This window comes from Chenopodium album, chromosome 11 (assembly GCF_948465745.1).
Source record: "Chenopodium album chromosome 11, dcCheAlbu1.1, whole genome shotgun sequence".
NCBI lineage: Eukaryota > Viridiplantae > Streptophyta > Magnoliopsida > Caryophyllales > Amaranthaceae > Chenopodium > Chenopodium album.
This window is the reverse complement of record NC_137844.1, coordinates 34,864,193-35,008,371: the sequence shown is the minus strand read 5'-3', so window position 1 is coordinate 35,008,371 and position 144,179 is coordinate 34,864,193. Positions and strand designations below refer to the sequence as shown.

General features: G+C 39.8%; 5 protein-coding genes and 1 non-coding gene across 6 annotated transcripts; 3 read left to right on the top strand and 3 right to left on the bottom strand.

Annotated features, from left to right (window-relative positions):
* Nucleotides 1–52,434: 52,434 nt before the first annotated feature.
* On the bottom strand, nt 52,435–69,724 carry LOC145566540 (zinc finger BED domain-containing protein RICESLEEPER 2-like). The gene is made up of 4 exons (XM_081625927.1): nt 69,435–69,724; nt 69,017–69,221; nt 68,843–68,959; nt 52,435–52,737 (listed from the first exon to the last, which is right to left on the bottom strand). Exons 1-4 carry the CDS (start codon nt 69,722–69,724, stop codon nt 52,435–52,437), a joined length of 915 nt encoding a protein of 304 aa, XP_081482053.1.
* A 45-nt stretch (nt 69,725–69,769) lies between these two features.
* On the bottom strand, nt 69,770–70,492 carry LOC145566539 (zinc finger BED domain-containing protein RICESLEEPER 3-like). The gene has a single exon (XM_081625926.1). The coding sequence runs from the start codon at nt 70,490–70,492 to the stop codon at nt 69,770–69,772; it is 723 nt and encodes a 240-aa protein (XP_081482052.1).
* Nucleotides 70,493–84,078: 13,586 nt separating this feature from the next.
* LOC145567527 (transcription factor AS1-like) lies at nt 84,079–86,517 on the top strand. Its single transcript, XM_081626824.1, has 2 exons — nt 84,079–84,289; nt 85,086–86,517. The coding sequence occupies exon 2, from the start codon at nt 85,136–85,138 to the stop codon at nt 86,243–86,245; it is 1,110 nt and encodes a 369-aa protein (XP_081482950.1). The 5' UTR covers nt 84,079–84,289; nt 85,086–85,135; the 3' UTR covers nt 86,246–86,517.
* Nucleotides 86,518–96,863: 10,346 nt separating this feature from the next.
* LOC145566537 (uncharacterized) lies at nt 96,864–97,229 on the top strand. The gene has a single exon (XM_081625925.1). It carries the CDS (start codon nt 96,864–96,866, stop codon nt 97,227–97,229), a length of 366 nt encoding a protein of 121 aa, XP_081482051.1.
* A 20,402-nt stretch (nt 97,230–117,631) lies between these two features.
* LOC145569745 (small nucleolar RNA R71) lies at nt 117,632–117,738 on the bottom strand. The gene has a single exon (XR_014096280.1). It is a non-coding gene; the product is annotated as a small nucleolar RNA R71 (small nucleolar RNA).
* Nucleotides 117,739–127,919: 10,181 nt separating this feature from the next.
* On the top strand, nt 127,920–128,273 carry LOC145566536 (uncharacterized). The gene has a single exon (XM_081625924.1). It carries the CDS (start codon nt 127,920–127,922, stop codon nt 128,271–128,273), a length of 354 nt encoding a protein of 117 aa, XP_081482050.1.
* Nucleotides 128,274–144,179: the final 15,906 nt, after the last annotated feature.

The window sequence follows — 144,179 nt, the reverse complement described above, 5'->3', positions numbered from 1 at the left end:
GTAACTTCCCTGATTGGGTTGCAAACGATGTGCTTGTAAAGAAGCGGAATGGTACCTAGCGCATGTGTGTAGATTATACTAAATTATATAAGGCATGTCCAAAGGACAGTTACCCGCTTCCAAAGATCGACAGCCTAGTCGACTCTACAGCTGGGCATGCCTTGATGAGTTTTATGGATGTCTACTCAAGTTTCCATTAGATTCCCTTGTGGAAAAAAGATCAAGAGAAGACGGCTTTCGTCACTGATCAAGGGTTATTCTGTTACAATGTGATGCCGTTTGGCTTGAAGAATGAGCCTGCTATTTTCCAACGGATGATTAATATTGTCTTCATTAATCAGATTGGGAGGATTGTAGAGGCGTACATTAATGACATGATAGTCAAATCCAAGCAACAGGTGGATCATCTTGCTGACCTCCGAGAAACCTTCACCACACTCATGCAGCACAAGGTCATGCTCAATCCCCAGAAATGTGTCTTTGGTGTTGAGTCTGGGAAGTTTCTCGGATTCTTAATTGATCAAAAGGGGATAAGGCTAACCCGGAGAAGATACAGGCGGTGATAGACATGAAGTCACCCCGTACTGTAAGGGATGTTCAAGAACTTACCGGTTATCTGGCGGCTTTGGGGAGATTCCTTAGCCGGTGACAAGTGCCTCAATTTCTTCCAGTTGATCAGAAAGAAAACTAAATTTAAATGGGGAGATGATGCTAAGGCGGCCTTTCAGAAAATGAAAGAACACTTACACTCTTTGCCAAGGCTTGTTAGCCCTCCGCCCAAAGAGACGCTTTACATGTACTAAGCCGTCTCATATCATGCCCTCAATGTCGTTCTCCCTGCTGAGAGAGACGGCATTCAACTCCTGGTCTATTTCATTAGCCATGTACTAAAAAATGCTGAACTATGGTACCCCATGGTTGAAAAACTTTGGGCTTGCTCTTTACACGGCTGTCAAGAAGTTGAAACCATACTTCCTAGCACATCTGGTTGTGGTCTACACAAACCAACCTCTCAAGCGGCCAATGACAACCTTGGAGTCATCCGTTAGGATGTTCAATTGGGCTATTGAAATGCAAAGTCTTGAAATCACTTTCGAACCAAGAAAGGCAGTGAGGGGTCAGCGTTTGCCGACTTCATTGTTGAAATGACAAGGCCGGTTGCACCGGACAATGCTAACCAGGTTTAAAAAGTGTATGTAGATGGGAGCACTACCATGAACGGCTGTGGTGCAGGTATATGAAGCCCTGCTAGCCGGTATCCGCAAGTATAAGGCGGTAGGGGCAACCAAAATTGACGCCTGCTCTGATTCATAGTTGGTCATAAGCCAATACCATGGTGACTATGAAGCCACCCATTCGGCTATGATCAAATACCTTCACGCGCTTAAAGCGATTAAAAAGATTTTGATAATTGCGCGCCATTACGTCTAATGACGAACAAAAACCGTTAAAAATTGATCAAACGGATCAAAATCTGAATACCGGTCATCTAAGTGACCAGTATCTGCGCGTAACTTAGTAGGTCGCGCTGGATGCCACGCGCAACTTGATAAGTTACCAGGCGCGCGCAAGAAACTTGGTTGCGCTTGGATTCCACGCGTAACTTGATGAGTTGCGCGCAACATTTGAATTAGTAAAAGAGTTGGAGAAGCGCGATCTGCAGCTCACTTTATTCTTCTCCTCTTTCTCCAATTTTGATCTCTTTCCATAAGGAAAGTAAATTTTGCTCCTTTTATTTTACCAGACTTTGATCTTGGTCAATAAAATGGAGAATCGAATGCAGAATCCTAACTTAAAGTTGGGGTTTTTGATTCGACTTGTTTTCATGAATTTGTTTGTTTGTTGTTGTGACATGTTTAAGCAATATATTGCAACAAATTTCATGTGAAGTGGTAAAGTACTGATCCTGTATGAGCATGTACAAGTATATATGTGATTTTTTTTTTTTTAATTTTGAATTTGTGCTTGAACTTTATTTCTCATTTTTTGCTCACATAGACTATACTTGTTAATTTTAATGTAAATTGAAGTGTTTAGAACAACAATTATGCATTAAAATTATAAATGAAATTTTTATTATTTTTTATTTTTTTTCACGCGTAAGTTGCAAAATTGGTCTTATTAATAATAAAAATAACCGAAGGTTATTATTATTCACTTATAAAACTGTGATTTCAAGATTTGCAAAAAACTAGTTAGTTTAGGAAATTCTTAAAGACATCATCAAACTAGAATAGTTTGGCTATACTTCGGGCTTTTGTGCCCCATTTTATGTTTTCAAATACTGTAACCCCCATTTTATGTTTTTCGAATATTGTAATCCCCAATTTTGGGTGACTTCGATGACTTGTTTGTTTTTAATAATTAGACCCTTTCATGTTGCTTGAAACGTGTCTAGAAATCCTGTGTTTCGTCTTATTATAATAACAACTAGGATTTTAGAAACGATTTAACTAGTGTGTTTAAATCGTTTTTTACCATTAGTAGTATTGGTCATTCATTAGAACAAGTAAGAGGGAAAATTAAATGTTGTTCAAATTTTTCCTCTATTCTTGCTACTTTCGAAATCTTTCTTTTGAGTTCAAATTTTGTTACTGTTTTGAAGCTCAAGAAAGTAGATGTTATCCTCCTTGTGAAATTCCAATGTGTGCAACAACGGAGGAATAATTTAAAACGAAGACTCCTTAATTTAGAATTTAGAAGTCTTTTGTTTACATTCTTACTCATGAAATTGTTTGTCCTATGTTAATAAAGTGTCTTGATACAATTTTCATGATGAATGATTGAGTACTAAACTATTGTATGAGCAAGTATGTTTTATGCATCATGATTTTGTTTCTTTTGCTCTATACTAGTCATACTCTCTAATCTCTAGAGTAAATTTGAAGTATTGAAACAACAATTATGCACTAAGATTAGTTTTTGAAGTTGAACTTGAAAATAGCTCGAGTATTTAACCTGTTTAATGGCCAAATTCAGTTGCAAACTTAGTTTTCAAAGGAACAACATGATTATTAAATCATTGTAATACATTTGGAAATTGTAAAGCTCGAGATCTACGTAAACCATTTGTAGTTTAGGCGATTCTCGAAAGTAGCTCGAATGGCATGAATATCTCATTTTGTTTTTTTGTGGACATTGGAGCCCCTATGTGTCGGGTTATGCACATTCTTGCTATTTCACAAGTCTTAGAGCCCCCAATTTGGGGTAATTCAACTGACTTGTTATTGTTTAGGCCATTCATATGATCATGATGTTGAGATGGACCTATGTATATATCCTATTTTTGTTTTGAGATATTTAGGACAATGACATGCCTTTCGCATTTTAATTAAAGTCATGTTCAAGAAAGCAAGTTAGTTCTTTGCTTGTTTACAAACCAAAAACAATTGTGTTTAAGGTCTAGTAATCTTACCTAATGTCTAAACGTTTGTAAAGATCATTACGGTGATTTTATTCTCAAAGTTGATTTAGAACATCAAATATTTTCTTTGTTCTTATCAATCTATGATTTTAGTCTTGTAGGTGGTTCGTTTACCATCCCTAAGCCAATATTCGTAGGAGGACTAGGCGAGAACAAGTTTGAGTCAAGAAGAAGTCGAATCTTAGTTCATTCCTTTTGGAAATATTTATGTATATACACATATTATCCAAACAGTTATTGAGAATCTGAAATTTTATTTATTTGAAAAAAAAAGAAACAAAAATTCAGAAAGGAAATTTTAAATATTTTTTTTAGAAACATGTTATTTTGAACTAGAATTCAAAATTTGAAAAGGGTCCGAAAGTTTGTTTTGAAAAGCAACTTTTTCTAGTACGTAAGCAAAATACATAATCATATTATTTTCAAAACTGGACCCAAAATGGAAAGAAAAGTCTAGCTCGTAATTGAGTGTGACTTTTTTTTTTTCCAAGATTGACGAAGGTAAGTTGTAATTTGCAACTTATTTCAACAAAGATATGAAAATGTGAGCACACTTTCGTAAATCTGATTTTGTTTATGTTTTTCTTTTTAGTGTTTGTCATCATAGTCATATTTTGCTAATTGAAAGTGAAGTTCTTTCAATTAAATAAGCACCGTAGTTTGAAAATGAATGTTTATCAAACCTAGGTTTGGTGGAGTGTTAGAATAATTTATAAAATCGTTCTAATCACTTTCCAAATATGGTCTTATTTCAAAACGAAAGTTGAGGTGAGACCTATATTTTTGTAGCCCCCAAGTGTAACCTTAGGTCGCTTTTGCAATTCATGTATACACATGCTAAGGGATATTTCTCATGTTTATTTGAAGCCCCATGATTTGTATTTTTAATTTGTGGAATATTGTATATGTCTATCATGAATTGTATGATCAAGTAACATAATTAATTATCTTGGTCAAATAATAGGAAGTGGTATTCTTCCCTTTGTCATTTAAAGTTATTAAGATGGTTTGTAATAAGCTTTGCATGACATTGATTTCGCAACATAAATAGCGTGTTCAAATCTGTAAATAGAGAGAAGTGGGGATGTCCAGGCTTTTTAGCCCCCAGTTTGAGGCAAAGAGCGAAAAAATTATACTATTTTTCGAGTATGTAGTTGTAAAATGGGAGGGATCATCCCGACTTACCCCCTAAAAACGAAATGAACAAAAAAGACGGATTTGTATAAAAAGGAAGGGGAATCCAACTTTCCCATAGAAGAATAAAGAAAGAGAATTAGACATGTTTTCGAAAAGCAAGGATCATTGACTTAATATTTGAATCATCGTGATGACTTGGCAGTGAGGTATACGTGTGATAGCGATAACGATCATTTTTTCATGTAGCGATAACGTTCAATCAATGTTCCTCGCTTGGAGAAGATGGAGATATCCCACGTAGGTGGGCATATTAGTTGCTTATGATAAGTGAGAAGACCAATGCTCAAGAGTTGTAAAAGACATCTAAAGTTGACGTCGAGGCTATAGATATATCAAATCAATTTATTGTATTGACTCTTTTCCTTTCTAGGCAATGTATATAGAACTTGAATTACCATAGTAATAAATAGCCCTATTATTTAAAGAAAATAAGATGAGTGTTTCTTTTTAAAGTGATTAGTCATCTCATTTTTCTTGGCAAAAAAAATATGGAAAACATCGAATTTAGTTTGATTCGATTGCTTTACTAAAATGGTGTCATCAAGCCAATGGCTATCAAATCAACTAAATCATTTGATTTTTTTATATGATTTTGTAATCATAACTCAACACTTCATGCATTTTATTTATGAGAATGACTACTCAATAGTAGGTCCATATGTGCAAAGGTCTAAGATTGGCCATATTTTCATGGAATGATGATTTTGGTACATGGTTATGGTCTACCTCAAGGAGGGCCTTTTCAAGGTTGTAACGTGGCTAGGCTTGGGGTTATGAAGAATGGAGAGGCTCAAGTATACTCCCATAATCCCTTACTTTTGGTGCTTATCAAATTAAAACCTGTCTACTTTATATGGCAACTTCCTACATTTGGTGCCTTTTCCTTGTCCTCTCTTTCTTTTTTTTTTCTTTCTCTCTTTTTTTTTTGACAAGTTTTGTTTTGGGTTTAGAACGATTTTTATTTCTTTTGCATTGGATCTCTTTCCTTTTAGGTTTAGATTAACTTTGTGTCCCTCTCTTATGTTTCGTTCCCCCAATTTTTCATTTATATCTCTTTGCACCGTTCCCATCCCAAGGTATGGAATAATGTAGGTTAAATAACTAAGGCTCAACTGACGAGGCTCAAAAGGGGTGCCAAAAAGACGGATTTTCTTTAAGGTTAAGAACATGGGATTATCTTTGTGGAGTTTCAAGTTGCCTCATGTGTTGGTGAAGTTATCATATCCTTTCTTTGTGGGCCAAAGATGGGCCTCTTTTCATTCGATAAATCTAGTAAGCCAAAGCTCATCAAGATTCTTTAAAGTGTTGAGTATGTATGCCTTTTGATATTGCCTGTTAGTATGTATACGTTTTATTTAATTCGAGTCAATAACAATAAAGAGATTGAAAAGAGAACAAGATAGACATACTTGAAAATATATTTTTTATTCATTAATTAATGAGTGTACAAAATAAGTAGATTCGACAGCATGAATCTCTTAGCCTATCATAAAAAACAAAGGAAAGAAACAAAACAAGACCTAGGGTGCTACATCTTGAATTGTTGACAACTTCTAGAGATTGCGTCTTCGAGCTTTGTCCGTTTCCGACTTAGGTGAAATCCTCTCTAAAAATCTAGTCCATCTATATGATTCATGGTTTCATTTATCAAGTCCCTTTCAATTATTGTTCCCACAGTATAGACCTTTTGAAATGTGTCTAAACCAAGGTATTGTAAATGGCACTTGTATGGTGGAGACATATTGTCTATGAACTTTGGAACAAGTTCATGATCTGGAGGTCTTTATGAAAGAAGAGCAACCTTTGATCGCCACCTGGAAAAGAAGTTAATGAAGCCTTATTCTTCCCCTTGCTTAAGCAATTTAAGATCGCGCAAGGTAGTTGTGAGCTTGATGTTATCTCCATATTAGGTTAAAAACGCTTTTACAACGTCACTTCAAGTGGAAGTTTGTTTTTCATAGAGGTTATAAAACCATGATCTAGCAGTTAGGTCCTATGAAAGAGGAAAAGTACATGCATATAGACTTTTCTCAACCCCTTTCAATGCCATAATTCCGATAAAGCTCATTAAGTGAGTCCTAGGATTGTCCGACCTCTCGATTTACTTACTGCAGCCAAGGAAGAAAAACATCGTCTAGGCGGGCTGGCAAGGATAAAGTAGTTAAAGCCAAAGGCGACAACGAGGCCCCCTGAAATGGGGGGGAAAGAAGAGTGGGTATGTGGGCTTCTTTCACTTTACTTTTTAGGTTGCGAAGATAACATCAACCATTAGGGAGAGACCTGCTGAACAATAGTATAAATCCTTGGGACTGAAGGTCATAGCTCGTCCTTTGCCGGGCTGCCTCTGTGCCCAAGCCCAGTCAAACAGCCTTATGCTTTACACTAGGTTTGAATATCTTAACCTTAAAGGTTGGTAAATCCGTAGTCAAGAACTTTTCTGGGAGAGTCTTGCCACTAAGTTGTGGTGCAAGCTCATAATTGAAGTACTTAGTTCCTGAGCTAGCTCGAAGGACAAATTTCTCTAAGGCCTCTAGCCTGTTGGCTCTTGCTTTTTCTTGCAGAATGTTTTCTTTTTCTTTCTCTGTTTTTATTTTAGCCTTTTCTACTTTTTTTATTAGCCTTTAATTGGGCTTATTCTTCTCATAGGGCCTTTAGGTTTTGGAGTTCCTGTCTAAGTTTCTCCAATACTGCATTGTCACCCATGATTGAACTAGTACGCGATTGTGGAAGATGATCTAGTAATGTGTATCACGAGAAATTGAGTGCGTTCACTTAAACCTTTTCTACCAAGCATTCAAACAATGAACTAAAGTCAAAATGATTGTTTTATTTCTTTTTTTTTTAATCCTTGTAATACGAATTCACTTTAAGCAAGTTTGTTAATGAAGAATGTCAAAAAATTCACGAACAATCATTAATGGAATGTCATGATTTGTGTTGAATTCAACAAGGCAATCATCTCAGGATTTTACTTTAAATGAATTGTTTTCGAAAAAGGTAGAAGAGAAAGGCAAGAAAGTTGGATTAAAAAATGCTTATCAAATTTTAGAAATATTAATCGACCCAAACACACTCCTTAAAAATGATTATCAAATTTTAGAAATATTAATCGTCTAAGGATTTTTTTTTTTTTTTTTTTTTTTTTTTTGCGAAAACGCAAAAAGAACGATAAAAAACATTTTATTCTTATTTTTTTGAAAAAAAGAAATAACAGAAAAGACAATCAAAGTAAAGATAACTAAGTTAGACAACATTGTTAGCGAAAGAGATATTTTTAGCACCTACTTAACGATTAACCTTGAAGCGGTAATATCGTTTTCTCCGTATGATATTGCTCGTAACGAATCAAAGTCAACGTTGAACAGTGGGCGCGCGCAAGATACAGAGTTGCGCGGAGGTGTCGCGCGCAACTTCTGAACTTGCGCTTGGAGGGCGCGCGCAACTTTGAAAGTTGCGCGTGCTACCTGGTAGGTTCGACAATTTTTTTTTTTTTTTTTTAAATTGAAGTGCAAACAATTTTTTTCAATTTTTTTTTTCACTTTTTTTTTTGGTCGAATCACAATTTTTGTGAATTTTTATTTCATATCCCTATGTAACAAGTTGGAATTATATTAGATACGAAGCATACAAGCACATATTCATGTAGTCACATAAGCACATAAAAGGAACCGTCAAAGCATTCAATGCCATTCTAAGGTCAAGACTTGGGTGTCCAAAGGTACCATATCTTAAGGGACGATGCACGAATCAATCACTCAACATGTTGACCCATGACATAGCCCTTCCAACATTTTGTTGGCGATATGGGTGGGATGATTGTTATTGATTTCGGGATAGAAGCCTAGTGTTGGCAACCCCTAGTCAATGAGCCAATCCCCAATGGTTAAAGTGTGCTATCATTATGCATGATGCAATGTTGCTTGTTTGGTTTTTACTTTTGTGAAAAAGGAAGATATTCTGCGTTCAAGTCTCGCTCTCTAACTTGAGATTATCCAAGTTAGAAATCGTTATAACCCATAGGTAACCTGGTGTTGGAAACGTTGGACCATAACTAAGAATTAATCTTGTAACCTCTAAGTCCCTAGTGGAGTCGCCACTGTAAGAGGGTGTTCCCATCGTAGGGGATCTTTCTCCTTAAATTCCCATGGCCCTTTAAAAGCTTAGGACTTTACACTTGTTAGGGTGTATTAGGATTTGAATTCCTGACTCTTTAGGGGACCTTGAATTAGAAATGATCCTCTCATCACGCTTTTTTGTAAGAAACAAGTAGGAGTCGCTAATAAGTTTTAGGAAAACGCATAAACCTCGTTCATTCCTTTCTCCCAAGTAGAGTTCAAGGGATAATTAGCACGAATCGTAAGTTTACCCATGCCCAAATTGGTCTACGTGTACCAGAAATGAGTTCGGGAGCGAGGGTACTAAAATAACGTTCCTTTTAAGGAGGAATCGCTATTCTAGCCCTAGTTACGGTCTCTACTACCTCTTCCTTTTTCACAATTTCATCACCAAACAATATATGCAACGTGATACCTAAATCTAAGTTATTTGATTTTATTTACACGCATTAATCACGTAGGAATTACATTGCAAAAGTCATTATTCTTATTTAATCAATATTCGTGAATTAAACAAAATAAACAAGATTCGCCTTGGCTTAGGTGATCAATCAACAATTAATTATTCAATTCTATTCTTATTTAACGCAAGATACTATGTGAAATTTATTAATTAAAAGTCCGTTTAAAGCGATCAAAAACACTAATTAATTAATTAAAGTTGTTTTAAACAACAAAACAAAGGTGATTGATCTAACTGCTCAGGAATTTACCACTTCTCTTTGCTAGATCTTCGTTAAGAACACTTATGGACTCTTCTTGTTCGGGAACCTCCACCTTAGTAACAAGTATTAAAAGGGGGTGAGTGTTTACGACAAGAGGGTTTTGTAGCACACAAGTTCACAAAGTTTCCGCCAGAGTTTTAGGTTAATTTCTGTCTATTTAAGCCTCGTATTAAGCCCCTATTTATAGGGAATGGGTACGATTAGGATTTTGAACATTTTGCCGCAGCAGGTGTCGCGCGCATCACAATGGGTTGCGCGCGATATCCCAGCGCAAGTGAATTAGTTGTGAAGCAATAGGCAGCGCAACTGATTGTCTTGCGCGCGGTATTATGGTAAGATTCAATTTCATATTTTATGAAATTCTGAATCTTCCGCAAGCGCATCACTAGCAGTTGCGATGGGTGTTGCGCGCAACCTTGTGAGTTGTGAGCGCCAGACCAGCGCGACTCATTGAGATGCACGCGGATTAATCTGCGGCAACATTAATTTTTACCTAGGCGCCTCTAAATCCTTCATTTTTAGGGTTTAAGCTCGGGTTTAAGCCTAATTATGATCGGGCTTAGTTGATTGGACCTTAATGCTTTGTTTTTTGGGTTAGGCTAGCTTATTTTTATGTTCTTGCAATTCAATCAGTTATCCATAAGTGCTCTTCATGTTAATCTAACTCGAAGATGGTTTTATTTATCGTCATGGCACTTCTTGTCGGGACAAGAGGCCCAAAGTAGATGTCTACAGTGGGCCTTATCCTATCTTTCCTGGCCGCCGCCTGATCTTTATTTTGCTCTAGAAGGTCCTTTCAGACCTGAGTTGTAGACATGGCAGGCGTCTTGTCAGCGTCAACCATTTCCAAAGCAATTGCTGTAAAAGGAAATCAACTGGTTAGAAAAATTGTGAATCAAAAAATGAAAAAAGAAAACACATAAAATTCCCGGTTGAGGGGCTACATATGTCTCTCAAACATGGTACTTAGACCACAGGCGGAGAGAAACGCCTCGTCATTAAGCCACTCCGGATGGGGCACCCAGTACTTAGGCACAATTATTTCTGTCCCATCGTCAAGTAGCAAGGTGGTCGTTGTAAACAGACCCGACCCCATTATTTCATCCCAAGCCTTCTTAAGGATATACGGACGGGCACTGTTCCTTCCTAGCAGAGCCGGGTCCTTATTGTACTGGCAGAGGGACCAGTTGTGACGCAAAGATGGGGATGATACCAAGTAAAACTTCTCCCTCTAGTTACTCCATTTGAACATCTTGTCCAGCGTCATCATATACTCCGGCAGTGTGGTTATAGTATACCACGCTCCCCAACTGCCTTGGGGACGGCTCATATAATGCATATGAGCGAATGCCTTAAAGATAGGCATCACATGCTGAAATTCGCAAGCAGTGATATAGCTCAATATGTTTACCCATGAATTGGGTGGGTGTAAGCTGCCATACGCCTAGCTCATATCCCCTTAGGATGGCCCTTATTCCTTTGTTAAGAGGGAAACAGAGACCGGCTCATGTCCTTCTCTCTCTAGACTTTTTAAAGTGGTCAAAAATGAGGGAGAAAAAGAGGGGGGTAAAACCCTATTTATAGAAGGGTGAAAACGGGGGCATCCCCGTCACTTTAATCGAAGGTGAACCGTTTATTACTGTTCACCACTTACAGGGGGACGCGTGTCATAGGCGCCTCGTGGCCTGCCACTTCACCCTTGTGAGGGGTAAATGTTTAGGGTAAAAATACCCTAGACACGTGGCCCAATAAGAGAGGGACATGTGTCACTCTTGGATGGGTCCAACGTGGTCCACTCCTCAGCTGACACGTGTCAGCCTCAGATAACCAATAGAACGGCGGCCTTCAGGGCCCAATTCCTAAGAACGCCGCAAAACGGCGAAGCTTATTAGGTAATCCTGACCTAACGAAGGGCACATTTTCCAACGACCTTATAAATAGGGAAATATCCCCTATTTTGGGGACACTTCAATTATTACAAGAACCCTACATTCTCTAACATCAGAGAAAAACACCTGATCTCGGAATCCGAGAAGATCTCATCCTTACCTTTTTCGCACCTTTTTATCTTCTACGACCAATACTAACTTGATTGTCAGAGACGGAGCTCCTACCAACCAGAGTCTTCGTGTTTTGGGGGTACAGATCGCGCCAGACCAGTCTTGGTGACGAAACTCTCCCGTGGGACCAAGAAACACCCAAAACAGAAACATCATCACAAAATTCTAATACATAGTAGTGTAAAATAGCAATCAAAATCAGAGTTCAAAAAATAAATTAAATCATATACAAAATCAGCTAATTCTACTACAAATTAGGGTAAAATAGCAACTAAAATCAGAATATACAAATTGAACTAAAGCAGAGACAAAATCAACTAATTCTACTACAAATTAGAATAAAATAGCAACCAAAATCAGAGTACACAAATTGAGCTAAAGAAGACACTAAATTGCTTTAAAACAGAGACAATTTAATCAAACAAATCACATTAATAAAACAACTAAAATAAATGCAAAATTGATCAAACAAATGAATTAAGTAATCCAACAGAAGAAGGAAAAACAACTTCATAATCATGATCAAAATCAGAAATCAAAGAATGCCGAAGTTTACAATCACGATCTACAGGTACAATTAATGATGCATCCATGAATGAGACAGAAAATAACAAACTAGAGAGAGAAAATGCAAAAAAAAAAAAAAAAAAAAATACAGGAAATTAGGTTAAAAATGAAATATATATGTGGCTTGGATAGTAAGTAAGGAAAGTAATAAGAAGAACGAAACGAAAAAAAAAGAAAAAAAGGAAAAGGAAAAACCAGAAAATGACTAAAACGACATCGTTAAGGGATGGGGGGTGGAGTAGCCAGCTATGCCTGAAGGGGGGTGTAACCAAAAAAAGTCAAGGTCGACCTTAGTTATTAATAATTGGGATTTTAGGACAGTGTTGAGATTGGGCTTCTAACTTTGTCCAAATTCTCTTTCCTTGGTTGGATCGTGTTCTAGCTTGTAAAGAACTTAGAACTCTTCATAAATCGTGCCTTTAATTGCCAAATTAAAATCCTTTAACTCGATCTTGGCTCAAATACTTGGTTATAAAATACGATCAGACTCCAATGCTTTGTAGTGGCTAAATAAGCGAGAGAATTGTCATAATTCTGCAAATTCATGTAAAATAATATCAACTCTACAAAAACATTAGAAAACGTATATTAGTAATAAAAATAGCTTCGTAGAGCTCAGAAAAGCACAAATATGACCGTGGGATAGGGAATAAATATATAGACTCATTAAACTCCCCCAAGCTAAACCTTTGCTTGTCCCTAAGCAAAACAATGAATAAATAAATCAATACTTCACCCCAAATACAATTTAAATCAATAAATATAATTCAAGGTAATTCCAATAAATATGTATCAAAGTCAATCAATCAAATCCATCCAAATACCAATCTTCCCTTACAATTGTCAAATAGACCAATGTTGGGTTTCGAAAAGTCTAACTCACTGCAGAACAAAACCCGACCCCCAAGACCCGTTCACAATTAATATAACTAAAGGACATAAATAACAAGAAAGAGAGAAAAGACGATCTTACCCTTATCACGTACTTCGCTCACACCCGGAGCTCTTACTTCAAAGCCAAGTCTTGCTTCCTTGTGAATTCCTCTCATCTTTCAATGTGGGACTTTTTCTCAAAATGATCCCACATGGAAAGAATGTTGAATTCAATTCCTAGTTAAGTAAACAAAGGAATCACTAAGTAACATGTGTCACATGGATAGGTGAGGACCACTTCCTCACTTGCTCCCCAAGGCAACTCACATCCCTTGTGAGCTAACCATGTGGCACCCAACTTTGAGCCCCAAGATGGGTTAGGTTGGACCGCCACCCTTCGGCCCGCGTCCATGACCCGTCACCTGGGTCCGCGGCGCGCTGCCAACCTCGCTTGCTACCACGTGCCACGCAGCCAACGTGGCGCGCATCCACTTAGTGCGCTGTCTACGTGGCGCGCTGGTACACTGCAATGTGCCCTGCCACATGGCGTGCTGCCATGTGCGCTGCCACGTGTGCTGCCACATGCCGTGTTGTCGTGTGCATTGCCACGTGTGCTGCCACATTGCGTGCTTAGGTGCGCTACCACGCACGCTACAACGTGGCGCGCTTCCCTAGCCTTTCGCGTGGCTAGGGTTTTTACTTGTTACCTAAAGAATTTTTCCATCTCGCCAATTCCTAAATTTTGGCTCTAGTTTTGAGATTCGGTTACGATGCTCTAAGCTCGGAATCCGACGTCTTTGTTCATAATACTCACGAGACTCATTAATTCCTTTCGGATTAATTCGTCGGGTCGGATCGTTAGTTGCTTTGGTGTGACCCGAAGGGTTCAGTCAAGATTAAGCTATAATATTAATTATACATTAATACACTTGACCTCACTGAATAATTAGCTTTCTAATGATTCCAAACCCTCTATGAGAATAATACACTTGTTTGAAGGACATCATTTCTATCAATCTCCCACTTGTCCTTTCGGACAAGTGCGGCTTTTGTGTATAACCTATTTCCTATGTCACTTAATGTCTCTTCAAGAACTATAAGGTAAGATTATTCGTCATCCTTATTACGTCCAGAAGTGTTTCTCGAAATCCGAGTTTGACACTCAATAAACAGATGATTTTTTAAAATCCATCGCCATGCATTTTACAGTCTCGCTCTTCGAGAGGCCTTGTAAACAATAAAGACATGTTCCCTATTGTTAGTAGGGGGACATTCCCAGTCTTGCACTATCAGCTTCTCTTACTAAGAGAACCTAGTCGCCCGAGTGTTGCCGTTATAATCTCCATGTACGGCAGACATTTGACTAACATCAAAACGGACTAGTACTCAAACAAGAGAACTCACAATACTCAAGGTCGAGGAAACAGGTGTTTCTTTATCCAAGACTGGTCTTGATACCCTATTTTGAATATTCTCATAATCAAATGGACTCAATATTTAATCCTAAACCACAATTAAACGGAAAACGGAGTGATAAAATTGCATGATTTAAATTACTCCAAAGTTTATCGTAGTGTTTTACATTAAAATGTTTAAAATTAATTAAAACACTAAATAGGGAAATCAAAGCCAATATCCAATGTGCCTAATTCCCATTACCTCAACGTGTTTGTTGTGCTTCACTTGAGGCAGAGGTTTAGTAAGTGGATCGGCTACATTGTCGTCCGTTCCAACTTTACAAATTCTGATTTCACCTTCTGACTTTCATTCCCTTATCATGTGAAATCACCGCTTGACATGTTTGACCTTCTAATGTTCCCTTGGCTCTCTAGCCTGAGCAATATCTCCATTGTTGTCACAATAGAGGGCTATTGGATCCTTGATGGAGGGTACAATATCAAGTTCACCAACGAACTTACGAATCCAAACTACCTCCTTAGCCGCTTCATCAGCTGCCAAGTATTTGGCTTCAGTTGTAGAATCTTCAGTTGCGCTTTGCTTGGCACTCTTCCAACCAAACGATCCTCTATTTAGATAGAACACATATCCAGACAGTGATTGGAAATCGTCTCTATCTGTTTGGAAGCTTGCGTCGGTATAACCTTGAACAACTAATTCATCTGAGCCATCATATACCAAGAATTTATCCTTATTCCTTTTTAGTTATTTTAGGATGTTCTTGGCCGCGGTCTAGTGCGCCTCTCTTGGGTCTGATTGGTATCGGCTCGTAGCAATTAAGTCATACGATACATCTGGCCTAATACATATCATGGCATACATGATCGATCAATAAGCGAAGCATATGGAATCTGATTCATCCTTTCCCGCTCATCTGGTGTCTTTGGACACTGCTTCTTGCTTAGGGTTATGCCATGTGACATGGGTAGGTGACCTCTCTTGGCCTCTTGCATATTGAATCAAGCAAGTACCTTATCAATGTAAGTACTGTGGCTCAATCCAATCATGCTTTTAGATCAATCCCTATAGATCTTGATCCCCAATATGTACTGAGCATCTCCCAAGTCTTTCATTGAAAAAAAATTTCCTAGGCAAGGCTTTACAGACTCTAGCATCGGGATACTGTTTCTAATGAGCAATATGTAATCGACATATAAGACTAGAAAGGCGATGTCACTCCCACTGACCTTGTAAACACAAGACTCATCTGGATTCTTGATCAAGCAAAACTTACTGATGGCTTCATCGAATCGCAGATTCCAACTTCTGCTAGCTTGCTTTAGCCCATAAAATGGACTTTTTAAGCTTACACAATTTCCCAACATTGTTTTTGTCGAGAAAACCTTCAGGCTGTATAATAAACACAGTTTCTTCCAAAATTCCATTGAGGAAGGCGGTTTTGACGTCCATCTGCCATATTTCATAATTATAATATGCAGTAATTGCTAGGATGATCCGAACGGATTTAAGCATTGCGACCGAAGAAAAGGTTTCATCATAATAAATACCATGAATTTTCCTATAACCTTTTGCTACCAGTCTCGCTTTGTAAATGAATACATTTCCATCTTTATCGGTTTTCAGTTTGAAAATCCACTTACATCCGACAGGTGTGTAACCTTCGGGTAAGTCAACCAAGTCCAATACTTGATTTTCAAACATGGAATCCATTTCAGATCTCATGGCCTCTTTCCATATAGCAGAGTTGGTGCTCGCCATCGCTTGCTTGTAGGTTGCCGGTTTGCCTCCATCCACTACCAGGATGTCCTGATTCTCGGTTAATACGACACCAAGATACCTATCAGGTTGAGACCTTAGCCTCTGCGACCTACGTAGGGTAACGGACTGAGCATTTGTATTGTCGGTTTGACTTTGCACATTTTGACCAACGTCAACAAATGTTGTTTGAGCACTTTGACTTTGTTGCTCGTCCTCTCGAACTTCATCAAGTTTGATTTTCCTCCCACTTGTCATTTTGGAAAGGTGTTCCTTCTCCAAAATGACACCATCGCGAGCAACAAACACTTTGTTCTCGGATTTGTTGTAGAAGTAATACCCTTTGGTTTCTTTTGGGTAGCCCACAAAGAAAATCTTATCAGATTTGGGGTGAAGTTTATCAGAAATTAATTTCTTGACATATGCTTTGCATCCCCATATCTTAAGAAAAGACAACCTTGGAGGTTTCTTCGTCCATAATTGTTATGGAGTCTTTTCCATAGCTTTTGATGGAGCACGGTTCAGTGTTAGTGTCGCTGTTAGAAGTGTGTGTCCCCAGAAAGAGATAAGAAGATCACTAAGGCCCATAGTTGATCGTACCATGTCTAGCAAGGTTTGATTTCTCCTTTCAGATACTCCGTTCCATTGTGGAGTTTTTGGAGGTGTCAATTCTGAAAGTGTACCCTTTTCTTTTAGATGGTCATCAAATTCTTGGCTCAAGTATTCACCACCTCGATCCGATCGAAGGGCTTTGATTTTCATGCTAAGCTGATTTTCATCTTCACCCTGAAATTCTTTGAATTTCTCAAACGATTCAGATTTGTGCAACATAAGGTAGACATATCCATATCTACTATAGTCGTTTGTGAAGGTGATAAAATATCGATGGCCATTTCTTGTGGTTGTGCTCATTAGTCCATATACATCGGTGTGTATTAGGCCCAATAAGTCACTTGCCCTTTCTCCCAACTTGGAGAATGGCTGCTTTATCATCTTGCCTAATAAACATCCTTCGTAATTTTCAAACAATTGTAAATCGAATGAGTCAAGAACACCTTCCTATGGTCTTAGCCAAGACGACAATGCCACAAGTACGTCTCATTTGACTTTATGGTCTTAGCTTTCTTAGCGGTGTTATTAACATTATAAACTTGTTTGTCTAATGAAAGCACACATTTAAGATAAACGTGTCATGCCATAAACATATAAGCAAGACTTTTGAAATAATAGTCTTGTGATCAAAACAAAACGACGTCCAACGTCAGAAGACTAATGTATGGTTGATAAAGAAACTTACACAAGTTCTATGTTTAAACAAACTATGTGATTACAAGCCTTTCCGGAAAGAATGTTTTCTTCTTCCGCTTGTATATCCACATCCACTTGGTAAGCTCTTCTCACTTGGTTGCTGAAATAGGAGCACATAGTGAGTTATTAATGGTATCTAATATCTTATGAAGTGCTTGTATTCAAGTGTAAGTTTATAAAGGAGATACCTGAGATAGAGTTTTCTCTTCCGTTTGCCTCATCTTCAAGACACATGCTGCATTCTCTCTCAAAGTGGCCCTGCTTACTATAGTAGAAGCATCGCATCTTTGCCTTGTTCTTGAACTCCTTCTTCTTTGCCCTTAGAGCAAGTTTGAGCTTAGTACTTCCACAAGAATTGGCCCTTTGAAGCTCATGGACAACCTCCATAAAGGAGAGTTTGTTCCGATTGATGGTTAGCCGCATCTTCAATGCAACATAGCCCGAGTGGAGAGAACTTAATAGCATGTAAGCCGCTTACTCATCCTCCACCGGCTTTCCAATGAGTTCCAAGTGAGTGAATAGCCTTGTCATTCGGAGCACGTGGGCTCGAAGTGGCATTCCGGGTCTTAGTCTAGCATCGTAGACTTGTGCCCACACCTCTTGCCTCTCCTTGGAAAGACACCCTTCTTGTGGTGGCTTGATCTTCATGTTGGAGAGTGACCTTGTCACTTCCTCCACGAGACCATCATAGTTGCTTTTGATGCTCTTGGTGACCCTCAATTTGACTATATCCTCTAGAGCTTTGAGGAGCATGTCCGGAAAAAATAGTTAGAGAATTTCCCCTTCCATTGTTCCGGGATGGAGTTTGCCATAAGTCATTATACTGTTTTGCAATCCCAACTCCATTCCTCATGAGCCTTATCACTCATAACCCCTTCTAATTAAAAACTCGAGATGGGTATGTCGAGAAGTTGCAAAATGGGAGGGATCATCCCGACTTACCCCCTAAAAAAGAAATGAATAAAAAAGACGGATTTGTATAAAAAGGAAGGGGAATCCAATTTAGGGGGATCATCCCGACTTACCCCCTAAAAAAGAAATGAATAAAGAAAGAGAATTAGACATGTTTTCAAAAAGCAAGGATGACTGACTTAATATTTGAATCATCGTGATGACTTGGCAGTGAGGTATATGTGTGATAGCGATGACGATCATTTTTTCATGTAGCGATCATGTTCAATCAATGTTCCCCTTTTGGAGAAGATGGAGATATCCCACGTAGGTGGACATATTAGTTGCTTAGGATAAGTGAGAAGACCAATGCTCAAGAGTTGTAAAAGACATCTAAAGTTGACGTCGAGGCTATATATATATCAAATTAATTTATTGTATGGACTCTTTTCCTTTCTAGGCAATGTATATAAAACTTGAATTACCTTAGTAATAAATAGCCCTATTATTTAAAGAAAATAAGATGAGTGTTTCTTTTTAAAGTGATTAGTCATCTCATTTTTCATGGCAAAAAAAAAAAATAGAAAACATCGAATTTAGTTTGATTCGATTGCTTTACTAAAATGGTGTCATCAAGCCAATGGCTATCAAATCATCCAAATCATTTGATTTTTGTATATGATTTTGTAATCATAACTCAACACTTTATGCATTTTATTTATGGGCATGACTACTCAATAGTAGGTCCATATGTGCAAAGGTCTAAGATTGGCCATATTTTCATGGAATGATGATTTTGGTACATGGTTATGGTCTACCTCAAGGAGGGCCTTTCCAAGGTTGTAACGTGGCTAGGCTTGGGGTTATGAAGAATGGACAAGCTCAAGTATACTCCCATAATCCCTTACTTTTGGTGCTTATCAAATTAAAACCTTTCTGTTTTATGTGGCAACTTCCTACATTTGGTGCCTTTTCCTTGTCCTCTCTTTCTTTTTTTTTTCTTTCTCTCTTTTTTTTTTGACAAGTTTTATTTTGGGTTTAGAACGATTTTTATTTCTTTTGCATTGGATCTTTCCTTTTAGGTTTAGATTAACTTTGTGTCCCTCTCTTATGTTTCGTTCCCCCAATTTTTCATTTACATCTCTTTGCACCGTTCCCATCCAAAGGTATGGAATAATGTAGGTTAAATAACTAAGGCTCAACTGATGAGGCTCAAAAGGGGTTCCAAAAAGACTGATTTTCTCTAAGGTTAAGAACATGGGATTATCTTTGTGGAGTTTCAAGTTGCCTCATGTGTTGGTGAAGTCATCATATCCTTTATTTGTGGGCCAAACATGGGCCTCTTTTCATTCGATAAATCTAGTAAGCCAAAGCTCATCAAGATTCTTTAAAGTGTTGAGTATGTGTACCTTTTGATATTGCCTGTTAGTATGTATACGTTTTATTTAATTCGAGTCAATAACAATAAAGAGATTGAAAAGAGAACAAGATAGACGTACTTGAAAATATATTTTTTATTCATTAATTAATGAGAGTACAAAATAAGTAGATTCGACAGCATGAATCTCTTAGCCAATCATAAAAAACAAAGGAAAGAAACAAAACAAGACCTAGGGTGCTACATCTTGAATTGTTGACAACTTCTTGAGATTGCATCTTCCAGATTTGTCCGTTTCCGACTTAAGTGAAATCCTCTCTAAAAATCTAGTCCATCTATATGATTCATGGTTTCATTTATCAAGTCCCTTTCAATTATTGTTCCTATAGTATGGACCTTTTGAAATGTGTCTAAACCAAGGTATTGTAAATGGCACTTGTATGGTGGAGACATATTGTCTATGAACTTTGGAACAAGTTCATGATCCGGAGGTCTTTGTGAAAGAAGAGCAACCTTTGATCGCCACCTGGAAAAGATGTTAATGAAGCCTTCTTCTTCCCCTTGCTTAAGCAATTTAAGATCGCGCAAGATAGTTGTGAGCTCGATGTTATCTCCATATTAGGTTAAAAACGCTTTTACAACGTCACTCCAAGTGGAAGTTTGTTTTTCATCGAGGTTATAAAACCATGATCTAGCAGTTAGGTCCTATGAAAGAGGAAAAGTACATGCATATAGACTTTGCTCAACCCCTTTCAATGCCATAATTCTAATAAAGCTCATTAATTGAGTCCTAGGATTGTCCGACCTCTCGATTTACTTACTGCAGCCAAGGAAGAAAACCATCGTCTAGGTGGGCTGGCAAGGATAAAGTAGTTAAAGCCAAAGGGGACAACGAGGCCCCCGGCAATGGGGGGGAAAGAAGAGTGGGTATGTGGGCTTCTTTCACTTTACTCTTTAGGTTGCGAAGATAACAGCAACCATCAGGGAGAGACCTGCTGATCAATAGTTTAAATCCTTGGGACTGAAGGTCATAGCTCGTCCTTTGCCGGGCTGCCTCTGTGCCTAAGCCCAGTCAAACAGCCTTATGCTTTACACTAGGTTCGAATATCTTAACCTTAAAGGTTGGTAAATCCGTAGTTAAGAACTTTTCTAAGAGAGTCTTGCCAGTAAGTTGTGGTGCAAGCTCATAATTGAAGTACTTAGTTCCTGAGCTAGCTCGAAGGACAAATTTCTCTAAGGCCTCTAGCCTGTCAGCTCTTGCTTTTTCTTGCAGAATGTTTTCTTTTTCTTTCTCTGCTTTTATTTTAGCCTTTTCTACTTTTTTATTAGCCTTTAATTGGGCTTCTTCTTCTCATAGGGCCTTTAGGTTTTGGAGTTCCTGTCTAAGTTTCTCCAATACTGCCTTGTCACCCATTATTGGACTAGTACGTGATTGTGGAAGATGATCTAGTAATGTGTATCACGAGAAATTGAGTGCGTTCAGTTAAACCTTTTCTGACAAGCATTCAAACAATGAATCACAGTCAAAATGATTGTTTTATTTCTTTTTTTTTAATCCTTGTAATACGAATTCACTTTAAGCAAGTTTGTTAATGAAGAATGTCAAAAAATTCACGAACAATCATTAATGGAATGTCATGATTTGTGTTGACTTCAACAAGGTAATCATCTAAGGATTTTACTTTAAATGAATTGTTTTTGAAAAAGGTAGAAGAGAAAGGCAAGAAAGTTGGATTAAAAAATGCTTATCAAATTTTAGAAATATTAATCGACCCAAACACACTCCTTAAAATGATCAAATATACTATGGTACTTGTTGATCATTTAGATTACAATAGAGATCTATATCGTTTTTTTTAAAAAAAATATGATTCTCATATTGCTCATCTTTAAAGGATAATATTTTACTATTTGCTTAAAAAGAATGATGGCCTCCGAATGTAAAATCTAAGATATAATTAAATCATTTTCTTGGTTTTATCATTCACTATCTTTTCTCTTTTTTTTTCTTTGGTATCATACTTTTTTTTTATTATTTTTATTTAAGAACAATTTTTTTCTTTTTTCTTTCGTTCTATTTATCTCTTTTTTTTTTTTTTTTTTTTTTTTTTTGTGAGGCAAACATCCCAAGTAAGGTTCTCGGAATTTTCTTTTTAAACCATAGAAGAGGTAAATAAATTATACTCTTAAATCAAGGTTGATCAATTACAACTAAAACATGCTGAACACGTAGATAGGCATGTTTAAGAATAAACATATTGATGACGTCCTATTAAGGGATGCGAACATCTAATGACGAACCTCATAAGAAGTAATGTCATTAGTTCGATTATAAAGTGCGTAAACGAATCATCATAATAAAAAAAGTATCGCGCGCAATTTTCCGTCTTGCGCTAAGGTGGAAAGTGCAACTTCAAGAGTAGCATCTGCCACATGCATTTTTTTTTTCTTTTTTTTTTTTTGCGAAAACGCAAAAGAACGATAAAAAACCATTTTTTTAATTTTTTTGAAAAAAAGAAAAAACAGAAAAGACGATCAAAGTAAAGATAACTAAGTTAGACAACGTTGTTAGCAAAAGAGATATTTTTAGCACCTACTTAACGATTAACCTTGAAGCGATAATATCGTTTTCACGGTATGATATTGCTCGTAAGGAGTCAAAGTCAACGTTGAACACTGGGCGCGTGCAAGACACAGAGTTGCGCGGAGGTGCCACGCGAAACTTCTGAACTTGCGCTTGGAGGGCGCGCGCAACTTTGACAGTTGCGCGTGCTACCTTGTAGGTTCGAATTTTTTTTTTTTTGTTTTTGAAAATCGAAGTGCATGAATTTTTTTTCAAATTTTTTTTTCATTTTTTTTTTTGGTCGAATCACAATTTTTGTGAATTTTTTTTTATATCCCTATGTAACAAGTTGGAATTGGATTAGATACGAAGCATACAAGCACATATTCATGTAGTCACATAAGCACATAAAAGGAACCGTCAAAGCATTCAATGCATTCTAAGGTCAAGACTTGGGTGTCCAAAGGTACCATATCTTAAGGGACGATGCACGAATCAATCACTCAACATGTTGACCCATGACATAGCCCTCCCAACATTTTATTGGTGATATGGGTGGGATGATTGTTATTGATTTCGGGATAGAAGCCTAGTGTTGGCAACCCCTAGTCAATGAGCCAATCCCCAATGGTTAAAGTGTGCTATGATTATGCATGATGCAATGTTGCTTGTTTGGTTTTTACTTTTGTGAAAAAGGAAGATATTCTGCGTTCAAGTCTCGCTCCCTAACTAGAGATTATCCAAGCTAGAAATCGTTACAACCCATAGGTAACCTGGTGTTGGAAACCTAGGACCATAACTAAGAACTAATCTTGTAACCTCTAAGTCCCTAGTGGAGTCGCCACTGTAAGAGGGTGTTCCCATCGTAGGGGATCTTTCTCCTTAAATTCCCATGGCCCTTTAAAAGCCTAGGACTTTACACTTGTTAGGGTGTATTAGGATTTGAATTCCTGACTTTTTAGGAGACCTTGAATTAGAAATGATCCTCTCATCACGCTTTTTTGTAGGAAACAAGTAGGAGTCGCTAATGAGTTTTAGGAAAATCATAAACCTCATTCATTCCTTTCTCCCAAGTAGAGTTCAAGGGATAATTAGCACGAATCGTAAGTTTACCCATGCCCAAATGGGTCTACGTGTACCAGAAATGAGTTCGGGAGCGAGGGTACTAAAATAACATTCCTTTTAAGGGGGAATCGCTATTCTAGCTCTAGTTACGGCCTCTACTAGCTCTTCCTTTTTCACAATTTCATCACCAAACAATATATGCAACGTGATTGATTTAAGTGCTCGAGAATTTACCACTTCTCTTTGCTAGATCTTCTTTTAGAACACTTATGGACTCTTCTTATTTGGGAACCTCCACCGTATTAACAAGTATTAAAAGGGGGTGAGTGTTTAGGACAAGAGGGTTTTGTAGCACACAAGTTCACAAAGTTTTTGCCAGAGTTTTAGTTTAATTTCTATCTATTTCAGCCTCGTATTAAGCCCCTATTTATAGGGAATGGGTACGATTAGGATTTTGAACATTCTGCCGCAGTAGGTGTCGCGCGCATCAGGATGGGTTGCGCGCGACATCCCAGCGCAAGTGAATTAGTTGCGAAGCAATAGGCAGCGCAACTGATTGTCTTGCGCGCGGTATTATGGTAAGATTCAATTTCATATTTTTATGAAATTCTGAATCTTCCGCAAGCGCATCACTAGCAGTTGCGCTGGGTGTTGCGTGTAACCTTATGAGTTGCGCGCGCCAGACCAGCGCGACTCATTGAGATGCACGCGGATTTATCTGCGGCAGCATTAATTTTTACCTAAGCGCCTCTAAATCCTTCGTTTTTAGGGTTTAAGCTCGGGCTTAAGCCTAATTATGATGTTAATGCGGATTTATTGTCGATTGGACCTTAACGCTTTTGTTTTTGGTTTAGGCTAGCTTATTTTTTTGTTCTTGCAATTTAATCAGTTATCCATAAGTGCTCTTCACGTTAATCTAACTCGAAGATGGTTTTATTTATCGTCATGGCACTTCCTGTCGGGACAAGAGGCCAAAAGTAGATGTCTATAGTGGGCCTTATCCTATCTTTCTTGGCCGCCGCCTGATCTTTCTTTTGCTCTAGAAGGTCCTTTCGGACATGAGCTGTAGACTTGGCAAGCGTCTTATCGGCGTCAACCATTTCCAAAGCAATTGGTGCAAAAGGAAATCAACCGGTTAGAAAAATTGTGAATCTAAAAATGAAAAAAGAAAACACATAAAATTCCCGGTTGAGGGGCTACATATGTCTCTCAAACATGGTACTTAGACCACAGGCGGAGAGAAACGCCTCGTCATTGAGCCACTCCGGATGGGGCACCACGTACTTAGGCACAATTATTTCTGTCCCATCGTCAAGCAGCAAAGTGGTCGTTGTAAATAGACCCGGCCCCATTATTTCATCCCAAACCTTCTCAGGGATATACGAACGGGCACAATTCCTTCCTAGCATAGCCGGGTCCTTATTGTACTGGCGGAGGGACCAGGTGTGACGCAAAGATGGGGAAGATACCAAGTAAAACTTCTCCCTCCAGTTACCCCATTTGGACGTCTTGTCCAGCGTCCTCATATACTCCGGTAGTGTGGCTATAGTATACCACGCTCCCCAACTGCCTTGGGCATGGCTCATATAATGCATATGAGCGAATGCCTTAAAGATAGGCATCACATGCTGAAATTCGCAGGCGGTGATATAGCTCAATATGTTAACCTATGAATTAGGTGGGTGTAAGCTGCCATACGCCTAGCTCATATCCCCTTTGGATGGCCCTTATTCCTTTGAGAAGAGGGAAACAGAGACCGGCTTTGAATATCGCCTCATAGCAGCCGAAGTAGTTATCAACATGCTATATGTCATCATCTCAGGCAATCATCGCCTCCACAGGCGGAACTTCTATATCCTAACAATCCCCTAGTGGGTGTTTATCTTTGAAAACTTCAAAGTTATCCTTCAAAGTTGCAATGTCTTTGGGGGGACATACCCGTCTTGGTAGGGTTCGTGATAGACGGTCCTTTGGCCGTCTGTTAGTATTCAAAACCATTTCTCTTGATTGGAGCTTGATGCCTCAGAGCCGGACCTATCAGCTGCCTCTTTGCCGTCTGAATCGTTATTTAGGCTTTGAGCTGAGGCGGATTCCTCGCCGCCTGACTCTTCTAGAATCTCATCACTAGGAGTAGTGGGGGCACGCGGGTAGAACTCTGATTTCTCATCAGATTCCTGGTATTCCCCGTCTGGGGTTACCTCATCAGTAGGCACATCCATAGTGCGTCTTCTCCTTTTTTGCTTTATAGTCGTCTATTTAACTCTCGCCATTGTTTCCTGCACAGACACAGAGACGGTGGAATTCGAGGTTGAGCAAGACAGGTCCATGCACCCAAAGATGGCACCCCCAATCCTAGACTCAGCCGTACCAGGAGACCGGCTCACTACTGTCCTTGGTTGTGCCGTGTGTGTTGATGGTGAATCCATTTTATAAAAAATTATATATACAAGCGGAAGAAATTCGAAAGACTTAAGAAGAGAAGAGACGGTTACCTCTGATTTAAACTCTGAAAAGTTGCCTCAAAAGGTGACCGGTTGAGTCCACGAACGCTGCAATTGGAAAATCTCTAGAAAGCAGCTACATGCAATAACAGAGCGTCTCTCTCTAGAAAATTCTCTTTCCTTCTCTCTCTAGACTTTTTAAAGTGGTCAAAAATGAGGGAGAAAAAGAGGGGGGTAAAACCCTATTTATAGAAGGGTGAAAACGGGGGCATCCCCGTCACTTTAATCGAAGGTGAACCTTTATTACTGTTCACCACTTACAAGGGGAAGCATGTCACAGGCGCCTCGTGGCCTGCCACTTCACCCTTGTGAGGGTCAAATGTTTAGGGTAAAAATACCCTAGACACGTGGCCCAATAAGAGAGGGACATGTTTCACTCTTGGATGGGTCCAACGTGGTCCACTCCTCAGCTGACACGTGTCAGCCTCAGATAACCAATAGAACGGCGGCCTTCAGGGCCCAATTCCTAAGAACGCCGCAAAACGGAGGAGCTTATTAGGTAATCCTGACCTAATGAAGGGCACATTTTCCAACGACCCTATAAATAGGGAAATTTTGCCTATTTTGGGGACACTTCAATTATTACAAGAACCCTGCATTCTCTCACATTAAAGAAAAACACCTGATCTCGGAATCCGAGAAGATCTCATCTTTACCTTTTTCACACCTTTTCATCTTCTATGACCAATACTAACTTGATTGTCGGATACGGAGCTCCTACCAATCGGAGTCTTCGTGTTTTTGAGGTACAGATCGCGCCGGACCAGTCTTGGTGACGAAACTCTCTCGAGGGACCAAGAAACACCCAAAACAGAAACATCATCACAAAATTCTAATACATAGTAGTGTAAAATAGCAATCAAAATCAGAGTTCACAAAATAAATTAAATCATATACAAAATCAACTAATTCTACTACAAATTAGAATAAAATAGCAACCAAAATCAGAGTACACAAATTGAGCTAAAGAAGACACTAAATTGATTTAAAACAGAGACAATTTAATCAAACAAATCACATTAATAAAACAACTAAAAATAGATGCAAAATTGATCAAACAAATGAATTAAGTAATCCAACAGAAGAAGGAAAAACAACTTCATAATCATGATCAAAATCAGAAATCAAAGAATGCCGAAGTTTACAATCACGGTCTATAGGTACAATTAATGATGCATCCATGAATGAGACAGAAAATAACAAACTAGAGAGAGAAAATGCAAAAAAAAAAAAAAAAAAAAAAATAAAATACAGGAAATTAGGTTAAAAATGAAATATATATATGTGGCTTGGATAGTAAGTAAGGAAAGTAATAAGAAGAACGAAACGAAAAAAAAAGAAAAAAAGGAAAAGGAAAAACTAGAAAATGACTAAAACGACATCGTTAAGGGATGGGGGGTGGAGTAGCCAGCTATGCCTGAAGGGGGGTGTAACCAAAAAAAGTCAAGGTCGACCTTAGTTATTAATAATTGGGATTTTAGGGCAGTGTTGAGATTGGGCTTCTAACTTTGTCCAAATTCTCCTTCCTTGGTTGGATCGTGTTCTAGCTTTTAAAGAACTTAGAACACTTCAAAAATCGAGCCTTTAATTGCCAAATTAAAATCCTTTAACTCGATCTTGGCTCAAATACTTGGTTATAAAATACGATCAGACTCCAATGCTTTGTAGTGGCCAAATAAGCGCGAGAATTGTCATAATTCTGCAAATTCATGTAAAATAATATCAACTCTACAAAAACATTAGAAAACGTATATTAGTAATAAAAATAGCTTCGTAGAGCTCAGAAAAGCACAAATATGACCGTGGGATAGGGAATAAATATATAGACTCATTAAACTCCCCCAAGCTAAACCTTTTCTTGTCCCTAAGCAAAACAATGAATAAATAAATCAATACTTCACCCCAATTACAATTTAAATCAATAAATATAATTCAAGGTAATTCCAATAAATATGTATCAAAGTCAATCAATCAAATCCATCCAACTACCAATCTTCCCTTACAATTGTCAAATAGAGCAATGTTGGGTTTCGAAAAGTCTAACTCACCGCGGAACAAAACCCGACCCCCAAAACCCGTTCACAATTAATATAACTAAATGACATAAATAACAAGAAAGAGAGAAAAGACGATCTTACCCTTATCGCGTACTTCGCTCACACCCGGAGCTCTTACTTCAAAGCCATGTCTTGCAAGTGCAGAGACCTACGGTATCCACCGCAAATCGACCCGATCGGTCTCTTACTCGTAGTTTAGCCGAGTCGGACCAAAACGCTACTCGAGTATTATATGAACTTAAAGGTTTTCTCTCAAGTGGAGATGCATTTTTGAGTTCCTACTCAAGTGAACCATCCCAAGGTATGTCTTGGCTATTTATAAAGAGTGCTTCCTTGTGAATTCCTCTCATCTTTCAATGTGGGACTTTTTCTCAAAACGATCCCACATGGAATGAATGTTGAATTCAATTCCTAGTTAAATAAACAAAGGAATTACTAAGTAACATGTGTCACATGGATAGGTGAGGACCACTTCCTCACTTGCTCCCCAAGGCAACTCACATTCATTGTGAACTAACCATGTGGCACCCAACCTTGAGCCCCAATATGGGTTAGGTTGGGCCGCCACCCTTCGGCCCGCGTCCATGACCTGTCACCTGGGTCCGTGGCACGCTGCCACATGGCGCTGCCAACGTCGCTTGCTACCACGTGCCACGCAGCCAACGTGGCGCGCTGCCACTTGGTGCGTTGTCAGCGTGGCGCGTTGGTACACTGCAATGTGCCTTGCCACATGGTGTGCTGCCATGTGCGCTGCCACGTGTGCTGCCACATGTCGTGTTGCCGTGTGCATTGCCACGTGTGCTGCCAGATGGCGTGCTTAGGTGCGCTGCCACGCGCGCTACTATGTGGCGCGCTTCCCTAGCCTTTCACGTGTCTAGGGTTTTTACTTGTTACCTGAAGAATTTTCCCATCTCGCCAATTCCTAAATTTTGGCTCTAGTTTTGAGATTCGGTTCCGAAGCTCTAAGCTCGGAATCCGACGTCTTTATTCAAAATACTTAAGAGACTCATTAATTCCTTTCGGATTAATTCGCCGGGTCGGATCGTTAGTTGCTTGGGTGTGACCTGAAGGGTTCAGTCAAGATTAAGCTATAATATTAATTATACATTAATATTACTGATCAAAAGCGGCCTCCAACTAGGCATTCTGATCACTTGACCTCACTGAATTATTAGCTTTCTAATAATTTCGAACCCTCTATCAGAATAATACACTTGTTTGAAGGATATCATTTCTATCAATCTCCCACTTGTCCTTTCGGACAAGTGCGGTTTTTGTGTAAAGCATATTTCCTATGTCACTTAATGTCTCTTAAAGAACTATAAGGTAAGATTATTCGTCATCCTTATTACGTCTAGAAGTGTTTCTCGAAATCCGAGTTCGACTGTCAATAAACAGATGATTTTTTAAAATCCATCCCCATGCATTTTACAGTCTCGCTCTTCGAGAGGCCTTGTAAACAATAAAGACACGTTCCCTATTGTTAGTAGGGGGACATTCCCAGTCTTGCACTATCAGCTTCTCTTACTAAGAGAACCTAGTCGCCCGAGTGTTGCCGTTATAATCTCCATGTACGGCAGACGTTTGACTAACATCAAAACGGACTAGTACTCAAACAAGAGAATTCACAATACTCATGGTCGAGGAAACAGGTTCCGATAGCCATAATAAGAAGTATACTTTTGATGATTTTTAAATCTCTTAAAAGATTCTCATAGGTCGATCCAGTAAGGTTCTAAACCAATACCTGTGCAAATGATTTATGACAATCATGTCCTTGTAGTACAAGAAACGGTGCTATAAATTAAAATACATACTAATCTCAAGTGGTCATTAATCGTTCATCATTTAAATGACCCAGATTAGGGATAATTTTCGATTATAACATGCAATGTTCACGTAATAGGTGTTTCTTTATCCAAGACTGGTCTTGATACCCTATTTTGAATATTCTCATAATCAAATAGACTCAATATTTAATCTTAAACCACAATTAAATAGAAACGAAGTGATTAAATTGCATGAATTAAATTACTCCAAAGTTTATCGTAGTGTTTTACATTAAAATGTTCAAAATTAATTAAAACACTAAACAAAGAAATCAAAGCCAATATCCAATGTGCCTAATTCCCATTGCCTCAATGTGCTTGTTGTGCTTCACTTGAGGTAGAGGTTTAGTAAGTGCGTCGGCTACATTGTCGTCCATTCCAACTTTACAAATTCTGATTTCACCTTCTGACTTCCATTCCCTTATCATGTGAAATCACCGCTTGACATGTTTGACCTTAAGATGTTCCCTTGGCTCTCTAGCCTGAGCAATAGCTCCATTATTGTCACAATAGAGGGCTATTGGATCCTTGATGGAGGGTACAATATCAAGTTCACCAACGAACTTACGAATCCAAACTGCCTCCTTAGCCGCTTCATCAGCTGCCAAGTATTTGGCTTCAGTTGTAGAATCTTTAGTTGTGCTTTGCTTGGCACTCTTCCAACTAAACGCTCCTCCATTTAGATAGAACACGTATCCAAACAGTGATTGGAAATCGTCACTGTATGTTTGGAAGCTTGCGTCGGTATAACCTTCAACAACTAATTCATCTGAGCCATCATATACCAAGAACTTATCCTAGTTCCTTTTTAGTTATTTTAGGATGTTCTTGGCCGCAGTCAAGTGCGCCTCTCTTGGGTCTGATTGGTATCGGCTCGTAGCAATTAAGTCATACGATACATCTGGCCTAATACATATCATGGCATACATGATCGATCAATAAGCGAAGCATATGGAATCTGATTCATCCTTTCCCGCTCATCTGGTGTCTTTGGACACTGCTTCTTGCTTAGGGTTATGCCATGTGACATGGGTAGGTGACCTCTCTTGGCCTCTTGCATATTGAATCAAGCAAGTACCTTATCAATGTAAGTACTGTGGCTCAATCCAATCATGCTTTTAGATCAATCCCTATAGATCTTGATCCCCAATATGTACTGAGCATCTCCCAAGTCTTTCATTGAAAAACATTTTCCAAGCCAGGGCTTTACAGACTCTAGCTTCGGGATACTGTTTCTAATGAGCAATATGTAATCGACATATAAGACTAGAAAGGCGATGTCACTCCCACTGACCTTGAAAACACAAGACTCATCTTGATTCTTGATAAAGCCATACTTACTGATGGCTTCATCGAATCGCAGATTTCAACTTCTGCTAGCTTGCTTTAGCCCATAAATGGACTTTTTAAGCTTACACAATTTTCCAACATTGTTTTGGTCAAGAAAACCTTCAGGCTGTATAATAAACACAGTTTCTTCCAAAATTCCATTGAGGAAGGCGGTTTTGACGTCCATCTGCCATATTTCATAATTATAATATGTAACAATTGCTAGGATGATCCGAACGGATTTAAGCATTGCGACCGAAGAAAAGGTTTCATCATAATCAATACCATGAATTTTCCTGTAACCTTCTGCTACCAGTCTAGCTTTGTAAATGAATACATTTCCATCTTTATCGATTTTCAATTTGAAAATCCACTTACAACCGACAGGTGTGTAACCTTCGGGTAAGTCAACAAAGTCCAATACTTGATTTTCAAACATGGAATCCATTTCAGATCTCATGGCCTCTTGCCATATAGCTGAGTCGGTGCTCGCCATCGCTTGCTTGTAATTGCCGGTTTGTCTCCATTCGCTACCAGGATGTCCTGATTCTCGGTTAATACAACACCAAGTTACCTATCAGGTTGAGACCTTAGCCTCTGCGACCTACGTAGGGTAACGAACTGAGCATTTGCATTGTTGGTTTGACTTTGCACATTTTGACCAACGTCAACAAATGTTGTTTAAGCACTTTGACTTTGTTGCTCGTCCTCTCAAACTTCATCAAGTTTAATTTTCCTCCCACTTGTCATTTTGGAAAGGTGTTCCTTCTCCAAAAAGACACCATCGCGAGCAACAAACACTTTGTTCTCGGATTTGTTGTAGAAGTAATACCCTTTGGCTTCTTTTGGGTAGCCCACAAAGAAAACCTTGTCAGATTTGGGGTGAAGTTTGTTAGAAATTCATTTCTTGACATATGCTTTGCATCCCCATATCTTGAGAAAAGACAACCTTGGAGGTTTCTTCATCCATAATTCATATAGAGTCTTTTCCATAGCTTTTGATGGAGCACGGTTCAGTGTTTGTGTCGCGGTTAGAAGTGTGTGTCCCCAGATAGATATAGGAAGATCACTAAGGCCCATATTTGATCGTACCATGTCTAGCAAGGTTCGATTTCTCCTTTCGGATACTCCGTTCCATTGTGGAGTTCTTGGAGGTGTCAATTCTGAAAGTATACCCTTTTCTTTCAGATGGTCATCGAATTCTTGGCTCAAGTATTCAACACCTCGATCCGATCGAAGGGCTTTGATTTTCTTACTAAGCTGATTTTCATCTTCACTCTGAAATTCTTTGCATTTCTCAAACGATTCAGATTTGTGCGACATAAGGTAGACGTATGCATATCTACTATAGCCGTCTGTGAAAGGTGTTAAAATATCGATGGCCATTTCTTGTGGTTGTGCTCATTAGTCTATATACATCGGTGTGTATTAGGCCCAATAAGTCACTTGCCCTTTCTCCCAAGTTGGAGAATGGATGCTTTATCATCTTACCTAATAAACATCCTTCGCAATTTTCAAACGATTGTAAATCGAATAAGTCAAGAACACCTTCCTATGGTCTTAGCCAAGACGACAATGCCACAAGTACGTCTCATTTGACTTTATGGTCTTAGCTTTCTTAGCGGTGTTATTAACATTATAAACTTGTTTGTCTAATGAAAGCACACATTTAAGATAAACGTGTCATGCCATAAACATATAAGCAAGACTTTTGAAATAACAGTCTTATGATCAAAACAAAACGACGTCCAACGTCAGAAGAACAATGTATGGTTGATAACGAAACTTAAACAAATTCTATGTTAAGACAAACTATGTGATTACAAGCCTTTCCGGAAAGATTGTCTTCTTCTTCCGCTTGTATATCCACATCCACTTGGTAAGCTCTTCTCACTTGGTTGCTGAAATAGGAGCACATAGTGAGTCATTAATGGTATCTAATACCTTATCAAGTGCTTGTATTCAAGTGTAAGTTTATAAATAAGATACCTGAGATAGAGTTTTCTCTTTTCCTTTGCCTCATCATAAAGATACATGTTGCATTCTCTCTTATAGTGGCCCTGCCTACTATAGTAGAAGCATCACATCTTTGCCTTGTTCTTGAACTCCTTCTTCTTTGCCCTTAGAGCAAGTTTGAGCTTAGTACTTCCACAAGAATTGGCCCTTTGAAGCTCATGGAAAACCTCCATAAAGGAGAGTTTGTTCCGATTGATGGATAGCCGCATCTTCAATGCAACATAGCCCGAGTGGAGAGAACTTAATAGCATGTGAGCCGCTTGCTCATCCTCCACCGGCTTTCCAATGAGCTCCAAGTGAGTGAATAGCCTTATCATTCGGAGCACGTGGGCTCGAAGTCGCATTCCGGGTCTTAGTCTTGCATTGTAGACTTGTCCCCACACCTCTTGCCTCTCCTTGGAAAGGCACCCTTCTTGCGGTGGCTTGATCTTCATGTTGGAGAGTGACCTAGTCACTTTCTCCACGAGACCATCATAGTTGCCTTTGATGCTCTTGGTGACCCTCAAATTGACTATATCCTCTAGAGCTTTGAGGAGCATGCCCGGAAAAATAGTTAGAGAATTTTCCCTTCCATTGTTCCGGGATGGAGTTTGCCATAAGTCGTGAGACTATTTTGCAATCCCAACTCCATTCCTCATGAGCCTTATCACTCATAACCCCTTTTGATTAAAAACTCGGGATGGGTATGTCGAGAATGTGCTCTAAGTAGCAATTTCGGAGGGTCTTTTGGAGTTCCTCTTCCCACTCCTTAAAATTCACCAAATTCAAGGAAAATGGTAACTTTTCGAGAAGTTCCAGGCACATTAGGTTGTTGTCGTTGTTAATTGAAGACATGATTCTACAATTGAAAGAATTTGAAATGAAAAACCATTCATAATACTTAAATAAGATTAAATTCATGCATATTTATCAAACTTGTTTAAACGTCTTATTCACACATTTAAAATTGTCCCATTTGGTGAGAATAAGACGATTCCAAGATCCAAAGAATCAATGAGTAGTTAAGCATGCTTTGGCTTGTCTTAACACTTAATATTCTAAGGTAAGAAACTCTTTGCTAATGGCTCCAAGCCACTCTTGGTTAGTTAAATCGTCGCATCTAATGCTCTCTCAACAACTTATCCACTTTTCCACGACATGTTAGGACTCCATCACTCATATCGTTGAGTATAACCAAAACCAACATGCATACCCGGTATGCCTTTTGCCTAGGAGTAATAGTGATGCCTCGCTTTGGCGTAGCCCATCACTACTCTCAATGGGTCGGTAAGTGTTGTTTTGGAATGGCAAGTTTTACTCAATATTTAGGGACCTAGGGTTTCTATGTTGGTTGATTTAATTGAACTTAATTAATCATAACAACATTCGAAATCCTAAACTTGCATCTAACATGTCATTCATATATATAAGCGTAAATATATATCAAAAACATAAATAAATGATGCATTTGGCAACTAGCATGACCCCTTGAGTCTTCAAATCTTCAAGGGTCTTGTCTTGCAATTTCATGGCTTCGTCTTCCAAGAACCTCCGTCTTTAAGATATAACGAAAAAAATGCAAATACTAGTATCTATGGTTAGGACTAATCTAAATTTTAAGGTACAAAAATACATAACGGAATGTAGTCCGTATTTTCTATCCTAATCGGGCCTCACTAGTTGCCATTTTATAAAACATGTGAGAGAATATACATTCCATGCATCCATTCACTATATGTGAATGGCCCATGCATTTTACAACGATAAACAAATAACAATGCATAAACACGCGTAAACTAGTAACTAACTTAGGTGGTTAACCCAATTAGCGCGGCTAATTAAAACTAGTCAAAGTTGTTTAACCGATTATGAGAATAAGTGCAATTAAAAGTTGAAACTCTCACTAAATTCCGCATCCAACTTAATTAAGCTGGTAAACCAAAATTTTGCCAAAATAAAATTTTGCAAGTGCCGCACAAAACCGAGGCCTAGCCTCCAAAATTTAATTAAAATAATTTAAACATAATTATAATAATTAATATCGGCAAAATGGAAAAATAATATAGCCCTAAAACCCCAAAGTGCCTAACATCAAGCCTCTCGGCTTGGTGTGCTAGGCACCGAGGTAATAAAATCATTCAAGTACACTAAACCAAATTAATTCCAAGAGCTATTCTTTAATGAAATTTGGTTCAACTTGATGCAACATAAAATGAAAAGGGACTATTAACACCATTAATTTAACCAACATAAATTAATTATGAGATTTGACAAAATTGAAAGTGAATTGGAATTATGAACATAAATATTCAAATAAAGATTCCAACGTTAACTTGTGAATCCTTGAAAAATTATATCTTCCAATATGAAGATTAATGAAAAATCTATCACAAGTTTGAAACTTTATGATTCTAATCAACGTAATAATGATTAAATCAAAAAAGTTCAATAAACATACGTTGAATTTAGTAACACAAAGTTCCAATCACTTAAAATAATTAAAGATTGAATCTTTAGTACTTAAAAGTCTCAAGATACAAACTTTTCACACTTAAAGCAATATATTTGCAATTATGTGAAAATTTGAGCCAACTATTAAGCACCAATTACTACCAAGTAATTATGCTCAAAAGTGATCTAAAATTGCAGAAGCATATAAAGGAAATAACCAAATGCATAATCACAATTAATATGCCATTAAGATTCAAGGTTTAGAAGATTTAAAATTTTTCGTCAAAACGAAAAATCCTTCGACACATGCATTTCTGGAATAATTTGGCTTTTTCGCAACCTTAAAAGAGTTAGAATGTTTCCATAATATCGATTCCACCCAAAATTCACTATTCCTGGGCGAAAATCTAGGTTTTGGAGCCAAAGTTCTTAATAAAACGAGATTAAAAATAAATAAAATCGAGCTACTAATCTAATTAGCAACACAACCAGAAATTAAATCCATTTAAAACCTTGAAAATTTTAGTTACAAAAATAAATGAATCAGGCTCTGATACCACTGTTGGATTTCGGTAAGTCTAACTCACCGCGAAACAAAACCCGACCCCCAAGACCCGCTCATAATTAATATAACTAAATGACATAAATAACAAGAAAGAGAGAAAAGACAATCTTACCCTTGTCGAGTGCTTCGCTCACACCTGGAGCTCTTACTTCAAAGCCAAGTCTTGCAAGTGCAGAGACCTCCTACGGGTATCCACCCGCAAACTCGACCCGATCGGTCTCTTACTCGCAGTTTAACTGAGTCGGACCAAAACACTACTCGAGTATTGTATAAACTTAAAGGTTTTCTCTAAGTGCAGTTGCCTTTTTGAGTTCCTACTCAAGTGAACAATCCCAAGGCACATTTATAAGGAGTGCTTCCTTGGGAATTCCTCTCATCTTTCAATGTGGGACTTTTTCTCAGAAAGATCCCACATGGAAAGAATGTTGAATTCAATTCCTAGTTAAATAAACCAAGGAATCACTAAGTAACAAGTGTCACATGGTTAGGTGAGGACAACTTCCTCACTTGTTCTCCAAGGCAACTCACATCCATTGTGAGCTAACCATGTAGCACCCAACCTTGAGCCCCAAGATGTGTTCGGTTAGGCCGCCACCCTTCGCCCCGCGTCCATGACCCGTCACACGGGTCCGCGGCCCGCTGCCACATGGCGCTGCCAACGAGGGATGCTGCCAGCGTGGCGTGATGCCACGTGGCACGCTGCCAATATGGGGCGCTGTCCACGTGGCACACTGGCACATTGCCACATAGCGCGCTGCCACGTGTGCTGCCACGCGCGTTGCCACGTGTTCCCTAGCCTTTCGCGTGGCTAGGGTTTTTACTTGTTACTCGAAGCATTTTTCCGTCTCGCCAATTCCTAAATTTTGGCTCGACTTTTGAGATTCGGTTTCGACGCTCTAAGCTCGGAATCCGACGTTTTTGTTCATAATACTCGAGTGACTCATTAATTCTTTTCAAATTAATTCGTCGTGTCGGATCGTTAGTTACTTGGGTGTGACCCGAAGGGTTTAGTGAAGATTAAGCTATAATATTAATTATACATTAATATTACTGATCAGAAGCGGCCTCCAACTAGGCATTTCGATCACTTGACCTCACTGAATAATTAGCTTTCTAATAATTTCGAACCCTCTATCGAAATAATACACTTGTTCAAAGGACATCATCCCTATCAAGCAAACCACAAGAGCATATAGAATTCAGATAAGTGCTCACACGCTCAACTCTCATTTAAGGTAAATTTCCATGATCACAAGTGATTAGGGTATCCCAAATCAATGTGACCTGTTTTGAATAAAATCCAAACAAAGAACCATTAGGAAGTCTACTAAAATATATGTTGAGAATATTGTTGCCTTAAAGGCAATAATAAGAAAGTTGTTCAATGGAAGTCTACTAAACCTTTGCAATAAGTGAGCGACAACATTCACAATTGCATGAAAGAAATCAAGCATATTTAATATGGGTATGATTTCTATTAATGTTTTGTGAATAGTATTACTCTTAAAATATTTTGGGAAAACCATTTATCATAAGATGAAACGTTGAAAGGTTTCATAGTGGAATAAAATTTACTAATTATTCCACAAAATTATTTAATTGTGGTTTAGAATTAAATAATGAGTCCATTCGATATTGAGAATATTCAAAATAGGGTATCAAGACAATGTCTTGGATAAAGAAACACCTATTAAGTGAACATTGAATATTTTAATCGAAAATTATCCCTAATCAAGGTCATTTAAATGTTGGACGATTAATGACCACTTAAGATTAGTGTGTAGTATGATTTATAGCACCGTTTCTTGTGCTACAAGGACATGATTATCATAAATCACTTGCATGAGTATTGGTTTAGAACCATACTTGGGCGGCTAGGTCCTCTTAGTAAAAGAAGCTTACAAGTGCAAGACTGGGAATGTCCCCCTATCAAAATAAAAGGGAACATGTCTTTGTTATTTATAAGGAATCTCGATGAGCGAGACTGTGAAAATGCATGGCCGTGCTCAAATGAATTTTAGAAATCATCTGCTTATTGACAGTCGAACTCAGAAATCGAGAAACACTTCTGGACATAATAAGGATGACAAATAATTTTACCTTATATTTCATGAAGAGACATTAAGCGACATAGCTTAGGAAATAGGCTATACACTAAAAGCGCACTTGTCCGGAAGGAAAAGTGGGAGATTGAAAGGAATTGTGTCCTTCAAACAAGTGTATTATTCCAATAGAGGGTTCGGAATCATTAAAATGCTAATTATTCAGTGAGGTCAAGTGATCGGAATGCCTAGTTGAAGGCCGCTTCTTATTAGTAATATTAATCCATAATTAATATTACAACTTAATCTTAACTGACTTTTCGGGTAACACCCAATCGAGTAACCAATCCAAAACGACGAATTAATCCGATAGGATTATATGAGTGTAGGGAATATTTCAAGCATTATCCCAAACTTGAACCCCACTGTGATCATACACTTAAGTATGGTGGCGTCCAAAGGGAAGGAAGCTAGAGCAAAAGAGTCGCCAACAAGTTTTAGGAACTTGTAAACCATTCACAGGGTGAAGGTTACACCCCTTAACGATCTATGAGATCGTCAACTCCAAAAGGTCTTGAATCAAATAGGGTTCGGGGGTGAAGGTATAAATCCAACCTAAAAGAGATTGAACCTGCCCTAATAATAGGCCTCTACTTTATCCTCCCGTATTCATGTGCGCTTTCTGACTAACATGCAATCAATAGGTTTACCCTAAACCTGTTTATCTATATTGGTTGAATATTAATGCACAAATAAATCTATTATTGGCGATCACTTGAATTATAATCATATTAGCCCAAACAAGATTATTAATTATCTTATTAAGCGTGATTACAAGTACAAATTCCCTTTAAACATGCATAAAAGGCGTGATCAAGCAATAACAATACAAAATCATCAAGCAACATAATAAATACGATCATAATCATCATAACAATCATAACAAAATAATCATGTTAACGCTAAAGCATAATAGCAAGATCCTAGGCATGATACTAACAAGATTAATAACAAATCCTAGCATGTCACTAAACAACAACAATCAAAGATCAAAGCTTTAAACCTAACATGGTACCAACATGATATTAGAAAAGAGTAAAAGGCACCCTAAACATGATACTAGAAAGAAATAATAACATCCTAACATGATACTAGGAATTAAACAAATTTAAACATGCTTTTTACAAGATACTTTGATGCCTCACACCTCTTTCTAATAACAAAATACACACGTTAGTAACTTCAAGGAAAATAAAATCAAATAATTAAATTAAATAATTGAGATTAGAGACCAAACCCTCAGAAATTATAACCTTTCACGCTTAGGGCGAAGGCAACTTCGAACTCGGCTAGGTGTTTCTAGATCTCGTGTATGCGGAATTGTGTTTGTGAAATGCTAGATAGATGAAAGCCTAGAGAGAATTTAGAGAATAGATTGATAATGAGAATTCCTGATTGTTGATGATTGTTGATGATTAAAAAACGCAGGTTCAGAACCTATTTATAAGAAAACAGTCCAGAAATAGGTAGAATTTGATAAGGAATAAAACTCCACGCTGTCGCCGCAAAACCAAACTTGTCGCTTGGCGACAAGCTCTGTCGCGTGGCGACAAGGCTTGTCGCGTAGCGACAGGCCTGTCGTTTGGCGACAGCCTGGATTCCTACGCGCTTTCAAACACGGAGTCCACTTATCAATCAAAATTGACTTGCAAAGTCCGTATGAAAACTGAAATCGTATTTTTTATAAAATAATATTTTATTTCAAGTAAAACTTATCAAAATATAATTATTAATTCTAATTTTATTAGGATTTAAGAGAACCTTCTAGAGAATTCTAGAAGAGTATAATTAATTCTAATAACTTTAGGAATAATAATTAACATTGGGCCCTCCCCTAGATCATTGGGCCGCATGTAAAGATCAAACTGGGCCCAGTTTAGTATTTTGGCCATAACTTCCTCATTATTCATCGGAATCGGGCTTATAATATATCGTTGGAAAGCTCTTTGCAAGCCCCATCAAACTACACTATTATTGGACCCTTGTGGTGGATCAAACTAAACTGGATTGGCTATTTTCATAAAATAGAGTTGTTTTTCGAAAACAGAAAGGAAGAATTTTTAATAAAAACTAGCCGCAACACCTAACCTTTCACACTTTCACTTCGTTCCATTATCATATGACATGAAAGGTATTCATCACTGGGTTTGGTTTTGGGGAGACACAAATGGGTGTCTACAATGAGTCAATAGAGTTATTACGAACAAAGACGTCGAATTCCGAGCTTAGAGCATCGAAACCGAGTGTTGCAAGTTGAGTCGATTCTACGAATTGAGAAGACGAGAAAATATTTCAAATGACAAGTCAACGCGCGAAGACCTAGCCTCACTTGGCCTAGCCAAGCGAGGGCCAGGTGTGCAAGGCTAGCAAGGTGTGCAAGGCTAGCAAGGCAGCTAGCCATGCGCTTGCCTTGACCGCAAGCCCAGCAGCCACGCAAGGTAATGCTAGCAGCGCTAGCACCAGCCCGTAAGCACGCGAGCAGGTCTAGAAGCAACCCGCTTGCTCACGTGGGCTTACGGCATGCTAGCATGCCCAACCGAGGGTAAGGCCGCTAGCTAGGCTAGCCTTGAGGCCCCAGGAATGTGGTTGGTCATTCTTTGTTTGACCGAGTGTGCCATGCACATGGGGTTGGTAGGTTTATGTTTTCCCTCCAAGGATGGTTTTGTGGTCCTTACCTACTCCCTTCCACATGTTGAAACTTATCATTTGATTATTGCATAACTAATTTAATTTAATTTGGAATTAATTTATTGCTTATTTTTCTCACTCTATCATTTCTCCCACACAGAAAGATGATTGAAGTTTTTTGGGAGCCTTTGCCTATAAATACCAACCTTTAGAGTTGGGATTATTCACTTGAGTTGAACTCAATAAGGCATCTCCCAATAGGTGAGAAAACCTTTAAGTTCGTAATACTCTAGTCTTTCTTGGTCCAGCCCCGACTACGCTTCAGGGTAAGGGCCTACGGGTCAGGTCTCGAGGGTGTGAGATGTTGGAGGCTTGCGCATTTACGGGGCTCGACGCTTTCAAGTCCGAGCTCTAAGAAAGAGCGAAGCACGCATAAAAAGTAATTTCGTCTTTCCTTTTTCTTGTTAATTAATTATGTTATTAATAATGTTGTTAATTAATATGCATGTTTTAGTTGCATTAATTTATGTGTGGGTCTTGGGGTCGGATTTTAGTTCCGCGTGGTGTTGGACATCACAAAACCCAACAATTAGATAATGTGATAATGAACAGTGTATATAAAATTGTACATGTATATATAAAGTAATTGATCATATGAACCAATCATCCTTTCACAATCATATTTCATCAACATCATTGAAAAATAAAGTGATCAATACATAAATTGAAAATGAAAAAAGCTATCTAATAAAATGTACTTATATGTAAAGGTAAATGATCATATTAGTAAAGCACTACTACAAAAAAAACCCCTAATAAGTCAGACTTTAGAGTCACCTGTACATAAGGTGCGACTTATAAACCTATCGAGTCGCCTCACACTTATTCGGCGACTTGTTAAGTAGGGGTTAAAATCAACAAAGAACCTAACGAGTCGCCTAATATATATGAGGCGACTTGATAGGCTAACAAGTCGCCCTATATATGCATGCGACTCTATAACCCGACTTATTTGGTGATTTAAATTAGATTTTCAAAGTCACCTGTACATAAGGTGCAACTCGAAAACCTGTCGAGTCGCCTTATACATATTAGGCGACTCAATAGGTTAGTTTTGTTAGCTATGAATCTCACCTAATGAGTCGCCTAATATGTATAAGGCAACTTAATAGGTTAATGAGTCGCACCTTATATGCAGGTAACTTTGAAAATCTAATTTAAGTCACCGAATAAGTTAAGTTATAGAGTCACATGCATATATGATGCGACTTGTAAATCTATCAAGTCACCTCATGTATATTAGGTGACTCGTTAGGTGCTTTGTTGATTTTAACTCCAACTTAACAAGTCGCCTAAGTAGTAATAGGTGACTCAATATGTTTACAAGTCAAACCTTATATACAGGCGACTCTAAAAGTCCGACTTGTTAGGTGCTTTATTATATGAGCACTACCTAATAAGTCGCCTAATACGTAAGACGCGACTTGATAGGTTGATTCTTACAATATATTTAAAATAGTTACAATATCACATATATGTATAAAGTAACTTTGGCACAATGGCAAGAACTTCAACCTTTCAGGCAAAGAACCAAAGATCAAGCATGCTAAGTAGCATAAACATTGACATTATATGAGCTAACAAAAGTAGTTGGAAAAAAATGTTGATTTTTTTACGTGTCGCCTCTTTCAACACAAGCGACATCATAGATTAACCTTGGAGTCGCCTCTGTCAACTTAATTGACACATTTGAGGCGACTCGTTAGGTCATTTACAGGTGACTCGATAGGGGTTTTTTGTAGTAGTGAAGGTAAATAAACAAATTCGAAAATAGATGTTATATTTAAGAATAATTAAAATACTTTTTCCAAAAATGTTCAAATTCAGCTTGAGTTTCACAATACTTCAGAAAATAACCAAACAAATTTGTAAAGCCATCCAAAGCTCTCAAAGCACTAATATGCTTCTTTGAATTTTGCTCAATGTGCCAAACACAAAGACGATGATGCACGCTAGGAGGGAAAACATTCCGAATACCGGCTGCAATTTCTTGAGCTTGATCTGTCATAATTGTGAGACGACTTTTCTTTCCCACAGATTTTAAGAATGTATCAAAGAGCCACACAAACGATTTAGTTTGCTCATTAAGAATAAAACCCATACCAAACATAATGTTATTAGCATGATGATTCATGCCAACAAATGGAGCACAAATCATTCCATATTTATTCGTCCTATATGTAGTATCAAAAACCAGCAAATCTCCAAAATACTCATAATTTCTCTTCATCCGACCATCACACCAAAACAGTTAACTAAACACCCATCCTCATCTTGTTCGAAATCGTAGTAAAATACAACTTTATTAAATTTTCTTTTTGCAAAGTATTTGATTAGTTGATGACTGTCACAACCATCAATTAAAGATCGCTTTTCAGCAGATAAAGCATTATAGGCATCGGGTCCCGTAATCCTAAATTAAGAGAACCATCAACATTCTTCTTCATTGCTCTTAAAGCTGCAGAAATTTTAACTCCACTACACCTTAATGTAGACATGAATTGCAAATTTTCTTTAGAAACACTCCTTTGAGACCTTAACAAATGTCACTTTTCAAGAGGAATCATATCATGATTATGTTTCATGTAATTCATTATACATGTTCATAAACCTAAACGGTCAATCTTTAACTGAATAAAAGCCAAACAACCAGTTCTTGTTTCAAGTCTCTCATAAGACTTTTTATTCTTAGCCTTATCATCCTTCCAACATTCATTGCAACAAACAAATCTTTTCATTTTGAAAGAATAATCATTTCGGGTTTTACTCTTATCAATTCTAATACCAAACCCATGCCTAAATGCATATTCATTATAACTATCATATTTAGAATTAAAATCTTTACCAAGTAACTCTAATTTAGTTGCTTCTTCAAAAACAACTTCATCACTAGTACCCAGTACATAAGTTTTTAAAAATGAACATAATCAATAACATATATGCGCAAATACAAAACAATAAACAATAATAATATAAATGATCATTTAGCATTATAAAATAAAATATAGTACATACTGAATATATAAAATATCATGTAATTAACTATAACAGAACGTTAGTTTGAATAATAATGATCATTTAAGATTATGAAAATGTTCAAAATGATAAAACTACAAAAATAAAATAAAAAAAAAAACAAAAAAACCGTATCTACAAAATATACTGATCATAATAAAAACATACTTGATTAAAGCATTTCAATTAGATAAAAAATGAGTAATTGAAATAAAATGTACATTATATTTAAAAAAAATTAGAATAAACATACAGTAACAAGTGGATTAAAATTACACTAAAACAGAAACATCATCACAAAATTCTAATACACAGTAGCGTAAAATAGCAATCAAAATCAGAGTTCACAAAATAAACTAAATCATATACAAAATCAGCTAATTCTACTATAAATTAGGGTAAAATAGCAACCAAAATCATAGTACACAAATTGAGCATAACAAGAGCCAGTAGCTGTCTGAGTCAGCCTCTACATCGAGCTATCCAGACAGCTTCAAAAACACATCCGCAAGGAATTCTCAATTTTTGCATGAGAGCCATACAGGCGGCAAGTCCGTCAAAACCGACCCTCAGATGATTGGTTCAGTCCCGTATGTGCCTTTGATGCCATACGGGCAATATGTCCCACCATTCATGCAGCCGGCCCTCTTTGGAGGACAGGCGGCACATAATGTCCAGCCCCTGGACTGGTACCTTCGATTGCTCAGGCTTGGTGAACAAACCTCTGAGTTCACCAGGGAGATAACCGAGGCGGCACAGCCGGCCAAGGTTAAGAATGTCTTGTTTGGTGCCAATGATGGTACTACCAACCCTAAGGATCACCTCATGGCCTACACCAACCTTATACACATGAAGGGGTTAGAAGACACCATGTGGTGCCGATGCTTCCTGGCTACCTTGAATGGTATAGCCTAACAATGGTTTGGCAACTTGCTAGCCGGATGCATTGATAGCTTCAAGAGGCTTGCCTTCTTATTTGCTTCCAACTTCTCGATGAACATCCCTGCCAAGAAAAATAAGTCTCGACTTGAGCACCATACGACAGGGAGAGAGAGAAGGACTCCGCTCCTACGTCAGGCGGTTCAATCTAGTGAGAATCCAAATTTAAGGGTTGTTTGACGAGGTAGCCTACACATACTTCTTTAAGGGTCATGCTTTAAGTTTTGCCTTGTCATGAAGAGGGTCTTCACCCTCCAAGAGACGTTGATGGAGGCGGAGAGCTTTATTCAAGCTACCGACCTCTGCTCGTCCAGCCATCAATCAGACTCTAAAAAGTTTGACAAAATAAAAGGAGGGTTGGTCTGCTTAGCAGGCTTAGAAAGCTAAAGAGAGCAAAAAGAAAAAGAAATTTTAGGCGATTGATGAATCTGATCAGTCGACCCAAAAGAAAAAGAAAGAATTCAAACCATACATCCCAAGGTACGAGTTTAATAAAGACTGTTACTCCATCCTCATGGAGATAAAGGATCGGCTGACTATTGAGAAGCCAAATCTGATGAAGAGTTCCGTCCAGTCACGGAACAAAAATAAATATTGCCACTTCCATGAGGAAGTCGGCCATGACACCAACGACTACTATAGCCTCAAGCGGACGTTGGACCGTCTGGCTGAGAAGGGGGTGCTGAAATCTTACATCTTGAAGTCCAAAGCGATTGTCAAGACGAATCCTAGACAGTCGTCCAAGACTGCCCAACCTGCTAGTAGTTCGGACACTGACAAAGACCCGATCTACACCATAGCAGGTAGATTCGCGAGTGGTGGCCCCGATCATCCGGGGCACCAAGGATCATCTGAAAAAGATGATCCATGCTGTTGATGAGGGGCAGGCGTCTGCCGGCGGTACCTTCCTAGATGTCCTCATCACTGAGAAGGATCTAGGCAGCGTCCGCCAGCCCCATGATGACCTGGTTGTCATTGAATGTAAGGTCGCCAACCAATTGGTTGGTTGGATCCTTATAGACACGGGTAGCTCCTCCTGTCTCATCAGCTACAAGTTCTGGAAGAAACTCAAGTACAAGCCCAGCAGCATGCACCCGGTCACCCATCCCTTAGTTGGGTTTGGAGGTGGAGTGGTGTACCCAGTCGGCAGGATTGACTTACCTATCCAGCTGGGGGAGAAAAGGGAAGGACGCCACCTGGTCGTCAAGTTCTTGGTCGTTGAGGAGCTGACCGCCTATAACATCATTTTGGGCCGGCCAACATTGAACGAATCCAAGGCGGTTATTATCCCGTCCCTCATGCTGCTAAAATATGAAAGGCATGATGGTTCTATTGGCTCCCTAAGCGGGGATCAAAAGACGACTCGAGAATGTTACCTCTCGGATGTCAAGCCTAATGTGGCCACAACCGGCCAAGGAGAGGAGCTAACAACCCTTGACGATGTCAAGGATCCCGACCCAGCCCCACCAGCATCCGGAAAGAAAAGAAAAGCTGATCAGTTGGTGGAGGTGAGGAAAGAGAAGAAATAGCAATCACTGACCGGGGAACGGTCAGATGAACTTCGTCCCCAGTCGGCTAGTGATCACATTGATATTCCTCTAGATGACAGCCGTCTAGAGTGAACTGTTAAGGTGGGGACGGTTGCTTTTGAAAAGTTGGGTGCAGACTTGCACCTTCTGCTGAAAGTATTCAAAGAGGTTTAACCTTTGAAGTTGAAGAGATGTCAGGCATCAACCCGGATCTCGCTGTCCAAAAATTCGCCGTTGATCCTAAAAAGAAGCCCATCCGGCAAAAGAAAAGAAATCATGGCGAGGAGAGAAGTCAGGCGGCAGCTACCAAGGTCAAAAAGCTGTTAGGCTCTAGGTTCATTCGGCCATGTAACTTCCCTAATTGGGTTGCAAACGTTGTGATTGTAAAGAAGCCGAATGGTACCTGGCGCATGTGTGTAGATTATAATGGCTTAAACAAGGCATGTCCAAAGGACAGTTACCCGCTTCCAAAGATCGACAGCCTAGTCGACTCTACAATCGGGCATGCCTTGATGAGTTTTATGGATGCCTACTCAAGTTTCCATTAGATTCTACTGTTTAAAAAAGATCAAGAGAAGACGGATTTCGTCACTGATCAGGGTTATTCTGTTATAGTGTGATGCCATTTGGCTTGAAGAATGCGCCTGTTACTTTCCAACGGATGATTAATACTGTCTTCATTAATCAGATTGAGAGTAATATAGAGGCGTACATTGATGACATGATAGTCAAATCCAAGCAATAGACGGATCATCTTACTGACCTCAGAGAAACCTTCACCACACTCAGGCGGCACAAGGTAATGCTAAATCCCAAGAAGTGTGTCTTTTGTGTTGAGTCTGGTGAAGTTTCTCGGATTCTTAATTGATCAAAGAGGGATAGAGGCCAACCCGGAGAATATACAGACGGTGATAGGTATGAAGTCACCCCGTACTATAAGGGAAGTTAAGAAACTTACCAGTTGTGTGGCGGCTTTGGGGTGATTCCTCAGCCGGTCAGATGACAAGTGCCTCTATTTCTTCTAGCCGATTAGAAAGAAGACTAAATTTGAATAGGGAGATGAGGCTGAGGTGGCCTTTTTAGAAATTGAAAGAACACATACACTCTTTGCCATGGCTTGTTAGCCCTCTGCCAAAACAGACGCTTTACATGTACTTAGCCGTACCGTTCTCCTTGCTGAGAAAGATGGTATTCAGCTCCCAGTCTATTTCATTAGCCATGTACTCAGAATTGCTGAACTACGATATCCCATGGTTGAAAAATTTGGCCTTGCTCTTTACATGGCTGTCAAGAAGTTGAAACCTTACTTCTTGGCACATCCGGTTATGGTCTACACAGACCAACCTCTCAAACGGCCAATGACAACCTTGGAGTCATCCGGTAGGATGCTCAAATGGGCTATTGAAATGCAAAGTCTTAAAATCACTTTCGAACCAAGAAAGGCAGTGAAGGGTCAGGTGTTTGCCGACTTCATTATCGAAATAACAAGGCCGGTTGCACCGGACAATGCTAACCAGGTTTGGAAAGTGTATGTAGATGGGAGCTTTACCATGAACGGCTGTGGTGCAGGCATAATCTGTCAGTCTCTTGAGGGGGGCAGATATGAGTTTGCACTACAGTTCAAGTTCCAGGCCTGAAACAACGAGGCGGAATATGAAGTCCTGCTAGCCGGTATCCGCATGTGTAAGGCGACAGGGGCAACCAAAATTGACGCTTACTCTGATTCACGATTGGTTATAAGCCAATAACATGGTGACTATGAAGCCACCCATTCGGCTATGATCAAATACTTTCAAGCGGTCAAAGCTGAAGCTAGGATACTTGAACAATTCCATCAGAGTCAAGTGCCCAGGTCTGAAAACAATCAGGCGGATGCGCTGTCAAAATCGGCATCCTCTGCCTCTTGTGATACGCCTCGGTCAGTCGTTTGTAAAGTTATGGAAAAACGAAGTAATACCGGAGAAGAACCCATTGGAGTACTTGATCGAAGCTCTACCTGGATGGATGGCATCCGGGCATACCTGCAGGATGGCACGCTACCTGATTCACCACAGGAAGCGGCTATCTTAAGAAAGCGAGTTGCAAAATTCGAGATGAGAAATGGAGAACTCTTCAAAGCGGGTTTCTTAAAGCCTCTGTTGAAGTCTGTTATCCAAGAAAAGGGGCAGGTTGTTCTCGAAGAATTGCTACGGGATACTGTGCCTCTCACATAGGCAGCAGATCCTTGGCTGTCAGTGCTAGGTGGCAGGGTTATTTCTGGCCAACTCTTGAGTCAGATGCCATGGAGATGGTAAAAAAATGTGACAAGTGCCAAAGGTTTGGCAAGCTCATCCATCAACCGGCCACTGACCTGACAACAATTCATAGCCCAGTTCCGTTTGCTATATGGGGCATGGACATCTTAGGTCCGTATACGCCTGCGCCAGGCGAAAAACGGTACATTCTGGTGGCTGTGGATTATTTTACCAAGTGGGTTGAGGAAGAGGCGGTTAAAAATATCAAGACTAAGGATGTCATCTCTTTCATTTGGAAGAACATCATCACCCGGTTCGAGGTACCCATGACTATGGTTTTTGACAATGGCCCTCAAATTGAGACGCCTCAGCTCAAAAATTTGCCGGGAAATCAAGGGATCTCACATTGTTTTGCATCAGTCGGCCGACCCCAAGCAAACGGCCAAGTTGAATCCTTCAACAAACTCATCTCAAAAGACATTAAAAAGAAAATAGAAAGGGCCGGTGGTTTATGGCCTAAAGAATTAATTCATGTCCTATGGGCCATCCGAACAACTCAAAAAGGGGCAACCGGTGAAACCCCATTTCTCATGGTTTACGATGCTGAAGCCGTCTTGCTCGTCGAACATTATGAGTCGACTCTTCGAGTCATGTTATACGATGAAGAGGCAAACTAGGAGGCCATGTGGCTAGCATTGGACTTACTCCCGGAATGCAGGGGTAATGCCGCCTTCCATCATGAGATTTACCGCCTGAGAATGACCCGTGCCTACAACAAGAGAGTACACAAACGGCCCTTAAAAGAGGGTAACTTTGTGTTAAGGAAAATGGAGGCAATAGGTAGGGCCAACGAGCAGGGAAAGTTAACTTCTAATTGGGAAGGTCCCTACCGGATTTATGAAGAAGTAAGAAACGGCACCTACCGCCTAGAAACCCCAGACGGTAGGCGGCTGCCTAGAACTTGGAATGTAGATAACTTAAAAAAGTACTACTCTAAGGTTGTAAATTTTTGTAAATGAAAAGCCTATCAATGAAAAGTTGCTTTTTATTTCCAATTCCTTTATTTGTTACTTTATATACATCCGGAATGTTTGAAATGCCGCTTGTACAATGTACAGATGGCGCGCTTTTAAGTAATAAAAATAATAAGCTAAGTATGAAAACTTAGTGGCTAAATGAACATCTGGCAAAGACGTAAGGCCAATGGCCGGATAATATTTGAATTTATAAATTTGTCTGCTCCAATATGAGTAAGGCGTCCGGCGATGCCCATCCAGGTGGAATTGTCGCAGAGAGCATCTCCCATTTGGATGGCACATTTCTCTACAAGCAAATGCAGACGACCTAATTGGCCAACTCATAGTCGTCTGACCAAAGTAATCTAAAAATAACAACTAAGTCCATGAATACCGGATGTCCAAAGACATCAGCCGGTGACCGGCCGAAGTTCTAACTTAGATTATTTTTAGAAATTGTACAAGTCTTCCCAATGGGGCAAACGGACATAGAGTACAATTGGATTGCAGGTACCCCAGATGGTAACAAGTAGTTCAATACAACTACTCAAGCCGCCTGGGCAAACGGCTAATCCGCTTGTTGTGTTGGACGGATGTGTACTTGGTTTGGGGCAATCACTACTGTGATTGATTGACTTAGGAACATCTCATACTCTTTAAAGTATCAAAAGTTCCAAAGTTAATAAATCAATCAAGCTTTGAAACCAACCACACAGCCGCCCAAGGGCAAGTACAATCGATTCGTTAGTTGCCGCATTCTATTAAAGAGTTAGGTAAAAATTCAAGTATATATGTATGCAAAGATTCAAATGCAAAAATTGAAAAATTTAGAACAAATTGAACAAAACCAACTCAATTGGCATATTTCATAAATTAAACCCGACCAAATGGCTTGGTGATAATGTTAACCGGATACGCATCCGGGAAAGACAGAAAGAAATTATTGAATTACCCAACTCCTTAGTCTCTTAGTCGGTAAAGTACAATGATACATGGCACGCAGGCCGGAGAAAACACTTGGCATACAACCGCTAGAAATTTAAGGCTGTTGGGGAGGAGGCACCGCCTGGGTTTTGTTAGGTGGGAGGTCAGCCGCAGTCTGATCAAGTTGAGCCTGGATAGGGTCAACCAAAGCTCGATCCTTGGGCTCTTCCTCTTCATCTTCCTCGTCCGAGGCAATTTCAATACCTTAGGAAGAGGCCCACTCCTTGAAGGGAGGCGACGCCGGCTCAGAAAGCTGTTGGGCATCCTAAACCTCGGAGGCATACTGATATCTTAAGTTGAAGTAATCCCAGTCGGTGTTAAACGAGACTCCATGTTAGCTTCATGCGCTCCTTGCAATCCTTCTCGTTTTCCGCCACCAGCCGCTCTTGCTCCTTCTTGAGCACAGCATCATGCTCCGCCTGCATGTTGGCCATATCCACTTTGAGCTTCTTGACGTCTGCCCTCAGCTTGGTATTCTCTGTGTCAGCCGCTTCCAAAGCTTTAAGGTCAGACTTAGCATTTTTGAGCTCAAGCTCCAAGTTGGTAACTTTGTTATTGGTCGTCTCCACCACAACCGTGAGCTCCTTCATAAATTCTTCCTGCTGCATCTCCATGGCTTTAGTTTCAACTTCACCCATAATAGATCGATACAGTAGAGTTAAGGGCATCAGTCGCCCGGTTTTTGGTGTCTCTTACCTCCTCTTTCTTCTTCCTAAATGGGGTTTTCAACCCGTCTACCCTCAGCATTGCCTGAGAAGGCACAGGCGGTAAATATAGTTAGCCAAATTTCTTGCAAAATTATACATCATAAAAAGGGTACAAATTACCTCAGCCAGCAAGGCAAGGATATGGTCAAAGTTGACCTGCTGCAATCTAGTGACCCAGTCCTTATCTGACCAAGTGAGGGTCCTCAACATCCGCCTGGCATACTGTTGTATGTCTGGCCATCTCTGGGATATATCTGCAACAAGAAGAAGGGTTTTGTGAGGACGCAGCATAGGCGACACCAATATCGTGCCGGCTGCTCGGCGAATCTCTAAACTTAGAATTATGGGATTTTACTCGCACCAAGTAATCAAACGGCCGGGGGGTTATAGACAGCAGTTCATACCTAGAGTTCCAGATTGAGGGTCCCTTGCGCCCACAATCGCTGCAGAACCAGATGCAGCATCGGGTGGTATTCTACCCTTTGGTAGGGCTGTCAAACGTGTCGTGTCGTGTCGTGTCGTGTTCGTGTTTGTGTCAATATTAAACGGGTTGAAAAACCCTTGACCCAAACCTAACCCATTTATTAAACGGGTTGAAAACCCTTGACCCAAACCTAACCCATTTTTTATACGGGTTACCCGGATAACCTTTTAACCCACATAAATTATATAATAAACTAATTAATATTCAACATAATAATTAAAAAGACATACATCATTAACGATACTACAAGAGATTAAAGCTACTGATTTTGGCAAAAGATACTACAAGAACATAAAGTTAGTGGTTTTAGCAACCCAATCAATACATAAGAGTTGTCCCCAAGTCCCAATCTTCAAAATGACAACTTCTAAAACATGCATTAGTACTTAATTTCATGGATTACATGTATGATTAAGTTTGTTTAACTGTGCTTGCTGCTCCACTTTGAGGTCTTCGACTGCTACTTGCTTCATTTGAGCTTGAAGGAGGAGAATCATCCACATCTAACTTCAACTGAGTTATATCATCACAAATCTCATTGACTTTGAGTTCTTCAAGAGCTGACAAGCAAAAAAAAAAGATTTAATTGCTAACTATTAAAGATATAAAGAATAATATGTAAAATGTTTAAGAATTAAGATATTTAAAAATTAACCATTTACCTTCTTCCTAATATGCCCAATCCCGAAGGCAAGTCACAGCTTCAACTGTTTCAGGCTTCATTGAACTTTTAAACTTGTGAAGCACTCTCCCTCCTATGCTGAATGCAGCTTCGGAAGCCACAGTAGACAATGAAATAGTTAAAATTTCCCTTGCCATTTGAGAGAGAATAGGAAACCAAAACTGGTAGTTCTTCCAATAAGCAAGAATATCAACTTTTGCGTCTCGGGGTAACTTTGCTTCCTCTAAATAAAGTTCTAGCTCACTCTTAGGAGAAACGACAAACTCTGGGCTTGAAAAAGAATCAAAATCCTAAGAATAATAGAAAAGAGATAAAAATTATTATTTTCAACTCCATGCATATACGATCAAACAATTACCATACATAAAAAATATTAGTTTCAACTTGTAGGGAATATTTCAAGCCATTAACCCCAAGCTTGAACCCCACTGTGATCATACACTTAATCATGGTGGCGTCCAAAGGGAAGGAAGCTAGAGAAAAAGAGTCGCCAACAAGTTTTAGGAACTTGTAAACCGTTCACAGGGTGAAGGTTACACCCCTTAACGATCCATGAGATCGTCAACTCCAAAAGGTCTTGAACCAAATAGGGTTCGAGGATGAAGGTACAAATCCAACCTAAAAGAGATTGAACCTGCCCTAAAAATAGGCCTCTACTTCATTCTTCTCATATTCATGTGCGCTTTCTGACTAACATGCAAACAACAGATTAACCCTAAACCTGTTTATCTATGTTGGTTGAATTTAATGCACAAGCAAAACTATTATTGGCGATCACTTGAATTATAATCAAATTAACCCTAAACAAGATTATTAATTATCTTATTAAGCGTGATTACAAGTACAAATTCCCTTTAGGCATGCATAAAAGGCATGATCAAGCAATAACAATAAAAAGCATCAAGCAACATAATAATCATCATAATAATAATAACAATAATTATGACAATAATAATCATGTTAATAATAAAGCTTAATAATAGCAAGATCCTAGGCATGATACTGACAAGATTAATAACAAATCCTAGCATGTCACTAAGCAATAAAGATCAAAGCTTTAGCCCTAACATGGTACTAACATGATATTAGAAAAGAGAATAGGAAGCATCATAGAAATAATAATTGATATAAGCAAATCACCCTAAATATCATACTAAGGAAAGCATCCTAACATGATACTAGGAACCAAAATAACAATCTAAGCATGATTTCTATATCATAATATCAATTAAACAATTAAAGTACTTACTTGGATGCCTCGTATCTCTTTCTAATAATAAAATACACGCGTTAGTAACTTCAAGGAAAATATAAAATCAAACAATTAACTCAAATAATTAAAATAGAGATTAGGGACCAAACCCTCAGAAATTATAAACCTTTCACGTCTAGGGCGAAGGCAACTTCGAACTTGGCTAGGTGTGTCTAGATCCCGTGAATGCGGAATTCTGTAAGAGGGAAGGTTTAGAAAAAGAATAGAGAGAAAAAGCTTCTAGCTTTTTGAGAGAGAGATGATTGATGTAGATGAATAAAAACGGAGGTTCAAGACCCTATTTATAAGAAAACAGTCCGGAAATAGGTAGAATTTGATAAGGAATAAAACTCCACTCTGTCGCTGCAAAACCGACCTTGTCGCCAGGCGACAGGGTTTGTCGCATGGCGACAAGGCTTGTCGCGTGGCGACAGGCCTGTCGTATGGCGACAGCCTGCATTTCTACGCGCCTTCAAACACGGAGTCCACATATGAATCAAAATCAATTTGTAAAGTCCGTATGAAAACCGAAATCTTTTTTTTCATAAAATAATATTTTATTCCAAATAAAACTTATCAAAAAATATAATTATGAATTCTAATCTTATTAGGATTAAAGAGAACCTTCTAGAGAATTCTAAAATTACTTTCAATAACTTTAGGAATAATAATTAACATTGGGCCCTCCCCTAGATCATTGGGCCGTATGTAAAGATCAAACCGGGCCCAGTTTAGTATTTTGGCCATAACTTCCTCATTATTCATCAGAATTGGGCTTATAATATATCGTTGGAAAGCTCTTTGCAAGCCCCATCCAACTACACTATTATTGGACCCTTGTCATGGACCAAACTAAATAGGATTGGCTGTTTTCATAAAATAGAGTTGTTTTCGAAAACAGAAAGAAAGAATTTAATAAAAACCAACCGCAACACTAGAACTTTCACACTTTCACCTCATTCGATCATTAAATCATGTCAAGTTGCTTAGAGGGGCTAACTGGCGTACCAAGGAACCCAAAATTGTTGCACGAGGTTCACATAACCATATTATGGAGCCCTGTACCCTGTCGCCGCTCCAGAGCTAGCCGGAACTGCTTGTCGCCGCTTTTTCTGCTTGTCGCCAGGCGACAGGCTTTGTCGCCACGCGACAAAATTGTCGTTTGGCGACAGGGTCGGGTTTTTTAAATACCCTCCCTTTCTTCTTCATTTTCCGCTGCTGCTATTCTGTTTTTCACATTTGCTTTAAAACTTCGACCTTCTCGTTCTCGCTCAATTCTCAACCGAATTCGCTCAAACTTGTTTCAAATCAAAGCTTATTCCATCTATTTTCCCGATCCATGTAAGTTTTATTCAAACTCAACTCGGTTTTCGCTGGGCGTTCTTTGTTCACGAATTTTTCGGAAATTCGAACATGTTTTTGCTTAATTCGCTTCTTTTGCTGAATTTTATGCCTTGAACTTGCTTGATTATGTTTATGCATTGCCTTGGGAGTGTTTTGAGACTTGTTTGACTCGATTTGGTGAAGAAATAAGCGATTCACCATTGATGGACCTCTTGAGGTTGTGAAGAACAATGTGATCCGTTCTTGATGTTTTTACTAGTTATTCTTGAACAATTTGTCACAATATTTATCATAGTATTGTTTAATTACATGAAAATGCTAATTACGCTCATGTTGAAATTGTGCTCTATTTTTTGTACTACGTACTCCATTTTTGCGAACATAGTATCATGCGGCTAGGCGAACCTTAGATACCATAGAGCCTTAATCTTATTATTTGCATAATATAGCATGGTTAGGCAACGCGGCTCTAGTTCTTAGTCGAGGGACGCACGCCAGGAGGACGAGCTCGTCGGCGAGGGTGAGGACCCTTCTACTAGACTTGGACCTCTTCCAGAATGGGATGAGCGCACTCTTTTCTTTTCTCCCGAGCACCTTATCTCTGAGCGCGTGCGACGCGGGTTCATCAGCAGGAGGACTCGCAGTCATGGTTCTGGCAACAACGTCATCAGCACGCTATATAAAGCGTATTTCAGCAGAGACGAGGTGTTGCGACAGCTCTGGGAGTCCTGTGGGTTGACTCCCCTCTTTCGGGCTACTCAGGCCATGTACTCCTATGATGGGGGTAACCTCGTTGTCCGAGCTTTGGTGGAGTTCTTTTGGGACACCACCAACACCTTTCACTTTCCCTAGGGTGAGATGACGGTCACTCCTGCCGACTTCAGTCTCATCACAGGTTTGGAGTTTCGTTCTTCTCCACTGCCATTTGACAGTGATATTACTGTCTACTCACCGATGGTTTCGGAGTTATTGGGTCCGATTGCTGTTCAGGCCCGTGCTGAGGCTCAGCCGGGGCAGCTTAGTTCCCGGTGCATCCGCCGTTCCACCTTGGTGGCGGCTTTTGAGGATGATGCGACCACTCGCGAGCAACGGGTGCGCATCTTTGTTCTTATTTTGCTGTCAGGGACCTTTTCTCCTGACAAGGGTAGTCGAGTGCTCCTCTACTACCTAAGAGTTGTTCGCGACCTTCACCTGGTAGGGACGTATGACTGGGCCAGCTTGGCCTATGCTGACTTTCTTCTCGGCTTGCGACGTTCCTGCCGTCATAGGGCCTTGTCTGGAGAGGTCGCACTTTCCAGTTTTTGGAGGGTCGTAGAGGTATATTTCCATCCTTTTGAAATTAGCTCTAGACTCGTGTAAGCATTTACTGACTTTTCCTTATCTATGTAGATTTGGTTCTACGAGTACTTCCCCTCGCTTGCGCTGGTGAGACCTTCACCTCGCGAGCTTCCCGTCGGCGCTGGTTGGGGAGGTCGTACTGGCCAGGTCGAGACTGCACGCATTTGAGATCTTATCCTCTCGGTAGGTTCTTGTGAACACTTGATTTTTTTTTTTTTTTGATATTTCTCTTTTGAGTGCATTGATCTTACATAGCTGTTTTGTAGGAGCTTGACGTGGTATACCGACCGTGGGCTGATTTATCTATACCTGCTCTAGCCGCGCGATATACTACCGAGCGTCGTTATTTTCAAGGGACGTATGACGCTACGGTGTATCTTGGCGAGAGAGTAGCTATTCAGCACTCCTCGGATGTTTTCGTCGTCCCTGCTTGCCCGCCTCAACATACGTTTCATGAGGCGTTGATGCGTGACTGCGCGAGTCGGTCGTCTCCTGGCACTCCCTGGCGGTCTCATGTCCATTTAGAGCAGAGTTACAAGGATGACTTGCTGCCTTTGCTAGCGCTGGCCCCTGTTTTGTCTGAGGAGGCAGCGGTATGCTTTACTTTTTATTTTTCTTTTGGTAGCCCCCAAGCGAATTTTGATCATTTGAATTTTATTTTATCAGGCTGGGCCTAGGGAGTTCGTCCCTCCGAGGATGTCTATCTATTACCAGGGTACGTTCGGACCGATTGAGGAGATGATTCCTCCAGCCCCCGAGGATCAACGTTTTGTGGAGCGCTCCATTCCTCGTCACCAGACTCGGGTGAGTTTATCTATTTTCTGGCTTTTGTATTTGTTCTGTATTATCACTGACATTATTCCTTTGACAGTTTTCTCGCGAGGTGGTGACAGCTATGGCGAGGTGTATAGACGGCTTTCCTAGCCAGCTCGTGCGGTTACGAGACCGAGCTACCTGTCGGAGGAACGACGTTGAGGAGGTATCTCTCTTGTCTTTCTTTTGTATCACCTTTCATTATATTCTTTCCTTAGTGTCTGATTTGATTTACCTTTGCAGGGACAGCCTATTCCTTCACCCCGCACTCGGTCGAGACCCGAGGCTAGGAGAGAGCCGAGTAGATCTAGCTCAAGGTGTCGCCGCACTTCTGATAGAGGCCAAAGTGGCCGGTCTGAGGCTGCTCCGACCGAGGGCTCGGCTTCTTCACCTGAGGATGTCTTTGCTGGGCCGACGGGCTAAGGAGGTGCGACATCGGCTCCTTCGATGGGTGGTGGGACGTACGAGGTCGGCTCGTCGTCGCAGCAGCCCTTGCAACCTCAGCCGTTGTCGATTGGTGAGCCTGGGTGGGTGGGCCCTGAGCTGAGGTTTCCACCAATTGACGGGTTAGGAGATGGTGAGGAGCATACTCCCCGGACTACAACGTTCTTTGATATGATGGGCATACCTCATCATTTACGGCCTCCGACGCCATAGTTTGTACCTGTGCTCATTTATTTATTTGACTTCATAGGACTTTGTCTTTTGTATTATATGACTCATATTGTATATACAAACCTTTTATATTAAGCCTGTTTTATCTTTGCATTTTATTTTTCATTTTATGTGCATGTGAGTGTGTGCAATTGTGACTTAATTTTTGCGCAAAAATTAGAATTTCCGTCATTTTTATTATCGATGGAGGGTATCCGACTTTCTCCCCCAAAAGAAGAAATGAAAAATAAAATGATGTCGACTAAAAATAAGCCTAAGCTCAATTTAATCAAAAAGAAAAAGGCAATGTATGAGGGTATTGAATAACAGGGTGTAATGTGCAAAATCAAAGTCGAATCGAAGTCAGAAAAACGCGGGTTGCATAGCGCGTAATTGTCGCTTGCTCAGACGCGTTGTCGCCACGCGTATCCTTTTGTCGCCAGGCGACAAGCTTTGTCGCCAAGCGACAGACGTTGTCGTCAGGCGACAAACTTGTCGTTTGGCGACATACTTGGTTTTCCAAATCCTTACAGAATTCGAAATCTGCCAAAAAAAATTGTTTATAAATAGCCCCCAAATCTGCCGATTTCTGTATAATTCGAGTAGATTAGCTCAAAAATTAATCATGGCTTTAATTAAAAAGAGTTTTTGTGATTTCACTCGTGAGTGGTGTCGTTCTTTAACTGCTAAGGAGAGAAAAGAACTTGACTTTTTCCATATGGGGGGTATTTATGGCATAAAGGGGGTAGATCTTGATATAGACTTCATTCATACCGCCTTAGAATATTGGGATCCTAATACTCATTGTTTTAGATTAGGCTATGATGAAATTCGCCTTTACCAGAAGAGTTTGGTGCCATTCTAGGCTTTCCTCCATTAAATCTTGTGGTAATGCCTACGGTGAGTGAGTATTATTACAAAGATTATGAGCGTTTCCTTGACCTTAGAGGTAAAGATCTAAAAAAACATAGTGCATGGTAATAATGTTGATTTAAAAGAATTTGCACGTTTTTATTTTGATAGACCACGCTCCGAATCTTTTCATGTCTATAGAAGAAGAGCTTTCCTCTTTTGCATGCTTAGCCAATATTTTCTTACTAATGGTAAAAATAATGATGGTCAAGCAATTATAATATCTGTGCTAGAACAAATCGAATTTGGGAGAAATCCAATGCCATTAATCGTTGGAGAGACTATGCTTAGTCTTGATGAATTGAAAAAGAATCCAGAAGCACCTTTCGAGGCTCTCCAATTTTATTACAGGTAGAAAAACAATATTCGTAATTACAGAAATAAAAAATATATTTTTGTATAGCAATACTGATTATGTGCATTGATTTTTACAGATGTGGCTCATGGAGAGACTAGAATTGATTGGTCCTCCTGATAATATTGACAAATATACCCCCAATTGCTTTGTTCGACGAAAGAAGCGTTTCTCCTTGAAGATGGGTCGCCGTGAGTGGGGCAAAGTGTTTGCATGTTGTGACTTCTTCATTAAATAGGTCATTCCCTGGTGGAAGCTTGAAAAGATGATTGGTTGTAATACTCAACCCTTTTGTCGTCTTCCTAGTTTGTCAAAATTGACCTTTTATTATCCCTGCAAAGTAAAGAGGCAATATGGGATTGCTCAAACCATTCCTACGGGAGATCTTCGTCGCCCTTATGAATTCCCGGTTTCACAAGAAGTTGAACGTTTTGACGGGTATTGGTGTGCTAGGCCATTATGGAAAGTGATTACCCAAAAGACTCCACCTTCTTTGTCCAATGATGTGAAGCGATGGTTGACTGGTAGATCTCAAAAGGACCGAACCAAAATAGCGAAGACCAATGTGAAGACTCGCCTTGGTGACAAGAAAATGCCTGCGAAGGAACGCCTAGGTGAAAGAGTTGAGTTTAAGACTCATGTGGCGCCTAAAAAGAAGAGTGCTAAAAAAGACAAAGGGAAAAGAAAGGTGGACTCTTCAGAAAATAAGGTTTGGGTAGAGAAGAAGCATGGAGTTTTAGCTGTGGGAGAGATTATCCGTACTAAAATCGAATGTAGAGCCTCTAATGGATATCTCTTAGCAAAAGTGATGGATGAAGAAGAAGCCTCTAACAAAAATTGGAAAAGAATGAAGAAAGAAAAGAAAGATTAGAGTATTGCTTTTCCTTCGATTTATTAGACATTTTAAGTTAATTTTAATTTTTTAAGCTTTAAATTCCATCAATGATGTAGTTCTTTTACTTATTAATGCAATTTCAGCTTTTTAATTAAATTAACTTTACATTTGTTCATTTAAAGCAATGAAAACAACTTAAAATATTTTTTCCGAAAAAAATTTCTTCAAGTACGGAAGTCGAAAAAATTTCCAGAATGCACCAAGGTTGTCCAGATATCCGGAGAAAATTGGCGTCGCTCATACGAGTCTGTCGCCAAACTTTTCGCCTTGTCGCCTGGCGACACGCTTGTCGTCTGGCGACAATATTTTTTTTTTTTTAACGTTTTTGTCAATGCTGGGACGCGAAATGCTTGGTAATTAAAGTGGCCGCACCCTTTAAAGGGTTGCCTACGTATCCTTTCTTAAGGAATCAGGCCAAACGTAGCTCTCTTGAGCGTCCTACTCAAGTAATTATGGGTAGTACTTCTTAAGTTGGTCAAGATTGGTCATGTTTGAGAGTTCATTACCGTCCATGTCGGTTAACTGAGCTGCACCTCCTGACAGGATTGTTTTGACAATGTATGGTCCGGACCAATTGGGCCTGAATTTGCCTCTTGGATCCAACACATTCTTCTTTAGTGCTTTTAGTACCAAGTCTCCAACCTTGATGTTTCTTGTCTTGACCTTTTTATTGAAGTGTCTAGCCATACGAGTTTGGTAGCATTGGGTATGATGTAGAGCTTCTAGTCGTTTTTAATCAAGTAGAATTAATTCTTCATACCGTGCTCTAGTCCATTCAACTTCATCGAGTTTACTTTCTAACACAATGCGTAGAGAAGGTATTTCTAGTTCTACAGGGTGTACGGCATCCATTCCATAGACTAAGGCGAATGGCGTGTTTCCTGTTGACGTTCGAATTGACGTGCGATAACCCCAAAGTGCAAAATGGAGTTTGTCAGGCTAATCCTTGTAATTTTCTGTCATTTTCTCGATGATAGTTTTTAAATTTTTATTAGCTGCTTCAACTGCTCCATTTGCTTGAGGTTTGTAAGGGGAAGAATGGTGATGTTGAATACCATACTTTTGTAACAATTCTTCACATTCGGCTTGAAAGTGAGTTCCATTGTCAGTTATCATCTCATGTGGGACTCTGTATCGACAAATTATATTCCTTTCGATAAAGAGTGCTACATGTTTTGCAGTGAGTTTAACATATGATTGTGCTTCTACCCACTTTGTGAAGTAATCGATTGCTACTAAGATGTATTAGTGACCTCCTGTTCCAGGAGGTGTGATTTTTCCGATTATATCGATTCCCCATGTTGAGAATAGCCATGGTGAGGTGTAGGTGTAGAGAAGGGATGGAGGAATATGCTGCAAGTTTGCATAAATTTGGCACTTAGGGCACCTTTTTACATATTGATGACAATCCCTATTCATGGTAGTCCAATAATATCCTTCTCGCATTATCTTTTGGACTAGCATTTTGCCATTAACATGTGTTCCACATACTCCTTCGTGGACTATTCTCATAATTCTTTGAGCGTCCTTCTTGGCTACACATAATAGGGCTCGACCTTTAGGTACCCTTTTGTGTAGCTCATCATTTATGAGTACGTATTGGGAAGCCAAAAGTCTCAAAGCTCGTTTTGCTCTTTTGTCAGCATGAGGAGGGTATTCTCCTTTGGTGACATAATTGAGTATGTCGGTATACCATGGTTTTTCTTCTTCCTCTTCTTCTTCTTGGATTGTTTCATCATCCTCTATAGATTGAATATATGCTGGTTTGTGTCTTTTCTCTATCGTTAGAGGCATTTGCTCAATTTCCTTAAGAATCCTAACCATTGAGGCTAGTCTTGCCAAGGCATCGGCGAATTGGTTTTCTTCTCTAGGTAGATATGTGTATTCCACCTTTTCCAGTTGATCGGTGAGAGTTTCCAGATAGGTTTGGTAAGGGGCTAAGCTTTCGCTCCTTACTTTCCATCTTTTGGAGATTTGGTTGATGATCAAGGAAGAATCTCCGAATATTCGAAGTTTCTTTACACCCAATGCTAAAGCTGTTTCGAGGCCTACCACGCATGCTTCATACTCTGCAGCGATGTTGGTACCGTCGAAATTTAACTTTATTGAAATTGGAACATGCTCCTCTTTAGGTGATACTAATAGGACTCCTACACCACATCCCTTTTGGTTCGAGGCTCCATCGAAGTATAAAGTCCAAGTATCATCTTCCGTGCAATTAAGTCTTCATCTGGAAATTCATTGTCATGTATTGGTGTCGAATCTTCTATTGGAAAGTCCGCTAATAAGTCCAAGACTACAGATCCTTTAATAGCCTTTTGAGGCATGAATCTCACGTCAAACTGGGCTAGGTTGACTATCCATCTTGAGATGCGTCCGTTAAGCGTGGATTTATTGAATAAGTATCTGAGAGGATCCATTCGTGACACTACAAAGACTGTGTGAACAAGCATGTAATGTCTTAACTTGGTTGTGGCCCACACCAATGCGAGGCACAATTTCTCAAGTGGTGTATAGCGTGTTTCATATTCGAGCATCTTTTTGCTTAGGTAGTAGATGGCGTTTTCTTTTCCTTCTACCTCTTGAGCGAGCATAGCTCCCATGGTTTCTTTGGTGACTGTTAAGTACAGCCTTAGAGGAATTCCTGGAAGCGCTGGGGTTAATACGGGAGGATTGGCGAGATAGGCTTTGATCTTCTCAAAGGCTTTTTGACACTCGTCGTCCCATATTACTGGCACATTTTTCTTAAGCTTCTTGAATATTGGTTCACATATTGTTGTTAGCTTGGATATGAACCTACTTATATATTGCAACCGGCCAATAAATCCTCGAATTTGCTTCTCGGTTTTGGGCGGTGGCATTGACATGATTGCTTTGATCTTGGTTGGGTCTATCTCTATTCCTCTAGAGCTTATGACGTATCCCAAGAGTTTGCCTGAGGTTACTCCAAAAGTACACTTGGATGGATTCAACCTCATGTTGTATTTTCTTAGCCTCTCGAAGAATTTCCTTAAGGCCACTTGATGTCCTGGACGATCTTTAGATTTCACAATCATGTCGTCCACGTATACTTCGACTTCTTTATGCATCATGTCATGGAGTAAGGCAGTTGTTGCTCGTTGGTAAGTGGAACCCGCATTTTTTAACCCGAATGGCATTACCGTGTAACAGTAAGTACCCCAAGGTGTTATGAATGTTGTTTTCTCCATGTCTTCTTCGGCCATGAGGATCTGGTTGTACCCTACGTATCCATCCATAAATGAGAGAAATGCGTTATTCGCTGTATTATCTACCAAAATATCGATGTGTGGTAAAGGGAAGTCGTCCTTTGGACTTGCCTTATTTAGATCTCGATAATCGACACACATTCGAACCCTACCATCCTTTTTTGGAACTGGGACTACATTTGCAACCCATTCGGGGTATTTGGATACCCTAATAAAACCTGCAGTTATTTGCTTTTGTACTTCTTCTTTTATTTTGAGAGCTACGTCGGGTTTCACTCGACGCAACTTTTGTTTTACAGGTTTCATTCCTGGGATTAGTGGTATAGTGTGTTGAGCTATTTCTCTATTAATGTCTGGCATATCTTCATATGACCATGCGAATACATCGATGAATTCTTTAAGTAGATTAATTAAATCGGTTCTTTCATCTTTGTTTAACGTGAGTCCGATTTTAACTTCTCTTTTGATGGTTGGATCTTTTGAGATATCAACCGTTTCAGTGTCCTCAATTATTGGTGTTTTATTTTCAAGTGTTTCCATTGCTTTAATGATTTCTTTGTCATTTTCATCGTTAGTTAAGCAATACTCGTCATCTGGAGCTAAAGAGAAACACGAGGAATAAGGGGAAGAAGACATATTATTAAACTCAGAAATCATTACATCGAATAAAGAAATGTCCGTTGGGACTTGATTGCTAACTATCCTAGGAGTAGATGATGAAATAGAAGAATTAGAGGGAGGTGCTACAACTAGAGACTTAGAGGACTCGATAGGGGAAGACTCTAACTCAGACGATTCTTCGAACATTGGCCCTTTTCCTGTAGTTATTGAGATCTTCTTTCCGTTTACAGTAGTCACTTTTACTGTCTTGCGCCATCCTCGCACTAAATCCTCTGCTGGAGTGATGAGCTTGGAGGGATCAACCTGATTTTCCTCATCGGAAATAGCCAAGAAATCCTACAATGGTGCGTTATTAATACTTGGCTTCTTGGTTGCAGGGGGCAATGGAAGTTTGTTGTTATCAATTAAATCTTAGATTGCTTCCTTAAGCTTCCAACAATTTTCTGTGAGATGGCCCCTACCCTGATGATATTTGCAATGTGCATTGGGGTTCCAGCTAGTCATTCTCTTCTCGACAGGTGGGTCCCCAAACGGTCCTATGGGAGTTATAAAACCTTTTGCATGTAAGTGATCGAATGCGGTGTCATAACTCATACCAATAGGAGTACAGTTCCTCCTAAGTGGTTTCTTTTGTCCTTGATTATTCATGGCGAGGACTTCACTCAAATTAAAGGTTCTAACATTATTTGAGTGGGTGGTTTTGGAAGAAGAAGGATTGTCGTTCTTCTTGCCTTTCCAGCCACTACTAGAGGTACTGTTACCAGCTTTCTGTTTAGCTAGGTCGTCTTCAATATTGATACCAATGTCATAGACGGCCATAAAGGTGTGCAAGTTATTTTGGTATTTGAGATGCTTAGAATATTTTTTTTGGAGGTTCTTGATAAACATCCTCACAGATTCTTTCTCACTAGGCACCTCAACCATCTTTACAGACGTTTCCCTCCATTTATTAAAGAAAGAAGTAAAGCCTTCATTCTCTTTCTGCTTGAGTATTTCAAGTTCCCTATGATCAGTTTCAACTTGAATATTGCATTTATATCTATCAATGAAAGCGTTTACAATTGACTCCCAACTAGAGGTTTTCTCTTTATCAAGAGAGAAGTACCATTGCTGATAAACGGTTTCTAAAGATAGAGAAAATACAGAATGAAAAGCTTTTTTGTCTATTCCCTTAATATTAATTACAGTTTCAAAAGCTCTTAAATGAAAATAAGGGTTATCCATTGCTTTGAATTTTGGGATGTCGTTGGCATTGAACTTCTGCGGAAGAAGATCCTTGTCCACCGAGACCCCTTGTGAGCTAATGCCTTGCAATTTATAGTCATTAGATAATCTGCTCAAGCTTTCCTGGATGAGCTCCATCTGTTGTTGTCTTGCAGGGTCATTGATTTGAAAAGTCAGACTCTTTAACATTTCAGCCATGTTAGCTACCTGTCCCCTGAGTTCGTTGACTTCTTCCTGACTTGCCATTGTCTTCTTAGCTTTTCTTCTTCGATTGATTGGCTTATCAAAAGTGAGACTTGAACGAAAGTGTTATCCTTGATTAAACGCCCTTCCTTTCTTAACCACGCGCTGTAGATTAATCCATATTTGTTTTAATGACTTGACTCAAATTGACTTTGATTTTATGGTTTTAAAAAGAAAACTAGATAGGGTGTATACTTTTGGGAATGGTTTCAAACAAGTGGTTTAATTGGAGGATTAATATCCGACTTACCCCCCTAAAAAAAATGACGGAAAACGCGCATTCAAGACTCTCTAGACATGGTCAAGGTGTGACATACATGTTAAGTGTGTGTTTTATAAGTGAGTGCAAGTGACATGCTTTGACTCTTGTGTATGACCATTGGACTAGGTGCCTAGACTCAATTAAGGACTTAACAAATTGATTAAACTGATTAGCAGACTGTTAATTAGACTCGTCGTGATGACTCGAGTAAGAATCTGGACTGTCGCCGGAACAACAGAACTGTCGCCAAAGTTTAAAGCTTGTCGCCAGACGACAAATCTGTCGCCAGGCGACAAGCAGTAAACTGCGGCGCCACAGCCCAAACTCCTGCGCCATTGCTGGAACATTAATCTGGGACTGTTTCCAGTAAGTTTACTCTAAGGGGACATGCCTACAGTCGTACTAAGTCAAATTGATTACTTGATTAGTCTTTAATTAGCCAAATTAATTAATTAGACAAAGTCCTTTCTAGTCATTAATTGGTTTATTTAGACTTAAACACAAGTCAAACAAACGGTTAACACATAAAAGGTATGCACAAGAAAAGAATGCACAAGTAGTTCAAATAGTCACGATATGATGCAATGAGTTTGCAACCTAACCATGGCTCTAGTTCTCTAAAGTTCAGGATATGGGTTAGTCAAAGAGGGTCCATGGTTATGAGTCCGGATGCACCGCGCGGAAGCCTTACCTTTGGAAGGGTTGGCGCGAGTGGATGGGACCCCGCAAGTTAAAAACTTGCTTCCACGGTTTGGTGGATTCACAGACTCGGATGTACCCGTCGTTGCCAGGAGCGTTCGATTGGGTAGATGGAGCGTGTAGAACAGATATGGGTTTCATAAAAGTGAGAAAAACTCAATCAGGAAGTAGAATCGAGCCAACAGTGCTAGAAATGGTCAAAACAAGAAGGCAGAGTTCTGGCTCAGTATTGGAAGAACTTGGCGCCAGACTACAGGGATTGTCGCCGCAAAATTACCCCTGTCGCCAGGAGACAGAAGCACTTTACAGGCGACAAGCCCTGTTTTCTAGGCACTAGTTCCTACATGCCTCAGTAGGTATCTACGTTCTTAGAATTTTCCAGATTTCGCAGCGTTATTTCAATTCTAGTTGTGAAAGATATTTCTCAAATTTCCTACGTGTAAAAATCCTATGTTTTTGACTCATTTCGGATGGTCTATCCAATGAGGACCATTTTTATGCATATGACAATAATGCTAATCAAAATTACGCACATGAAATACTTAGAACTTTTCGAGTCTCATCCACTCATTCTAAATCATTGCCGAAATAAATTTTAGGAATTAAAATAGAAATCCTCCCTAGTGGAGTCGCCAAAAACTGTAGGGGATATTTCAAGCCATTAACCCCAAGCTTGAACCCCACTGTGATCATACACTTAAGCATGGTGGCGTCCAAAGGGAAGGAAGCTAGAGCAAAAGAGTTGCCAACAAGTTTTCGGAACTTGTAAACCGTTCACAGAGTGAAGGTTACACCCCTTAACGATCCATGAGATCGTCAACTCCAAAAGGTCTTGAACCAAATAGGGTTCGGGGATGAAGGTACAAATCCAACCTAAAAAAGATTGAACTTGCCCTAAAAATAGGCCTCTACTTCATTCTTCTCGTATTCATGTGCGCTTTCTGACTAACATGCAAACAACAGATTAACCCTAAACCTGTTTACCTATGTTGGTTGAATTTAATGCACAAGAAAAACTATTATTGGCGATCACTTGAATTATAATCAAATTAACCCTAAACAAGATTATTAATTATCTTATTAAGCGTGATTACAAGTACAAATTCCCATTAGGCATGCATAAAAGGCGTGATCAAGCAATAACAATAAAAAGCATCAAGCAACATAATAATCATCATAAATAATAATAACAATAATTATGACAATAATAATCATGTTAATAATAAAGCTTAATAATAGCAAGATCCTAGGCATGATACTGACAAGATTAATAACAAATCCTAGCATGTCACTAAGCAATAAAGATCAAAGCTTTAGCCCTAACATGGTACTAACATGATATTAGAAAAGAGAATAGGAAGCATCCTAGAAATCATAATTGATATAAGCAAATCACCCTAAATATCATACTAAGGAAAGCATCCTAACATGATACTAGGAACCAAAATAACAATCTAAGAATGATTTCTATATCATAATATCAATTAAACAATTAAAGTACTTACTTGGATGCCTCGTATCTCTTTCTAATAACAAAATACACGCGTTAGTAACTTCAAGGAAAATATAAAATCAAACAATTAAATCAAATAATTAAAATAGAGATTAGGGACCAAACCCTTAGAAATTATAAACCTTTCACGTCTAGGGCAAAGGCAACTTCGAACTTGGCTAGGTGTGTCTAGATCTCGTGAATGCGAAATTTTGTAAAAGGGAAGGTTTAGAAAAAGAATAGAGAGAAAAAGCTTCTAGCTTTTTGAGAGAGAGATGATTGATGTAGATGAATAAAAACGGGGGTTTAGGACCCTATTTATAAGAAAACAGTCCGGAAATAGGTAGAATTTGATAAGGAATAAAACTCCACTATGTCGCTGCAAAACCGACCTTGTCGCCAGGAGACAGGGTCTGTCGCTTGGCGACAAGGCTTGTCGCGTGGCGACAGGCCTGTCGTCTGGCGAAAGCCTGGATTTCTACGCGCCTTCAAACATGGAGTCCACATATGAATCAAAATCGATTTGTAAAGTCCGTATGAAAACCTAAATCGTATTTTTCATAAAATTATATTTTATTCCAAATAAAACTTATCAAAAAATATAATTATTAATTCTAATCTTATTAGGATTAAAGAAAACCTTCTAGAGAATTCTACAATTAATTCCAATAACTTTAGGAATAATAATTAACATTGGGCCCTCCCCTATATCATTGGGCCGTATGTAAAGATCAAACCGGGCCCATTTTAGTATTTTGGCCATAACTTCCTCATTATTCATCGGAATTGGGCTTATAATATATCGTTGGAAAACTCTTTGCAAGCCCCATCCAACTACACTATTATTGGACCCTTGTAATGGACCAAACTAAATTGGATTGGCTGTTTTCATAAAATAGAGTTGTTTTCGAAAACAGAAAGAAAGAATTTAATAAAAACCAACCGCAAGACTAGAACTTTCACACTTTCACCTCATTCGATTATGATTCGACGCAAAAGGTGTTCATCACTGGGTTTGGTTTTGGGGAACCACATTTGGGTGTCTACACAACTCAATATCATACCTTCATGAAATCAGATTCTGAAGTCAGTGGATTAGTTGTGTAACTTGTGCCATACATTTGATGAGAAGAATGGTTTGCCTCCTTTGATGCAGGGGAAGGATAAAGCTTATTGTACTCCTCAAAAAGGGAAAACAACTTACTTTATAACAATGCAAGTTCTACACAACTAGTAACCCCATAAATTTTGGTAAAAGCCCATTCCACAATCTGAAACTTAAAGCGAGGATCCAAAATCACAGCAATGGCCATCAAGGAGCTGAAGTCTGCCCAATATTTCTCAAACTTTGCATACATTTTTGTGGCCATAAGTTTCAAGGGATTATCACTAGACTCCGTTTTTTCTATTTCCTCTTTCAATAGTAATCTCAACCTAGCCACACTAGAGAATTAAAGGTTTGCAGTTAGGTATTTAGTCCCAGAAACAGCACAAGTGACCTCATAAAAGACTGCTAAGAAAGATTGAATTTTTTAAATTTTACTCCACTCTTCAAACGATGGGCAATGCACATAATTAGACTCAAAAAATTGCAAATTTTCAAAGGCTTTTCTATAGTATAAGGAATTTTTCAACATAAGGTAAGTGGAGTTCCACCTTATTGGTACATCCTGCCTTAATCCTTTCGTATTTTCTATGCTCACCATTGAAACAGAGTCCAAAAATTTTTGTTTTCTTACATTTGATCCCTTACAATACTTAATGCTCTCTCTAATCTTATCCACAGCTACATCCACAACTTTTAGACCATCTTGAACTATTAAATTAAGAATATGTGCACAACAACAATTATGCAAATATTCACCATCACACAAAAGAGCAAGTTGGTCCTTCAACAACCCAACACACAAATCATTAGCAGATGCATTATCAAGAGTAATTGCCATTACTTTCTTTTTAATTCCCCAATCATTCAACAAATCAAGGATTTTTTAAGTCAATGTAGCACTAGTGTGAGGAGGGGGCAAAAAAGAGAAGTTTAGGATCCTCTTTCTCAAATTCCAATCTTTATCCACAAAATGGGCAGTAAGAGATATATAGCCATCAGTGTTAATAGCAATCCGACAATCATAGGTCAAAGCAATTCTACCAGGAAGAGACTGTAACATATCCTTAAGTATATCCTTTTCCCTTTTATAAATCCTCATAACATCAGACTTAGTAGTATTTCTAGAAAAGACCTTTACATCAGGGTACAAATAACTAAAGGCACGCCTAACACCCGCATACTCAGCAAATTGAAAAGGCAAATCATGCTCCACAATAGCCATAGCAATAATTTCATGAAATACTTCAGAATTAAACTTAAGTGACACATTAGCCAAATTACTAGCATTATTTCTTTGTAACAGAAGTTGACTAATGTCATTTGTGGAAATTTTTTTGCAGTTATTAACATGCCTTTGCAAATTTCCAGTGCCATGTTTACTATCAGCATTGTATATTTTCCCACATTTGATGCATTTGCATCGCAAGTTTCCCTCGTTATCAGGTGAAATAAAGGTAAAAAAAGACCATACCGGAGAAGTTAATTTCCTTTTCCTTTTACCTCCAGCAGTTGGTTTGTATGCAGACGATTCAGTCTTGTCATTACTGCTATTGCCCACCTCTTCATCTGAATCGGGAAGATTAACAAAAACATACTCTAACTCCATATCCTTTCGTACACTGAAAATTTTTAGTAAACAAAATTCTAATTAGAACAAAAAGAATTGAATTCCATACTTCATTAACTATGTAAATTAGAGAAGCCACAACTTTATATAAAAACAATCCAAATGTTTTGTTTTTCGCTAAAAATTAATAGATCTATAGATCTAAATTTGGGGGAAAATCCATTTGAGCTTAATTAAAGAAAAAAAAATTAAGAAGAAGATGAAGATTACCTTGTTGATAAATGGTTGTGCCCACTGATTTACCAAGAGGAGGAGATTAGAGAATATTTACTTTTTAGTGAAAATTAAAGAAAAAACATGAAGGATATTTGGAGGTGGAAGATGGAACTATGGAAGATGGAGTTGGTTTTGAGGAAATGAAAGTCTTAAAGAGTAACACTATCTAGAACCCTCTAAGTGGAAAAGTGAAGTAAAAAGTTAAAAAATTTTATTTATCGCCAAATTATACCGCCAAACAATTCCCAAAATTTAAGTATAGCGCCAAATCGCCAATGCTTTCTAGTTTCTACAACCAGTTTAGAATAATGTTTCAAAAAAAAAGGTTTATAATAAAAATTCAGGTTTCTTTTTCTACATAATAATCGGGTTAAGCGTGTCGGGTCGTGTTAACGAGTTATCGTTCAACCCATTTACATAATCGGGTTACGCATGTCGGTTTCGGGTTGAAAATTTCAACCCTAACCTTACCCGTTTAATTTCATGTCGGGTTCGTGTCGACCCAATTATTTAAACGGGTTGAGAATTCTTGACCAAAACCCGCTTATTTCGTGTCGGGTTCGTGTCGAGTTGTTGTGTCGTGTCAGCTTTTGACAGCCCTACCCTTCGGCGTCTTAGAGACGCCCTGCTCTTTACTGCCAATTTCAGCGCTCTCACTGAGACCTTTCAATGCAGACGAGCTTTTACCCCCGGTCGTTGGTTTTTCTGCCCAAATGGCACAGAAGATACCGTCTAGGTTGTTTGAGTCCTTGCTGCCTTGGCGGGGGTCTTTTTCAGATCATCCAACCGATTCCGTTTGAGCATCTTGGTAATCGACCGGGGAACAACCTTGTAAACTCTCTGAGGTAGGACAGCCGATAAGTTAGTTCTTTAAAGATAAATTTTTACAAGTTAAGAGGGCAAGTGGGCCTTACCCTATCTTTCCTAGCCGCTACCTAAGCTTTTTTTTGCTCAAGAAGGTCCTTTCGGACCTGAGCTGCAGACTTGGTAGGCGTCTTGTCAGTGTCAACCATTTCCAAAGCAATTGCTGCAAAGGGAAATCAACCGGTTAGAAAAATTGTGAATCAAAAAATGAAAAAAGCAAACACATTAATTAAATTCTCGATTGAGGGGCTACATACGTCTCTAAAACATGGTACTTAGACCACAAGCGGAGAGAAACGCCTCGTCTTTGAGCCACTCCGGATGGGGCACCCAGTACTTGGGCACAATTAATTTTGTCCCATCGTCAAGCGGCATTGTGGTCATTGTAAACAGACTTGGCCCCATAATTTCATCCCAAACCTTCTCAGGGAGATGCAGACGAGCACTGTTCCTTCCCAGCAGAGCCGGGTCCTTATTGTACCAGCGAGGGCCCGATTGTGAAGCAAAGATGGGGAAGATACCAAGTAAAAATTCTCCCTCCAGTTACTCCATTTGGACGTCTTTCCTAGCGTCATCATGTACTCCGGGAGTGTGGTTAGAGTATACCACACCCCCCAACCGCCTGGGGCACGGCTCATATAATGCAAATGAGCAAATGCCTCAAAGTGAGGCGTCACATGTTGAAATTCGCAGGCGGCGATATAGCTCAATATGTTAACCCATGAATTGGGTGTAAGCTGCCATACGCCTAGCTCATATCCCCTCAGGATGGCCTTTATTCCTTTGTGAAGGGGGAAACGGAGACCGGCTTTGAATGCCGCCTCATAGCAGCCGAAGTAGTTGTCAGCATGCTCTATGTCATCATCCCAAGCAACCGTCGCCTCCATAGGTGGAACTTCTATATCCCAACCATTCCCTAGTGGGTGTTTGTCTTTGAAAGCTTCGAAGCTGTCTTTCAAAGTTGTAATGTCTTTGGGGGACATACCCGTCTGGGTAGGGTTCATGATAGACAGTCCTTTGGCCGTCTGTTGGTATTCAACACCAATATTCTCTTGATTGGAGCTTGATGCCTCAGAGTCGGACCTGTTAGCGGCCTCCTCGCCATCTAACTCGTTATTTAGGCTTTGAGCTGAGGTGGATCCCTCGCTGCCTAACTCTTCTAGAATGCCATCACTGTGAGTAATGGGGGCACGCGGGGAGAACTCTGATTGCTCATCCAATTCCTAGTATTCCCCATCTAGGGTTACCTCATCAGCAGGCACTTCCATAATGCTCCTTCTCCTTTATGGCTTTGTAGCCGTCTATTTAACTCTCGCCATTGTGTTTTGCACAGACACAGAGACGGTGGAATTCGGAGATGAGCAAAACAGGTCCATGCACCCAGAGACGGAACCCCTAGTCCTAGACTCAGCCGTACCAGGAGACCGGCTAACTACTGTCCTTGGTTATGCCGTGTGTGTTGATGGTGAATCCATTTTATTTGAAAAATTATATATACAAACGGAAGAAATTCGAAAGAGTAGAGAAGAGAAGAGACGGGTACCTCTGATTTAAACCCTAAAAAGTTGCCTCAAAAGGTGGCCGGTTGAGTCCATGAACACTGCAGCCGAAAAATCTCTGGAAAGTAGCTACATGCGATAATAGAGCGTCTCTCTCTAGAAAGTTCTCTCTCCTTATCTATCTAGAGTTTTTGAAATGGTCAAAAATGAGGGAGAAAAAGAGGGGGGTAAAACCCTATTTATAGAAGGGTGAAAATGGGGGCATCCCCCTGTTCACTACTTACAGGGGGACGCGTGTTACAGGCGCCCCGTGGCCTACTACGTCAATCCCTGTGAGGGGCAAAGGTTTAGGGTAAAAATACTCCAGACACGTGGCCCAATCAGAGAGGAACACGTGTCACTCTAGGATGGGTCCAACGTGGACCACTCCTCAACTGATATGTGTCAACCTTAGATAACCAATAGATTGGCGACCTCCAGGGCCTAATTCCAAGAACGCTGCAAAACAGCGCAGCCCATTAGGTCATCCTGACCTACTAAAGGGCACATTTTCCAACGACCTTATAAATAGGGAGATTTCCCCCATTTTGGGGACACCTTCAATTATTACAAGAACCCTACATTCTCTCACATCAAAGAAAAACACCTGATCTCGGAATCAGAGAAGATCTCATCTTTACCTTTTTCGCAACTTTTCATCTTCTACGACCAATACTAACTTGATCATCGGAGGCGGAGCTGCTACCAACCGGAGTCTCCGTGTTTTGTAGGTATAGATCACGCCGGACCAGTCTTGGTGACGTAACTCTCTCGAGGGACCAGGAAACACCCAAAACAGAAACATCATCGCAAAATTCTAATACACAGTAGCATAAAATAGCAATCAAAATCAGAGTTCACAAAATAAACTAAATCATATACAAAATCAGCTAATTCTACTACAAATTAGGGTAAAATAGCAACCAAAATCAGAGTACACAAATTGAACTAAAGCAGAGACAAAATCAACTAATTCTACTACAAATTAGCATAAAATAGAAATCAAAATCAAAGTACACAAATCGAGCTAAAGAAGAGACTAAATTGATCTAAAACAGAGAGAATTTAATCAAACAAATCACATTGATAAAACAACTAAAACAGAAGCAAAATTGATCAAACAAATAAATTAAGTAATCCAACAGAAGAAGGAAAAACAACTTCATAATCACGATCAAAATCAAAAATCAAAGAATACCAAAGTTTACAATCACGATCGATAACTACAATCAATGATGCATCCATGAATGAGACAAAAAATAACAAACTAGAGAGAGAAAATGCAAAAAAAAAAAAAAAAAAAGAAAGAATAAAAATTACAGGAATTTAGGTTAAAAATGAAATATATATGTGGCTTGGATAGTAAGTAAGGAAAGTAATAAGAAGAACGAAACAAAAAAAAAAAAAGAAAAAAACAAAAAGGAAAAACCAGAAAATGACTAAAACGACATCGTTAAGAGGGGGGGGAGTAGTTAGCTATGCCTAAAGGGGGATGTAACCAAAAAATTTCAAGGTTGACCTTAGTTATTAATAATTGGGATTTTAGGGTAGTCTTGAGATTGGGCTTCCAAATTTGGCCAAATTCTCCTTCCTTGGTTGGATCGTGTTCTAGCTTGTAAAGAACTTAGACCTCTTCACAAATCGAGCCCTTAATTGCCAAATTAAAATCCTTTAACTCAATCTTGGCTCAAATACTTGGTCATAAAATACGATCAGACTTTAATGCTTTGTAGTGACTCAATAAGCTCGAGAATTGTCATAATTCTGCAAATTCCTGCAAAATAATATCAACTCTACAAAAACATTAGAAAACGTATATTAGTAATAAAAATAGCTTCGTAGAGCTCAAATAAGCACAAATATGACCGTGGGATAGGGAATAAATATATAGACTCATTAAACTCCCCCAAACTAAACCTTTGCTTGTCCCTAAGCAAAACAATGAATAAATAAATCAATACTTCACCCCAAATACAAATTAAATCAATATATATAATTCAAGGTAATTCCAATAAATATGTATCAAAGTCAATCAATCAAATCCGTACAACTACCAATCTTCCCTAACAATTTTCAAATAGAGCAAACCACAAGAGCATATAGAATTCAGACTAGTGCTCACACACTCAACTCTCATTTATGTGGCGAGTAAACGATGTACTCAATCGCTCTCCAACCACCCCTTTGTATGTGAACAATGTCCTCCCAACTTACACACTCGTGTCTTTAAAAAGACATACACTCAACCTAGTAGTCGACTCGAAATATGTCAAATCATTCTTTGCATTGATGAACAACTAATTTTCACATTCATACAAATCTATGCACAAATGTCTAAAGGTCTTCAAATCTTGTAATGTAAGGGTTTGGTAAGGGTATGAAATATTTGGGAAATTGTGAGAGCAAAGCCATGTTTAAGGGAGCCAAATCCTAATAAAAACAAAGGTCAAAAATAAATAATGACCAAATCATCTCCAACATAACTCAACCCAACTCTACAAAAATTAACCAAACAACTATTCCAACACTTCACAAATTTCACTCATAGAAATAAGACATCATGAAACTAGAGTGATACCAACTTTGAACTCTTCTTTTCTTTTGAACTTGATTTTTTTTTTCTTGACCAACCTTCAATTAGAACACTTGAACATTGAAACTTTCTTCTTTTTTTACCTTTTCTATCCCACATTGGATTTTATTTTAACTTTTGAACATCTTTTCAATTTTTTTTTCCAATTCACAAATAAGAACAAATAACTTCTCAAATCCACCCAAATTGTGCAAATTATGTGCACACAACAGCTCCCTCACCTCACTAACTATTAGCTCTCCCAAGGCAAGGTTAGGACTAGTAACCAATGTGGCTTAAATAGGTTTGTTAATGTGGCTAAATAAACAATAAAAGGGCACAAGCAACAACATGGGTAGCAAGAAGGGAACAAATGCATCTAATATCGTCCGAAGGCTACCTAAAAGAACAAATGTCTTCGTCCTCTTCAATGTGCATAATAATGAGTCATATAAACATTACTCAAAGTTAAAAATAAATACTCAACTTCATTGACATACCAGGAACTAACACACAATCCTTCATCAAATCAACTTGTCAAGAATTATATTCATAAGTAGTTGGGCAGAATTGACGCATGTTAAGGTTTCAAGGTAATCAAACATCAAATTATGTTGTAAAAAAAAAATTATGACCAACTAATCTACAATATTTATCATCAATAACCAAGAATCAAAATAATTTTGAAATATTTTCATCAAGGAGCATAGGGAAGCATGATTCATAATTCATTGAACGTATTTTTGGTTTTTTTATTTTTTATTTTTTTGAAAGCAATAAATCTAACCTAAGAAATTAAAGCAATAACAACAGCAAAAAAAAAAAAAAAAAAAAAAAAAAAAAAAAAAAAAAAAAACAACAACAACAACTAGTCTAATCACACCAATAGAAAAAAATATAATAAAATAAAAAGAGAGAAGGTGAAAGATATACCATGCATACACAAGAATCTCCCCCCAAGCTAAATTAGACAATTCAATGTCCTGATTGTCTTAAAGGGAAACTAGTTGTTAAGGTGACTACTCCTGATCATCACCGCATCAATGTCACCAAATCCTCGAGGATCGCATTGCATATCTTTGGAACAAATTTGGGCAAGAATAAAACAAATTGTTAGTGGGAAAAGTCCAAAATTGAGTCAGGTGCACTCTTTTGATCATAACTTTTGATGTACAACTGATAATGCAGTTATTCCAATTTGGTTGGAAAGTAGACTTGAATATCTTTCCAACGATAGGCCACACGTGAAAATTCAATAAGAACAGCAAAATTTATGGCTTTTCAAAGTTGAGCAGTTTTCCTGATCCGTACACGCACCCGATCGGGCCGAGCTCTGCCGAGTCGAACCCAATTGCAATTCGGCTTTCTTCTCCTTTTAAATTTTCTAGCTAAAAACCTACACAACAAGGAACTCCCACAAGCATAAGATACACTCTCCTTACCTTTCTAAAACAAATAAAAATACACAAAAATAATAAAAAAAAAACCTAGCTAAAATAAATAAAACACGATTTGCCTCCCGAAAAGCGCTAGTTTATCAAAGTCTCACTCGACCACACTCTTTCTCTCAATCAGAGGAATTCAACGCCTTGAGTAATTTATCAAACACTCTTGCAAACATTTCATTAAGCACTATATAGGGCTTAAAAACAAGCACACTTATCTTTACATAGAAAAATTTTGGAGCACATAAAGAAGACTCAAGGTAAAAGGAAAAATCAAAAGAAAGAGATGAAAATACACCACAATCACCTTCTACTTTCTTCGCTAAAAATTAGGAATTAATAAAACGATCATGGAGGTAGTCTTTGTCTTTACTATCCAATAATGACTTGAATTTTTACCCTCATGAATAAGCTCATCATCAACAAAGGAATTTTCAACTACCGTTTCTACAACTGATGATTTTTCAATCACCGCTTCGTCAACCTATGATTTTTCAACCATAAATTCTATAACCGATGGTTCTTCATCCTCATTAACATTCGTATTATAAGAGTGTCCATTAGAATTTTTCATCAAGATCCTTCCAGTAACTTTCATTTGCAACCAATCGTTTCTGAAAATGATTATATGTAAAACTCTAATATCATCAGGAGAACGCATGAAACACTCATTTTAAGGGCATCAAATATTTCCATGACAAAGACGTTGACAGCAACAGTAGTCAGGTTCTGCATAAGACGAATATAATTCTTGTAGTGGCGTAAGCATGGATATTTTCAGGCGCGAAGCTAGGATTTTCAAGTCTTGGGGGCAAGACTTGTTAATAGATAATTGAAATAATTAAAATGTACTAATATTTTATTGTTACTAAAGAGTTAGATTTTACTCTATGATTTTTCATAATAGCAAAATCACCAATAAAGATTCAACACTAAAATTTATCGCAATCTCTATTAACTTTTCTATATAAAAAAAATCTAGTGTTTTTGATTTCATGATATCAATACAAAAATAATAATTATCAAATTAAATATCATATAACCCTAAAAATTTAATATTTCATATTAAATGTAAGCAATTAGCCTAAAGTTCCATTTAATTGGCAAAAAATTAGCCAAATTTATTAAATAAAATAAATATATTAATCTTTATTTAAAGAAACCATGCCCAAGTTGAATAAGAAAATCCTTAATAAAAAAAATACGTTAAGGATAGGATTGAAAACATATCAAGCCTTGTTTACTAAAATTTATGTGTCTTTAATAATATATGTAATAATTTTAGGGGGGGCCATAGCATTGAAAACATGGACTTTAAATCTGGGCCGGGGAGGCCGGGCCTCCATCAGCTCCCCCCCCCCCCAACCCCCGTCCCTCCGCCCCTGGATATTTTCAACTCATAATGAATAAAAATAATCTAGACTCTTATAATAATTAGAAATTGTAAACACCTAAAAATGTCTCCCCAGAACCAAACCCGATAATGAACAACCTTTCACCGTCATTATTGGTCAGGTTGAGTATTTAATCTTTAGAGTGCTTAAATACATATTCAATTTAATACATAAACCAACCCAATTCTTTGCCCATTTCCCTAAACCATAACTTATTTTTCACTTTTCTTGTCCTTATCACAAAACCGAGGTAAACTGATTTTTTGGCCCTATAATTTTAATCCAAATATTATTTGGTTGGATATGCCTTTCAATAATCTTTCCAACGATATATCATAAGCCTAATTTCGGTTTAAAATGAAGAAGATATGAGCAGAACACTAAACTCGGCCCAAAACCGACACCCTTTCACTAAAACGGCCATATCTTAAAATCTACAACACATTTTGACCTGATTAAAATTTTTTTGGAAAGTAGACTTGATAATCTTTCCACGGATATATATTATATGCTTTATTCCCAGTAACGGATCAAAAGTTATCATAGTATTAAAAACACGTAAAAACATGAATTTATCGCATCAAGACAAAACGCTACGGCACGGCATATGCTGACGTGTCACGGTGCTTTGTACCATGTCATGGTATTTTGCACCATTTAGCAGTACACATACCATGACACAGTGTTTTCACACGTTTTCTCCGCGCTTAAAACATCACGCACTTAATGAATCTGGATAGTTAGATATCGTGTCACGGCATATACACCGTTTCACGGTATTTCGCACCACATCGCGGTATTTAATACCGTGTGCGTTGTTACGCGGTGTATAATTAGGGTTTCTCCGCGGCGCTTCATCATTTCTAGGGTTCCGTGTATCCCCCTACTTATTTCCACTATAAATACCCTGCGGATTTCTTCAGTTTGGGGCACCAACAATCATTCTCTTCTCTCTCTTTAGCCTAAATACTAGCCTCCTTATTCTTAAATTACTTCCCTTAAGCACTCCAAGGAGTCCATATTTGACCCGAGGTTCTGTCCTTAAACCAAGGCGTGAAAGGTACAATTAACTGAGGGTTTGGACCAAATCAACTCTTTTTTTTTATTGAATTTATTTCAATTTGATTTATTTTTATTGAAGTTACTAACAATTTATTCATGATGTAGCAATTCAAAGAAATGCGGGACGTGAGTAATTTATTCACTTAATTACTCTTGTTTTTATCTTTATTGCTAGTGTCATGATTAGGCTTATTATTATTTGATTTGACTAACGTTATTATTGTTAAATTACTTCTAATCTTAATGTTTATTCTATTATATTTTATGATCACCATATTGCATGTTTAAAGGGAATATGTAATTGAAAATCACGCCTAATAAGATAATTTGGACCGGTTTAGGTTCCTTTTTAATCTTGTTATTACATCAAGTGATCACGAATATTTTAGAATTATATGTGCATTAATATTCAACCAATTTAGCATAATTATAGTTTGGAGCAATTTGAATATTTCTTTGTATGCCTTTTAGATCGCATGAAATCACTTTTCACAATATGAATCGAGTAGAGGCCAATATGGGCGAATGACTCCATGACTCACTTCGTACCATCATCCCTGATCCTCCTTTCGTGGTTCCGAACCATATGGAGTTAGTAATCTCATGGGCTATGAATGGGGTGTAACCTTCACGGGTTAATCGTTGTTGTCTTTCGTTGTCCCTTAATTGTGGTTGCCTTTTTATGATCCGTGAACGGTTTACAAGTTCCTTAAAAACTTGTTGGCTGCTCCCTACTTTGCTTTGTCCCTAATCGTATAGGTCAATTCCCACTTTCTATGAGTACCAAGCATATTCACACATGCTTAACGTAGGGGCACTTCAAACGACGCCTACAGAAATAAAAATAAAATCGTTTCCCCGACAACGACGCCAAATTTTGACAGGCTAAAGTCGTATCACCCAATCAAAATTAATTCCTAAAACCACTAACTAAAATAGATAGGGAAGTAGGGTCGAATCCCCCGGGAAACAATGTTCTTTTATTCCTAATTATTATTATATCTAAAATTCTCAAGAAACGAGAAAGAATTATGGGATTTATACTACGACAATAAATAAACTAAGAGAATAATCAATAATTAAAAGCCTAGGGTCATAGACTCACCAATAAATAATATTACGGGATGAAAGACAACAATCAATAATTATCAATGCACAAATTAACCAGATTATAAAGGGCTTTCGCTACGTATTTATAATCACATAATTAACCTATCGGTATTAAATAACATCTCTCGAATCTTGACTTAACTATTTATAAATTAACCTGCTTATTGAAACTAAGCCTAAAAATCAATTCTCATCTGTCGAATCTCGAATTAATATTGCGTAAGTCATACAATTAAACCTGGCCAAATCTAATTGCATAGAATTAAATCAATCAATAGGAAATTAATCTAGAACATTAACAACCAACAATAATTATCATCTCTTCTTATTATTTATGAATCCCCAAAAACCCTAGAATAAAACTATTCAGACATAATTAAAACTAAACTAATCAAATCATATAAATTAAACATAATGAAAACAATTAATCAAATAAATTAAAGAAGAAGAAATTAACGAAAACAAAAATAATAAAAACTAAAGAAGAACAATATTAAAACTTAATATGGAAAACTGTAGTTTGCGTAAAACAATAATAATCTAAAACTAAAGTACAGCATGATGCTTTGTCCAAAGATTAAAGAGATTAAGGACAATTTGCCAGAAATAACACCACCTTTCACCGGTCCTCTATAAATGAAATTAAACGACCTTTGAATTATTTCAAAATGAAATGACCTTCAATACACATTTGCCAAAAATAGAACGTGACTAGTTGGTAACCTATTTGGAAGGTTACCTGTGACACGTGTCAAAATATCATTGGTCAATTTTTTTAATAATTTTTTTTAAAAAAAATAAACCTTAAAATAAAAAATACTTAAAATTGAAAAAAAAAGAACTAAAAAAAGAGGAAAATCCCTCCCACCACCGCCACCTGCCACTCTGCCAAGGCTACCACCACCACCAGTGCCTGAAACCCCTCCCTCTTGCCGGCTTAACCATTTCGTCGGCCGCCTCTACCCCCTTCCCATTTTGAACCACCACCAGAAAGTCGAAAACCCTATAACCTTAAAACCAATCGATTTTGGAGTTTTAGGGTTATTAAATGGTGGTTCAAAGGGAAAAGAAGGTGGAGACGGTAGGCGGAGGGGCGAAATGGGTTTGCTGATACAGGGGAAGGGGTTTGGACGTTGTCCGGTGGGGGATCGGAGGAGGGTCTTCGAGGGGAGGGAAAAGGGTTTTAGGGTGGAGGAAGGTGGTTCAGGGGAAGGAGAGGGGTTGGCTGGTCGGGATGGGTTATGGAGGTACTGCCAGGTAGGGATCTCGATCTGGTTGCCGGTGATGGTGGCAGCCCTGGCAGGTGGTTGTGGGGTTGCTGCCGATAAGGGTGAGGGATTTTCATTTTTTTAAAAGTTTTTTAATTTAAGTTTTTTTTAAAAAAAAAATAATTTCACCCTCTAGTTAGGCCTTAATGCAAGGCTTGATCATGTCAGCAAAAGAACGTTCACGAGATGGTTTAATCAAGGGTTTCCATCGAGCAATCCAAACGCTATTGATGTTTGAAGGGCCTATTCTGATTTACTGAATTGAGTTGAAATGAAATGAACTGAACTGATAAACTTAACTTATTGGAGATGAACATAAACTGAACTGAAAATAAGCCGAAGAGAACAAGCCCGAAGTAACAATTATGTTATTTCAATTCATCCCTGATTTACGAAATAATGGCAGAGATTACTCAATGGCCCGAAGTACCACCTGCCACTCTGCCAAGGCTGCCACCACCACTAGCTCGTACCACTAGCTCGTACCATGTTTGGGAAAATGGGATTTAGTTGTCAAGATCCTATACCAAATCGTCAGAAGATTGTTAAATATCCTACTGAAGCAAGAGCATTGGGATTTTTCTATGTATCACAATATCTCAATGATTTTATAAAGAGAACCAAAAATCCTCATGTTATATTTCGTATTGGTAATACAACAATTGTGGCACCAAACGAGATGAAAGAATATTTAGTAGATGACATAAATAATACTGAGTCAATCTACAAATATTTAGATGATGTTGAAAGTGGGAAGTTTCTGTCATTTGAAGGCTATGAGTATCTGTTTGAAGCTTTCATGACACGGGATGAATTCATATGCAGCCAAATGTGTCATAGATCTTGGCATAGAAGAAGAGAACCCTATGTATGTCCATTTTGAAACAACAAAGATAGTGAAGGTGGCCTACAAGACATGATAATGGACAAGATAATGGATTCCTGAGCCCACAGAAATAATCATGCAACCTACTGTAGCCATGTTTTCATCTTTTGTATTTCTTTTGTAAAATATCTTTGTAAAAAGTAGTGGTTCTTATGAAATTGTTGAGTCATGAGTGTTAGTAGAAGATAAGAATCCTTTGCTATATAAAGGATGATAGAGCAAGAAGTAAAGGCAGAATTGGAAGAGTTAGCTAGAGAATTCCTCTAGAAGCATTAGAGAGTCCTCTATAGAAAAATACTCACCTTAAAAGACAGATTGGTTCTCCATCGCTCTTAAAGTAGAGAAAACTCTAGTTCAGCTTATGTCTGTTTAAGCTTTTAGTTAGTGTGTTGTAATATATGAGTGTTGTAATCTTTTCAAATTAAATAAAAGCTTCGTTCAATAAGGGAAAGTTATCCCCTTGAGCCTTATATATCAAATGAGTTATCTTTCTGTTAGAAGTTTCATCATAAACACAATAAGAATTGTTTGATTAGAGATTACGGTCTAAGGTAGGAAACAAATTAGATTTGTGTTGTGCTTGATCTAAGGAAGACAGGGTTGGGGTTAGCTACCTTGGTAAAGCCAAAAGCTCAGAACGTCAGAGGTTCCATTGTCGACTAAGTTCAGGTATTGGTTAAAACTCTCTAAGTAAAACATTCTATATGCGAAGCATGGTGGACTATTAAATATAAATGCTAATTTGCTTAAGATATAAGTAGTAAAGTAGTACCAATAAAAGTCATTTAAGTGATTATCAAGTCAGATTATAGTAATTGTTATATTAACGTTGGATACTATTATTAATTTATTAATTACTGTTATTAATCGACAAAGTACTGTAATTTTGACGTCACTTGGTATTGGGCGAGGTGACCCATACCGGGTAGCGGTCCATCATTCCCTGAAACTCTCCAACTTAAGGCATTAGACCAGAGGGGGCCAATATAATGAAAAAAATTAAAACGAAACAAGAGTAAGTTAGTTAGAGTAAGGAATAACTTAATTAGTTAGAACTTTTCTCCTGATTTTAGAGATCCTTAAATCTCTATACACCAAAAAAAAAAAAACACGGTAAGTAAGTGGGTTTTAAAAAGTTTTTGTTTTACGACAACAGTTTTCTCCGTCAAGTCATGTCATTGTCTCTCCTCCCTTCCTTTTCATTTTCGCTCCTCTCACACACTGACTACTTCTCAGACTCACCCTCATCTTCTGCCATACTACATTTTCTCTCTCCTCTTCTCATGCTTTTTTCTCAATTTCATCTTCTCTTATTCCTTCTTCTTTCCCCCCTTTTTCTCTCTCCTCCCTTTAACCCTACTTTGATTTCTTCATTCAAGCGGCCTCTCAGCCTCTTCTCCGCCATTGAAACAGCTTGTTAGGTACCTTTTTTTTTTTTTTTACTATGATTTAATCATTGAATTTCAGCTTAATCTAGGGTTTATTTTCATTCTATTGTCAATTTAATTGTTAGTATAGTCAATTTAATTTAGGGTTCTTTTAAGGTAGTTTAATTGAATTATTGGTTGGAATTACTCAAGTAACGAAGAGTAACTAACGAGTTTGTTGCTAGAATTTTACTACGTGCAATTTTATATTCTTAATTAATCCCGAATTTTTTTATGTGATAATTAGTCAAATTTTATTACTAATGTGTTGAAGAACGCTTTTCACTTTTTTTTTTTTTTTTTTGGGTTCAAGGGTAAGTAGATAAGGTACTTGTTCCATTTTTATTTGTTTATATTTTCTTATATATTTTGGTTTTTATTGTATAAAATAAATTGGAATTGGAATTTTCTAATTAAAAATTGTTTTTTTATGTGATTTTTTAGTATATATTGAAGCACATTATTTCGAGTACTATGAATTATATTGTGCTACTGTTTAGTTACTTCAAATATGCTTATTATTACTGAAATTGTCAACAGAAATGTATTAATTTGTTAAATCGAATATGTTAGGGAGTTTTACCTTGCTGAATTTTATCATAAGTTGACTGGTTTACTATGTGTATCTCTTGTAATAATCAATTTCTTTTGATTTCTTGCTTCCTGGAAATATGTGTCTTATTTAGTAAGAATTTTTATTTGCTTATGTTAGTTTGGTTTTTGTTTTTGTAAGAATTGTTGGTCGATATATATGTTGAAGAAGTTGATGATTGTATGCAATTACATATAGGCGCATGATGAGGAGTTTGAGGCAATGGGCAATGACGTTTGCACCTCGAGATGAAGGAGAGGCAGCGTTGGACAACTGAAGAGGACGCGTTACTAAGTGCATATGTTAAGCAATATGGTCCAAGAGAATGGCATCTTGTCTCCCAGCGAATGAACACACCCCTTGATCGGGATGCCAAGTCTTGTTTAGAAAGGTGGAAGAATTACCTAAAACCCGGGATTAAGAAAGGTTCACTCACAGAGGAGGAGCAGCGCCTTGTAATCCGTCTCCAAGCCAAGCACGGGAATAAATGGAAGAAGATCGCCGCTGAGGTGCCAGGGCGTACTGCTAAAAGACTAGGCAAGTGGTGGGAAGTGTACAAGGAGAAACAGGAGAGAACTAAAAAGGAAACCAGCAAGTGTTTCGAGCCAATTGAAGAGGGCAAGTACGACCATATATTGGAAACTTTTGCCGAGAAGCTAGTGAAAGAACGGACACCCCCTGGGCCAACATTTATTATGGCAACTTCCAATGGCGGTTTTTTACATAGTAGTGATCACCCCCCTCCCCCTGTGCCCCCTCCACCGCCAGTTACTTCTACCACAACAATGCTCCCTCCATGGCTTTCAACCTCTAATGGAGTGAGGCCCCCATCTTCTCCTTCTGTTACTTTAAGTCTCTCGTCTTCTATTGTCCCTACGCCTGCCCCAACTGCAGTGGCTTGGCTTCCACAAGAAAGAGTACCCCATAATATTGATAACTCCCCTCTTACTTTGGGCTGCTTGCCATCTTGTCCTGGGGCACTTCCTGAGCAGATGATCATGACGGAGCTCATGGATTGCTGTAGAGAATTGGATGAAGGGCACCGTGCTCTGGCAGCTCATAAGAAGGAAGCTGCATGGAGATTAAATAGAGTGGAGCTTCAACTAGAGTCAGAGAAGGCCAGTCGAAAGAGGGAAAAGATGGAGGAGATTGAGGCAAAGATAAACGCTCTCAAGGACGAGCAGAAAGCTAGCATCGAGAGAATCGAAGCAGAATACCGGGAGCAGCTTGCTGGGCTGCGGAGAGACGCTGAAGCTAAGGAGCAGAAGCTGGCTGAGCAATGGGCTACTAAGCACATGCGGATTACAAAGTTACTTGAACAGATGGGCTGCAGGACTCGGGTCTCTGAACAAAGTTGATTCTCCGGAGCAAAATGGAATACTATATCTATTTAACTACATATTGTCTGCTTGTTTGCATTGCTGATCAATTGAACATTAGTTTGCATTTTGTGCACTTGCTGTGTTTGCATTGATTTCATTCAATCATAATCTTTCATCAACTACCAGGTCTTGTATACTTGTAAGAGAATGCTGCAACAAGGGAGCAGAATTACCTCCTAATGTAGCTGCATGTCACAGCTTTGAAAAGTGATCTTGTTGATTGTGAGAAGTTTTGTCTCTCTTCTATCCATTTATAGATGCTTAAAAATTGTTTTACTCTTCAGTTTAGATCATACTCTTAAAAGTACTGTAGTTGAGATCAACGAGGAAAGAGTGGTTATGGTTTAAATTATTAATGTGAATTTTTCCTAATCAATATATATATATATATATATATATATATATATATATATATATATATATATATATATATATATATATTAAAACTGAATGGCAAGCATTGTTATCTTGTCATTTGTTGTCAATCTCGCCACGTGTTGTCATGTCACCTACTATTACCAATCAATAATGTTTCCACACAAAAAATTATAATTTGTCAGCATTAGTATTTGAACCCGTGATTTCGTATTCATTGAAGTTAAACTTTAACCATCACTCCAACAAATCTTATGCTAGTAAAGTTGTATTAAAAAGAGTTATTCATGTTTATAAATTCTAAAATTTTAATTGCCGACTTACATGTGTATATTTTAACAATAATATGATTATAAAGTTAACTTCATTCATTTCTTTTAGTTACTCTACCTTAATTCATATAGGTTATAATTAAGTATTTAAGATATGTAACCAAAATTTTAAATTAAAGTTTGAAGGAATATTTTTTATATTGATAGCTGTCTAAAAAAACCCCTTTAACAAGTAAAATAAATTGATACGATATAACATTTAGGTTACTGCATATTAAATAATGAATTTTTATGTTCAATTATATTTACAAAAATTAACATGCAAGTGATATTTTATATATAGGAAATTTTAGAAAATAACACCACAAAAATCACAAGATATTGATTATAACACCACAAATTTTAAAACTTTTATTATAACACCACAAAAGAAAACCAAAAAATTGGTTTCACCACCACTTAACTTTGCCATCCAAAAAAACCGTTAAGTGGGTGTCACATATTACACGTGTCAATCATTTATAGGATTAAAAAAAAAAAAGAAAAATCAAAAAAATTAAAAATTAAAAAAAATGAAAAACCCTGAAATGCTAAACCAACCACCACCGCCGGTGGGTTCCCACCGCCATCACCCAAACCCAGCCCCGAAACCTCCGAAACCGTCGCCGAACCACCGCCGTACCCAGCCCCAAAACCTCCAAAACCGTCCCCAAACCACCTTAACCCCAACCTAAACCAGTTGAAATCACAGCCCACACCGTCGCCAAACCATCGTAACCCCAACCTAAACCAGCCGAAACCACTGTCGCTGAACTCCTCTTCCCTACCCACAACTGTTGTCGAACCGCCGAAACGCCAACCCACACCCATACCCAAATCCACAAATCGCCCTACTCCTCTCACCCTCTCCCTCACCTAGACCCAAACCCGTACCCACAAACTAAATCGGGGGCTAGGTATGAGGGACGATGGTCGACTGGTTTAGGTTGAGGTTAGGCTACGGGATTGGGTGGGCTGGTTTCATCGGTCGTCGATAGTGGTTGGCAGGGATTGGCTGACGGCGGTGGACACTAGGTTGGGGTGACGGCGGTCGGAACCGGCACCGGTGGTGTCTGGGGTTATGTTTTTAGAATTTTTCCTTTTTTTATTTCTTTTTTTATTTCATTTTTTATCCAATAAATAACTGACACGTGTACAAAGGGGGGCCCACTAACGGTTTTTTGGATGGCAAACTTAAGTGGTGGTAAAATAAATTTTTTAATTTTTTTTTTGTGGTGTTATAATAGAAGTTTAAAATTTTTTTGGTGTTATAATCAAAATTGTGTGATTTTTGTGGTGTTATTTTCTAAAATTATATAAAATATAATATAACCACTAGTATATTTTACTTTATTTTATTATAATATTTTTATATACAAACAATGATCCAGGGCATCGTCCAGGCCAAAAAAACTAGTTAGTAAGTTATTCTAAATGAAGGGTTCCGTTTTTAAACAAGTCTAAACTTAATCATAGTCCACATGTCCTATATTATTTAGGAAAATTTGTCATGAATAAGCCAACCTTTGGCCGGTCTTCTCAAAATAAGTCAACCTTTTGATTTACTCAAAATAAGTCAACTTTAATGTGATATATTCTCAAAACGAGTAAAAACTTGTTGAATTAAGAAGTAACTGGTTGTTCAGTAAACAATGTCACGTATCATAACAAGGTTGGTCTTTTTTAAAATTTTAATTAATTTTTTATTGTAATTAATTTTAATTAACCAAAAATAAATACTCTCTTTTCCTCCTTCCCCAGCAATCCCTCACCCCCCCGCTGCCACCGCTTTCCCCCACCCCTGCCCACCTCCCCATCGGCCACCAGTGGCCCACCATTACCTTCCATGTTCACCTTCCTCTTTCCACCTCCTCGCTTCTCCTACAGCCACCACACAACTCCTAAAACAACTTCCCACCTACCAATGAAAAACCACTAGGCACCCATAAAAAAACCTCACTTAACAAGTGTTAGTTGGTGGTGACTGCCGAGTCTGGCGACGCTAATCTTGAAGACATCGTGGGTGGTGTAGGTGGAGGAAAGGGGCACAAGAAGAAGAATGATAGAGGAATGAATAGGGTTTTTACAGGCAGTGGCCTAGGTAGTTGGTGACTGATTGTCTAATTAAGGTGGCGATACTTAACTGCCAAAGTGGTGTTATTGAGACTACTGTCCATACAGTAGAGCCAAGCTAGGTGGTTGCTGGTTGTTATGAAGCTTGCCACGTCAGAAGAAGTTTGTTAGAGCTCCTCTGCCACGTCAGACAGAGTTTGTTAGAAATGTGTATTGAGTTTGTTATTGTATAGGATAGCTCTTGCTGAGCTATCAACAGGCTCCCAGACTGGCCCCCGGGGTATGCACTCACTGCTGGAAGGATAGCCGAAGGGGCTCCTCAACTCGATAGAGTCAGCCTGTAGGCTGACCAAGTATGACTCTCCACAAAGTAGATTGTACGCCTATAAATAGAGGGCAAAGTATAACGTAAAAGGGGTTAGACACACAAGTTATTACACTCTCTCTATCTCTCTAAGTACACTTTTTCTCTCTAAACATATTCTAACTTAAGCATCGGAGGGGGATTCCTCGAGCCACCCCCGAGGGCAGTTTACGTGTGCTACCTTGTGTAGGTCGTCGACGGGACCCAGCTTGTGCCAGCATAACCCTTGGATCCACACTTGGAACAATTGGCGCTAGAAGGAGGGGAAGGATCATCTAACCTGAGGTTCACTAGCTGAGCAAGGGACTAGTTGACGGACCGCGCAAACACCAGTCTCTAAGACTAGCGAAGCCAACCAAACACCACAAAAAACAGCGTCAATAACCCTTGATCCAAAAGGATCAACCGAAAAACCCAAATCCAATACATCCCATAAATCTAATCCCGCCAGATCGGCGTCTGCTGCAACCAAAGCGGCGGCGAAGCCAATAGATCCAATAGGGCCTAGTGCTTCTTTTAAGTTCGGAATGCCATCAACAGGTGCGAACAATGAACCCATAATTTCCATACCAGTAACCGAGAAACCGTAGCCCGTCAATATGCCAGCCATTCTGCAGAACCTCTCTAAGTGCAGTAAAGAGCAGCTGGCAGCCATGACAGCAGTCCTTACCAACTTCGGTTAAGGAGCAGGCCCCCAGCCAGTAGCTACAGCTACAAAGTCAGCCGTGAAGAAGGGGACACCTATAACTCTCACCCCGGAGCAGACAGAGTTGGTCTAGCTGAGAAAAAGGTGCTAGAATTGGAAGCTCGAAACCTGAATCGGTAGTGGAGTGTGGATGAGGCAGCCCAAGAAAAGGGCAGCCCGGAGGCTCAAGTTGCTCACAGCAGTTCACCAGCCTCTGAGCGAAGACCAAGTCTGGACAGGGAGAAGCGAGCACGAATCTAGGTTATTCCAGATGATTCCCCTTTTGCAGGGAGATTCTGGAGGAGCCGATGGAGAAAGTAAAGATGCCTAGCTGTAAGTACAATGGAACCACAACACCTAAGAACCACGTTTCGGCGTTTGAGAATCACATGGTACTGTACACCATGATAGAATCAGTCTGATGTAAGGCATTCTCATCGACCTTGGAAGGGCTGGCAGCTAAGTGCTACGGAGCCATCTCAAAAGGATCCATTTACTCGTATAATCAGCTGAAGAGAATGTTCATGGAGCACTTTGTCACCCTGGTGGATCGTACAAAAATGACCACCAAGCTGATGTCATTGGTGTAAGGAAAAGATGAGCCCCTAAGAGAGTTCATCACCAGATTCAACAAGGAAGCAACAACCATCCTGAACATGAGCCAGGAGGTAGCGCTGCTTAGCAAATTGCTGCTGGGCTCAACGTTCAGAGCGTATATAGGACGAAAGAGTCTTAAAACGCTGGCTAAAGTGCTGGGAAAAGCGCACGAGTTCATAAAAGCAGATGAGACCAATAGGGCAATGCTAAGCAGAAAAGCACCAAGTGACCTAGTAAAGCGAGCTGAAGTCACCCGGGCAGAGAACATAGCCAGGGTGGATCAGCCCAGCAGAGCTGAACAAGGTCGCAGGGATGCATATAGGGCGGTTGGAGTGAGAAGATCAGACCAGAAACGAGGAGGCAGACCTGGGAGGCTTGACTAATACACTCCACTTACTCATTCGAGGTCCCATATCTTCAGCGTGAACAAAGCTGACGATAAATGGCAGAGACCACCCAGAATGGTGAATAGAAATCGTGATCCAAGCAAGTGGTGTGAATTCCACAAGGATCATGGACACACCATTGATGAATGCACACACTTGAAAGACAACATAGAGTACTTAGTTCGGCGAGGATACCTAAACCAGTTCAAGCAACATTCTGATTCCTCCAAGAGAAGAGAAGAGGACAGGTCTGGCCATGACCATAGGGGGGTCACAGAGGCTCGGCCGAGGGAAGAGATCGAGACAGTAAATCAGAGGGCAGGGTGTATGTAATCAATGGTGGACCAGTGCATGATGGAACTGTGAACAGAGCAAGTTCTAACTTGAGAGCAATGATCCACCAGAAAAATTACAATGAGAAGCGCAGATGGCCGCCACTTCCCCCGCAGCCACGGGCTACATTTGATGAGTATGACCAGGAAGGCATAATTTACCCTCATGTTGACCCTCTGGTAGTGACTATGAGAATTGCAAACTGGGAGGTAGTCAGAGTACTAATAGATGGTGGAAGCTCAGCCAACATCATATACATTAGTGCATACAAAGAGCTAAGGCTGGATAAAAAGGACCTAAAAAGGGTGAGCTAAGAAGTCACCGAATTCAATGGTTCTGGACTGATTTCGAAGGGCATAATTCAGCTCTCAGTTCGAGTTGGAGAGAGGTCAAGGCGGCGAGATGTTCGAGCAAAGTTCTTGGTAATAGACTCTCCATCACCGTATAATGTGATCGTTGGAAGACCGCTTATTCACAAAATAAGCGGGGTGGTATCCACCTATCACATGGCCATGGCATACACAACCAATGATGGGCGATCTGCAAAGATCAGGGGAAGCCAAAAGACACCCAACAATGCTACATCACAGCCTTGAAGCAGCCAGCTAAAACCAGGCAACAACCAGGCTTAGAGCCAAGGTCCAGTGAGCATGTTGAAAGGAAATCAAGAAAAAGGAAGCGGGAAGAGTATCACAAAGAAAAGGATAAGCAGAAGTTAGCAATGGAAAACTTTAAGCCCACAAAAGAAGAGGCAGCCAGGCCGCTGCCCAGCGGGGAGCACATAATTGTTGAGCTTATAGAGGGTGACAACTCTAGGATGGTAAAAATTGGGAAAGAGATTAACCCTGGAGTGGGAGTCCACTTCATAGAGCTGCTGAGGGTGAATAAGGACATTTTCGCATTTTCAGCAGACGAGATGCTAAGAATTGACCCCGCAGTTATGGTTCACAGGCTGAATGTGAAAGAAGACATCAAGCCAGTTAGGCAGAAAATGCGAAGCTTCTCCACAGAGAAAAATTAGGCAATCCAGAAAGAGGTAGACAAGATCCTAGAGGCTGGGTTCATAGAGCCTTGTGATTATCCAACGTGGTTGGCCAACGTGGTTATGGTAAAGAAAGCGAATGGCCAGTGGAGGATGTGTATTGATTTCACAGATCTCAACAAAGCATGTCCAAAAGACTGCTACCTGCTGCCACGGATTGACCAGCTGGTAGACTCAACTAGTGGCCATGCCTTTCTAAGCTTCATGGATGCCTTCTCAGGGTATTACCAGATCAGCCTGCACAAGCCAGACAAGCAGAAGACCGCGTTCATCACCGAAGGGGGAGTGTACAATACATAACTATGCCCTTTGGACTGAAGAATGCGGCGGCTACTTTTCAGGAGACAATGGATAGAGTATTCATGCACCAAAAGGGGAGAAATGTTGAAGTATATGTTGATGACTCAATTGTCAAGAGTGTCACGTAGGCGGGGCATATTATGGACCTAGAGGAAACATTTGCCACGCTGAATAAGTATTGTAGGGGATAGCTCCTGCTAAGCTATTCCTTCCAGCTGGGCTCAGTTGGGAAGATTCCACCGCGCAAGTAAGAGTCAGCATGAGTGACCTCATACCACCTCTTGAGGGGCTAGTTGTATAGGATAGCTCCCGCTAAACTATCGCCCAGCTCCTAGGGTGCGCACTCATGGCCGAGAGAGCAACTATGAGGGGCTCACTAGCCCGATGGAGTCAGCCCGCAGAGCTGACCAGGTCGAACTCTCCACAAAGGAGATCATACACCTATAAATAGAGGACAAAGTACAACGGAAAAGAGGTGAGGCACACAAGTTATTATACTCTCTACATCTCTCTAAGTACACTTTCTCTCTCTAAAAACTCTCTAACTTAGGCATCAGAGGGGGGTTCCTCGAGCCACCCCCGAGGGCAGTTTACGTGTCGATGGGGCCCAACTCACCCAGCAGAACCCTTGGATCCATACCTGGAACAATTGGCACTAGAAGGAGGGGAAGGATCATCTAACCTGAGGTTCACCAACTGAGTTAGGGACTAGTTGACAAATCACCATGGCCGGGGAGGAAGTCGTACAAACGCCCACACCCAAGGCCAATGACGCCAACCAAACACCACAAACAACACCACCAGCAACCATCAATCTCAAAGGATCCGCCGAGAAACCCAAATCCCCCATCTCACAAAAATCCTACCCCATTGGATCGACGTCTGCTGCAGCTAAAGCAGCGTTGAAACCAGTCGATCTGGTAGGATCTAGTTCCATTTTCAAATACGGTATGCCATTGACAGGCGCGAACAATGAACCCATTGTTTCAGCACCCATAGCCCAAAAAACGCAGCCCGTAAACATGCCAGCCATTCTGCAAAACCTTTCTAAGTGCAGTGAGGAGCCATTGGCAGCGATGACAGCAGTCCTTACTAACTTTGGTAAGGGAGCGAGCTCGTCACCAGTAGCAGCAGCTGCAGAACCAGCGGTGAAGAAGGCAACACCCACAAACCTCACTCCCGAGCAGAAGGAGCTCGTCCAACTGAGGAAGAAGGTGTTGGAGTTGGAGGCTCGAAATCTGAACCGAGAATGGAGCGTGGAGGAAATAACCCAGGCTAAGGGCAGCCCGGAGAGACGAGTCGCCCGCAGCAGGTCGCTAGCCTCTGAGCAGGGACCGAGCCTGGATAGGGTGAAGCGAGCACGGATCCAGGTTATTCCAGATGATTCCCCATTTTGCCGGGAGATTTTGGAGGAACCAATGGAGAAGATAAAGATGCCAAGCTATAGGTACAACGAAACTACAACACCTAAGAACCATATCTCGGCTTTTGAGAATCACATGGTGCTCTATACCATGACGGATTCAGTCCGGTGCAAAGCATTCCCGCCAACCCTAGAGGGGCTGGCAGTGGAGTGGCATGGAGCCATTCCAAAAGGTTCTGTGTACTCGTATAATCAGCTGAAAAGGATGTTTATGGAGCATTTTATAACCTTGGTAGATCGAACTAAGATGACAACTAAGCTGATGTCACTAGTTTAGGGGAAGGATGAACCCCTGAGGGAGTTTATCACCAGATTCAACAAGGAGGCAACAACCATCCCAAATATGAGCCAGGTGGTAGCGCTACTGGCAATGCAGAGCGGTTTGCTACCGGGCTCACCATTCAGAGCGTATATGGGGCGTAAGAGACTCAAAACGCTAGCCGAAGCGCTAGGTAAAGCGCACGAGTTCATTAAGGCAGATGAGACTGGCAGGGCGATGCTGAGCAGGAAGGCGCCAAACGACCCAGTTAAGCGGGCAGAAGTCACCCGGGCAGAAAACACAGCCAGGGCTGACCAGCCCAGCAAAGCTGAACAAGGTCGCAGAGAGGCGGATCGAGCTGTTGGGGTGAGAAGGTCAGATCCAAAGAGAGGAGGAAGACCTGGAAGGTTCGACCAGTATACCCCACTCACTCACTCGAGGTCCCACATCTTCAGCGTGAACAAAGCTGACGATAAGTGGCAGAGACCCCCGAGGATGGTTAATAGGAATCATGATCCCAACAAGTGGTATGACTTCCATAGGGTTCATGGCCACATAACCGATGAATGCACACATCTGAAAGATAACATAGAAGATCTAGTCAGGATGGGGTACCTGAATTAGTTTAAACAACATGCTGATCTCCCCAAAAGAAGAGACGAGGACAAAACAGGCCGTGACCGCAGAGGAGGTCACAGGGGTCCCGCTGAGGATAGAGACAGAGATAGCAAGCCAGAAGGTAGGGTGTATGTGATCAGTAGAGGACCAGTACATGGGGGAACAGTGAACAAGGCACGAGCAAACCTGCGGGCAATGATACACCAGATAAACTATAATGAGAAGCGTAGGTGGCCACCTCTTCCCCCGCAGCCACGAGCTACATTTGATGAGTATGACCAAAAGGGCATAATCTATCCTCATGATGATCCTTTGGTGGTGACAATGAAATTGCAAATTGAGAAGTGGACCGAATACTGATAGATGGTGGCAGCTCAGCCAACATCATATATATCAGTGCGTTCAAAGAGCTGAAGTTAGACAGGAAAGATCTAAAAAGGGTGAGTTATGAAGTCACCGGGTTTAACGGGTCTGGACTGACCTCGGACGGTATAATCGAGCTCTCAGTCCGAGTAGGTGAAAGGTCAAAAAGGCACGATGTTCGAGCAGAGTTCCTGGTGATAGACTCTCCTTCACCTTACAATGTGATCATGGGAAGGTCGCTCATCCACAAGATCGGCAGAGTGGTTTCCAACTATCATCTTGCCATGGCTTACACAACTAATGAAGGGCGGTCGGCAAAGCTCAGGGGAAGCCAGACGACGGCTCAACAATGTTACATAACCGCTCTAAAGCAGCCCGCTAGGACCATACAACAACCTGTCTCAGAGCAAAGGTCCATTGAGCAATCCGGGAAAAAGTCAAGAAAAAGGAAGCGCGAAGAATATCACAGGGAGAAGGAAAAGCAGAAGCTAGCCATGGAAAATTTTGAGCCTGCAAAGGAGGAAATGGCTAGATCGCTTCCTAGCGGGGAACATGTTACAATTGAGCTCACAGAAGGTGATCCTTCGAGAACAGTAAAAATTGGAAAGGACATTGATCCTGGAGTGGGGGTACACCTCATAGAATTGCTGAGAAAGAACAAAGACATCTTCGCATTTTCAGTAGATAAGATGCCCGAAATTGACCCTACAGTCATGGTCCACAGGCTAAATGTGAGAGAAGATATTAAGCCAGTAAGGCAGAAGAAACGAAGCTTCTCCACAGAGAAAAATTAGGAAATCCAGGAAGAAGTGGAAAAACTCCTGGAAGCTGGATTCATTGAGCCTTGCGACTACCCGGAGTGGCTAGCCAACGTGGTCATGTTGAATAAGGCAAATGGCCAGTGGAGGATGTGTGTTGATTTCACAGATCTCAACAAAGCTTGCCCAAAAGACTGTTACCCGTTGCCGTGAATCCATCAGCTGGTAGATTCAACCAGCGGGCACGCCCTGCTAAGCTTCATGGATGCCTTCTCTGGGTACCATCAGATCAGCTTACGCAACCCAGACCAGCAGAAAACCGCATTCATCACTGAGGGGGGAGTGTACAATTACATAGCTATGCCCTTCGGGTTGAAGAATGCCGGAGCTACTTTTCAGAAGACAATGGATAGAGTGTTCATGCACCAGAAGGGTAGGAATGTTGAGGTATACGTGGACGACTCAATTGTCAAGAGCGTCACGCAGGCAGGACATATCATGGATCTGGAGGAAACATTTGCCACCCTAAACAAGTATAACCTCAAACTTAACCCGAAGAAATGTGTCTTTGGGGTGAGCTTGGGAAAATGCTTGGGCTTCCTGATCAATGAGAGAGGGATAAAGATGCAAATCCGGAGAAGGTTGAAGCAGTCCTGAGCTTACCTGAGCCTAAGTGCATTAAGGACATCATGCGGCTGACAAGTAGAATGGCCGCACTGACTAGGTTCATCAGCAAGTCAGCCGACAAAGCTTTACCGTTCTACCAGCTGCTGAAAGGGAACAGGGAATTTAAGTGGGGAGCCGCAGAAAAAGACGCCTTTGAGGGAATCAAGGAGTATTTGACTAAGATCCCAACAATGATCAGCTCGGAGCTGAAAGAAAAATTACAGTTGTACATTTCTGTGTCAATTCAAACAATCGCAGCCGTTCTCCTGGTGGAAAGACAAAAGCAGCAAAGGCCAATATACTTTGTGAGCCACGTGCTGACCGAGGCCGAGCAAAGGAACCCATTGGTGGAGAAGCTGGCTTTTTGCGGTGGTAACTACAGCAAGGAAGTTGAAACCATATTTTGACGCGCACATAATACAAATCCTCACAAATCACCCACTGGAGAAAGCATTACAAAAAATGGACGCATCAGGCAGACTCTTGAAGTGGGCCATTGAGCTCTCCGAGTATGAGTTTGAGGTCAAACCTAGGGCAGCTATCAAAGCGCAAGCCCTAGCAGACTTCATCATGGAAGCCTCGTACGAGGAGAAAGAAGATGATATTGGAATCTGGAAGGGTAGAGGTAGATGGATCATCAGCCCAGACAGGGAGCGGAGCAGGGATCATAATCACATCCTCAGAGGGAAATGTATTTGAGTATGCCATTAAGTTCAAATTCAAGGCATCAAACAACGAGGCAGAGTACGAGGCAGCTTTGGCAGGCCTGCGTATGAGTATCGCAGCCGGAGCCAAGAAAGTCCATCTGTAGAATGACTCTCAGCTTGTCGTCAGTCAGTTGAGGGGGGAATATGAGATTAGGGAACCCACAATGTTGAAGTATGTAACCAAGGTAAAGGAGCTGGCAGCTCAGCTAGTTCACTTCCAGATAGACTTGGTCCAAAGACAACAAAAAGAAAGAATCAAGAGCGCAATTACAACAACAAAAAGGGGTAAAATTGAACAATGATGATTGAAACGAGTCCAAAGACACAATTTTGTGAAGAAAAATGCAAAAAGAAGCAAAATTGGGTAAGTACATACAACAAAAGGTACAAAGTAAGTACCTTTAGAACAAAAGTTGCAGAAGCAACAGAGTACAACAACAATGGCGAACACAAGAGCTCGAACAGAAGTGAAGTTCAAAACTGCAGCCAAGAGGAAAAGAAAGACAAATTAGTAAGAAAGCAAGAACAAAGAGGAGAAAAGTAAATATGACAGGAAATTGAAGCAAAATCAAAGGTGCATGAAGCAAGAACTTACCGCAACAATGGAGGAACAACGAGCGTCTGAAGAAGAAAACGAAGAGCGAAATTTTTTGAAATGAAAATGAAGAAGAAGGGAAGATAAAAAAAAGTGAGGAAAGTAAAAGAAATGAAAAAGGGGGGGGGGGACAGTGAATTTCATACGAAGTAAATGGGCGGTTGGGCATGAAGTAAAGCCAAACCGCCATGTCACTTCAGTAAAATCAAAACTGACGGCTTGGATCATCAACACCTATCCCACTCATGCAAACACTATTCCCGCCTGAAAAAAAAACGAGCACTTCAGCGGGAGTGATCGAAATTCCTCTCCGCAAGATCGTCATTTCTCAGACTTCAGCGGGAGTGATCGCAAGCTCGTCATTTCTCAGACTTTAGCGGGAGTGATCAAAATTCCTCTCCGCAAGATCGTCATTTCTCAGACTTCAGCGAGAGTGATCGAAATTCCTCTCCGTAAGCTCCTCATTTCTCAGACTTCAGCGGGAGTGATCGAAATTCCTCTCCGCAAGATCGTCATTTCTCAGACTTCAGCGAGAGTGATCAAAATCTCTCCCTGCAGTCTTGGCAAACCACAACCAGACGTGTGCCTATCAGGCAGGAACAGAGCCATCATAAAAACCTAGCAGTATGGTACCACCATCACCAGAATTACGACCTGACCTCCCAAGTCTCCGGATCGCATCAACAACCTAGATAATTGAGGGGCTAGGAGTGTGCAGGGTAATTTAGCCAGACGACCCGTTGAGCCACGACCAATAATTCCACACGCTCAGAATAGCTGGCATGAATGACCTCACGCCATCTCTTGAGGGGCTAGTTGTAGGGGATAGCTCCTGCTGAGCTATTCCTTCCAGCTGGGCTCAGTTGGGAAGATTCCACCGCGCAAGTAGGAGTCGGCATGAGTAACCTCATACCACCTCTTGAGGGGCTAGTTGTATAAGATAGCTCCCGCTGAACTATCGCCCAGCTCCCAGGGTGCGCACTCATGGCCGAGAGAACAACTGTGAGGGGCTCACCAGCCCGATGGAGTCAGCCCGCAGAGCTGACCAGGTCGAACTCTCCACAAAGGAGATCGTACACCTATAAATAGAGGGCAAAGTACAACGGAAAAGAGGTGAGACACACAAGTTATTATACTCTCTACATCTCTCTAAGTACACTTTCTCTCTCTAAACACTCTCTAACTTAGGCATCGGAGGGGGGTTCCTCGAGCCACCCCCGAGGGCAGTTTACGTATGTTGCCTTGTGTAGGTTGTCGATGGGGCCTAACTCACCCAGCAGAACCCTTGGATCCATACCTGGAACAAGTATAATATCAAGCTCAACCCAAAGAAATGTGTTTTCGGGGTTAGCTTTGGGAAATTCATGGATTTCCTTGTCAGTGAGAGGGGAATCAACGCCAACCCGGAGAAAGTAGAGGCAGTCCTAAGCCTCCCAGAGCCAAAGTGCACTAAAGAGATCATGCGGCTGACAGGAAGAATGGCAGCATTGACTCGATTCATCAGCAAGTCAGCTGACAAAGCCCTACCATTCTATCAGTTGTTGAAAGGAAACAGAGAGTTTAAGTGGGGTGCAGCAAACAAAGAATCTTTCAAAGGGATCAAGGAGAATCTGACCAAGCTCCCGACCATGTTCAGCCCGGAGCTGAGCGAAAAATTATAGCTGTATATCTTCGCCTCAATACAAACAATTACTTCAGTTCTCTTGGTTGAAAGGCAAAAACAATATAAACCAGTATACTTTGTAAGCCACGTACTGACGGAGGTTGAGTAGAGGTACCCATTGGTAGAAAAACTGGCCTTCGCAGTGGTAACAACAGCAAGAAAGTTAAAACCCTATTTTGATGCGCACACAATTCAAATCTTCACAAATCACCCGTTGGAGAAAGCCTTGTAGAAAATGGAAGCCTCAGGCAGGCATCTGAAGTGGGCAATAGAGCTCTCTGAATATGAATTTGAGGTCAAGCCTAGGGCAGCTATCAAAGCTCAAGCCTTAGCAGATTTCATACTGGAAGCCTCCTACGAAGAAAAAAAAGATGAAGTTGGAATTTGGAAGGTGGCAGTACATGAATCTTTAGCCTAAACGGGAAGCGGTGCAGGAATAATAATAACATCGCCAGAAGGAAATGTATTTGAGTACGCCATTAAGTTCAAATTTAAGGCATCGAACAACGAAGCAGAGTATGAAGCAACTCTAGCAGGCCTGAGAATGAGCATCGCAGCAAGAGCCAGAAAAGTGCACCTATAGACTAACACCTAGTTGGTATCCGAAGGGAGAGTATAAGGCTAGAGAGCCTATAATGCTAAAGTATACGACCAAGGTGAAAGAGCTGGTGGCTCAGCTAATGCATTTTCAAATGGACCTGGTCCTTAGAGCAGAAAATTCTTAGGCTGATGCATTATCAAAGCTAGCCAGTTCTACCCTGCAAAGCCTCACAAGGACAGTCATGGTGGAAGTCCTAGAAGAGAGTAGTATTGTAGAAAGCAAGCAGGTGAATTACACCAGGCAGCAGCGAGCATGGTTCACAGACATACTGACCTACAAGGTACATGGCTCGCTGCCAAATGACGAGGCACGAGCCAAAAAAGTCAAAAAGGATGCCAACTGGTACGTGGTGATGAACGGGGAGCTCAACAAGAATGGATTCTCAAAACCACTACTGAGGTGTATTCTAGAATAGGAGCAGGAAAAAATCATGGAAGAAGCACACTCACGAATCTGCGCTAACCACAATGGCGGGAAAGTCCTTAGAGTTGAAGTGCTTAGAAGGGGAGCATACTGGCGAACTCTGACGCATGATGCCTTAGCATACGTCAAAAAGTGTGAAAAATGCCAAAAGGTGCTCCAGTCATAAAACAACCAGCAAACGATCTGACCCCAATTCTCAGCCCGATCCCGTTCGCTCAGTGGGGAATAGACATATTAGGACCCTTCACCACTGGGTCAGCGGGCAGATTGTATCTCAAAGTGGCAATAGACTATTTCACTAAGTGGATTGAAGCTGTGTTGGGTTCCGGTGAGTCCGACCCACCGTGGAAGGAAACCCGAGCCAAGATCATACTCATAATAATTGTAACCATAAAGCATAATTTACTTAAATGACAAGATTAAGAAAGAGATTAATACCTTTGTCGCGTGCTTCGCTCACTTAATTGAGATCTTACATCGAAAGCTCTTAGCCCCGCTCACACGAGGACCTCCAACGAAGTCCACCCACAACCCTAGCACCGAAAATGGTCTATTGCTTAGGAGTTAGCTAAGCCTGGCCTTAAAACCCGAGTAATTAATTGTGTTCAAAGGTTTTCACCGTGGTGATGCCTTTTTCAACACTTACTCAAGAAATTTTCCCAATACCCCAACTTGGGTATTTATAGGGAAACACAAGAGTGAGAAAAGCTCACCCATCAATGTGGGAGATTTGATTTTTCCATTTTATTTTAAATTAAAAATAAAATCAATAATCAAGCTACTAATAAATCAACAAGTGGCATGCTCACAAGAGAGGTTAGGTGAGGATCATTTGGAGAAGGGGGGGGGGGGGGGACCAAACTTGCTCCCCACTCCTCACCCACAGCCGGCAAACACAACGCCAAGCCCTCCATTTAGCTAGGGCCACGTGGCAGCCCCACACTTGGGCACCAAGGCGCCCAAGGTGGGCTGCCACGGCTGCTGCCCCCTTCGGCCGAGCAGGCTTATGCGTGCGGGCTGCTAGCTGCAGCATGCTAGCACGCCACACACTAGGTGCGGAATGCTAGCTTCGGCTTGCTGGCATGCCACGCATCAAATGCGGCGTGCCAGCCTCGGCCAGCAGCTAGCATGCCTCACACTAGGTGCGGGCTGCTAGCTGGCCATGCTAGCCATGGTGCGCTAGCACGCATTGCTAGCCACCTTGCTAGGCCATATGCCCCTAGCACTCGGGCATTCCGATGCTAGGGGTATTTTAGTCATTTTGTTGATTTATTTGTAATTTTCTCATCTCGTCTTTTATTATTTTCGACTAGACTTCCGACGCTTCAAGCTCGAATTTCCGACGTCTAAATATTAATTACTCGGTCGACTCATTAATTCCTTTAGAATTAATTCGTCGCTTCGGTTCGATAGTTGCTTAGGTGTGACCCGAATGTTTCAGTCAAGATTAAGCTGTAATATTAATTATACATTAATATTACTTATCAGAAGCGGCCTCCACCCAGGGATTTCGATCACTTGACCTCACTGAATAATTAGCTTTCTAATAATTCCGAACCCTCTTAGAATAATACACTTGTTCGAAGGATACCATTCCTTTCAAGCTGAGCCCACCAAATACATAAAAGTAGTCTAAGTGAGAGCGTTCATTTGGAAGAACATCATAACAAGGTTCGGGGTGCCAATGTGCATAGTCTTTGATCATAGGTGCTAGTTTGACTGCGACACCATCATTACTTGGAAGAGATGAGCCTAGTACATATCATGGCATACATGATCAATCCAATTAGCGAAGCATATGGAATCTGATTCATCCTTTCCCGTTCATCAGGTGTATGTGGACACTGATTCTCGCTTAGGGTTATGCCATGTGACATGGGCAAGTGACCTCTCTTGGCCTCCTCCATGCCGAATTGAGCCAGTACCTTATCAATATAAGTACTTTGGCTCAATCTAATCATCCTTTTTGATCTATCCCTATAGATCTTGATGCCTAGTATGTACTGAGCCTCTCCCAAGTCTCTTTCATTGAGAAACACTTTTCGAGCCAGGCCTTTACAGACTCTAACAACGAAATGCTATTTCCAATGAGCAATATGTCATCGACATATAAGACTAGGAAGGCGATGTCTCTCCCACTGACCTTCTTGTAAACACAACATTCATCTGGATTCTTGATAAAACCAAACAAACTGATGGCTTCATCGAATCGTAGATTCCAACTCCTGCTAGCTTGCTTTAGCCCATAAATGGACTTTCTAAGCTTACAAACTTTCCCAGCATTGTTTTGGTCGACAAAACTTTCAAGCTGTGTCATATACACAGTTTCTTCCAGAATACCATTGAGGAAGGCGGTTTTGACATCCATCTGCCATATTTTATTGTTGTAATATGCAACAATCGCTAGGAGGATCCGAACGGATTTAAGCATTGCGACTGGAGAAAATGTTTCATCGTAATCAATACCATGAACTTGTCTGTAACCTTTTGCTACCAATCTAGCTTTGTAAATGAATACATTTCCATCTTTGTTGGTTTTCAACTTGAAAATCCACTTACATCCGATAGGTGTGTAACCTTCGGGTAAGTCAACCAAGTCCCAGACTTGATTTTCAAACATGGAATCCATTTCAGATCTCATGGCCTCTTGCCATTTAGCAGAGTCAGTGCTTGCCATTGCTTGCTTTTAGGTTGCTGGTTCATGTCCATCCATAATCAAGATGTCCTGATTCTCGGTTAATACTATATCAAGATATCTATCAGGTTGAGATCTCGGCCTCTAAGACCTACGTAAGGTAACGGACTGAGCATTTGCATTGTCGGTTTGACTTTGCACATTTTGATCATTTTGACCTGCTTCAACAGATGCTGTTTGAGCACTTTGACTGTCATTCTAATTTTGTTGCTCATCCTCTCGAACTTCATCGAGTTCGATTTTCCTCCCACTTGTCATTTTGGAAAGGTGCCCCTTCTCCAAAAAGATACCATCGCGAGCAGCAAACACTTTGTTCTCGGATTTATTGTAGAAGTAATACCCTTTGGTTTCTTTTGGGTAGCTCACAAAGTAAACCTTGTCAGATTTGGGATGAATTTTGTCAAAAATCAATTTCTTGACATATGCTTCGTATCCCCATATCTTTAGAAAAGATAACCTAGGAGGTTTCTTCGTCCATAACTTGTATGGAGTCTTTTCTACAGCTTTTGATGGAGCACGGTTCAGTGTTAGTGCCGCAGTTAGAAGTGCGTGTCCCTAGAAAGAGATAGGAAGATCACTAAGACCCATTGTAGATCATACCATGTCTAACAAGGTTCGATTTCCCCTTTCGGATACTCCGTTCCATTGTGGAGCTTCTAGAGGTGTCAATTCTGAAATTATACCCTTATCTTTCAGATGGTCATCGAATTCTTGGCTCAAGTATTCATGACAGGATAAAGTCGTATCCCCTAATCAAAAGTAATTCCTAAAACCACTAACTAAATATAGATAGGGAAGTAGGGTCGAATCCACAGGGAAACAAGTCTTTCTATTCCTAACTAATTATTATAATCTAAATTATCTAGGTAACCAATTTGTTGTTTGTAATGTGAAACTATACTACGGAGATTAAGTTTAGGGAGAAAATCAATAATAAAAAGGCCTAGGGTCATAGGTTCACCAATAATTAATATTCCGGGATAAAACATAACAATCAATCAATCAACATTGCACAAATAACATGATTAACAGGCTCTCGCAATTTATTAACCAACATAGATCTAACAGGCTCTCGCAATTTACTAGATCTAAGTTCCTATTGAAAATAGCCTTTAATATCAAATTAACATCTGCTCGATTCATCAATTCAATATTGCTATACTTTTACAATCAAATCACATCTGCTCGATTCATAATCTAATTGCTAAGAATTAAAACAATTCAACACGAAATTATTATGCAATATCAAATATCAATAATAACAAATTATCCCTTCATATTAATTATGGATCCCCATAAATCTTAGAATTAAACTACTCAGACATAATTAAATCTAAACTAAACGAAGCAATAAAAGTAGTCATGATAGAGTAAAGAAATAAAATAAATAACTGAGATTAAAAGAGAAGAAATCGTTACCAAAGTTAAAAGGAACAAGAGTTGTAGAGAGAGAAAATAATACTAAGAGTTTAAGAGAAGAGAGAAAGAGAAAAGTTAGAGAGAGAAAAGAGAGAGTAAGGGAAGGGAGAAAAGAAATCCCCCCCGAATTCGCTTAACAAAAGCGTATTTATACTAAGCTAGAAAATCCTAAGTTAAAACAAATTAAACGACGCTTAAAACGTCCTCCAGAAACACGCGCCCGATTGGGCGCGCCTTTTTGATCGGACGAAGGGCTGCTGCAATATAAGTCTTCTTTGCCCGATCGGGCGCGCTATCGGGCGGATCATCGGGCGGACCATCGAGCGAATCATCGGGCGGATCATTGGGCGGACCATCGGGCGGACACCTTTGGGTCGCTTGGACTCCTCGTTTGGGCTCGTAACTTGGCCCAAACCAAATATCCTCTTTGGGGCTTAAATCATTCGGTCCTAATGTCTCGTCTTCACACAAGTCGAGCCCTTATTCACCGGCTTGATTACTCTAACCGATCTTGGGCTATGAAAGATGGTCGTGCTCCTCCAATGCTCGTAGTTGCTCCATAAAATTCCGGGAAAATGCTCCTAAGGTGCAATTCCCTACAAAACTCAACCAAAACTACGAAAACACTAGAAAACACATATTAGTAATAAAAGTGGCTCTAAAGAGCCAAAAACACTACTAATTATGACCAAGGGACGGGGGTAAAATACTATATAAAATGGACATATCAAACTCCCCCAAGCCAAACCTTTGCTTGTCCCTAAGCAAAGAGCTCATCAATGAACATATAAAACATGCCTCACCCCAATAATCAAATCAAGCACAAACGATTCAAGGAAAATCTAATGAACATGCTTCAATATCAATCAATCTCATTCATCCAATTACTCGTCCTCCCCAACAATTGTCAAGTAGAGCAAACCAAATGAGCATATAGAATTCAAGACTAGTGCTCACACACTCAACTCTCATTTATGTGGCGAGTAAAAGATGTACTCGATCGCTCTCCATCCCAACCCCTTTATGTGAACAATGCCCTCCCAAACTCACAACACTCGTGTGTTTAAAAAGACATACACTCAACCTAATAGTCGACTCGGAATATGTCAAGTCATAACTTGCATTGATAAACAACACTTTCACATTTACACAACTCTATGCACAAGGTCAGAAGGTCTTTAAAGCTTGTAATGTAAGGCTAGGGTAAAGGGTAGGATAAATTTGGGGATATGTGAGAGAAAAAGCTATGCATTAAGGGAGCCAAAACCTAATAAACCCATGATCAAAAATAATGATCATACACATCTCCAACATAACCAACTCCAATAACAATCCACCAAATATACTCCAAACAATATAAACAATCCCAACTCTTACAATATTTTCACTCATAAAAATATGATAATAATGAACTAGAGTGAAAAACAAACTTTGAACTCATAACTTGAAATATTTCAGTGAAACTTATCTTTTTTTTTCTTTCTTTTGACCAACCTTCACTTAGAACATTTGAACAAACATTTTTTTTTCTTTTTTTGCTCTTTTTTTTATTTTTTTCATTAGAAGTTCACTTTCTTTTTTTTTTCAACAAATTTCTCACTTTTTTTTTCCTTAACTTCTCTTTTTTTTTTTCATCACACTTTTATTTTTTTCCAAGAATATACAACTTTTGAACTCATCAAAACAAAAATATGAACAAGAACAATTAACTTCTTAAAACCACCCAAATTGTGCAAATAATGTGCACACTACAAACTCCATCACCTCACTCACTAATAGCTCCCCCAAGCCAAGCTTGGGACTAGTAACCAATGGGGAAAATAAGGCTTGTAATATGGCTAATAAACAATAAAAAGTCAAGGCAACAACGTGGGTAGCAAGAAGGGAACAAATGTATCTAAAATCATTTGAAGGCTACCTAAAGAACAAATGCCTTCGTCCTCCACATGTGCATAATAATGAGTCATGAAACACTACTCATAGTTGCAAACCAATACTCAAATTCATTGACATACCAGGAACTAACACACATTCCTAACCAAATCAACTAGTCAAGCACTATATTCACAAGTAGTTGGACAAAATTGACGCATTTTTAGGAATCAAAGCAATTAAACTTCAAATCATGATCAACAAATCCACAATATTAATCATCAAATACCAAGAATCAAAACAAATTCGAAATATTTTAATCAAGGGGCACAGGGAAGCATGATTCATAATTCATTGGAATGAAACTAACTTAAGAAAACAATATAATCTATACTAAGCACGTCAAAAGGAAAAAAAATAAATAAAAAGGGAGAGGGTGAAAGATATACCATGCGTACACGAGAACCTCCCCCCAAGCTAAATTAGACAATGTCCTCATTGTCTTAAAGGGAAGCTAGTAGTCAAGGTGACTACTCATCATCATCATCACCACATCAATGTCACCAAAGCCTCGAGGATTGCAATGCATCTCTTTAGAACAAAATTGGGCAAGAATGAAACAAAGTGTTAGTGGGAAAAAGTCTAAATTTGAGTCAGTTGCACTATTCTGATCATAACTTTTGATCTATAAATCATAATGCAGTGGTTCCAATTTCATTGGAAAGTAGACTTGAAGAGATTTCTAACGATAGGTCACACGCCAAAATCGGATAAGAAACGCAAAAGTTATGGCCTGTCGAAGTTGACAAAGTTTGCTGACGCGTACGCGCGCCCGATCGGGCGAGCTCTGCCCGATTGGGCCCGTGCTGCTGATTTGACGGGGCAGCTTGCTGCTGCTAATTGCCCAAATATCTTTTATACTATTTTGTCGTCTTCTTTTTCGCTCTCTTGATCAAAACCTGCACAAAAAGGTACTCCCACAAGCATAAGATACACTCTCCTTACCTCTCTATAACAAAACAAAAAGAAAAAACACAAAAATAAAAGACTAAAAAAAAAAAAACTAAATAAAAAGCAACAAAATACGGGTTGCCTCCCGCAAAGCGCTAGTTTATCAAGGTCCCGCTCGAGCATACTCTTTCTCTCAATCGGAAGAATTCAACGCCTTGAGTAACTTATCAAACGCCCCTGCAAACATTTCATTAAGCACTACATAGGGCTTAATAGCAAGCACATTAATCCCTACAAAGAAAAGGTTAGGAGCACATAAAGAGAACTCAAGATAAAAAGAAAAATCAAAAGAGAGAGATGAAAATACACCACAACCTTCTACTTCCTCCTGTAAAAATTTAGAATTAGGAGAACGAACATGGAGGTAGTCATTGTCTTTATCATCCAATAATGATTTGAATATTTTACCCTCATGAATAACCTCATCATCAACAAAGAAATTTTCAACCACCGTTTCTACAACTAATGATTTTTCAATCACTGATTCGTCACCCAATGATTTTTCAACCACACACTCTATAACCAATGGTTCTTCAACCTCAATAACATTCGTATTATTATAGTGCCCATAGACTTTTTCATCAAGAGCCTTCCAATAACTGTCATTAGCAACTAATCGTTTCCGAATATGATCATATGTATATGGAAAGACTCTAAAATCATCAGGAGCACGCACGAAAAACTCACTATAAGGGCATTCAGGATTTTCATGACAAAGACGATATTGACAACAACAGTATTCAGGTGCTGCATAAAAATCATATAATTCTTGTAGTGACGTAAGCATGGGTATTTTCAACTCATAAAAAAAATAAATAAAAATAAAATAAAAGATAAAAAAAAAATAATAATCTAGACTTTAATAACAACTAGAAATAAAAATAAAACCGTTTCCCCGGCAACGGCGCCAAATTTTGACAGGCTAAAGTCGTATCCCCTAATCAAAAGTAATTCCTAAAACCACTAACTAAATATAGATAGGGAAGTAGGGTCGAATCCACAGGGAAACAAGTCTTTCTATTCCTAACTAATTATTATAATCTAAATTATCAAGGTAACCAATTTGTTGTTTGTAATGTGAAACTATACTACGGAGATTAAGTTTAGGGAGAAAATCAATAATAAAAAGGCCTAGGGTCATAGGTTCACCAATAATTAATATTCCGGGATAAAACATAACAATCAATCAATCAACATTGCACAAATAACATGATTAACAGGCTCTCGCAATTTATTAACCAACATAGATCTAACAGGCTCTCGCAATTTACTAGATCTAAGTTCCTATTGAAAATAGCCTTTAATATCAAATTAACATCTGCTCGATTCATCAATTCAATATTGCTATACTTTTACAATCAAATCACATCTGCTCGATTCATAATCTAATTGCAAAGAATTAAAACAATTCAACACGAAATTATTATGCAATATCAAATATCAATAATAACAAATTATCCCTTCATATTAATTATGGATCCCCATAAACCTTAGAATTAAACTACTCAAACATAATTAAATCGAAACTAAACGAAGCAATAAAAGTAGTCATGATAGAGTAAAGAAATAAAATAAATAACTGAGATTAAAAGTGAAGAAATCGTTACCAAAGTTAAAAGGAACAAGAGTTGTAGAGAGAGAAAATAATACTAAGAGATTAAGAGAAGAGAGAAAGAGAAAAGTTAGAGAGAGAAAAGAGAGAGTAAGGGAAGGGAGAAAAGAATTCCCCCCCGAATTCTCTTAACAAAAGCGTATTTATACGAAGCTAGAAAATCCTAAGTTAAAACAAATTAAACGACGCTTAAAACGTCCTCCAGAAACACGCGCCCGATCGGGCGCGCCTTTTTGATCGGACGAAGGGCTGCTGCAATATACGTCTTCTTTGCCTGATCAGGCGCGCTATCGGGCGTATCATCGGGCGGACCATCGGGCGGATCATCGGGCGGACCATCGGGCGGACACCTTTGGGCCGCTTGGACTCCTCGTTTGGGCTCGTAACTTGGCCCAAACCAAATATCCTCTTTGGGGCTTAAATCATTCGGTCCAAATGTCTCGTCTTCACACAAGTCGAGCCCTTATTCACCAGCTTGATTACTCTAACCGATCCTGGGCTATGAAAGATGGTCGTGCTCCTCCAATGCTCGTAGTTGCTCCATAAAATTCCGGGAAAATGCTCCTAAGGTGCAATTCCCTACAAAACTCAACCAAAACTACGAAAACACTAGAAAACACATATTAGTAATAAAAGTGGCTCTAAAGAGCCAAAAACACTACTAATTATGACCAAGGGACGGGGGTAAAATACTATATAAAATGGACATATCAATTCACCACCTCAATCCGATCAAAGGGCTTTGATTTTCTTGCCAAGCTGATTCTCAACTTCACTTTGAAATTTTTTGAACTTTTCAAACGATTCAGATTTGTGCGACATGAGGTAGACATAACCATATCTACTATAGTCATCTATGAAGGTGATAAAATATCAATGTCCGTTCCTTGTGGCGGAGCTCATTGGTCCACATACATCGGTGTGTATTAGACCTAATAATTCTCCTGCCATTTCTCTGAACTAGGAGAATGGCTGCTTAATCATCTTGCCTAATAAACATCCTTCGCAATTCTCAAACGATTCTAAATTGAAAGAGTCAAGAACACCTTCTTGATGCGTTTGATGTTACAGTGGCCAAGACGACAATGCCACAAGTACGTTTGATTCGAGTCCATGGTCTTAGCCCTTTTGGCGGTATTATTCACATTATAAACTTGTATATCCAAAGAAAGCACATAAAGACCATTTTGAGAATGTGCAATACCATATAAAACATTATCGAGATAAAATGAACACTCATTGTTCTTTACTCGAAATTCAAAACCCTTGGCGTCCAACGCCGAAATTGAAATAATGTTTTTGGTAATGTTGGGAACATAAAAACAGTTTTCAAGTTCCAAAACAAGCCTTGAGGGCAAAGACAAACTGAGAGTTCCTATGGATACGACTGCAATTCTGGCTCCATTGCCGACCCGAAGTTCAACCTCTCCCTTCGCTTGCTTCCTAATGTTCCTTAGTCCCTGAGAATTGGAATAAAGGTGTGAGCCACATCCGGTATCTAATACCCATGATGTTGAGTTAGTGAAGTTTAAGTCTATAACGAATATACCTGATCTAGAAGCAACGGTTCCGTTCTTCTTATCTTCCTTGAATTTGTGGCAATCTCTCTTCCAATGTCCCTTCTTCTTACAATAGAAGCATTCGAAATCAGATTTAGAAGACTCAACCTTCTTCTCCTTGGTAGCTTTAGACTTAGGAGGAAAGGTCTTCTTCTTACCCTTCCCCTTAAAGCCTTTCTTCTTCTTCCCTGAGAATTTGAACGGCTTGCCCCTTTTGATCATGAGCATGTCATGCTTTCCCTCATCCTTGAGCGTTTGCTCGGCTTGCTTCAACATACCATGAAGCTCGGTGAGGGTTTTCTCCATGCTGTGCATGTTATAGTTCATCTTGAACTGATCATAACCTTTGTGCAGTGAGTGGAGAATGATGTCAATTGCTATCTCGGTTGAATACCCTGCATCAAGCCTTTCCATGTTCTCAAACAATCCTATCATTTTGAGTACATATGGGGTGAATGGCTATTTTTTCTTGAGGTTACTCTCAAGGATCTGCCTGTGGGTTTCAAACCTTTCAGTTTGGGCCTGCTCTTGGAACATGTTCTGCAGCTCAGAAATGATCTCAAAAGCTGTCTCCTTTTCAAAGAAAGTATTTTGAAGCTCCGGAGACATTGTGGCCAACATGATGCATTTGACATCACGATTGACACTTTGCCATCGGTTTAGGGCAGCCTGAGTCACCTCCTCATTGGGAGTCTCGGGCATTTCCTCATCAAGGACATATTCCTTTTGTTCTTGCATGAGAACTATACGCAAGTTCCTTTGCCAATCAAGAAAGTTTAGCCCACTCAACTTCTCCTTCTCGATAATTGAGCGCAACGAGAATTAGTTGTTTGAGTTATTTGAAGACATGATTCTACAATTGAAAGAATTTGAAATGAAAAACCATTCATAATACTTAAATAAGATTGAAATCATGCATTTTAATCAAACTTATTTAAACGTCTTATTCACACATTAAAATTGTCCCCATTTTAGTGAGAATAAGTCGATTCCAAGATCCAAAGAAACAAAGAGTAGTTAAGCATGCTTTGGCTTGTCTTAACACTCAATCTCCTAAGGTAAGCGTCGCTTTGCTAATGGCTCCAAGCCACTCTTGGTTGGATAAATCGTCGCATCTAATGCTCTCTCAACAACTTATCCACTTTTCCACGACATGTTAGGACTCCATCACTCATATTGTTGAGTATAACCAAAACCAACTTCCATACCCGGTATGCCTTACGTATCCTAGGGAGTAATAGTGATGCCTCGCTTTGGCGTAGCCTATCACTACTCTCAATAGGTCGATAAGTGTTGTTTTGGAATGGCAATTTCACTCAATATTTTAGGGACCTAGGGTTTCTATGTTGGTTGATTTAAGTGAACTTAATTTATCATCACAACATTCAAAATCCTAAACATGCATCTAACATATAATTCGTATATAAATATTAATAAATAGATATATATCGAAAACATAAATAAAGATGCATTTGGCAACTAGCATGACCCCTTGAGTCTTCAAGACTTCAAGGGACGGCTTTTGCAACTTCATGGCTTCGTCTTCTAAGAACCTCCGTCTTCAAGACATAGCCATAATTATGCAAATACTAGTATCTATGATTAAGACTAATATAAATATTAAGTTACAAAAATACTCAACGGTTAGCAGCCGTATTTAGATTTACAAAAATACATCACGGATCACAGTCCGTATTTTCTATCCTAATCAGGCCCCACTAGTTGCCATTTTATAAAACCCGTGAGAGAATACACATTCCATTCATCCATTCACTATTTGTGAATGGCCCATGCATTTTACAATAATAAAACAAGTAACAATGCATAAAACGAGCGTAAACTAGTAACTAATTTAGGTCGTTAATCCAATTAACATGCCTAATTAAAACTAGTCAAAGTCGTTTAATTGATTATGTAATTTATCGCAATTAATAAATGAAGCTCCTACTAAATTTCGCATCCATCTTAATTAATCCAATTAATAAAGTCGGTAAACCCAAATATTTGCCAAAATTAAATTTTGCAAATGCCGCTAAAAAACCAAGGCCTAACCTTCAACTTTTATTAAAATAATTAAAATAAAATAAAATTAATAAAATAATTAAAACGGCAAAATTAACATAGCCTTAAAACGAGGCAGAAGCGTTAAGTAAGGAGTTATGCACACAGCCGTGACTCATGTCAAACGTCACATCCATAGCCTAGAATACCGCATACGCGTCGACTCTTCTACGGAGCGTGCTCGCGACACAACCCACGAAGGCCACGCAATCTTGCTGTTGTGCGCATCGTGCCACAAGCACGTAGTACACCCACACACACACACACTCAAGCCGCACCAAGCATCACACAAGCATACCCCAAGCTCAAGCATGCACTGGCCTATGGCTAGCCACGGCCAGCCACAAGGCTGTACGCATGGTGCGCGCGCACAGCAGCAGCCACGCACAAAGCACAGCCGCAGCGCGCTGCTGCCTGGCTGGTGTTGCTGCTGCAGCCGGGCGCACTAACCACGCTGCTAGTGTGTGGCGCGCACCAGACATCACCAACCTTGGTAGCCACATGCAGGCTGCACAGCAGCCCGGCCAGCCGACGGGGTGTTGCCTTGGTTTGCGTGCCATACTCTCCGTATTTTAAATTCGAGTTTTTGCGTGACTAAATAATTAATTCTAAATTATTTAGAACTAATTTAATGAGCAAAATAAAAAATTAAACAAGTCCAACTTTAATTAAAAAATTCATTAAGGTGCACTTAACCAAAATTATTTTCAAGAACCATTCTTTAATAAAATTGGTTTAACTTGGTGTAATAATAAAAAAAAAAATTAAGGGCAATAACAATATTAATTTAATTAATTTAAATTAATCATGAGATTTTGACAAAATAAAAGGGAGTTGGAAATATGAACACAAAGTTCAATTTAAAGATTCCAACTTTAACACTTGTGAATCCTTTAAAAATTATATCTTCCAATATGAAGATAAATGAAATTTCTATCACAAGATTCAAATTTATGATTCCAATCAACTTAATACATGATTAAATAAAATGTTCAACCAAAAATTCATGGAATTTAGTAACTCAAAGTTTCAATCACTTAAAACAATTAAAGATTGAATCTTTAGTACTTGGAAGCAACAAAGAACAAATTTTTCATATTTAATGCAATGAATTTGCAATTATGTGGAAAAGAAAACCAAACTTTCAAGCACCAATTACTACCAAGTAACCATGCTTAAAGAGGTTTAAAATTGCATAAAAATTAAGGAAAGAACCAAATACATAACCACCTTAAATATGCCATTAAGATTCAAGGTTAGAAAGACTTAAAATATTTCGTCATAACGAAAAATCCCTCGAAAAAGGCATTTCTTATAGTTTTTTTTGGCTAAAAACACTATTTTGAAAGGGTAAAACCATTTCCAAAATGCCTTTTCCACCCAAAATTCACTATTTTTAGGCGAAAATCTGGGTTCGGGGCTGAAATCAGCTATAATACGGGTTTAAAAATAATAAAACCGAGCTACTAATCTAATTATCAACTTAAAACCATAAAAATTAATCCATAAAAACACCATGAAAAATATGATTATAAAAATAAATGAGCAAGGCTCCAATACTGCAGGCAGAAAGTATCTCATAGTGGCAGTAGACTATTTCACCAAGTGGATTAAAGCTGCGTTGGGTTTCGGTGAGTTCGACCCACCGCGGAAGGAAACCCGAGCCAAGATTACATTCACAATAATTATAACCATAAAGCATAATTAACTTAAATGACAAGATTAAGAAAGAGATTAATACCTTTTATCGCGTGCTTCGCTCACTTAATTAAGCTCTTACTTCGAAAGCTCTTAGCCTCGCTCACCTAAGGACCTCCAACGAAGTCCACCCGCAACCCGAGCACCGAAAATGGTTTATTGCTTAGGAGTTAGCTAAGCCCGACCTTAGAACCCGAGTAATAATTGTGTTCAAAGGTTTTCACAATGGTCATACCTTTTTCAACACTTACTGAAGCAATTTTCCCAATACCCCAACTTGGGTATTTATAGGGAAATACAAGAGTGAGAAAAGCTCACCCATCAAAGTGGGAGATTTGGTTTTTCCATTTAATTTTAAATTAAAAATAAAATAAATAATCAAGCTACTAATAAATCAACTAATGGCATACTCACAAGAGAGGTTAGGTGAGGACCATTTGGAGAAGGGGGGACCAAACTTGCTCCCCACTGCTCTCCCACAGCCGGCCAACACAACACCAAGCCCTTCATTTAGCTCGTGCCACATGGCAGCCCCACACTTGGGCACCAAGGCACCTAAGGTGGGCTGCCACGGCTGCTGCCCCCTTCGGCCCAGCAAGCTTATGCGTGCGGGCTGCTGCTAGCAAGCCACGCACCATGTGCAGGCTGCTAGCTGCAGCATGCTAGCACGCCACATAGTAGGTGCGGGTTGCTAGCCGCAGCTTGCTAGCAAGCCTCGCACATGGTGCGGGCTGCTAGCTTTGACTTGCTGGAATGCCACGCATTAAGTGCGGGCTGCCAGCCTCGGCCAGTAGCTAGCATGCCTCGCACTAGGTGCGGGCTCCTAGCTGGCCATTCAAGCCAAGGTGCGCTAGCACGCATTTCTAGACACCTGGCTAGGCGATATGCCCCTAGCACTCGGGCATTCTGATGCTAGGGGTATTTTAGTCATTTTGTTGATTTATTAGTAATTTTCTCGTCTCGTCTTTTTTTATTTTCGACTCAACTTCCGACGCTCCAAGCTCGAATTTCCGATGTCTAAATATTAATTACTCGGTCGACTCATTAATTCCTTCAGAATTAATTCGTCGTTTCGGTTCGATAGTTGCTTGGGTATGACCCGAAGGGTTCAGTCAAGATTAAGCTGTAATATTAATTATTCATTAATATTACTGATCGGAAGTGGCATCCACCCAGGCATTCCGATCACTTGACCTCACTGAATAATTAGCTTTCTAATAATTCTTAACCCTCTATCAGAGTAATACACTTGTTCTAAGGATACCATTCCTTTCAAGTTGAGCCCACCTAGTACATAAAAGCAGTCCAAGTGAGAGCGTTCATGTGGAAGAACATCATAACAAGGTTCGGGGTGCCGCGTGCATAGTCTTTGATCATGGGTGCCTGATATGTCTACTTTATATAGTATTTTACCCCCTTCCCTTTGTCATAATTGGTAGTGTTTTTGGCTCTTTAGAGCCACTTTTATTACTAATTGGTGTTTTCTAGTGTTTTCGTAGTTTTGGTTGAGTTTTGTAGGGAATTGCCCTTTTGGAGCACTTTCTTGGGATTTTATGGAACGACTACGAGCATTGGAGGAGCACGACCACTTTTCATAGCCCAGGGCCGGTTAGAGTCATCAAGCCGGTGATAAAGGGCTCGACATCTGAAATACCAAGCATTGGACACCGAGTGATCAAGCCGCAAAGTGGAAGTTCGGAGTGGGCTAAGAAGTAAAGCCCAATCCAAGTCCAAGCATGGCCGGGCCCGATCGGGAAACCTTTGGCTCAATCGGGCGGCTGCCCAGATTCAGAAGTCGAAGAAAAAGGCGGGCCCGATCGGATGGCCCTTCGCCCGATCGGGCGCGTGTTTTTGGGGAGATGATTGTAATATGTAGCGAAAGCCCTTTATGATCTGATTAATTAATGTATTGTTGATTGATTGTTATGTTTTACCCTGGAATGTTATTTATTGGTGAACCTATACCCTAGGTCCTTTATTCATTAATTTTCCTTCTACTTTTGTTTCTTCCCACTTTCACTCTGAGTAGTTTAGTTCCCTTTTATAATAACAATTTGGTTACTTGATAATCTAGATTATATTGATTAATTAGGAATAAATTGACTTGTTTCCCTGTGGTTCGACCCTTCTTCCCTATTTGCATAGTTAGTGGATTTAGGTATTATTTTTGATTAGGTGATTACGACTTTAGCCTGTCAAAATTTGGCGCCGTTGCCGGGGAGACGGTTTTATTTTTATTTCTGATTGTTTTTTTGTAGTCTAGATTATTCCCTCTTGTCTCAGAGAACGTTAGTTCTTTGAGGCAATTCTCATATTTTTCTTTTAGTTCTCTGTTTATGCCCAAGTGTTCCAGATCAGGTTATATTCCATTCGATCTTGAGATCGAGCGCTCTTTCCATAGACAAAAGAATCTTTACTGACAAATCCTGGCGGGTTGCGAGGATAACAATAATCACAGAGACCCTCAAAATGATTCTAGTGATTCAGAAGTCCCTTCAGATTCAGAATCAGAGATGACAACACCTAAGAAGCTCAGCAATTATTCGCAGCCGTCCCTGACAGATTTTCCACACCTTACTCCTACTCCGGCCCTTGATGGAGTGCAATTTGAAATCAAACCCCAATTTATCACGATGATAGAGAGGAAGCAATTCAGTGGAGCTAAGGGTGAAGATCTAAATCTTCACATTGTAGATTTCTGCCAATATTGCAACACCATTAGACAAGCTGGGGTCACGCAAGACCAAATCAGGGAGATTCTTTTTCCCTTTTCTTTATATGGAAAAGCTAAATTATGGTTTAATGGTTGAATAGAACTGCACTAGGTATTACTGACTGGGAAACTCTTGCCTTGAATTTTTATAATAAATATTACCTTGCAGAGAGAACAACTTTACTAAGGAGTGCTATTCAGAACTTTGCCCAAGAGCCAGATGAAACTCTATATGAGGCTTGGGAAAGGTTCAAGGATCTACAAAGAGAATGCCCCCACCATAATCTGGCACAATGGCAGTTGATCCAAGGCTTTTACAATGGACTTGGAAATTCATCTAGATCAATTCTAGATTCTGCAGCTAGTGGGAGATTCATGAATCTTAATGTTGAAAATGCAGGTCAGGTTATTGAAGACATGGCAATTCACAATTCCTAATATGGGAATCCGAGAGGGTTTGCTGACAAGGGAAAACATAATGTCGATTATGTATCCTTTTTGCAAGCTCAGTTAACATTTATTTGTTAGAAACTAGATAAGCTTACTATTGTTCCTAACTCTGTAGCTAATGTTTCTGCTGTTGCTAACAATGAAGATTTTTGTGAAAATTGTGGAATTGTAGGATATTGGGAGCAAGATTGTAGGAGTTCCATAGAGCAAGTTAATTACTTCCAAACCTATAGGCAAAATAACCCATACTCCAACTCTTATAATCTTGGCCTCCGGAACCACCCATATCTTTCCTACCGAAGTACCAATGTGCAAAACCCTCCACCTCCACAACAAACACAACAGCAACCCCCATCACAGCAAAAATATTACCATCCTAATTCTGGCCAGAAAAACCAGTCACAATCCTCATCTTCTGACCCTACTATGTCAGAAATTAGAGCAATGCTCTTAAGCATGCAAAAGCACATGGAGAGTAGGGATGCACAAATTGACTCGATTATAGCTCATAATAAAATCATGGACAATCAAATTGCGCAGATTTCATCTACCCTACAAACCCATCAGCAGGGAGCTCTACCATCGTAACCAATCCATCCTACAGATCATGCCAATGCAATCACTCTAAGGAGTGGTTCACATTATGATGGGCCTCCTATGCCCAAGGATGATGGACCTGTTGCTAATCCTGATTCCCTTGTACCAAATACTAATCTTACTAACCCTGCAGGGCTAAAAAAGAAACTAACCCTTCTAATGTTCCTTTGGAGGGTAAATCTCAGGACAAGGGTGGAGATGTACAGAGCCTAGTTATCAAACTACCATTCCCTAATAGACATTTGAAGAGTAAGTTTGATAAGCAATTTGGTAAGTTTTTGGAGGTTGTGAAAAACTTGCGGGTAACAGTTCTTTTCACTTATTTAATCACTCAGGTTCTTGCATATGCTAAATTTATGAAAGATATTTTTACTAGGAAAAGGGCCTTTGATGAGGTAGAAACTGTAGCTTTTACAGAGAAATGTAGTGCTTTATTGCAAAATAAATCCCCTCCTAAATTAAAGGATCCTGGTAGTTTTTCTATCCCTTGTCATATCGGTATTTGTCTTCATTGATAAAGCATTATGTGATTTGGGTGCTAGTGTCAGTGTTATGCCATCGTCTGTCTGTGCTAAGCTTAATATGGGTGATTTGTAAGTTACTAACATTACTTTACAGATGGCAGATCATTCTGTTAAATACCCTTTAGGTATTTTAGAAGATGTCCCTGTCAGACTTGGTAAATTTTTTATCCCTGTTGATTTTGTTGTATTAGACATGGCTGAGGATACACAAATTCCCATTATATTAGGTAGGCCTTTTCTTCATACTGCAGGAGCCATTATTGATGTAAAAAATGGAAAACTACCCTTTCTGTAGGAGATGATAATATCCCTTTTAATTTGGGGAAGGTTTTAAAAGGGCCTATGCTAGAAGAAAATTGTTGTTTAATTGATATCATAGATATAATTAATGATATTTGTGAATAAAGCTTACCACAGGTTCTTGCAAGGGATCCCTTAGAGGAAGTTCTTTGTGGAGATTTATCTGCAGGTGATGCAAGCATTTGGAGCAATGAGGTGGATGCTATTGAGAAAGCTCTTTCAGTAGAGGAGCTTAATCCTAAAGAGACCATGAAGGTAGTGAAATTAGTTCAAGAATCAAAACCTATAGAGGTTAAGAAACCTGAACTAAAACCTCTCCCTTCTCATTTGAAATATGTTTTTCTTGATGAGCCGGAACTATACCCTGTGATCATTAGTACTGCACTTGATGACCCACAAACTTCCCATCTTCTAGAGGTTCTTCGAACCCACAAAAGGGCAATTGGGTACAGTATTGATGATCTCAAGGGTATTAACCCTGATTTCTGTATGCACAGGATACATTTAGAGGATAACTACAAGCCACGTATTCAACCCCAGAGGAGGTTGAATCCTAATATGCAAGAAGTAGTCAAGAAAGAGGTGATAAAATTACTTGATGCAGGTATTATCTATCTTATTTCTTACTCCAAGTGGGTAAGTCCTGTTACGGTGGTTCCTAAAAAGGGTGGAATGACTGTGATAAAAAATGATTAAAATGAATTGATTCCTACTAGAACTGTTACAGGGTGACGTATGTGTATTGACTACCGTAGATTAAATATCGCCACTAAAAAGGACCACTTCCCTCTCCCTTTTATTGATAAAATGCTTGAGAGGTTGGCTAATCATAAGTTCTATTGTTATTTGGATGGATATTCGGGATTTTTCCAAATTCCGATTCACCCTAAAGATCAAGAAAAGACTACATTTACACGCCCTTATGTACTTTTGCATATCGTAGAATGCCTTTTGGTTTATGTAATGCACCTTCTACTTTTCAACGTTGCATGATGAGTATTTTTTCTGATTTCATAGAGTCTATCATGGAAGTCTTTATGGATGATTTTAATGTGTATGGGTCTTCATTTGATGCATGCCTAGTAAATCTCGCTAAGATTTTGAAAAGATGTGAAGAATGCAAATTGGTCTTAAATGGGAGAAGTGTCACTTTATGGTGACAGAGGGAGTAGTTCTTGGTCATATTGTATCTGATAAGGGTATAAAGGTAGATAAAGCTAAGATTTCTGTGATTGAGCAATTGCCTCCTCCTGTTAATGTAAAGGGGGTTAGAAGTTTTTTAGTTCATGCGGGGTTTTATCGTTGCTTTATCAAAGATTTTTCTAAAATTGCTAAACCACTAACTCAGCTTTTACTCAAGGATGCCCCTTTTGATTTTATTGATGAGTGTCTTGAGGCTTTTCACAGGTTAAAGCAGGCATTGATATCGGCGCCCATCATATGTGCACCCGATTGGACTCTTCCTTTCGAGATCATGTGTGATGCAAGTGATTTCGCATTAGGTGCCGTGCTAGGACAGAGAAAGAACAAAGTTTTACATGCTATATATTATGCAAGTAAAACTTTGGACGAAGCTCAAGTCAACTATGCCACTACGAAGAAGGAGTTTCTTGCTGTGATTTATGCTTTAGAAAAATTTAGATCATATCTAGTTGGTTCTAAAGTTATTGTTTTTACTGACCATGGAGCATTGAAGTACTTAATAGCCAAGGCAGAATCAAAGCCTAGGCTACTCCGTTGGGTTCTCTTGCTCCAGGATTTTAATGTGGAGATAAAGGATAAGAAAGGGCAGAGAACGTCGTGGCAGATCACTTGTCACGTATCAGGTATGGTGAGGGTAAGGATTCTCTCCCTATAGATGACTCTTTCCCTGATGACCACTTGTATGTAGTTGTAGAGCAACACCCCTGGTATGCCGATTTTGCTAATTATTTAGTTGGTGGTACTCTACCTCCTGACTTGTCCTACCAACAGAAGAAGTTTCTTTATGATGTTAAGCATTATTTTTGGGATGATCCTTTTTTGTTTTGTGATTGTGCAAATGGATTATTTCGCAGGTGTGTTCTCGAATGGGAAGTTCACGGCATTCTTACTAGTTGCCACACCTCACCTTATGGAGGACATCATGGTCCCACCAAAACGGTGGCCAAGATTAATGAATCGGGTTTTTATTGGCCCACCATGTTTAAGGATGCTAACACTTTTGTGCAGGCTTGTGACTCCTGCCAGAGGACTAGCAACATCTCGCGGCGGCATGAGATGCCTCAAACTGGAATTTCGGAAGTTGAACTTTTTGATGTTTGGGGTGTGGATTACGTGGGAACATTTTCCTCTTCAAGTGGGAATCGCTACATACTTGTCGCCGTTGACTATGTATCCAAGTGGGTTGAGGCCATTGCCACTCCTACCAATGATGCCAAGGTGGTCCATAGACTTTTCAAGAAAACCATCTTTCCAAGGTTTGGAGTACCTAGAGCTATAATCAGTGATGGAGGATCATGAGCGAAAGTTAGACACCTTTCTCAAGAAGTATGGTGTATACCATAGGACAGGTTTAGCCTACCTTCCCCAAACTAGTGGCCAAGTTGAAGTTTCTAACCGTGAGATCAAGGCCATTCTAGAGAAGGTGGTAGCAAAATCAAGGAAAGATTGGAGTGATAAGTTGGATGACACCCTTTGAGCATACATAACTGCATTTAAGACCCCAATAGGTACTACTCCTTATAGACTTGTGTATGGTAAAGCATGTCACCTCCCGGTAGAATTAGAGTACAAGGCATATTGGGCTGTTAAGGAGCTCAATTTGGATGCTAAGCTTGCGAGAGAAAAGAGGCTACTTTAACTTAACCAACTCGATGAGTTTAGGTTAACGGCCTATAACAGTGCACGTGTCTACAAAGAGAAGACTAAGAGATGGCACGACAAGATGATCCTTCCGAGAGAGTTCAAAGAGGGTGACAAGGTTTTGTTGTTCAGCTCTAGACTTAAACTTTTCCCAGGAAAGTTAATGTCAAGGTGATCGGGTCCTTTACTGTTAAAAGGGCTAATAAATTTGGTTATGTGGAATTAATCGATGAGCATGGTAATGAGTTCAAGGTAAATGGTCAAAGACGTAAGCTATACCATGAAGGGGACACGATTGGTGCGGTTGAATTACTTCACCTAATCAATTCCGGTTCATCTTGAGAAATATTGTGGTAAGAGGGTCGTGCGAGACCTAGATAAACCAGCGCTTTGCAGGAGGCAACCCGTATTTCATGCTTTCTAGACTAATATTTCGTTCTTTTTATTTTTAATTTTTTTTAGAGAGGTGAGGAGAGTGTAATTTTCCTTTTCAAAGTGTGTTTGTGCAGGTTTCGAATCAACAAATAAGGGGATTTAAAGAGAAAAAAGTAAAAAAAAGAATGAGTGTTCCGAGTTGGGCAGGGGCCCAGTCGGGCGGACCTCGCCCGATCGGGCGCGAGAATGAAGTTCAATTTGAGCTTCAATTCGCCCGATCGGGTAGGCACGCTCGATCGGGCGCGCAAGTTAGCTAAATTTCTGGTGTGAAATTCGCCCGATCGGGCGCGCAAGTAAAGGAAGAAATTGAAGGAAATTCGCCCGATCGGGTGCAAAATTTGAGAAATCGAGTGACCTAAAAATATATCCCGGGCGAAGCTCGCCCAATCGGGCGAGGGGATCGAGCGAAAATCGATGTCCCCTCGCGCCCGATCGGGCGCGCAACTTGCAATCTAAAAATCTGAAGCTTCGCCCGATCGGGCGCGCCTTTTTACCCGGGTTTGCTTAACCTTTCTCCCCCATTTCTTTTCACTTTCCTCCTTATTTCATCTCTTTCATTCACTCTTTCTCTCTCTAAACTCCATTAAAACACCTTCAACCTCTCTTTTCTACTCAAGATCTTCCAAATTCTCCTATCAAAACTCAAAATTTTTACATATTCTTCATCCTCTCATTTGCCTCTACATTCTCCATCTAATTTTCACTAGTTTTTCTCAAATTTTCAGGAAACCCTAAGAGAGTGAAAGCTTCAATTTGTCAAGAAATCAACTTAAATGGCATTCAAGAGATCAAGGACTCAAAGGGGTGAGCACTCAAGGCAACAACCAACACCCACGGTCGACCCGAAACTTCAAATTCCGGGATGGAGCGAGGTGGTGGTAACAAGCATGGAGCAAAAGACTAGGATGCTCAACCTCGTCGAGAGACAGGTAATTCCTACTCGATTTGTTCATCACCCTACCTTGTCTAGACTAGGAATTAACAAACAAGTTGAAAAATTGTTTAAGGGAATTAGAATGAGTGGGTTATTTAACTTGCATTATGACACTTATGATTACTTGACTGTGGAATTTATTTCTACGTTTAATTTGATTAAGTCTAGTGCATCTGTTTATCATGTTCAATTCCGTCTACTTAACAATGATGTGAGAATGTCCTTGAAAGATTTTGGTAAACTTTTTGAGCTAAAATCCGATAGGCCCACGGAGCCACCTAGGGATTATTGTGCAAAAGTCTACTTAGCTTTAACTGGGAATGTGTTAGAGAGCCTCCAACATGCCAAGGGAACTTGGATTCAACATCCCGTGCCAAAATTTTGGCAAAGATTTGTTAGCCTCACCAATGAACCGGTAAATGTGAGGAGGGATGAGTTAGAATTATTGGGCACCTACATGATTCCTAGGATTGAGAAGCTAAACATCCCACTTAGGATGGATCAACACTTCCAAAGAAGTGCTAAGGCGGCCGAGGCCGGTAGAGCTAGGACCCCTATCTACTTTGGTGGGTTAGCCACCCACATTGCGGTGAAATTGATGGGTTTTACACCCAATGACCATAGGAGAGTAGATGGCCCTACCCTTATGGACCTAACATACCTAGGAGGCCTCAACTGGATCCAACCTACCCATAGCGTGACTCAACCTAGTGAGATGTGGTGGATAATTCAAAGAGAGTCGGGTAGGAGGGATCAAGCCTTCACATTGCCTAACCCAAACTTGACCAAGTTCGATAAGGGTAAGTCCACCTACACCTTTGAACTAGGTAACCAAGGAGAGGCTCGAGAGGCTCACCACTCACCACCTCAACCACAACCCCAATTCCAACCTCCTCCACAAACCCAACCCTTCATGCATGATATCCCAATGTACCATATGACTTTTCGGCTTTTAGGAGCTAACTTGATAGGATCGAGAGGGGGCAAGGAAGGGTAGAGGGTTTAGTTCAAAACCTTGACTCTAGAGTAGGTTCTCTAGATAGACAGGTTGGCCACGTGGAGAGAAACCTATGGATGGATTTATACTCCATGTATGATGATTTTGCATGCCAAGGGGCTATTCCCCCCGAGGCTCTTGTTCCTGATTGGTTTCAATACCCCCAAGGAGGGTATTCGACCCCCGATGCTTTTGGTAGTTATGTGGTCTATTCTTCAGTCCATGGTTATGGGGCCAATGTCCCTTTTGGTGGGCTTGGGGAGAATGTGGACCCTAACTATTTTGCAGGTGGTTCGGGTCATGGTGGCGTTGGCTCTAGCCATGGTTGTGGTTATGCTAGGATGGAGGAGGATGAGGATGATGACGAGGAGTAGCTAGTCCTAGCTACACTTCTAAGTCAATGAGGGCATTGCTTTATTTGGCTTGGGGGGAGATAATCTTGTATATATGGTATTACTCTCTCTCTTTTCTTCTTTTTATTGCTTTCCAGTATAGATTTTCTATTATTTTTTTAGAGTAGTTTTATTGCTTTTGAAAAAACAAACAAAAAAAATAAAAAAAAACAAACACAAAAATACGTTCCAATGAAGAAAATGAATCATGCTTCCCTGTGCCCCTTAAAAAAATTGTTTTGACTCTTGGTTATTGATGATGAACATTGTGGATTAGTTGGTCATGATTTGATGTTTGATTTCCTTGGACCTTAACATGCGTCAATTTTGTTCAACTACTTGTGAATATAGTGCTTGACTAGTTGATTTGGTAAGGAATGTGTGTTAGTTCCTGGTATATTAATGAATTTGAGTATTGATTTGTGACTGTGAGTAATGTTTTATATGATTCACTATTATGCACAATGAGGAGGACGAAGGCGTTCATTCTTTAAGGTAGCTTTAAGACGATTTAGATACATTTGTTCCCTTCTTGCTACCCATGTTGTTGCTTGTGCCCTTTCATTATTTGTTTAGCCACATTACAAGCCTATTTGAGCCCCATTGGTTGCTAGTACCAAGCTTGGCTTGGGGGAGCTATTAGTTAGTGAGGTGGGGGAGCTGTGGTGTGCATATTATTTGCACAATGTGGGAATAAAGAAGAGTGATTGTTCTTTTGATATTGTGGTTGGAAAAAAAATGTTGATAATTTATGTTTCAAAGTTGAAAATTCAAATGTGAGATAAAAAGAAAAAAAAAAGCAAAAGAATGAGTTCAAATGTTCAAATGTTCAAAAGAAAAAATTGTTTCAAATGTTCAAATGTTCTATGTGAAGGTTGCTCAATGAAAAAAAAAAGAGAAAAAATTTCAAAGCAAAAAAAAGAATGAGTTCAAAGTTTGTTTATTCACTCTAATTCTATAAAATCATATTTTTGTGAGTGAATTTGTAAGTGATGGTGGTTATGTGAGATGTAAATTTGGTTTTTTGGTGAACTTTTTTGGAGTTAAGTTGTGATTGGAGATGATTTGGTCATTACTTGTTTTTGACCTTGGGTTTTATTAGGATATGGCTTCCTTGAGCATGGCTTTACTCTCACATTTTCCCAAATATTTCTTACCTTTTACCCTAGCCTTACATTACAAGCTCTGAAGACCTTCCGACCTTTGTGCATAGAATTGTGTAGATGTGAAAGTAGTTGTTTATCAATGCAAAGGATGACTTGATGTATTCTGAGTCGACTATCTAGGTTGAGTGCTATTCTCTTTAAACACATGAGTGCGTGAGTTCGGAGGGCATTGTTCACAATAAAGGGGTGATGGGAGAGCGATCGAGTACATTCTTTACTCGCCACATAAATGAGAGTTGAGTGCGTGAGCACTAGTCTTGAATTCTATATGCTCTTGTGGTTTGCTCCACTTGACAATTGTTAGGGAAGATAGGAAGTCGAATGGATTTGAGTGATTGACTTTGATGCATGTTTGTTGGATTGGACTTGAGTTATATTGTGGATTTTTTATTTGATTTGGGGTGAAGTCATGGTTTGTTTTGATTCGTTGTCTTGCTTAGGGACAAGCAAGGGTTTGGCTTGGGGGAGTTTGATATTTCTATTTTATATAGTATTTTACCCCCGTCCCTTGGTAATAATTGGTAGTGTTTTTGGCTCTTTAGATCCACTTTTATTACTAATTGGTGTTTTCTAGTGTTTTCGTAGTTTTGGTTGAGTTTTGTAGGGAATTGCACTTTTGGAGCACTTTCTTGGGATTTTATGGAACAACTATTAGCATTGGAGGAGCACGACCACTTTTCATAGCCAAGGGCCGATTAGAGTCATCGAGCCGGTGATAAAGGGCTCGACATCTGAAATACCGAGCATTGGACACCGAGTGATCAAGCCGCAAAATGGAAGTTCGGAGTGGGCTAAGAAGTAAAGCCCAATCCAAGTCCAAGCATGGCCGGGCCCGATCGGGCAACCTTTGGCTCGATCGGGCGGTTGCCCAGATTCAGAAGTCGAAGAAAAAGGCGGGCCCGATCGGGCGCGTGTTTCTGGGGAGATGATGTCGGCGATTTACTTAGTTTTAATGACGATTATTGAAGAGTTTTTTATAAGTACGTTTTAGTGTTTTAAGTTGGAGGACCTCTTCTCTTTGACTTTCTATCTCTACTTAGCTTAATTTTCACCCTCTATAACTTTATACTTTGTTCTTGATTCAACTCATTATTTCCGTTAATTTTGGGAATAATTTCTTCTCTATTAATTTCAGTAATTTTATTTCTTTAATTCATCATGACTTATTTAATTGCTTTGATTAGTTTAGATTCAATTATGTGTGAGTAGTTCTCTTTCTAGGGTTTGTGGGGATCCATAAATGGTTAAGTCGAGATTCGAGAGATGAGATTTAACACTGGTAAATTAACTCTTTGATTGTAATACGTAGTGAAAGCCCTTTATGATCTGATTAATTGATGTATTGATGATTGATTGTTATGTTTTACCCTGGAATGTTATTTATTAGTTAACCTATACCCTAGGTCCTTTATTCATTGATTTTCCTTCTACTTTTATTTCTTCCCACTTTCACTCTTAGTAGTTTAGTTCCCTTTTATAAGAACAATTTGGTTACTTGATAATCTAGATTATATTGATTAATTAGGAATAAAATGACTTGTTTCCCTGTGGTTCGACCCTTCTTCCCTATTTGCATAGTTAGTGGATTTAGGTATTATTTTTGATTAGGTGATTATGACTTTAGCCTGTCAGTGCCAGTTTGACTGCGACACCATCATTACTTGGAAGAGATGGGCACAAAATATGCAAGTGCCTCAGTCTGCCACCCGCAGAGCAACGGCCAAGCAAAAGCAACAAACAAGTTGATCCTTACAGCCTTGCAATGGAAGTTAAAAGAACATAAAGGCCTCTGGGCTGACCTAGTCCCAGAGGTATTATGGGCAAACAGAATGATAGAGAAGGAGTCTATTGGAAAAAGTCCCTTCACCCTAGCTTATGGGGCAGACGCAGCAGCTCCAGTTGAGGTGCAAATCCCCAGCCTGAGAATCCAGCACTATGAGCAGCAGGAGAATGAGAAGTTCCTGCTGGAGGAGTTGGATTTCCTGCTAGAGATGCGGATGAAAGCCGTTCTTAAGCTAGCAGCCCAAAAAAGCAGCATTTCAAAGGCCTTTAACAAGAGAGTCAAGCACCGAGAACTGTTGCTTGGAGACTTGGTTCTCAGAAGGACAGCAACAATAGGGAGAGGAAACCAGCATGGAAAGCTGTCAGCCAACTGGGAAGGCCCTTTCATAATCCATGAGTAAGTAGGGCCAGGCACCTTCCTCCTCGCAGATCAAGAAGGTTAGGTCTTAAGGAATAGTTTCAACACAGATGTGCTAAAGAAATATTTTCTTTAAAAGATAAATGGCTAAGTAGAAATCAAAAAACTTTGTTTAAGTTACGAAAAAACACTGTTTAAAATTATGTTATGTTAATCAAGGCAACTTAAGCCATTTGAATTCAATGAAATACGAGCCTCTACGTGAGGCATATGCCATATGATCATGTTCAAACATGTTTATCTGTTGAGTTATGCTTTAGCATTGCACACTAACATGCAGAAAATGCCATAGAAATATGAAAGGCTAAAAACATCACAATAAGATGTAGCAAGACATCATTAGGAAAAGGAGAGCGCACTTGCCTAAGTTCAACTTGCCTGCTCAAAGTAAAACGGGGAACCACCTCTTTTGTGGGGGAGAAAGGAGGTAGACTAGCAATAAGCTCTTACAAAGATAAGTAAGATGCATAAAATAATAAGTCGCATCAAAACAAGCTGAACGACATAAACAAGTCGTAGCAAAACAAGTTGAACGACGTAAACAAGTCGCAGTAAAACAAGCTGAACGTTATAAAAACAAGTAGCCAAAAAGCTGAACGACGTAAAAAAGTCACAGCAAAACAAGCTGAACGACATAAATAAGTCACAGCAAAAACAAGCTGGATGACATGAATAAGTCACAGCAATATAGGCTGAGCGGCGTACACACAAAATATAGCCAAGCTAGGTAAAAGATATGCAAGCAAGTCTCTACGAAAACTAAGTAGAGGACACATCGTATAAGCCTTTATCATAAATAAGATGAAAGGCATAAAATTCGACAGGTTCCTGTTGAGCGCAATATAAGGCCAAAGGATAAGAAAGCCCTATACAGCCAAGTCAGGAAACAAAGTCAATGAAACAGTAAGAGTAAGAGAAACAAGAAAACCCAACCTACGAGGCCTCACCTGGTACAACAAAGGGGCTGCTGAGCTAAGGTTTAGGTGCAACCACACCATGGCCTAGCAGCATGTCTGAACGAGCATACAGGCAGCGAGATAAGCAAAAAGAAAAATAACAGAGAAGTTATCAAACGCATATACTAACAAGCAGAACCTCTGTCCACCAAGACAGAGTAAACATTCAGCAGGGAAAATACAACATTCACAAAGCTGAACCCCCATCCACTAGGATTAGGAAACATTCAGCAGAATAGTTAGAAAAACATAGAATTCAAGTTAAGCTGGACAATCCCAGCAGTCAGAAAATAAAGTGTTATGGAAAAGCACGCTGAAAATACAATCTTTGGCGGCTATACACCCCAAAGACAACAACAAAATTTACCTAATGAGTACAGACCTAGGTGAGGGAAACTCTGATGAACCGCTAGAAGAAGGGGGAGACAGCTGCCAAAACCTTTATTGCTCAGCAGCTAAAGTCTCCACTCCAATGGCGGCAGCAATATCAGCATATAAAGGCACCTCCAAATTCAACACGGCATAATTGGGGACCTTGCAGTTGGCAACCCGAGGATGGTCAGCAAGCAAATTAAAAAGGCTAGCTTCCCCAGCACCCTTAACCTTAGCCCAAAAGGCGTTGAAACGAGCCTGCTGCTCCTCACCCCCACTATAGAGCCCGCTTACACAGCGGGCTGCGACCTCCTAACCACCATCATGGCGATCAACGAACAGCTTGGTAAAAGCAGAAGAAAGCACAAAAGACTTAAGTGCCTCCTTTCTAGCAGCTTCAAGCTCATTCTCCCGTCCAACCTGCAGATCATCCATCTCAGCCTCCAACGCTTGCACCCTAGCCTAAGAAGTTCCCAGCTGTTCGTCGCAGTCCGCCAGCTTCGTCTTGGTGAGTTGGAATTCTCCCAGTTGAAGTTTCAAGGCATTCGCCTTTTCTCTCAGGGGAGTCACCTCACTAGCCATTGCATCCCTCTCAGAGCGAGCCTGCTGAATCTCTTTATCCTTCTGAGTAAGGATCAGGCCTTGGTTTTGGTACTCCTTCTCCACTATAAGCAAGGCATTAGCCAAGTCGCCAACAGACTTGGTAAGCTGCAAACAAATAGAAGGATGAAAATAAGCTAAGGCAAAAAGAAAAGGAAAATAAGCTGAAACAGATAAGCGAAGCAATAAAAATATCCTAAGGCAAAAATAAGAAAAATAAGCAGAAGGAGGAAACAAAAACAAGAAGAAAAAGCTAGAGATATAAAAAGCTAACCTTCTACAGATCATGGCACGCAGTTGCAGCAGGGAGACTGGTTGAGCTGCTAGTATAGTCCGCTGGGAGACAAATGCCTTGAGTAAGGCGGTAACCCAAGGTGCCACCACTGTGTGGGTTGTCCACAAACAAGGACTCGTTAGCCCTAACATTCATTAAAGGGCGGAACAGAGGGTTCTCGGCTACAACATGACACAGCAGATGGCGAAGAGAAGCATCAATGGGAACCTCCCCAAACTCTATAGGTCCAGTAGGACGAAAAGTGCCCCCAACAGAGATCGAGGTCGCAGAAAGTGGGTTCTCTAACGCATCACCTAAGAACTGGTGAACACAGCGATTAAGCTCATTAGAGTTCTGGGTGCCAGTCTCCTTAGCAGTGTTCTCACCAAGAAGCCTAGTGTTGGCAGAGTGAGAAGCGAAGGGATCAAGAGCAGAGGAAATACGAGCCTTTGTAGCAATGGACTGGTTAGCATCGGCTGAGGGGGAGACCACAAAATCATCCTCCACATTACTAACTGGATGATCCTGCTTGTGTGAACCCCCAGGCTAAGAGTGCCCTCACTTGTAAGCGCTTCGCAAGCGACCTCGCAACCTAGAAGGGCGAGGTAAAATCCTTGGTAGCCCCATAATAGTCTCGTCTGGGAGATGAAAATCAAAAGCCTCAGTAAAAGGACCTGTTGCGTCCTTAGCAGCAACAGTAGTACTAATGCTGGGAGAAAAGAGCAGAACATGCTCGGTAGAATTTGCGGGTTTCTCACCCACCACAACAGTAGTCTCAGCCTCCTCAGCGGGAAACTTAAGAATGTTGTCAACAAAGTCGTTAGCATTATTTTTGGAATAATCGAAAGCTTGATTCAGTGGTTCATTTACCGCAGAAATCTGAGGTGCCACCCGGCCGAAAGCCACAGCAGAACGCTTCTCAGGAGAAGCACCCTACGCCACTAATACCTCAGACCCTGAAGTAACCTCCCTGGGTGCAGGACGCGTTTCCCGCCGACCCCCAACAGTGGAAGTGGAAGGCTCAGCGTCAGCACGACTAGACCCTACACGATCAGCAGCAGTCACTGTCCCAAAGACAACCCTCAGCTCAGCTGGGGCTAAACGAACTTCACCCTTCAAAGAGCCAGCATGAACCTACAGAGTCTCAAAAAGCTCAGGAGGATTATTAGGGGTAGCTGTATGGGGGTCCTTCCAGTTGTCCTTCAATCCAAGAATGCCCCTATCCAACTTGTCATAACTTGAAAGTCAAGCAGCAAAAGAGACAAAATAAAGGGCATAAGAGCATAGTAGAGAAAAAAAAAACTCTTACAAACAAAAGGCAGAACAAAAAACAAAGCTTACCTGGCTTATGGGTAGAACACAAGCGCATAGCTGAAAGCTACGCGTTTCCCACAATGTACAAGGAGTTAGGCAGCCAAAACTTGGGAAACTTGGCATCACCTGTGCCCGCTCCCTACAGCATGTCAAAAGCATCTGTCTCGCGAGCAGCCTTAGCGGGGGAAACGGTAACTCTAGTCATGTTAATGCGAATCTCCCTGAAATTGCGTGGCACAGCAAAAGAGGAAGGCATTGCAACCCAAAAACTTGCCTGTCCAGTCCCTAAAATGCCTAAGTTTAGGATAAGATAAAACTCGACCCTCTTTGGGAGCCATGTCACACCACCCAGACTCAGAACCAGAAGATGACCTTTTAAGGCTCATCAGAGATTTGAACAGATGTAGTGATTCTAGATACCTCCGAAAGCGCAGGAACCACAATAAGCATATCAAAGTGTGTAGAGAAGCAGGATGCAATAAAGCAATGCAAAGGTTAAAAGCCCGAAAGACCTTATCCAAAGTAAGGTCAAGAGGGAATCTCAACCCTAAGTCCAGTTGAGAAGCAAAGACGGCAACATGACCAGCAGGAGGAGTGACAACTTGGAACCCTTAACTGGCGAAACCAGCTTGTAGCCTTGACCAAAGCCATAGAACTTCTGCCCCACAGCAGTGAGATCCAACTTCCTTGTATCCTTACGTCAGCTGGAATCCAGCACGCAATTCTTAGGGCCATGACACCTTTCATCCAGAAAGAAGTCAGTTTTTCCCTCCTCAACGGGCTCCTCCACATAGTTAAGCTAGCAATCGTAAAAGGCGCTCTCACCAGGAGATTTAGCCAAGTTTGACCTCGTCTTCAAGTAAATCTTTACCCTCCAAGGAGCCCTGATGGAGGCGGAAGCCTATATACAAGCGACCAAACTCTGCTCCTCAAATAAACAGTTGGACTCTAAAAGATCTGACAAGCAGAAGGAGAGTCGGCCTGCTTAGCCGGCTCAAAAGCCTGAAGAGAGTAGGAGGAAAAAAGAGATATGGGCAGTTCATAACTCTGATCAGCCGGCCTAGAAAAAGAAGAAGGAATTTAAACCGTAAGTTCCAAGGTATGAGTTTAACAAGGACAACTACTCCATGGTTTTCAAAAAAAAAAAAAAAAGGACAACTACTCCATCCTCATGTAGATAAAGGATCGGCTGACCTTAGAGAAGCCGAATCCAATGAAAGGTTTTGCTGAAAATCGGAATAAAAACAAACACTGCCACTATCATGAGGATGTCGGCCATGACACTAACGACTGTTACAGCCTCAACCGGACACTTGACCGTCTGGCCGACAAAGGAGTACTAAAGTCCTATGTGAAGTTCAAAGTGACTTCCAAAGCGAATCTTGGCACATCCGGTACTGGTTGGTCGCATTTTAATTGACACGGGTAGCTACTCTAACATCATCTGCTACAAGTGCCTTTCCAAGCTCAAATATAAGCTGGATAGCATGCATGATGTCTCCCATCCCCTTATTGGGTTTGGGGGAGCAGTGGTGCACCCAATCGGACGGATAGATCTCCTTGTTCGGCAGGGAGAAAAGGGAAAAGGGTAGCACATGACCGTTCGGTTTTTGGTGGTCGAAGAGCTGACCGCCTATAACCTCATTCTTGGCCGACCCACTATGAACAAGTGCAAGGTCGTCATTATATCCCATCTCTCATGCTGCTTAAGTATGAGAGGGATGATGGCTCTGTTGACTCCCTAAATTGAGATAAGAAGACGACTAGAGAATGTTATCTCTTAGACGTCAAACCCGCGGCTGCAGCAGCCGAACAAGGGAAGGAGCCAATAGACCTTGATGATATTAAGGATGACTATCCGGCCCGACCAGCCGTAAAGGAAAGAAAGACTGATCAGCTGGTGGTGGTCAAGAAAGAAAAACAATAGCAATCACTGACCGGGGAACGGTCAGAGGACCTCCGTCCCCAGCCGGCTAGTGAGCATATTGATATCCCTCTGGACTACAGCCGTCCAGAGTGAATTGTTAAGGTGGGGACAATTACTTTTGGGAAGATGTCTGCCGACTTGCACCATATGCTGAAAGAATTCAAGGACAGTTTTTCCTTTGAAGTAGAAGAGATGCCAAGCATTAGCCCGGATCTTGTTGTCCACAAACTTGCCGTGGATCCAAAAAAGAAGCCCATTCGGCAAAAAAAAAGAAATCACGGCGAGGAGAGAAGTCAGGCGGCAGCTGCCAAGGTTAAAATGCTGTTAGACGATGGGTTCATTCGGCCATGTAAATTCCCTAACTGGGTTGCGAATTTTGTGCTTGTGAAGAAGCCAAATGACACCTGGCGCATGTGTGTTGATTACACTGACTTGAACAGAGCATGTCCGAAGGATAGTTATCCACTTCCAAAGATCGACAGTCTGGTTGACTCTACAGCCGGACATGCCCTGATGAGCTTTATGGATGCCTACTTAGGCTTTCATCAGATTCCCTTGTGGAAAAAGGATCAAGAAAAGACGGGATTCGTCACTAATCAGGGGTTATTCTGCTACACCGTGATGTCGTTTGGCTTGAAGAATACGCCTGCTACTTTCCAACGAATGATTAATATAGTTTTCATTAACCAGATTGGGAGGAATGTAGAGGCGTACATCGATGACATGATAGTCAAATCCAAGCAGTAGGCGGATCACCTTGCTGGCCTCCGAGAAACATTCACCACACTTAGGGGTGGTGGAACTGGCTGTTCTTGCCCCTAGGCGTGGGAAACTAGCATGTCATATGTGTAAAAGTCTTGCCCAGGGGGAAAGGAGGTCAAGTCGGGGTTAGGCAGGGAAAAGATAGGCAAGGGTTGTTCATCTCCTATCCTAACACACCAGTGGAGGATTCGTTGGCCATCCAATCTCACCCAACCCAAGTCCTCAAGGTGCCTAAGGTTCATATAAGTGTCCGGCCCACAGTTAGTGAGACCGTGAGGCCTACTCTCAACAAACCCTGCCTTCTTTATTGCTATCCTAGTAACTAGGCTTTCGAACCTAATAGGGGTACTAGCCGTGTTACTAGCCGTGGCATGTCTACTAAGGTGGTGAATAATATATCTACCCATGTTCAATTTACCATACCCAAACACATAATGTCCAATTACAGCTAGTTCGTTAGTTTGGGCGTTATGTGGTTCGTTCCTACCTAAAAAGCATACACCCGAAAATCTTTGCCATAGTTTAGGAACGGGGTGATGGATAGGTCGAGCACTAGCATGTTGGGTGCTAGGGGCCGGCAGACCAGTTAAAACACGGTAAACATCGTCCATTTTATATTCAGCATGCCAATGGTGAGGTAATTCAGATTCCAAATCAAATAATTTACAGAATTCAACATAAGTGAAACTAATATTCCTATTGTTCAACCTAAAAAAAAAATTTGGCCCATTTTTACTATTTACAACATTTAGAAATGAAAGAAATTCACATGTCAATTCACAATACATAGGATAGTGCATATCAACAAATTTTTTCATTCCTATATGGCTCATGAATCGTCTAACATAATCAAATAAGCCTAAAGACTCGAGAGTAGGGCAGTGTAACCACGGTGAAGGGATTACCTCACGCTCATAGAGCTTTTTGAGCCGTTCCTTTTGCTCCGGAGTTGCAATTCGGATGGTTGGCCATTGTGGTAGTTGCAATTCTGGATCCTAATGCTGGCTCAAACTAGAGCTCCTCCCAATAATCGATCTTGCCCTCTTTGATGCCATATAGACAAAAAAAATGGGTATGAGAATTTTTTATTGGAATTTGGGGTATTTTGGTGTAGAAATGTAGAGGATGAAGAGAGGAGTAAGAATATGTAATTATATTTGAATTTGGGTGAGAAATGAAGGAGAAATCTTAGAGAGAAGGTAGAGGAAATTGAGTTTTTAGAGAGAGAAATAATGGAGGAAAGAGAAAAAGATGGGAAAAGAAAGAAGGAGGAAGAAGTAGAAGGAAGAAAGAAGAAGATAAAAGGGGACGGATGGGCTCGCTACCGGTCGGGCGCCACACCACCCGGTCGGGTGATCTGAAGATTAAAACGATCCTCTTCTCGCACCCGGTTGGGCGCCCCTTTGCCCGGTCGGGCAATGCAACTTCTTCGAAAACCATCACTCATGCGCCCGATCGAGCGGCGCTTCGCCCGATCGAGCGATTTAATCTTAAATTTTTCTTCAACTCTCGCGCTCGGTCGGGCGCGCCTCGCCCGATCGAGCGAGAAAGTAGTTCTGTACTCGTCAAATCTCGCGCCCGGTTGGGCGCGCCTTTGCCCGATCGGCGCGAGAAATGGGGATTTTCTAACGTAGCTCTCACGCCCGGTCGGGCGGAGCTTCGCCTAGTTGGGCGCGTTACAGGACTATTTGTACGAGTATCTACTTCTTTTTTCTCCAAAATTGGCTAACTCTTTTTCTTCAAACTTGTACAAAAACTCAATAAACTCATTAAACTCCCTCCTCTCACAAGAAAAAGAAAGAAAGAAAGCTAGAATAAAAAGCACGAAAATACGAGTTGCCTCCCGCAAAGCACTAGTTTATCTAGGTCCCGCACGACCCTCTTACAACGAGATGAGAAGTTAGGACCCTTGGCCTACTGCTTGGTCGGGTGGTTCCTCACCCGGTCGGGTGGTTCCTCACCCTACTTACAACGAGATGAGAAGTTAGGACGCAGCTTCTTGACATGCCCTATGGGACGCCAATTCACCTTATCGGGTGGATCCTCCTTGGCATAAACTGGTGGTTCTTCTCTACTACTCACAAGAGACCTCTTTTTGACCGTTGGTTGCCTCAAGTTGTCATTAGATTGAGCAATTGCAACTTGATATGGTGGAACTCTCACTATAGGCTCAGTTTTAGCAGCTTGCTTATTTGTCTCCACCTTCTCATCTTCAAAGCGAAGACCCACACAGTAAAGGGCTCTTTCTATTGCATCAACTTCTTTTTGCCATTTTTCAATTTCGTCTATAGAAGATGCAACACAAGATACCGCCTCCAAGGGATCTTTACCAAAAGCTTGCCAAAAGCTTGGGTCTTATTAGAACAATTATCAACCACATTAACACTAAAGCAATTCTCCTCAGTCATGGGGCTTTTAGGGGTATTATTCAAATTAAAAATAATTTTATCGTCCCCTACTGATAGTGTCAGTGTACCACATTTCACATCTATAATTGTTTCTGCAGTGTTAAGGAATGGTCTACCCAAAATAATTGGAGTTTGCAAATCCTCAGCTATATCAAGAAGGCCATTTGTAGAGTAATATTAGTTGAAAAACAATGTTTGGGTAAAAAAACTATATGGTTGCTGAGAGTACTGCAATGGAAACTACTCCTTCTTCGACTGTGACGATTGAGGATATAGTAAAACCTTAGGGTGTTACACAATATTAGTAGTTTAAGTTTTTTTTGATAAAGTGTAATCACTACTATGTTTTTTTATTTATTTATTATCTAGTTTTATGATGTCTTTTGAATTTTGTTTGGAATAAAAATGAGCTCTTTTTTTATTTATATGACAAAATCAAAAAGAATGCCTACGTATTCGTATTACGAAATCAGATCTTTGCGTAGTTCTTTGCGAAGTTATATTATTTTTATTTAGTATTTTTCTTTAATCCTTTTGTAGAAATTAAATGAAAAATTAATCAAAATTTGTTTAAATAATTTAAATCAAAGCTTAAATTTGTTGTTTTTCTAGTACACATAAATGCTTGGAAACTCCCTTAATTTAATCGCTAGTAAAAAATTAATATTTATTCAAGGAAAAAGTCATGGGTTCGTAGTTCGTCATCAGGTGGAGCGCACAACATCCAAGGTTGCGCGTGCCTGTCGCGCGCAACTTATTCTATTGAGCGTGATATCCGCGCACATCTCATTTAGTTGCGCGCGACACCTGTGCTACGAGCGTTGAAATTTATTTTTTAATCATTTACCCCTCCCAAGTGTAAAGAGTTTTTTTTCATAAAATTCGAAAAAATCTAAACACTTTGAATGATATATATTTTTATGACTACCCCCCCCCCAAGTGTTATGAGCTTTACTGTGTGATTTGGTAAAGTACATAACACTTAGAATCTTTATTTGAATGCTAAGGAATATGATTATTAATTATGAATGAACGAGTTTATCCGGATTTTTATATGTAATACTTTTTAAGTCGATCAATGTTTATTAGTTGACGGATTTCATCGCCACCAATATCCATTAATCAAACGGCTCCTCCTGATAGAATTTCAATTACACGATATGGTCCTATCCAATTAGGTTTGAAATTCCCTTTTGGATTGGTTGGTGGACCCTCAACCTCTTTTAGTACAAAGTCACCTTCTTTAATATTACGGGGTCGTACCCGTTTGTTAAAGTTCGTGCGATGCATCGTTGGTAGACTTGTACATGATGCAAAGCTTTTAATCGTCGTTCATTGAGAAATAAAAGCTCTTCATACCTTGATCGTACCCATTCATCTTTCGGTAGCTTACTTTCGAGTACGATGCGTAGGGATGGTATTTCTAGTTCAACTGGTTGAACTGCGTCCATGCCAAAAACTAAGGAGTATAGAGTTACTCCTATTGATGTTCGTATGGATGTTCTATAACCCCATAGGGCGAAGTGTAGTTTGTTTGGCTAGTCTTTATAATTTTCTGCCATTTTCTTAATGATGACTGTTATATTTTTATTCGCCGATTCTACTGCTCCGTTCATTTGTGGTTTATATGGAGACGAATGATGATGTTTTACTTTATAACGAGCAAAGAGGGTCTTAACTTCCTCTTTGAATTGAGATCCTTGGTCACTAATTAGTTCATATGGAACAGTATATCTACAAAATATGTTTTGTTCGAGAAACTTTACGACATGTTTAGAAGTGATGTTAACGTAAGAAGCGGCCTCGATCCACTTAGTAAAGTAATCGATGGCTACTAGTACGTACTTATGTCCTCCTGCTCCTGTTGGAGAAACTTTACCAATTATGTCAATTCCCTAAGTTGAAAAAGGCCAAGGGGAAGTAAGGTTATATAGTTCGGATGGTGGGAGGTGTTGTAAATTAGCGAACATTTGGCACTCTAGACATTTTATGAAATATTGTATGCAATCATGTTCCGTTGTGGACCAAAAGTACCTTTGTCGTGAGATCATTTTAGCAAGCATTTTTTCATTCATGTGAGGTCCACAAACGCCTTTGTGAGTATCCTCCATAAGGTGCGTGAATTCACGTTAGTCTATACACAATAAGCTTTGATCCTTGGGTCCCTTTTTACATAATTGACCATTTACTAAACCATACTAGGCTGTGAGCGTTCTCAAAGCTCATTGGTCTTTTGATGAAGTATTTTTCAGGATATGTGCCATGAGTAATGTATTGGAGGATATGATCATACCAAGGATTTTCTCCTTCGATGTCATTTGTTTTCTCTATTACATTGCAATAAGCTGGTTCATTTCTTCTATTAACACATAATGGCATCATATTTAACTGATCTAGAATGTTGATCATTGATTCTCATCCCTTAGGAGATATTTGAAGTCAATATAATCAAAATGCTCGATGAGTTTCTCTAGGTGTGCTTTGTTTAATATCACTGTGGAGTTTTAATTTTCCATTTTTTTTAGTATATGATTTATTATCACTTGAATCTCCATATGCCTCTAATTTTTGCACACTTATGCTAACTGCTGCTTCTAATCCAACAATGCACGCTTCACATTCCACGACGTTATTAGTAGCCTCAAAGTCTAGTTTGGCAGAGATTGGAGTATGTTCTCCCTCTAGACTTATGAGTAACACTCCTACACTACATCCTTTTTGATTGGACGCACCGTCAAACTACATTACCCACTTGTCATCTTGTGTCATGAGAATCTCTTCATCCGGAAGATAAGTAGTTTTTGCATGACTTGTTTGAATAGGATGTTGAGCAAGAAAATCGGATATTACTTTTCCTTTTATTGATTTTTCAGGAATATATTTTAGTTCAAATTCGGCCAACATTACCAACCATTTGGATATTCTTCCTTGTATGGGTGGTTGTTCAAATAAATACTTTATTGGATTATGTTGTGAAATCACATGAGTGGTGTGGGGGAGCATATAATGTCGTAATTTTTTGGTGCCCACACTAATGCTAAACTTGTTTTTTCCAAGGTGTTATACTTTGTTTCATATTGGATGAATTTTTTACTTATATAGTATATTGCACTCTCTACTTTTTCTACCTCTTGTGCTAACATGGCTCATGTGGCTGTATTTGTAACGGTAATGTATAGCCTAAGAGGTAGTTTGGGTACTGGTGGTGCTAAAACTGGTAGACTTTTGAGATAGTCTTTGACTTTCTCAAAGGCCTCTTAGCATTGATCGTCCCATTCATGCTTTTCTTCTTTTTTCGGTTTTTTTAATATTGGCTCACAAGTCATCGTCAACTTATTGATGAATCGACTAATGTACTGTAGTTTTCCAAGGAACCCCCTGATTTATTTTTCTGTTCAAGGGGGAGGCATATCAACAATTGCCTTTATTTTGGAAGGATCAATCTCAATATCACGTGTGCTTACTACGTATCTAAGTAACTTGCGGGAAGTGACTCCGAAGGTGCATTTTTGTGGCTTCAATCGCATTTTATATTCCTTTTATGCGAGTGAAGAATTAGAGTAAAGCTTTTATATGTCCTATTCTATCTTTAGATTTCACGATCATGTCATCCACATATACTTATATTTCTTTATGCATCATATCATGGAAAAAAGTCATAGCCATTCTTTGGTATGTAGCTCCTGCATTTTTTAGATAAATGACATAACTGTATAGCAATACGTACCCCAAGGGGTAATAAAGCATGTCTTTTCTTCGTCTTCTTTTGCCATTAGAATTTGGTTGTAACTCGCATATCCATCCGTAGAGAATAATATCGCATGTTCAACCGTGTTATCTATCAATATGTCAATATGACGTAGAGGAAAATCGTCTATAGGGCTAGCCTTTTTGTGGTCCCTAAAGTCGACACACATGCGAACTCGTCCATCCTTTTCAGGGACTGGGACGATGTTTGCTACCCGTTCTGGGTAATTACATACACGAATGAAACCAGCGTCTAATTGTTTTTGTACCTCTTCTTTTATTTTCAAAGCGACGTCAGGTTTTAATTGTCGAAGATTTTGTTTTACTTATTTAGTGGTAGGGTGTGTTCTGCGATTTCCTTATCTATTCTAGGCATGTCCTTGTATGACCAAGAGAACACGTCTTCGAATTCTTTAAGCGTCGATATGAGGGTCAATCGTTCTTTCGGATTTAATGTTAAGCCAATTTTGACTTCTTTCTTATTTTTATTAGTTCCTATATTGAATTTTTCAGTTTCTTCAATTACAGGATTCTTTTGTTCTCTTTCATTCATTAATTCAACTAGTTTATTAATGTTATCATCTTCATTAGATTGATTATTATAGCATTTAAAAGATTCAAGAGAAGGCATATACTCCGAAATAGAGCTCATATTATTGAAATCAACAGAAAGTACATCGAGAGGAGAATCCTTTTTGGGATCCTCATCCTTAGTGCTAGAAAATAAAGACTCTATAATGGCCATAAGGCCTAAATTTTCAGCTTCCTTAAAACCTAAACTAGACTCATCATCAGATTCTTCAAACATCTCTCCTTCGCATGTGGTGATCTCTAGCTTGTCACCTTTATGGTTAATCCACTTGAACTTCTTTCTCCATCCATGCTTGAAGGTTTTGTTGGAAGGGGTGATCAATAAGGTTGGGTCGAAAGCTTCATCTTGGATGGGATTTTGATTAGTCATTGTAGCAACATGGTTTTGCTCTATTCCAAATAGCAAGTTAAATGCTTGCCTATCATAGCACCCTGGAGTTGGGTGTTTTGATTGGGCGATTTCTAAATCGTCATTCAAGAAGTAACAATCGTGGAATATTTCGAATCCAGGCTTCTTGATACCTTCTAGAACTAGTGGTTCTAGAAAGTCATAGCATGGGTAATCTTCTCCCTCCCTAACGAATTGTTCGTTGAGGGTTTGATTGTAGGATGGGAGTAAAGAGATTATCCCTTTCTTGTTGTTGTCCCTACGTGCTTTGATCTTAGCATCGTGAGATTTGAATTCTTCCTTGGTTGGCTTATATCCCAATCTAAAAGAAAAGCTTTTCTTTGGGATAGGAAGTAAAAGAGATTTCTTTATTCCTATTCCCAAAGGCATCCCAGGAAAGTAACTACTCTTAAATAAGATATTGTTTACTATTGGGGTGGAATATAGATCAAGCTTGAATAGTTCTTCAAGGCTTTCCTCCATTTCTGGTGTGCAAATTGCCTCCGCGGCGAATTCCCACATGTCCTCTTCATCATTATCATGGTTTATTTCCAAAAGGGATTGATCATCTATTGCTATTTTTAGAGGGGAAGCGTGTATAGTCATAGGAAGACCTTCATAGTTCAACCTAATCATTTGGTGGAGCGAAGATGGTATTGCTCCAAGTTCATGTATCTAAGGACGTCTAAAAAGAAGACTGAATGTAGCATGTTTAATGTCCATGACATGGAATTCAACCATCTTTTGTATTGGGGCTGTGGTAATTGGTAGCTTAACTGTTCCACACACCAATCTCCTTGAATTGTCATAGGCCCTAATGTTTTGTGTGTTGAAATAATTTTTTTTTTTTCTGTATTAAGTCCTAAATATTTCGCAGTTCGTAATGGGGATACGTTCACAGTAGACCCATTATCCACTAAAGTAAGAGGGATGTTGTATCCCTTGCACCCCACAAATAGATATAATGCATTGTTGTGGGTAATGTCTTTTGAAGGCAAATCATCATTAGTAAAAACGATTGATTTGTCGGATTTTTCACTAGTAAGAAAGTTAGCGAGATCCTGTGGAGTTTTGTCCGTACTTACGGACAAAGCAGTTAAAGCATTCATGAGAGAATTCCTATGTTCTTTAGAAGTACTTAGGAGTTCCCAAATGCTAATATTCGTCATAGATTGGCAAAGTTGTTTGACCAATGGATCTTCTACCTCAATTGGAGGTGGTACTGGATTTTGAATTTGATTTTGATTAGTTGAAGATCCATTTGGTTGTGTTTGATAAACTCACCCAGAATGAGTTAGATGATCTATCTTTCTTCTGAGGCTTTGATTGTGCCTCCATTTCAAGATGTTCCATGAGTTGTGCTTGATGTCATTACTCATCTAAGGAGATATTTGATAAGTCTTTTGATTTCCCCAAGAAATGATCCCAATCAAGCATTTCACTTGTTTCTCTTTGGAGACAAGGTGGAGGTGGGACGGTGGCATACTTAGAGACATATAAGTCTTGGAAGTCGTCATCCCATAACCCACACACTTCATTAGCTGCCCCTATAAGTGTTGTGGTTAGAGGCGTCCCTATGGGAGTGATATAATCCAAAGGATTGAATGTATCACTTCTCATATGATCCTCATTAATGTGAAATACTCCCAATGGGGAAATATAATTATTGGGTTTAGGCTTGGGAATTTTCCCATCGTTTACTAACTCTTGAATTTTGTGCTTTACGACAAAGCAACTTTCAGTATCATGTCCAACACCTCTATGATAAGCGCAATAGGCATTGCCATCCTATTGAGGGTTTCTCTTTTCCGGAGGAGTGATTGGCGTTGGCCCTGTTGGTGAGAGCAATCCTTTTTCATTTAGTTTTTCTGACAACTCTTTACAGCTCATAGAAAATTGTGTAAATTTTCTTTCTCTTGACAACCTTTTCCGTGGATCATCATATTGCATTGTGCTATTATACTGCGTGGAAGTCATAAATACATCAATAGAGGATGAAGTGTTATCATTCCCCTTTTTGTAGTTATTCTTAGGTTGATGATGATGAGGCTTGTTTGCCTTTTCTTTTGCAAGATCACCTTCAATCCTAGTAGCTAAAGAATAGACCTTTTGAAAAGTGTCTAGACAAAGGTAGCGTAGATGCTTGTTGTATTTTTCATGACAACTGTCAATGAATTTTTGTACCAATTCGAGTTCTGGTAGCCTTTGAGCAAGGTGGGCCGCCTTTTCTCACCATCTACCATAGAAAGTAAGGAAACCTTCGTCGTTGCCTTGCTTGAGCATTTCAAGTTCACATAAAGTTGATTTAAACTCTATGTTACTCTCATATTGGGTGATGAAAGCCGAGACTACATCTTTCCATGTGGTTTTGAATTTAGCATCTAGCCCATAATACCACTCTATCGCTGCTGGGTCTAGAGATAAAGAAAATGTCAAAGCATAAAGCTTAGGATCAACTCCCTTCAAAGCCATGGTGCTAGTAAAACTCATTAGATAATTTTTTGGATTATTGGTCACCTTGAATATTTGCAAGTCCGTAGCTACAAACTT

Bases quoted from the DNA above. Each gene is read 5' to 3' on its own strand.
- LOC145567527 (XM_081626824.1), top strand. From the start codon at position 85,136: ATGAAGGAGAGGCAGCGTTGGACAACTGAAGAGGACGCGTTACTAAGT.
- LOC145566540 (XM_081625927.1), bottom strand. From the start codon at position 69,724: ATGGCAATTACTCTTGATAATGCATCTGCTAATGATTTGTGTGTTGGG. The intron at 68,960-69,016 runs GTTACTAGTTGT...TCCCTTTTTGAG, and splicing joins CTTTTACCAAAATTTATGGG to GAGTACAATAAGCTTTATCC. The intron at 52,738-68,842 runs GTATGATATTGA...TATTATTCTTAG, and splicing joins CAGAATCTGATTTCATGAAG to GATTTTGATTCTTTTTCAAG.
- LOC145566536 (XM_081625924.1), top strand. From the start codon at position 127,920: ATGATAGAGAAGGAGTCTATTGGAAAAAGTCCCTTCACCCTAGCTTAT.
- LOC145566539 (XM_081625926.1), bottom strand. From the start codon at position 70,492: ATGGAGTTAGAGTATGTTTTTGTTAATCTTCCCGATTCAGATGAAGAG.
- LOC145566537 (XM_081625925.1), top strand. From the start codon at position 96,864: ATGGCCGCACTGACTAGGTTCATCAGCAAGTCAGCCGACAAAGCTTTA.